Source organism: Hippopotamus amphibius, chromosome 1 (genome assembly GCF_030028045.1).
Source record: "Hippopotamus amphibius kiboko isolate mHipAmp2 chromosome 1, mHipAmp2.hap2, whole genome shotgun sequence".
Classification (NCBI taxonomy): Eukaryota; Metazoa; Chordata; class Mammalia; order Artiodactyla; family Hippopotamidae; genus Hippopotamus; species Hippopotamus amphibius.
The window spans coordinates 14,952,069-15,065,499 of record NC_080186.1 but is presented as its reverse complement, the minus strand read 5'-3'; the positions used below and the strand labels follow the sequence as shown (position 1 = coordinate 15,065,499).

At 48.9% G+C, this 113,431-nt stretch overlaps 1 protein-coding gene across 4 annotated transcripts; it reads left to right on the top strand.

The window, feature by feature from the left end:
• The first annotated feature begins 9,468 nt into the window (after positions 1-9,468).
• Positions 9,469-111,700, top strand: TMCO4 (transmembrane and coiled-coil domains 4). 4 transcript variants are annotated; one of them, XM_057698165.1, is made up of 15 exons: positions 9,469-9,524; positions 20,135-20,294; positions 25,192-25,369; positions 31,830-32,004; positions 32,723-32,750; positions 51,928-52,060; positions 59,749-59,846; positions 60,084-60,227; positions 61,058-61,177; positions 65,220-65,384; positions 66,250-66,386; positions 67,693-67,777; positions 96,098-96,215; positions 103,286-103,403; positions 110,552-111,700. In XM_057698165.1, exons 3-15 carry the CDS (start codon positions 25,200-25,202, stop codon positions 110,957-110,959), a joined length of 1,899 nt encoding a protein of 632 aa, XP_057554148.1. In that variant the 5' UTR covers positions 9,469-9,524; positions 20,135-20,294; positions 25,192-25,199; the 3' UTR covers positions 110,960-111,700. The 4 variants fall into 4 exon arrangements, 3 of the variants coding, with proteins under 3 accessions (XP_057554148.1, XP_057554159.1, XP_057554153.1); XM_057698170.1 differs by lacking the exon at positions 9,469-9,524 and adding an exon at positions 10,385-10,518; XR_009047911.1 differs by lacking the exons at positions 103,286-103,403; positions 110,552-111,700 and adding an exon at positions 77,075-77,208 and having other exon boundaries at positions 96,098-96,127.
• Positions 111,701-113,431: the final 1,731 nt, after the last annotated feature.

The following is a 113,431-nucleotide window of genomic DNA, read 5'->3' as shown; positions in this document are numbered from 1 at the left end:
TTAATATCCTTTATTTATTTATTTATTTATTTATTTATTTATTTATTTATTTTGGGCTGTGTTTTGTCATCGTTGCTGCTGCACGCGGGCTTTCTCTAGTTCCAGCGTGTGGGGGCTACTCTTCACTGAAGTGTGCAGCCTTCTCATTGCAATGGCTTCTCTTGTTGTGGAGCACGGGCTCCAGGCACTCAAGCTTCAGTAGTTGCAGCATGCAGGCTCAGTAGTTGCAGCACTCGGACCCTAGAGCATGCAGGCTTCAGTAGCTGTGGCTTGCAGGCTCCAGAGCTCAGGCTTACTAGCTGTGGTGAAATGGGCTTAGCTGCTCCGTGGCATGTGGGTTCTTCCCGGACCAGGGATTGAATCTGTGTCCACTGCATTGGCAGGTGGATTCTTAACCACTGAGCCCCCAGGGAAGTCCAATATCCCTCCTTTAAAATAGCTAGCTACCCAGAGGATTCCAGTACCTCCTCATCCCTTCCTCTAAGACCCGGTGCTCCATGAGGCCTACAACCTCTGTTGAATATTAAATGGAAGAGTGCCCCAGGGCAGGACATGGCATGTGTGAACACCTAGGGAGGACATGAGGATGGGGGTTTGGGTGGCCAGGGCAAGCCTCCAGAAGGGTGTGGGAACTGGCTGGGTCTTGAAGGAAAGGTTTGATTTGAATAGACAGAAAGAATGGTGTGAATGAGGGCATTGCAGGCATAGTGTGAGAGAAGCATGGAGGTTGGAAAAGGCAGAGCGTATTCAGGGGCAGAGAGTGGGCCTGTCTAGGTCAGGAATTTATCAGGTACAGGGAAGAAGGCTGAGCCTGGTGGCAGAGGGTCTTGTATACCAGGCTGTGGGGTCTACTACTGCACGTGAAAGGGTTGGCATGGAAATGCTCAGAGCTACCTAGCGGCCCTGAAACTGAAATAGCAACAGCAGACTCTTGTTGGCAGCCCATGAGGGGGAAGCCTGTGACTGTGTGTGTGAAAGATGTGTCTGCTGGAGGTGAGCATGCTAAGGAGTGGGGGTACAGTGGGGACAGTGTCAAGAATTCTGGGGTTTGTTCTGCTGCCGACCCCAAATACACTTCTTTGGGACTTGGTCTTCAACAGCATCCCTCTCTGTAGGAGGGGATTCAAGACAGTTTCAACTGGTGTTAACAGAGATATTCATTCATTCACTTACTCATTCATTCAAAAAATATGTATTGAACTGCTACTATATACTAAGCATTAGGTTAGGTCCTAGGGAGATCAGTGTCAGTAAGACATAAGACCCCTGGCCCCACTGAGCTTACACTGGGGCACTGAGGGCTGCTGCCTACTCAATAGCCATTCCATCTTCTCCTTCAGAGAGACCTGATTTTGTCTGTGCAGCAATATGCCCCATCAATACTGGCAAGAGCAGTCTCTACTCTGAGCCCCATCCTTTAGAGGGCCCCCCTCTGTCCTCCTCCATCCTGATGGAGAGAGGAGCCTACAAGGCCAAGAGGATGTGCCCACCTAAGCCCACACTCTGGGTACCTTGTTCCCCAATATTCCCTGTCCAAACGGCCCCAAGCCCACTTCCAGCCTGCAGGAGTGAGCCTCTCCCCTCACCCATTCTCTTAAGGATGCAGCCACTACACACATTCCTAGGTTTGAGGAGTGGCCAAGGGGCAGCTGCTTGCAGGAGAGGTAGACAGCTTGGATGCGTGGGCTAGAGTGTCCCACACCTGTGTAGGAGACCTCACGTGGTATGGGATGGAACTGGGGCTGGGAAGAGAAGGAAGATGGGCAGTGAGCCAGGAGCCACATCCTGGTGTGGAAATTCATGTTGCTGAAGGATTCTAAATTCACACCTGATCTTCCATGTGGTTTGAAGGAGTGTCTGTCTGGTTGGAAGGTTAGGACATGTCTTATTTATCATTTTGTGTTCTTGCCCTGAGCTCTGTAAATGTTAGGACTGGCCTGTTCCTGGCTGTGGGGACCTGGACCAGTCTCCTTTGCCAGATTCCTTGCTTTCCTGGGTCCCTTCCAGCCAGGGGTGATCATGTAATCCAGACACGTGATCCCAGCAAAGTAGCTTTTGGGAAATCGTTTCCACTTTGACCATGGGAGAGAAACTCATGAGGAAATGTTTATGAGGAGAGTTCCCTTTTTCTCTTTTCTGCTTTTGAACACAACTGCTTAAGGATGCTCACCACTGAAGGAGCCATCTTTGGGCCACAGGATGACACAGTGAAGGGCAACAGCCAACATGCTGAGGTTGATGAAAGATGGAAAGAGCTTAGGCTTTTGAGCTTTGGGGCCAACTCTGAAACCATCTACCTCTGGATTCTGTGTTCCACAAATCATCAGTGTCATTATGATTTTGGCCACACGTTGGGCAGTGTCTGATACAGCAGTGGCCAGTCATCTTAATGGTAGCATGCATTCTAATGACTAGTGAGAGAAACCAGTCTGGTTGGAAGATCGAGGAGTATTTTCCCATGGGTGAAGTCAACCCACAGGAAACTGAAAATTTTTTGCTACACCGGCATGCCACTTTTACTATTATTGTTTTAAAAAATAATCCCATTTTGCTTAATGTTTTAAAATGAACTATATCACTATTATAAATAAAAAGCCAAGGTCATTTGCTATTGTAGAAACTAATAAAAAGATTTTTAAAATGAAATCAATACTGAAAACAAAAAATAAAAAACAGTAAGTGCATTGTGGTATCCCAGATTGGATTCTAGGACTGTAAAAAGACATCAGGAGAAAAACCAATGAATAAAGTCCATACTTCAGTTAACAGTAATGTACCAAGGGACTTCCCTGGTGGCGCAGTGGTTAAGAATCCGCCTGCCAATGCAGGGGACATGGGTTCAATCCCTGGTCCGTGAAGATCCCACATGTTTTGGAGCAACTAAGCCTGTGTGCCACAACTACTGAACCCACATGCCACTACTACTGAAGCCCGTGTGCCCTAGAGCCTGTGCTCCACAACAAGAGAAGCCACCACAATGAGAAGCCCATGCACCACAGCAAAGAGTAGCCCCTGCTCGCCGCAACTAGAGAAAGATTGCGTGCAGCAATTAAGACCCAATGCAGCCAATAAGTAAATTGATTAACTTAATTTTTTAAAAAAAGAAGAAAAAAATGAGTTGCTTAAAAATGATAATAATAATGTACCAATATTGTTACCAAGTCCAAGTTGGTACTGCTCACCGCACAGCAGGCCAATAAATCTAGAGACAAGTTGTTGGGGCAAGAAATAGTGACTTTATTCAGAAAGCCTGCAGACTGAGAAGATGGCAGACTAGTGTCCCAAAGAACCATCTTACCCGAGTTAGAATTCAGGCTTCTTTTATACTAAGAGGGGAGGGGGTGTGTCTGGTTGTTGCAAACTTCTTGGTGTCAGAATCCTTTATTCTTGCAGCTGTTCAGGTAGGATAGATCACCATGTTGCTGTAAACACCCAACAAGGCAAATGTTATTCTCTGTTCTGCAACTTTTTATCTCTATATGAATGGAAAAGTATCATAGCTTTAAAGGTCAGAGCCTGAGAATGGGCTATCCTGTGTATTTTAGGCTATAGGCAACATTCTTAACTTGTAGCAAAAGCAACAGAATCCAAAGGTTAAAGTAAAAGAAACAGATCCAATACAGTCACATTTATTCTTCCCTATTACAACATTGGTTTCTCCATCTTGAAAAACGTACAATGGTTATGTAAGATGTTAACATTAGGGAAACAAGGTGAAGGATTATATGATTGCTAGGTAAGAATTCTGTACTGTCTTCAGAAATCTTCTGTCAATCTAAAAGTCTTCCAAAATAAAAAGGCTATTTAATATATAAATAAATAACAGGATGTTTAAATCCTAACACAATATTTTGGATAGCCAAAAGCTCTGAGCTGAGGCCTGTTCTCCCTTCGTTAAAAAGCAAGATTAGCAAATGTTATAGAAGTACAGTGGCATATTATTCAGCCTTAAAAAAGAAGGAAATTGCCTCACTTGCAACAACGTGGGTGAACCTGGAGGACATTGTGCTCAGTGAAATAAGCCAGACACAGAAAGACAAATACTGTATGATCTCACTTAGGTATGTAATCTAAAACAGTCAAACTCATAGAAGCAGGGAGTAGACTAGTAGTTGCCAGGGGTTAGGGGGATGGGGAGGGGAGATATGAGGACATGTTGGTCAAAGGGTACAAAGTCCCTTTGCAAGATGAATGACTATGAGTTCTGGAGATCTCATATACAGCATGGTGACCATAGGTAACAATATTGTTTTGTATATTTGAAATTTGCTGAGAGGATAGATCTTAAAGCAAATCTTCTATACACACACACACACACACACACACACACACACACACACACAAATGGTAACGATGTAGACATGATGGGTTAAGTTATTTAGCTCAACTAGGGTGATCTTTCACAAGGTATACATATATTATCAAAAATTCAAATTGTATACCTTAAATATACCTTAAATATATATAATTTTATATGTCAAAGATATCTCAATAAAGTTGTTTTTTAAAAAAGAAATATATATACTTTTTGTGTGCTTGTGAATTTGTAAGTCACAAAGAAAAAATGGTTTAAATATGAGTTTAATTAATGGCCTTGATTATTAGTTTATCAGAAACAAATAAAAATTGTACTGTAACCAAAAAAAAAAAAAAAAGATTCAATAGCATCAAACTGTGTTCTCAATAGAATAAGGATTAAAGAGAGTAACTTTCTCATGCTTGATTCAAGGTGATTTAATGCAAGTTCATGCAGCAGCTGAGGATACCTTGTGTACCACCAGTGTTATGGTTCTCATGCACTAGAAAATATCAGATCAGGGGCAAGTCCAAAGCATTCTTAGATGAGAAGCAGGTAGGGGTCATCACTCAAACCTCTGTGTAAGAGATAAGGCAGAAGACGACAAAATTATTACCTAACACACAAGAACAAAGGGGGAAAATATTAACCCAAGTGTCTTTGACCCAAAATGGCTGCCACTTAGATTGGCCAGTTCTAGCTGACGGTCCCATTAACAGAAAGATGCGTAGTTCTTTGGTCAAAGACGCCTTAGAAACACAAACAAAAGATTGCTCAGTAAGGTAACAACATCCATGGTAACCAGAAACCATCCACAACAGCCTCCACCCGGACCTTTCTCTGCAGGTGTGTCCAGTCCTTCCCCATGGTAGCCCTGTTTATATCTGAGTGTCATTAGGAAGCGAAGTGACCATAAACGATTTTCTGTGTCATTCAGTCTCAAGTTCAGCACAACTGCCTCATAAAGATATTCTACGGGAAAGGATGTGGGGTTGCTTTCAGTGACGTCACCCCCAGAATTCAGTACCACTCAACAAACACTCTTGCCAGGGCAGCCCCCACCCACATCCTGGAAGGATAGACATCAATGGAACATAGCAAAGGAGCCTCCTTCAGCTGGGGAGCCAGCATCCAAAACTCATCTAAATATCTTTGAATCTGTACTGATGTTTGAGCCTATGGGATGGCAGGACAGCAAGATCAACCAGATCTGGGGTCAAATCCTGGCTCGGCCATCTGGTAGTTCAGTGATCCTGCCCAAATTATTTAATCCCCCTGAGCTTCAACTCCTTCCTCTGTGAAGTGGGGCTAATAATAGCACAAACCGCATAGGATTAAAAGGACTTCTCTGTTGGCGCAGTGGTTAAAAATCCACCTGCCAATGCAGGGGACACAGGTTCGAGCCCTGGTCCGGGAACATCCTACGTGCCGAGGAGCAACTAAGCCTGTGAGCCACAACTAGTGAGCCCATGTGCTGCAACTACTGAAGCCCAAGCGCCTAGAGCCTGTGCTCTGCAGCAAGAGAAGCCACTGCAATGAGAAGCCCACGCACCTCAATGAAGAGTAGCCCCTGCTTGCCGCAACTAGAGAAAAGCCAGTGTGCAGCAATGAAGACCAAACACAGCCAATGAACAAACAAATTTATTTATTAAAAAAGATATAAAGTATGTATGGGACTTGAAGAACCAGCCACAAGGATAATGGTCCCTGAACAATATTCATGGTTATTTCTATAATTTCTGAGAGAATCAAATCCAATCAATTGGTTGTTCCAAACCCGACTGATGACCAGAATCACCAGGGGAACTTGTTAAAAATATAAATTCCTAGGCTTCCACACCCCTGAGAAATTCTAAATTGGGTTGGTCCAGGGCAGGACCCAGGAACCTGTGCCTTCATGATATACTTTTATTGTGCCTCGCCCACAGTAGTCACTCAACAAAAACAGGCCCCTTTCCTGGCCTGGACCACTGCAACAGTTTCCTAACCGGTCACCCGTGACCACTCTTATCCATCTGTCCACCACCAGGAGTCAATGGGATCCTTTGAAAAGGTGAAATCATGTCACATCACTTCTCCAAACCCTCTACAACTCTCCATTTTATACAGAATAAAATCCATAAAGAAGGCCCTACATCCGTGGCTCCTGGGCACACATTAGAAATACCTGATGTGAACAATAACTGGGCCTGGTCCGACCCCAGACCCACAGAATCAGAATCTCTAGGGGTGGGGCCCAGTAGGGCTGCCAGATAAAATAGAGGACACCCAGTTACACTGAAATTTCAGATACCCAATGAATAACTTTTTAGGGTAGTATGTCCTGGGAAATATTGGGACACACTTGTATTTTAAAAGTATTTATTTCTTGTGTATCTGAAATTCCAATGTCACTGGGTATCCTGTATTTTCATTTGCTAAACCTGGCAACCCTAGGCCCAAGTATTGACCTTTTTACAAAGCTCGCAGGGTTGTGGCCCTCGCTGCCTCTCTAAGTTCATCTACTCCTCTCCTCCAGCTCCCTCCACGCCAGCCTTTTCCTTCCAGGTGTCAACCACCTTCCTCCTCTCCACAGCTTTGCAGTTGCTGGCTGCCAGTGAGACAGGCTGCAACCTGGGGCCTGGCACCCTTTGCTGTAAGGCTTGCACCTGGACAAAAGTCTCCTCAAGCAACAAAATACAAAGAAACTATAAGGGACTAAAAACAACTGCGTGCATGTGCAGTTGGGGACATGTTATGGACAGTAAGAGACAAAAAGACCAAAAACCCCAACTGCCACTTCTGACAAGCTGGGAGCAAAAGCAGGGTACTACCTGTGCCCCCTGCACACAACACCACCAAAGGGGTGGGCAAGCCACCTAAGCCACCCCTTTGGCCTGGCCCCCGGACTCGCCCCTATCCTCACCCCATATGAGGAACCAGCTCGCCCGCCTCAGGGAGCGAGCAAAGGAACTTGTTGCTTGTTCTGGCTCCTCGCCTCCCCCCTCCCCTTTGCAGCAGGGCCCCCAATAAAGCCTTGCTTGAATTTCTTGTGTGGCCTCTTATCAATTTCTACTGACTAAGGAGGCTGAGAAGCCTGGTCGGTAACACCTGGAATGCTCTGTCTGTACCAGTTACCAGCAAGCCTCCCTGATCACTGCACCCTCTTCCCAGGTTCCCCTCACTTTGCTTTACTTTGTCTTTATAACACTTACACTACCTGGTGGATTATCTATCTGTTTGGTTATTGTCCACCTCCCCTCCCCCACAAACTAGATTGTAAGCTCTGTGACTTTACAGGAAACACTTTAGTTCTTTCCTTGCTGTATCTGCAATGCCTAGAATTTCACCAGCTACTCAGTAAATTCTGGTTGAATTAGGCAATAAAAAGGCTTTTCCTTCCAGCACAACCCCCTAAACATTCCTCCGGGAGGAGCTGATAGAAGACATCTTAGTAGAAGTATCTTTTACCGAGAATGAGAATAGCTAATTTTCACTGAGCATGTCCTGTGTGCCAGACACCATACAAAGCACTTTACCTGCACATCCTCATTTCATCCTCATGACAACCCTTGAAGGTTGTGGGGACCAAAATTATCCTCATTTTACAGAGGAGGAAAGTAAATTCTTCAATGTCCAACACCAAACCTCAAAGATCTCAAAGGCATACACCAGAGAAGTAATATAGTTTTTCCTCTCCTTCCAGATTAGGTCCTGTGTGCTGTTCAGTGGAGGGTGTGGGAGGGTTGGGTGGGGGACTGCTGTGAGGCATGGGTATGGGGCGGGGCTGTAACTGATCCAATGTCTAGAGTCAAGAGTGTTTAACACAGGGTCTCTCTCGAACTAGAGATGGGGCATGGCTGTTGTGCAGAGCGGTGCCTGGTCCCACAAAGCCAATCTGGGTAGAAGGGGCCACCAGACACTGAGCAAAGGAGGGATGGCTGCAGGTTTTCTGTCGGTGTCCACTTCCATGTGGTTATTAATACTGCAACTGACAAGGCCCATGTGCTCAGATATACCCCCTATACCCCTGAAGGGTGCCCATTGTTAACCCATTTGACCCTCACAATGGCCTTGTAGGTAGGTAGAGCTGCTGTTCTCAGTCCTGAGTGGCCAGTGGGGAGATGAGGAGATGGAGGCCTAGAGCATTCCACAAGAAACATGAGTCACAGGCTCTGCATTGGAAGCTGGTCTCTGACCCTGACCAGTGCCTTTTCACAGTACTGGGCTGTCTTCACCTGGAGAAACAGCAACAACCTTGTGGCCACAATGATTTACACTCCAGCTCTGGCACTCATCGTTAGTTCTGTGGCTTCTGCACAGCCTTGATCTGAGCCTCAGTTTCCTCTCCTGTGATGAGATTCACAGAATTGCTAGAGGAATAAGGTCCATTCATGCATTCATTATATGAGTCTGAACCAAGGGCCAGGCACAGTCCCTGGGGCTGGGCAGACAGCACAGGACTCCCCAGGCTTTAAATTCTATGGGGATGGCAGGCAATAAACTTCAAACAAGAAGATAAACCAATTTCACAGAGCGAGAAGTACTAGGATTGACACAGAACAGGACTGGAGGCCTGGAGTGCCACTTAGAACAGTACCTGACACATAGTAGGTGCTCTGGAAGTATTTGCTCTATGACTGGCCGTGCTGGGTGGTCAGGGAAGACTCGCAGATGCCACCCTGAGTGGACATCGGAGTGGAAAGCCGGGGTCACAGCGCCCGGGGCGGGAACCTCCAATGCAAAGGCCCTGAGACGGGACCAAACTCGGCCTTGAAGAAACTGAAAGAAAACTCAGGGAGAGCACGGAGATCTCAGCACTCAGTAAACTTCAAAGTGCTGTACTCACATGCGGGAAGGCTGTTTCCGTGGCTGGCTCTTTGATGTCACATAACTTACTTCTGACAATTTCCACCCGGGTCTCCGTTCGGCTCTCCACTCGGGGACCGAGCCCCTGGAGAGGCCCGGCGGCTTCCCCGAGGGCGAACAGACCCACAAACCGAGTTTGGCGCCGGGCTGGCCCGTCACTTCCTGAGGCCTGTGGCGGGGGGGCCAGCGGCTTGGGACACGCATCTCGGAGCCCGGAGCCCGGAAGGACCCGGCGAGCACCGGGCAGGCTGCGCGGAGCCAGAACCGGCCGGGACCTCGTGGGGCGCGGGGGGAGGGGCGGGGCGGGGCGCGGTGGGATTGGAGGGGCGGGGCCGGGCAGCCGGGCCGCCTTCGCCGTCGCCTTCGCCGCCACCTGCAGGTAAGGGGCCCGCTCCCCGCCGCCGCCGCGCCAGCTCCGCGCGGGGAGCCCCCGCCCCGCCTGGCGCGACCCGCGGGCCCTCCGCCCCCCACCCCGGCCTCGGCGCCAAGCACGCGGCCGCCCCGCGCAGAGCGCCCCGGAGTCAAGGCCGCCGGGTGCTTGGTTGCTTGTTTTCCTTCCGAGCCGGAAGTGAGCTTAGGGACCACACGCCCGGGCAGCAGATGGGGAAACTGAGGCCGGGGGCAGCACTCAGGCGTCCCCTGCCTCCCTTGATAAAGGAGGACGCTGGTCCAGGCCAGGGAAGGAAAGGGACCTGTCCAAGGTCACCCGGGGTCACTGGGCTTCCCCTTGGCTCATGCGGCCCCTCTAGCGCCCCTCAGCCCCCTCTCCTTTACCCCCTACAGCCTTCTGAGTTCACAGAAGGCACTTAAACTGAGAATTCCCGGGGGGTGGGGGTGTTGGGAACAACCTCTGGAGAAAAGCACAGGCCCCAGTGTCACAGGGGGCCCAGGTGGCCTCGTCCTGACCCCTGTGGTTAGAGGAGGAAGAATTACTGCTACCGACTTTGGAGTGGATTTTACACCTGGCTGAACTGAGGCTCAGAGAGAGGAGGGAATTTCCCCATTGCCACACAGCTGGGAAGGAGATCAGGATAAGAACGTGGGTTCCGCGACTCCAGAGCCTGACCCAGTGCCTGGCACAGAGCAGGCCTGCAGTGTCCCCTCTCTGCCCTGCTCAGGGTGGCACAGGGAGTCAGGACCACAGCTGGGCTAGACTCGGGACCTTGATGTAGACACTACTGCCTAACATGGAGTAGGAGTCAACAGTTAGTTCTCTTTTCACTAACTCTGTGTTCATTTCAGGGCAGGAACATGAAGCCCTTTAAGCTTTCAGGGCATCCAGCAAATATTTATTGAACACCTACTGTGTGCCAGTGTGTGCACTATTTAGGTACTGAGGATACAGCAGTCAACAAGACCAACTGCTGCCCTGGGTGGGTACGTTGCCGGAGAGGTACATTCCAGAGAGTGGAATAAAACACCGCCCTTCACCCTGAGGGGGAGAGGGGAAGGGCTGGGAGGAGAGGAGGGGCTAATGGAATCTTCTCTACTGTGAAGTCTGAGAAGAGGGCGGAATGAGATTAAACCTCACAGCCTCAAGCCCTCTGAGCCTCCAGCCCCCCTGGGCCTTGTTTGAGATGTTCCGTGAGCCTGAGTTTCCCCCTCCACTCCCCCAGAGGGCCTAGGTGGGTAGAGAGTGGGCCAAAGGAAGCCCTAAACTGACCCCAGAGCCTGGAAACCTAGCTGTGTGATCTTGGGTATGTCATTCTACCTCTCTGGGCTTGTTTTCTTATCATACACTGGGGGTTGTAACACTTCATAGCATTGATGATGCTAAGCTAGAATGCTTCGGAAATGGTAAAGCAGGGTCCAGGGTGTGGCCCGTATCAGAGGCCTTGCCAAATCAGGCATAAGCAAGAGTGTGGTATTTATTTAGAGCATGTTTATTTAGAGATGCTAGTGACCCTGTTGATAACCTGTGAGTGCTCTCAGTAAAGAAACAAGAGGCAGAGGGAGGGTTGGCTGAGTTCAAGGCGAGGAGCCTGAGGCTCCCTGCTCAGCTGTCCCGGGAAATGGAATGCTTATGTCATGGTCAGCATTTCAGCTTTTAGAACCCTTGTCATCGCATGTACTGCATCAGACAGATGTGGCTCAGGTCCTAACTTTGCAGTTTCCTCAGTCACCTTGGACAAGCTACGAGATCTGTCTATGCCTCCGTTTCCTCATCTGTAAAATAGCTGTCCCCAGGGTTGTCATGGGGATGAAAGAGGCCAGAACCACAGAGGGCCCTGGGCAGAGCTGCCACTCTGGGAGCCTTTTCACTTTTTAAGCCCAAGGCCCAGGAGTGGTTGGATGGGCACCGTTGATTGCATAGCTTGCCATAGCTTAGCACGTACCAGCATGAGCACTGTTTAGACATTGGAGGTACAGTGGTCAACAAGACAAGTGTTGGCCTGGTTGGGGTGGTGGGGAGGTACATGAAGGTCAGAGCCTGGAGAATTTCTCATGGGCCTAAAACCATCTCTCCCTGCAGTGGTACCACCAGGCTACAAGTGGCTGGATCAACCTCCTGGGCCCACACATGTGGGACCTGAAAAATGTCATTAGGTGGTTTATCACCACTCTCTCCATTATGACCTAAAGGTTTTGTAAACATTGCCATATGTTTTAAACTGGGGCTACAGATGAAATGGGGGCTTTGCTGCCATGTGTTACAGCGGGCAGAAGGGAACTGGGGAGGGGATCCAATCCACTTGCCACTCAGCCACCCTCCCCCTGACAGCCAGACCCATCTGATTGTACCACCATCTGCTCAAAACCCTTCTGTGGCTTCCCACTTTCTTAGCGTAAAGAACAAAACCCTTAATACAACCCATAAGGCCCTACAGTCTGGGCCCCACCTACACCTAGCCTCCTTCTCCAGCTGCACCTCAAACCACTTTATCAGTAGCCCTCTGTGTTCAGGCCTGCAGCTCCCTCCCTCCTCAGGGCCTTTGCACATGCTCTTCTAGACCACTCCTCCCCTCTCATCTGCCTTTTCCCAGGTTAACATCTCCTTATCCATCAGATCTGAGCCCAACCTAGACTTGCATTCCAAGTTCCCTAGGCCACAAGACATCCCCAGGTATGTGGGAGGTTTAGCTCAAGGTGGAATTACACACTAAGATATTGTTGGGATTAATTTCTGCCTATACCCTGTCATAGCCCCCCACCCCCACCCCCACCCCTGCCAACTGCAACCCTCATGACTTCCGGGACTGGTCTGAATTTGCTCAGAGGTGCTCAGTAATGAAATCTACCTTTAGGAGTAGCTCTTTAGCAAATATGGGGACCTTACTTTATATAAAACTGTATTGTCCTTCATCAGAAAAAAATAATGCTGAAGTCATTTCTTAGTTGTGGGGGTAGGTGTTCATTCATTCTTTCACCTGTTCTGCCAGGCACTGTTCTAGGAGCCATCAGGGAATGTGACACAAAAGCCACTGCCCTCAAGGAGCTTTTTCTGGTGGGGGAGACAGACCACAAACAAATAAACCTGTAATCCATTGTCAGGTGGTGGCAAATTCGATAAAGGAAACTCACACAGGGTCTGGTGGGAGCAGGCAGTGGTGGCACCTGCTGTCTTAGACCTGGATGAATAAGGAGGGAACTCTGCTGGGGAAGTGGGGAAGCACTGATGTCCTGAGCCCCATCCACTCTCACCCTGACCCTCCTAGTCGGGGATACAGGCACGTAGGCAACCAGCCGTTATACCTGAGAGGAGGGAAGGCAGCCCAGAGAAAGCCTGGGGGGCTTCAGAGGTAGCAGGCTCGACAAGTCCAGGAAGCCTCATGGCAGCCCCTGAGACCCTTTGCTAAAGTAGAACTTGGGTTTGAAGTCACACACACCTTGGGGGGGGGGGGAGGGGCGGTATGTCCTGGTCATGCCATTTGCCAGCTTGTGTGGCCCTCATCTCTGTGAACCTCAGTTTTCTCATCTGTAAGATGGGGACAGTGTTAGTCTCTTCTTCGTGAGGTTGTGAGGCTGAAGCAGGATCAGGAGAGTAAGCCCTGAAGTCGTCACTGATTTTATTTTTAAACTGTGCTTTTGAAGAAGGGCATCATTTGGACATGAGGACCCACATAGAGAAAAAAACAGCATGAACTGAGGCCTGGGGTGGGAAACCCAGCGTGGGCTGGAAGCAGCGGATGGTTCAGTGTGGGGGAAGGCTGGCTGGAAGAAGGAATGTGGAGGAAGATAAAGTTGAGAGAGGTTAGGCAGATCCCAGTGGTGCTTGGGGCTGGCTGAAAAAAGCAGGGTGGTTACTGAAGCGAACTTGTGTCCGCTCACCCGAGCGTGCATTAAGACGAATCTACTGACACCAGGTTGTGGTGGAGGAAAGTGTGGCATTTATTTTAAGGTGCCAGACCAGGAGTCCAGGGCAGCCAATGCTGGAAAAAACCCAAACTCCCTGATGGGTTTCAGGGAAGCCTTTTTTTTTTTTTTGAACATATAGTTGATTTACAAGGTTGTTCATTTCTAGTGTACAGCAAAGTGATTCAGTTATACATACATATACAATATTCTTTTTCATATCCTTTTCCATATTCTTTTCCATTATGGTTTATTTACAGGATATTGAATATAGTTCCCTGTGCTATATAGTTGGACCTTGTTATTTATCTAATTTATATATAGTAGTGTGTATCTGCTAATCCCCTACTTCCTTTCCCCTTTGGTAACCATAAGTTTGTTTTCTATGTCGATGAGTCTGTTTCTGTTTTGTAAATAAGTTCATTTTGTGTCATATTTTAGATTCCACATATAAGTGATATCATATGGTATTTGTCTTTCTCTGTCTGACTTACTTCACTTAATATGATAATCTCTGGGTCCATCCATGTTGCTGCAAATGGCATTATTTCATTCCTTCTTATGGCTAAGTAGTATCCCATTGTGTATAGGTACCACGTTTTCTTTATCCATTCATCTGTCGATGGACATTTAGGCTGCTTCCATGTCTTGGCTATTGTAAATAATGCTGCTGTGAACATTGGGATGGATAATTTTTAAATTACAGGTTTTCTTCGTATATATTCCCATGATTGAGATTGCTGGATCATGTGGCAACTCTATTTTTAGTTTTTTAAGGAACCTCCGTACTGTTTTCCATAGGGGCTGCACTAACTTACAAGGAAGCATTTTTAAAGGCCAGGGGAGTCGCAGGGTGTGTGATCCATTCGTGCACAATTCTGTGGCTGATGGTGAGTTAACAGGGCGGTGTCACATCATCAATCCTTAGGCTCCCATGGTCTGGGGGCTACATGTTCATGGTCATCAAGTAGTTAAGTTCTTCCGTTTGGTTGGGGTTTTAGCATCTGTAAAATAACTCAGGAAATGTGCATCAGATACTGTTATCTAGGTACTTCAGGGAGGAACTAATGATTCTGTGACTGCCATATGGCTGATATACTGTTTAAATTGTTACCAGTCCTCCTGACTGCTACTGTTGTCACTACACAATCCTTTCAATCATTAATTCTTGAGCTAGGCTTTTGTGACTCAGGGGAGGCCTGGGAGACTACAGTTTTTCCACAGACAAGAGACAGATAGAGAACATGGGAGAAGGCATCTGTCTCAGGAAGGCCTTATGGGGTCCTGCTTGATGTGTTAGCCTGTGGACTGATGGAACTAGTGAGATTCTAACTCGGTGGCCTCAAATTGTGTTTGAAATCTTTTGGGCCACTTCAGTGTGTAAACTAGACCAAAGAGGAACAGTGTAGCATCACAGTTAAGATGGCTGCCTTTTGGCTAAGACCCGGGTGCAAATTTAAATCCCACATCACTTATCCAGTGACCTTGACATTCATTTCTCAGGGCCTCTTTCTCCATCTGTAAAATGGAGATAATAGCACCTACCTTGTAGGATTATTGGGAGGAAATGAGATGATGCATGGAAAGGGGTGGCATTTGTTAACATTTACCAAGTATTAACTAACAGTAGCTAACATTTACCAAGTATTCACTGGTACGATTTTTTTTATTAAAAATTTTTTAATTGTGATAAAGTATTTATAACATAAAATTTGCCATCTTAACCATTTTGAAGTGTACAGTCCAGTAGTGTTAGGTGTAATCGCATTACTTTGCAGTCAATCTCCAGACCACTTCAACTTGCAAATCTGAAACTCTGTACCCACTGAACAACTCCCCATTCCCCTCCCCCAGCCCCTGGCAACACCCACTTTACTTTCTATCCCCGTGATGTTGGTTACTCTAGGTACTTCACGTAAGTGGAGTCATACAGTATTTGTCTTTCTGTGACTGGTTGATTTCACTTTGCTTAATGTCATCAAGGTTCATTCATGTTGCAATGTGTTAGAATTTCCTTTTTTAAGGCTGGATAATATTCCATTGTATACTGTACGTCTTGTTTATCCTTTTGTCAATGGACGGACACTCGGGTTGCCTCCACCTTCTAGCTATCGTGAATAATACTGCAGTGAACATGGGTGTACAAATATCTTTTTGAGACCCTGCTTTCAGTTCTTTGGGGTATGTAGCCAGAAGTGGCATTGTTGGATCATCTACTGTTAAAATTTGGAGGTGGGGCATGGGTGGCTCCCCACGGTGTCTCCGTCAGCATAAGAGAGGTCCCTGGGGACCTGTGGAGCAGTTTGAAAACCAGTGGGTGAAATGAACCATTAGAGACTTTGCCATTTCTCCCCCTTCCTTCCCAGGCAGATTTGCCTCTTGAATTATTTTTTAATTATCCCTAGTGGAAAGCACCACTCATTCAGCAAATGTTTGTAAGTGCTTACTATGCTTCTGTGTGGGCAGAGGGAGGGAGATAGTAAGCAATAAACATAACCAAGGAGAGGGTATAGTATGTCAGACAGTGATGCGTGCTCTGGACCAAGCAGGGGAGCCAGTTAGAAAGGATTGGGATGAGAGGCTGGGGGCAGCATGGCTTCCCTGAGCTGTGAGATTTGAACAAAGACCAGAAGGAGATAAGGGAGGTGGCCATGCCGTTATCTGTGGGAAGAGCATTTCTGGCGGAGGGAACAGCCAAGGCAAAGGCTTTGAGGTGGGAGCGTGCCTGGTGGGGTCCAGGAGCAGCAAGGAGGATGGTGTGTCTGGAGCAGAGCGAGTTGGAGGGGCGGGGAGGAGGAGGACCGGTTGTGTACAGCCCTGGTGCTTCGTACGGACGCTGACTGTGTGAGAAAGGAGTCGCTGAAGATTTGGAGCAGGGACGAAACGTGATCTGACTCTAGTTTGAGGTGGAAGTTTGTGGATGCAGTGAGGTGGATAGCTAGGGGTGAGCCCAGAAAGAAGTGGGCGACTGGTGAGGAGGGTCCTGCTGGAAAAATGGTGGCAGCTTGTATTAGGATGGGAGTCAGGGAGGAAGGGCACAATGATAAATGTGGAGAAAACATCCTACAGCCTGGGTAGGCACCCCAATAGCACACCGCCACCACGCCCACCCTGCCCCACCACCACGCCCACCCTGCCCCACCACCACGCCCACCCTGCCCCACCAGCTCGCCCTTCCTCCGGGCTGCCGAAGTGAGGCTGGCTGGGAGCTTGCCCTCCTTGCCAACATCCCTTTTTTTCTTCTGGTCTGTAGTGGGATTGTCCAGAACCCTGGGTTCTTTTATGTTGCTACTGTTGCCATGGAGACCTCCTGAGATGCTGCAGTTACCACCGACCTCCAGTCTAACTTCCAGATAGAGGCAGAGGATGAATGGGTTTGTCTCCTAAAATGCTGAGAGTGGAGAGTAAATTGGGCCTGCCTAGAATCCTCGCTTCTAGGACCATGTCAAGATTGTCTTTGTCTGTGTGTGTGTGTGTGTGTGTCTGTGTTTTAACTTTGGACAATTTTCAGAGTTTCTGCCTTAAGAACAGTGCTGTAGCTCTATTTGTGATAAGGGATTTCTTCAGCCAGATGCTTTTCCTTCTCCTTGGCTCCAGAATAATTAGTCCTCAGCCTTCCTCTGACACTGTAGCTATCTCTCTAGTATTTTTTTCACTGTATTGCAGACTCATTAAAAAATTCATCTGTGGCCAGTTAACTCAGAAAAAGAGGAAGAGAGAGAGAAAAAGAACATCACACCCACCCCGCTCCAGGTTCCCCTCCCCTCACCAACACACACACACACACACACACACACACACATGCGTGTACTCACACACACATCAAATTTCACCTTGGCCTTTACTGACTGCGCCAATTTTTTTTTTTTTTAAGCCACAGCTGGCTTGCGTGTAAGAAAAAACAAAGGAAGTTCATTCTTGCATGTGATCTTGCAGTTCACGGAGCTTTAAGGATGATTTAAAGGATTTTCAAGGGTGATGTTGACCACATTTGAGTTTCTTCTCAGTGCTGACTTTAGAATTTTTGTTGCTCCGAGGAGAACTCCCACTGTGTTGTTTGTGGCGTCCGTCAACAAATGTGGGTCGAGCACCTCCTGTGAGTGCCTGCAGGACCTGGGACAGATGTTTGGGAATGACCATCTACCCCCAGTGCTGACGAAAATAACCCAGCCTGTGTTTTCTTTGGTGACAGATGATGTGACTAGCAAAACAGTAATCCTGATTGTGGTGCGTCAAAATGAGGTCCCCCTCCAGACTAACCGCATCCATCCCACATCTGGGCCTCGCAGCCAGAGGTCCTCACCATGCACATGTTGTTTCGCTGAGAGTTGGGACTCTCCTGGGTCAGGTGTGGACCTTTCTGAGAGCTCCTTGGTGTCTTCACAGCACCTGGGCAGGGACAGGACCCCCAGAAGACCCCAGGGAGTTGGGACTTACTCCATCCATCAGTGATGTCCTGAGCTCAGGGTGCTGCTGGACCGGCCCTGTGCACATTAGGTGGCCCCAGGTACAGAGACACGGCTAGCCTTGACCAGCGGGGTCTTTTTCTCACCACAGGAGCCCAGCTGTCTCTCTCGGAATCAGTCCAGCTTCCCTGACGTATTTGAGAATCTCAGTTCAACGTCAGGCTAGATCCTGATCCCTAATCAGACCACAGGGTGGAGGCCCCTGAGGACCAGCACACACAGTTCAGGGGGCACCCTCGCCCCACCACAGCTACCACCACACTCCCTCAGCTGGAAGGGTTTGGGGCCCCTCCCATCCGGCTGGACAGTTCCCAGAATTGGAACCCTGGGCTCCTCCGTCCCACCATCACGGATGGCTGAGAATTGCCCTTGTCCATCTTGTTGATTCCAAGACCTCTTGGTCAAAGGGAGGGGACTTAACTGTGACCTCAGCCCCACTGGCTTGGCTGGGCCATGTGGGGCCAGGCTTTCTGAGACTAAGCACTCTCCTCCTAGGCATTAAGAACAGAACTTTTTAATTAAAAAAAAATTTATTATAAAAGCTCTAATAAGCTCATGACAGAAGATGTTAAAAATTCAGAAAAATAGAAAGAATAAAAACTGATTCCTTCTAGGCCCATGGCCCCACCACCAAGAGACAAGGATCATTAATGTGTTGATGTATTGCCTTGTGATCTTTTTGCTCTGTGAAGCCTTTTTTAAGACCGAATCGTATTGTATGTCCAGTGGTGTGCTGTTAACCACCTCCCTGCGAAACAGAATCCCTTCATTTGTAGCGCTTGCCAGTTTCTTTGGTGGAAATACTCCCTCTGTGGCCCATTTCAGGCTCCCAGCATCACTGAACACAGAGCTGGGAAGAGATGCCAGTATGAGTCGACCTCAGCACACCATGTTATATTGATAATTTAAAATTGTATTTATTTTTTCTGATCGTATAATCAATACATGGTCATTATTGAAAATTCATAAAACTTAAACACGTAAAGAAAAAATTAAAATCATCCAGGGACTTCCCTGGTGGTCCAGTGGTAAAGATTCTACCTTCCAATGTAGGGAACGCGGGTTCAATCCTGGTCTGGGAACTGTGATCCCACATGCTGCTGGCAGCTAAGCCTGTGTGCCACAACTGTTGAGCTCGCACACCTCAACTCGAGAACTTGCGTGCCACAGCGAAAGATCCTGCTTGCTGCAACCAAGACCCGACACAGCCAAAATAAATAATTAATTTTTTTAAAAAAAGAATCCTGTATCTTAAAAAAAAAAATCATCCAGAATCTAACAACTACCCCCACCCCCGGCTTAAAGAAAGTCACGTCACCATCCTAACGTAAGTCCAACAGTCCCCTCTGTACAGATAGAGACATAAAATAATTGTCTTCAGAGTTGAAAAGCAATACATATCTATGACAGAATATTGGAGAAATCCAGAAAAGTCTCTGGTATCTCACCTTTCAGAGATCACTGTAGAGGCTATTCTTCTAGACACTTTCCTTCTCTATCTTTTTAACATGGTTGGACTCATGGCTTGAACCTCCTGGTTTGTAGGCGTGGTACATTCTTGTGCCTCGTAAGAAGGTAACATCCAAGGGAAGGGTATTATCACTGCTAATTGATTAAAAACCCTACAGAAGCTTGAAGAAGCAGAAAATATTCTAGTTCCTTGAACATGGAAAACGGCCCCTTAGAATGAAGCTCAGATTATTTGAAGTTTGGGGGTCTCTGAGCATCTTTTTGGTTCTTCAAAAGCATCTTCTGTCTTCTCCCGCTGGGCTCTGGGACATCCCTGGGTAATTCCAGACACCAGACCCTTGTCCCATCTCCCTTCCTCATCTGATGCTCGATGGGAGGGTAAGAATAGGAGTGCCTTTCGGGAGAGAGTAACCAGGAAAATCTAGCTCTTGCTTAAGCCTGAAAACTAGTTTATTCATTTGTTCATGTCACAGGCAATTTCTGAGCACTCACCCCGTGGCAGGTAAGAGGTTGGGTACCAGAACTCTGATAGGAAGGAGATCCGGTGCCTACCCTCTACTGCCACGCTAACCAAAGAGCTGGTGCAGCACTCATGGCTCAGGGTACGAAGATTTAGAACCGACAATCCGTGCAAAGTGCCAGCGCTGTTCCCAGTGAATAGTAGCCACATGCAAACCTGCGGGGGCAAAGGCCCAGAAGAGTGGTAGTCGGGGCAGGACTCCCCTGAGCCACGGGCTAAACCAACCCTTCTTTCCCACAGGCCTCCTGCAGATCCCACACCCTATGGACCACGGGCTGGTTTCTCTGGTTTGCTCCTCCAGGGCAATTTGCATATTTCTCCGAAGGACCTTCAAGAAGCTGGACAGCCTGTTTTCAGACTTAGAGAGAGGGGAAGCCCATGGTTGTTTCTTGAAACCCACGTAAGTATTATGTAAGGTTTCTTTCTCTTCAGAACCCTCCTCGTTATGTAAAATGATCTTAATGTAAATGTTGTCAGTTATGTACTGTCTGTCTCCCCGACTAGAATGTATCTCCATGGTGGAAGGTGGTTGTCTGTCTGTCTTAGTCACCACTGTGTCCCCAGCATGTAAGACACCACCTGGTACTTATCTATTGTACACATCTGGTACGTGTTTATTAAATTAACTAACAGGTTGATTTGGAGTGGAGGTGAATATTTATTCTGAATTTACTTAGAACCTAAGGTTTTCAGATTCTCCAGCAACATCCCACTGCTTTTTCCTTTTCAACTTTTTCTTTTTAAACAATTATAGATTCACAGGCAGTTGCAGAAATAGTACTGAGAGGTCCCGTGTACCCTCACTCAGCTCCCCGCGTGGCATTGCCTTCGCAGTCAAGTTGGACTCCTTAGCTGGGAGGACTTGGTCCTGCAGGGTGTAGCCCCCGGCCCCTTCCCCTCCAACCTCATTTCTTCCCTCCCAGCCTCCACACCCACCTATTGTCCAAGCCCTGGCTACACTGAGCATCCTTGTGATTCTTCAAAAGCATCCTCTCTCTTCTCCCTCTGGGACTTGACACATGCTGTCCCCTCTGCTGAGAACATTCTCTTCCCACTGACCCCACCCGTGTCTGATGTCACCTTCCCTGGGAAGCCAATTCTGGGTTCCCCTCTTTGTATCCCTCTGTGTTTCCTCCATCACAGCATTTCCCCCACTGGTTTGTCATCATCTGTCCACTTGTCTAGCTCTACCTCTGTCCTGTTTCTTCTATTGGAAAACCCTCTCCCATTCATCTGCAGGGCTGTCCCCCTTACTTCCTGCTGGAATGGCACCTATCATCTGATACTGTCGTCACCCCCCCACCCCCCATCCTGATCACTGCTTACCCCCTTCACCAAATTGTTCTTCCCCGATGATCACTGCCCAACTGAAAGTTTACTTATTTACTTACTTATTTAGTGGTCTTTTAAGGGCATGGACCCTACATCCCATCCCCTGAGTACGAATCTCGGTCCCAGCACTTAATAGCTACATGATCGTGGGCAAGTTACTTAAATTATTATGATCATGATGTATGGGGGTATTATTGTCTGTCTCCCACCAGAACATAAGCCCCTTGAGAGCAGGGAATTTGTCAGTTTTGTCCCCTGATCTGCCCCAAGGCCCAGAACAGGGCATCACACGTCATAAACCCCTCTTCATTCATCCAGCAAGTACTTATTGAATGCCTGCAGTACTCCAGGGTCTGCTCAGAAAGCTAGGGGTACAGCGGTGAAAAAACAACCAGGGACCTGCCTCGAGACGCTTACATTCTACTTGTTTACACAGGTAAACAAGTAATTTTAAAATATTTAAGGCAGGAGTAACTATTATAGAAATAGAACAGGGTGCTGGGGTAGAGAGGCAGAGTAGCTTGGCCTGGGAAGTCAGGGAAGGCCTCTCAGAGGAGGTGACATTCAGGCTATGGCCAGAATGACGTGAAAGTCAAATGTGAAGTGTCCCGGGCCAGGGGAACGCAGGCGTAAAGGCCCACAGGGAGGACCAGCTCTTGTATTTGCGGAGCAGAAAGACAGCCAGCGTGGCTATAGTGTAGTGAACAGGGCAGGCGTGGGGGGCATGAGCTGGAGTTTAGAGGTGGGCATGGGCCAGATCAGGACTCTGTAGACTATCATGAAAGGATTGGTATTCATCCTGGGGCAAAGGGAGGACTTCAGGGAGCTTTAAGCAGGCGAGTGACATGCTTGGTATATATGACAACAAGGCCACAGGAGCTACTGTGTAGAGAATGAATTATAGGGCATCAAGAGTGTATTTTGTTGAATGAATGAATGAATGAATGAATGAATGAATGAATTTGGCCTGAGCTGAGTCCTTCGTGCACTCAGCACATCCCCCTCTCCCCTGTGGTTAGAGGCAGGCCAGCTCATGCTTCTCTGATTAGAAGGCTGTTTCTCTTGAGCTGAGAACTAACATGCAGCTCCCCAGACACCAGCCCAGTAAAATACCATCTTGGCCTCTTCTGGGTAATAGGGGCAATTACCCCAGCTGTTAAATGGCACGTGAAGCTGATTAAAGGTAGTGGAGATTGCTAAGCCTGCTGACATCAAGGGCCGGGCACTGCCCCCGGTGATGTCCTTAGTCCGTGGCTTACTGCTGTCCCCTTTGTCCACCCCCGTGGTCTGCGCTGATTACCTGAGCCAGAAAAATCTGCTACAAACAGATCTCAAACTTGGGTTCCCGGAGCAACCACTGGAGGCCAGTCTTGCTGAGTGACGTTGGGCAAGGTCTTAACCTCTCTGAGCCTCAGTTTCTCCATCTGAAACAAGGGGAGGAGAATCCCTGTGCTGGTGTAGTGGAGAGAACATGGGGTTTGGAACCAAAGTCCAGTCTGGGGAAATCGCTTGGCCTCTCTGAAGCTTATAGTTAAAGGAAAGAATCATAACGCCTCATGTCCTACTTAACCTTACATGACAGTTGTAAGAATTAAGTGGATTTAAAGGACTTGTAAGCTGTTACATGCTGTCCAACAGATGTCAGTTTGTGGCTTTTAACTGCCTTAGAGTTATTTTGAAAAATTGATGCAATATTAGTTGTGGGCAAACTTTTACATAATCCCTCCATAGAGGTAATATTTTGAGAACAAAAGACTTCATTGCTCAGCTGGACGAGAATGAATTTTTGGGCCAGAGTCAGTGTGGAGTGTGGGTATTAGACTAGAACTTTCTTGGCGATAAGATGAGTGTTTGAAACAGAGATGGTGGCCAAAAGCTCTGGCTTTGATCTCTGGTCTGTCATTTACTGGTATGTGACGTGGGCCCAGTTACTTCTCCTCTGAGCCTGTCCTTCCCCCTCACCCCCCCAGTTTGCAAACTAGATGCTATGGTATCGATAGTACCAGGTTGGCTGGTACTGTGCATATTAAAACTGTAGCCCCAGGGCCTGGCAACCAGCAACGGCTCAATAATGTTGCCTCTTGCTGTTATTTATACACCTTTGCCATGTGCCAGGCACTGTGCTGAGCATTTCATTTATTTGTTTGTTGATTATTTTATGTGTTTATTTCTTTAACAAACATTTGTATACTACGAGCCTTGTGCCGGGCTCTGTTCTCAGTGCTTTGTGAATACTAACCTGCGTGGCCATGTCATTGATTGGTTACACAGATCTCCCAGACCCACGCTGTTATAGTCCATTTGTAGGTAAAAGAACCTCAGTGCAGAGAGGTTGAGTTGCCTGACGTCCCCCATCCTCCATGAGATGGAGACGCTTGGATTCACACCCTGTCTGTCTGGTCCTAAGCCTGCATTCTCATCCACAGTGCCCTGTGGTCACAACTGGTACCCTTCCTGGTACCTGCTCTCAGGGCCCTTGGATGCCTGGCTTGACTTGGTTTGTCCCTTCCCCAATCGTCCCCACCCATCCCTTCCCTTCTTCCCCTTCTGCCCCTGGGAAAGAGAGAATAAAGGGAAGGGAGGGACAGAGAGAAGGGAAGGAGACCTTTCTCCCTCCCTTCCTTCCTCTCACTGAAGTATAACATACATAGAGCACACAAATCTTAAGTGTATAGCTCAATGAATTTTTAAAATATTTATGCCCATGTAATCACCGCATGGGTCAAGATATAGCACATTTCCATCACCCAGAAGGCTTGCTGTACCCGCTCTGAGCCAATATTTCCTCCCCACGGGCAAATTCTTTTCTGACTCTTCTCTCTATAGATTGGTTTGACCTATTCTTCAAGGTCATATAAATGTAATCCTACAATATATACTCTCTGGTGAATGACTGTCTACTTACCATTGAGACTCACTCATGTTGTATGGTGAGCCACACTTCATTCCTTTTCATTGCTGTGTAATATTCCATGGTATGAATATGCATAGGTTGTCCGTTCTGCTGTGGGTGAATATGTGGGTTGTTTCCATTGGGACTATTATGAATGAAGCTGCTGTGAACACTCACGTACATGTCTTTTGGTGGACAGAGACCCTCATTTCTCAGGCGTGGAGTTGCTGGGGTGTAGGGAAGACACATGTTTAACTTCAGTGGAAACAATTTTCCACACAGTTTGTACCAATTTACACTCCCACCAGTGTATGAAAGTTCTACTTGCTCCTTATTCTCTTACTATTGTAGGTCTTTTTAGTTTTAACCATTCTGATAGGCGAATGGTAGTGTCTCATTGGGGTGTTAATTTCCATGGCCCTGATGACTAGTTTACACTGCCACCAGCGGCGCATGGAAGTTCTATCTGTCCCTTACCTTCACCAACACTGGGTATTGTCAGTCTTTTAATTTAGCCATTCTGATGGGTGAATAGCTGTGTCTCATTGGGTTTTTTTTTTTTTTTTTTTTTTTTTTATTTATTTATTTGGCACACGGGCTTAGTTGCTCCATGGCATGTGGGATCTTCCTGGAGCTGGGATTGAACCCATGACCTCTGCATTGGCAGGCGGATTCTTAACCACTGCGCCACCTAGGAAGCCCTCATTGGGGTTTTAATTTCTGTTTCTCTGATGACCAATGATGTTGAACACCTCTGCATGTGCTTATTGGCCATAGGATATCTTTTGTGAAGTACCTATTCAGATCTTTTGCCCATCTTAAATTTGTCGTTTCTTGTTCTTTGTGACTCTTAAGAGTTGTTTTTATACTATGGATACAACTCCTTTGTGATATACACATTGAAAATATGTCCTCCTGCCCAGGTCTCTTAAAGATGATGAACGGAAGTTTTTAATTTGAATGAGATCTAGTTTATCCATCTTTTCTTTTATGATTGGTCATTTTTGCGTCCCGTTTAAGGAAGCTTTGCCTACCTGCTGAGAGCATTTTTCACTGGGATTTTTCCCTGCAGGGCTGAAAATGGCTACAAGGGACAGGTCGGGCCGGAGGCTGCCCCCAGCGGCCGAGCCAGGTGTGGAGAGGGAACCACATCTGCCCACGGGCCGGGAGCTGACCGAGGCCAACCGCTTCGCCTATGCCGCCCTCTGTGGCATCTCCCTGTCCCAGCTCTTTCCAGAACCTGAGCAAAGGTGAGTGCTTTTATCTCCCAGAGGGACGGTCATGCTTCTTCAGGGGGATGACTTTTGGCAGCCAAGCAGCCTGCCAGATGTTACCTGACACTACAAAGAGGAGAAAGCCATTGTCCTTGCCTTCAGAGAGCTCACAACATGGTAGGGGGATAGGACATCCCACATTCAGTACCCACTCATTTGTACCTTCATGAAGCATTTAAGGAGCACCTACTGTTTCACCAGGCACCATCTGAAGTACATGGAAAGCGGACAAGAGTAAGATGAACAAGGCTGACTCTATCCTTGCCCTCAAGTCAGACACACCCTAATAGGGGGATAAGATGTCTGTGTATTCAGTGAGCACCTACTATGTGCTGAGTGTAGTGCAAGGCCCTGTGGAGAAAACAAAGAAAAGCAAAGCCTGGCTTCTGCCCTCCTGGTGCTCAGGGGGGCGGGCATCACCCAAATGACTGATTTTAACAGTGGACAAATGGGCTACGTGCCACAATGGGTGTCAGGTTCAATGAGACTCAGTATTTGGAGTCGGAATAGTAGAGTGGCTAAGAGCTTGGGCTTGGCCTTCAAGGCCTTCAAGGATTTTGTGGGGACAGAGTTTGGAGACCAGAGGAGGGAGTTGTTTGAAGAAACCAGGACAGTGATGCAGAGATGAAGGGACACAGGGAAGGCAGGCTTTTCTCAGGGAGAATGCAGTTGACTTGGGGACAGTTCAGGTGCTGTGGATGGGGCAGAGGGAGGAGCTAACTTTGGCCCCAAAGGTCCAGATGGGGAGGGGGGCCTAGGAGGACAGAGCTATTGTTACTGAGATGGGGAGCGATGGGTGGGGGGGCAGGAAATCGCAAGAAGTTTTTGCATCTGCAGTGTTTTCAAGAACCGCCCCCCCAACCCCAGCCATGGTCCCGATGAGTCCCCTGTACCTTGGGTCTTAGCTGGGTTTTTGTTTATTTTATTTGGTTTTTATCTTTGTCGCTCTCACTGGACTGCACACTTGAGCGTATTCATCTCCTTGGGGGTCACCTGCAGGAAGCCTTCCCAGACCCTCCTCACCCTCCAAGACAGGATGCTTCTCCACCTGTCTGTCACCACAGCCACCATGCTGCACTGTAACTCTTCCCATACCTGCCATGCCCTCCTGCCCCTGGAGGACAGGAGCTGCCTTGTTCATCTCTGAGTCCCCAGTGCCTTGCACACAGCTTGGTGTAGCAGAGACACTCGGTAAAGGTTTGTGAAAAGAAGGGATGGATAAATACTGACTTTATTAGCACAGGAGACATTCCATGGGATTTGGACTTGGATCTGGGTTCAAATCATACCCCTGCCACTTTGCAGTTACATGTGGCCTTAGGCAGGTTATTTAACTTCCCTAAGCATCAGTGTCTTCATCTGTAGAATGGGCCTAATAACCACCCTACAGGGTGATTACAAGAATCAAATGAGATAATGTAAATAAAGCACATAGCAGAGTGTTTGGCCCACACTAGGTTCTCAATAAATGGTGGTGCTTGCTAAGTCTGTGACTCTATTTGTTCAGTTTCCTCATCTGTAAAATGGATACAATCCTGGAACTTACCCTTGTTAGTCAGGGCACTTTGGGCTGCAAGTAACAGGACACTGTACTAAAAGAGATTTAACTAATAAGAGATTTGTTTTTCTCACTTAACAAGAAGTCAAAAGGAAGAGAGTTCCAGGGTTGATACAGTGCCTCAAAAAGCCTTTGGATTGGCTTCTCTTCAGTTCTCTTGGCCTCCCCATCCTGATCACAAAATGGCTGCTACAGCGCCATACATCACACTGTCACAGATAAAGTCCCACGGCAAGAAAGAGGAGGACGGGGATTCTCTTTAAGTCTCTTGTCAGGGAGGAACTCTTTCCTGGGATACCCTGAGAAGGCTTCCTCTTTTGTATCATTGGCTAGGTCTAGCCAAATGCCCTCACCTCACCTGCAAGGGAGGCAGGGAAAAAATAAAGGCACTTGACATTCTCTATCTCCATCATGGGAAGTGGCTTCTACTGGCCAGGAAGAAGGGGAATCATTGCTGCTGAGAAACGGCCATCCATCAGAGAGGGTGGTCCTGAGGAAGGAGTGTGTTGATGGCCCCTGCTGAGTCTGTCAAACAAACATTGGATGTTCTCATTGTTAATAATGAAACCACATTCTCTATCTAGTTGTTAGAATATATCTTGTTGGATATTCCGTTCCTAAGCAAGCCAGGGTCCCATCTCCTGCAAGGGTCCAACTCTCTCCCTGCTCTGGCCCATACCTATGCCATACGTGGGAAGCTCTGTCTTTCCAGAAGCTTCCCTGATCTGATAAATCCCTAGCTGATAAGCCAGTAGATAGGCGGGAGGAAGAGCTTTGTGTACTTTGTTCACATAAACAAATATTTATGAACCTAAACTGTGCCAGGGTTTTTCTGGGCACCACCTGGGAGGGCACATGGAGAAGTTATTGTTCTGTGTCCCTCCAAAATCCAAGTATGGTCCTAAGCACATGTGGCTGTGGCTGAGCCAAAAGCATCTGCCTTGGGGGCATTTCCTTCTTGAAAGTTACAATGCAGTATGCCACCTCTTTCCACGTGGTTAAGCTCAGTCTTCTTCAGGCCCCAAACACATTTTAAAACCAACCTCAATCTGGGTTGTAAGTCCCAGATACGCTAATTATTTTAGTAATCTTTAGAAAACACTCTGTGTTGGTTTATGTCCACGTGGGGCATAAAAGCAAGCCTTTAAAATATTTCTTTTCCATGCTGTAAAAGTCACAGATGCTGTTCCTTACAATGAACTCTGTTTATTAAACATGGAGATATTAATGGTGTAGAGCAGGGATCCGTGAACTTTGTCTGTGAAGGTTTAGATATTTTAGGCTTGCAAACCCTGTGGTCTCTGTTGCAGTCACCCAGCTTTGCTGTTGCATGTAGGCTAAAAGCAGCTGGGAGACAGCATGTAAAGGAATGGGCATGCTGTGTTCCAGTAAAACTTAATTTCAAAAAAGAAAAAGAGTGACTTCCCTGGTGACGCAGTGGTTAAGAATCTGCCTGCCAATGCAGGTTCGGTCCCTGGTCCAGGAAGATACCACATGCCGAGGAGCAATTTAAGCCTGTGCGCCACAACTACTGAGCCCATGCACCGCAACTACTGAAGCCTGTACTCCTAGAGCCCGTGCAAGAGAAGGCACTGCAATGAGAAGCCCACGCACCGCAACAAAGAGTAGCCCCTGCCTGAAAGCCCGTGTGCAGCAATGAAGACCCAAAGCAGCCTAAATAAATAAATACATAAAAGGCTGCAGCCCCTGGCTTAGTTTACCAGCCCCTGGCTTAGTTTACCAGCCCCTGGTGAATAGGAGGAGCGTCGGACTAGGAGTCAGGAACCTGGATTCCAGATGAGGCTTTGCCCTGTCCCAGCCGGGAGACCCTTGATATGGTATTTGATCTCCACAGCCCAAGGGCTCTGTCTCCAGGCATGGCAAGGATGAGGACAGATACTGATGCACCCGCTTAGCCGGTGCTGCCGAGGAAAGTGATCACTGGAGAGGGGCGACCTCTGCAGTCGTTAAGCATGGTGTCTGCAGTCAGAGAAAACCCTGGACCCTGGAGCTGTCACGTAACCTCTCTGGGGAATTCCCTGGCAGTCCAGTGGTTAGGACCCCGCAATTTCACTGCTGAGGGCGCGGGTTCAATCTTTGGTCTGGGAGCTAAGATCCCACAAGCCGGGTGGTGCAGCCAATTAAAGAAAACAACAAACAAACAAACATCTCTCTGGTTCTGGGTGTCTTTATCTCTAGAATGGGGGTAAAAATAGTCCCTCCCTCCCTCATGTGGCTATAATGAGAAGTAAGTGAGTCCGCGTGTATGACGCGCTAAGCACAGGGGCTGGCCGATAGGTGCTCTGTGATCACCGTTTATTGTCATTATTGCTGTTGATTTTTATGTATTTCAACTACATCCCCCGTCACATTAGAGGCGTTTACCAAGGCCCTGCCATTCTACAATGCTGTTTCTTATTTATAGATTGCTCTACTGGTGCTTTACATACATATTTATTCATTCATTTGTTCATTTAAAGAAACACCTGTATAGGGCTTTATATGTGCCAGGTTTTGTTCTAAGCACATGACAAATGTTAACGTAGCGTTCAACACCCCTATAAGATAGGTTTCAGCGTTATTGCCACGGTTTTACAGATAAAGAGACCGAGGCACAGAGAGTAACCTGTCCGAGATTACACAGCTAGTGGCAGAGCTGGGATCTGAACCAGAGTTCATACTCTCTTACGCCTCCACTCTTGTTATGAGATACTTCTCTACATCCAGAACGTTCTTCATGGACACAGGGCCAGCGTATGCTGCTGCCCTTGGCCCTGAGCCCTTTCTCCATATACATTTACCCTAAATTAATGCCCAATTCACTTAGTCATCCCTGCCCCCCATACACACCCACACGTCATCCCAGGGTAATCCCAGTAATTGCAGCAGGGTAAACTATAATAATTGTAACAGCAGTAGCTACCATTTATTGAGGGTTATCATGTGCCAGGAGCTATTATCATGTCATTTAATCTTTCCAGCCGATCTATGAGACAGGCCATATTATCATCCTCATTTTACAACAGAGGGGAATGAAGCTGAGAGAGGAGAGGCAGGGCAGGACGCCAGTCGCCTCGAGAGCCAGTACTCCCCCAAGGGGTCAGACTTCAGAGCCCGACTCAACCGTCTTCTCCACTGCCTCCCTTGATCACCTTGTAAATGAAATCATGCTGTTAACTGCATTAGTTGAGTATCTACCGCATGCCTAGCCCTGCTCGGGGCGCTTTATGTGTATCATCTCATTTAATCCTCCATTTTATGAAGCCGGTCTCTTAGACCCATTTGCAGATAAGGAAACTGAGGCACAGAGAGGTCAAGTTACTTTCCCTGCCTCGCTCAGATGTCCTTCGGGAGCAAAGGACTTTCCTGGGACTTCGCTGGCGGTCCAGTAGTTAAGATGCTGCACTTCCACTGCACGGGGCATGGGTTCGATCCCTGGTCAGAGAGCTAAGATCTCACATGCCCATGTAGCGAGGCGGGAAAAAAAAAAAGGAGTGAAGGACTTTCCCCCAGCCACTGAGAGGGCTGCCAGCTCGGGGCCTGGGCCTGCCTCTGCTGACAAGAGCCACCCTGCCCAAGGTTCTGCCCCCTTCCTGGGCAGCCTTTGTCCGATGACTGTCTGAAGTAGGGGTATAAAGGCCCAGCCCTCTTGCCTCACTGGGGGCAGCTGTCACGTGTCACCCCATCTTCAGATCCCCCCGCAGTGTCGGCTGAGGTTTCTGTTGAGACTGGGTCTCAGCTCGACGGCTCCCCTGCCCCATCCTGCATCCTCCTTGCCTGTTCACAGGCGGTGACCCCAAAGGAGTCCACGATAATCATTTCAGAGCTGCTTCCTGGGGACCTGGACCAAAACAGTGGTGGGGCCAGGATTTGAACCTGAGTCCTGCCCCACTCCAGTCAGGAGCCCAGCCTGCAGAGATCTCTCCACCTGGGCTTTGGCAGCAGCAGCTCTAAGGAATGGGTTTGGGTGGGCTGCCTGGGATCCATGGGGACCCGAGCTGGGTGGTGCGAGCGGGGAGCCTCCTGAGGTCACCCCCACCACCAGGAAACTGCTTGTTTCTGGGAAGCCTTTTCTCTGCACTGGCCTCAGTACCTCTGATCTGATTCCCCTGCTCCGCATCCCAGTTCTGGCTTTGAATCGAAGCCTGATGTGGACTCTGCTGGGGTCCTCAAGATGCCATGTGCTTCCTGCAGCTCCTGGGGTCCCTTCTCCCCTGGAGCACCCCATCCATCCCCCACCCAGGGACTCTCCTAGGGCTCAACTCGAATGACTGCTATGGACAGAGACCCCACATTGGCGGTGGGCACGACAGGAGGACAGACTTCCTCTGCACTCTGTCCACTTCTACAGCAGCCAGTGTGTTTCCAGAAAGCATGTCTGTGGCCATTTCCAACAGCAGCCAGTCTCCATCTGTAGGAACCTTTTCTGATCATGGCCCCTCACCTCACAGGAGGATTTGGGGCTCCATCTCTGGACTCTCTGGACTCATCGGGGCTTAATGCCTGCCTCTGTCCTAGCGTATCCCACAGCACTGGATCGGTTAGTTCCGTCCAAGTCTCCACCGCGCCGTGAAGTTCTCATCCAAAGCCCATCTGACTCATTTTTTATTCCTTGATCCCCAGGGCCGGCCGGGCTCAGGGCACATGGTCAGTAGCTGCTCATGGCCCTCATTCCTGTGGTTTATCAGCCTCTGTGGTCAAAGTTTCGGTGGAGGAAGTAGCTCAGATCCACACACCTGATATCAGGTTTTGGCTCTCTCCATATTACGTGGGCCACAGTTACCGTGGTGTTTTGTAAGTGCCGGCTCTTCACATCCCTGCACACACCTCATCTCATGAGATGCACAGGCCAGGATCTCAGCCGTGTCTGTCTTTCAGATCCTTCTGCACGGACTTTGTGGCCAGCCTGGTGAAGTGGCTGGACTTGCCCGAAGCCGTCTTGCCAACCATGACTGCTTTCGCCAGCGGCCTGGGAGGCGAAGGAGCAGACATGTTTGCTCCGATTTTATTGAAGGACCCCATCTTGAAGGACGACCCGCTGGTGATCACTCAGGTACACCCGTCTCCCAGGTGGCGGCTGCCCGGGAAAGTAGAACAAAGAATTTCCTCTCACAGTCAGCCTGAATAGTGCTTCTAGTAGAGTAGGAGGAGTTGAAAGATTAAATATTGCATCATAATATCATATGATGATGATAGCTAACGTTGAATCATCTTTATTGAAAATTTACTATTGATTTATTCCTTAAACAGTGCTTATTGTATGCTAGTACCTTTACTAACATGAACTCACTGAATTCTTAAAGCCATTTTAGTAGGTAGATAGGATGATCATCCTCATTTTATAGATGAGACGATTGAGGCACAGAGAGGTTAAGTAACTTGTTCAAGCTCACACAGCTGATTTGAACCTTGGCAGTCTGACTCCAGAGCCCGTGCTCCTGACTGTGCTGCCTCCTTTTGGAAGCAGCAGCATGGCCATGTGCCTTTGGGCACATCACTCACCTGCTCTGTGTGCATTTGAAGCAGGCAGAAGCTTGACACAGGCTAAGAGATTTAAAGCAGCCCTTCCCCTCCTGCATCTGACTCCCTGAAATTCTTACACGTTCATTTAGTTCGGTGCTTGCTGGTCTGTCTGGCTCTCCGCTCGAATGTGGGGCAGAGGTATTTTGTCTGCCTTATTTTCCCACTTTGTAAGAGTCAATGAATATTTGTCAAATGAGCAGACTGGTTACATATCAACCTATTGCTAATTCCTGTTACTTTTCCCTTAGGACCTTCTGAGCTTCTCACTCAAGGATGGTGAGTTGATTTTCTAAGTTCTGTAAATAGTGGGCACATATCTGCACCTCAGCCACTGAAGCCAGTAGTAGGTGTAGCCCCTGCAGCCCCATCCCCTGTGGCCTTTTTGGTTCCAGAAAGGAAAGGGAACCCAGTAAAGCTGGGGAGCTGGGGAATTCTCCATTCATGCCAAATGCCAGGTGGTGCTTTACTGATTCCTCACAATGCCCTGTGGTCCCACCTTCTGAGTAGCTCTGCTGTCTGGCTCCTACCCTCTGAGGCCTATTCTGCTGGCCAGCAGGGAGAAGGAACACAGAATTGAAAATGAAATCCCAACAACCTCCACATCATGTAATAAGGGAAGTTTCACTGACTCCCCATCGGAACCCTGGCTTGTGGGGGCTTAGAGGGGTAGGAAGAAGAGGAAGAACAGAATTTCAAGAGCAGGAACAGCGTGTGTGAGAGCGTTGGCAGGAAAGAGCTCTCAGAGGAAGGTCATGGGAGCCGGAGCCTAGCAGGCTGTCCACGTTCACAAGATCCCAGGCCGTCCCCATGGAGTTTATAGTCTGAGAAGCGCAGCTTTAAGGCTCAACCCCAACGTATATTTTTGGCCCTCCTGTAGCCACACAAAATGTTTTACCTCCATATCTCAGAGCTGAATGGGAACCCCAGGGTGGTCTGGCCCAGCCCCTGCTTTCAGGCGGGCATGGCCTCAAGTAATACTTCTGCTTAGCTGATGAGGTCATGTGGCTGAGTTGTGGTCTGAGGATGTGGTGGAGTTGGTCTGAGAACCCCCAGCTATATCACTTTTTTTTTTCCCAAACAGACGTAAGGGAAGAATAACAATATCCGATCGTCCTGGACGCTCTGGGAGTGAGGGGTGGGTTTGCACGGAGGTCTGAGGCTCAGGTGGCTGGAGAGCAGGGCAGCCCCTCCGCACACACATGCACACGTGATAATCATGGCAGCAAAGCGCCAGGTCGTGAGTGCTCGCTGTCAGCCCAGTGCTGCCAGAGGCCATGCAGCCCCCTGAGGGATGCTGGAGGCTGTCGTGCCTGTTGTGCAGGTCAAGGTCATCTTGGATGAGACTCTCATATTTCCAGGTGGAGAAGTTGAGGCCCAGAGAGGGGAAGGGGCTTTCCCAGAAGCACACAGTGGCAGAGGCGGCCTGGTGGTCAGATCCAAGTCCTCGGCCCCCCGGGCCAGTGCTCTGCCCCACGGCCTTGTCACTGGGGAGAAGAAGCTGCCCTAGAGCTCCTGCGTCTGCCTGACTCTCTCTCTTCCCTCACCCAGCGAGCCACGTTCACCCTAGCCCGCTTCCTACCCCCGCCTGCCAATCACAAGCCCTCTTGAGCTCCCATGAGCACCCAGGACACCTTAACACTCCCCTTTGCTGTGGGTTACCTCGGTCTGGCTCTCACAAAATAATTGGAGTGAGTTTGAAACGGCCTGTCTAATGTCATCCCCTGGTACTTCATGCCCTCCTAGGGGCATTCTTGTAGGCAGCCAGCATTGCCTTTTTTTTTTTTTTTTTTTTTGGTTGCACTGGGTCTTAGTTGTGGCACCTGGGATCTTTGTCGTGGCGTGCAGGATCTTTTAGTTGTGCCATGTGGGATCTTTTAGTTGCAGCATGCAGGATCTTCAGCTGCCACTTGCAGGCTCTTAGTTGCAGCGTACAGGATCTAGTTCCCTGACCAGGGATCAAAGCAGTGCCCCCTGCTTTGGGAGTGCAGAGTTTTAACCACTGGACCACCAGGGAGGTCCCTAGCATTGCCTTTTAAATTTCTCTTGAGGATAATCACCACTTATTGAGCACCTGTTAATTCTGGTTACTGTACCCCACCCTTGTCACATGTTGTTTCACGTCATCCTCATAGCCATCCATTCATGGAGACACTCCCGCTTTACACATGAGCAAACTTGAGGCTCAGAGAGGTAGAGTAACTGGCCTAAGCTGGTAAGTGGCAGAGCTGGACGTTCTAAAACAAGTGCTATTAATGAAAACTTTAGCAGATTTTACCCACGAGGGTTAGGGAATGTAGAGGCATCCCCAAGGGAGTATAACAATGCTTTGTATCTAAAGAATACCAGTGTCTGACACCATCTGAGGGGTGCCTTTGGTTTATCTCAAAGCCCCACCAGATGCTGGCATCTACAAACAGGAACAGCTACAGTGACACACTGGGACTCCAGTGGGAGCAGGTGCTAGGGCTCAAAAGTTGCCCAGAGATCAGAGGTAGGTGACCTCTCAAATCATCTAGACCAGCAGTCCCCAACCTTTTTGGCACCAGGGACCGGTTTTGTGGAATACAATTTTTCCACCGACTGGGACAGAGGGGGCACCCCTGATCTAGACAACCCTCTCATCAGTCACAGGCAGGCCTCGGAGATATTGTGGAATCAGGTCCAGACCACTGTAATAAAGCAAGTCACATGACTACTTTTGGTTTCTCAGTGCATATAAAAGTTATATTTACACTATACTGTAGTCTGTTAAGTGTACAATAACGCTGTGTCTAAAAAAACAATGGCCATACCTTAATTTTAAAAGGCTGTTGGAGGCACATTAAAAAGATCATACACCATGATCAAGTGGGGTTTATCCCAGGAATGCAAACATTCTTCAATACACGCAAATCAATCAATGTGATACACCATATAAACAAATTGAAGGATAAAAAGCATATGATCATCTCAATAGATGCAGAAAAAGCTTTTGACAAAATTCAACACCTATTTATGATAAAAACTCTCCAGAAAGTGGGCATAGAAGGAAATTACCTCAACATAATAAAAGCCATATATGACAAACTAACAGCCAACATCATTCTCAGTGGTGAAAAACTGAAAGCATTCCCTCTATGAACAGGAATAGACAAGGGTCCACTCTCAGCATCATTATTCAACATAGTTTTGGAAGTTTTCACCACAGCAATCAAAGAAGAAAAAGAAATAAAAGAACCCAAATTGGAAAAGAAGAAGTAAAATTGTCACTCTTTGCAGATGACATGATGTTATACATAGAAAATCCTAAAGATGCTACCAGAAAACTACTAGAGCTAATCAGTGAATTTAGTAAAGTAGCAGGATACAAAGTTAATGCACAGAAATCTCTTGTATTCCTATACGCTAACAATAAAAAATCAGAAAGAAAAATTAAGGAAACACTCCCATTTACCATTGCAAGAAAAAGAATAAAATACCTAGGAATAAACCTACCTAAGGGCACAGTGGTGAAGAATCCACCTGCCATTGCAGGGAACATGGGTTCCATCCCTGGGCCAGAAAGATCCCACATGCCGCAGAGCAGCTAAGACTGTGTGCCACAACTACTGAGCCTGCACTCTAGAACCTGTGAGCCACAACTGTTGAGCCCTCATGCCATAACTACTGAAGCCTGTATGCCTAGAGAACGTGCTCCACAACAAGAGAAGCTGCTGCACTGAGAAGCCCATGCAATGCAACATAGAGTAGCCCCCACTCTCTGCAGCTAGAGAAAGTCTGCCCAGCACAATGAAGACCCAACACAGCCAATAAATAAGTAAATAAGTAAATTAATTAATTAATTAATTTTTTAAAAACCCACCTAAGGAAACAAAAGACCTGTATGCAGAATACTATAAGACACTGGTGAGAGAAATCAAAGAGATAAAACAGATGGAGGGACATACCATGTTCTTGGATTGGAAGAATCAACATTGTGAAAATGACTATACTACCCAAAGCAATCTACAGATTCAGCGCAATCCCTATCAAATTACCAACGGCATTTTTCACAGAACTAGAACAAGAAACCTTACGATTTGTATGGAAATGCAAAAGGCCCCGAATAGTCAAAGCAATCTTAGGAAGGAAAAACAGAGCTGAAGGAATCAGGCTCCCTGACTTCAGACTATACTACAAGGCTACAGTGATCAAGACAGTATGGTACTGGCACAAAAACAGAAATATAGATCAATGGAACAGGATAGAGACCCCAGAGATAAACCCACACACATATGGTCACCTTATCTTTGACAAAAGAGTCAAGAATATACAATGGAGAAAGGACAGCCTCTTTAGTGAGTGGTGCTGGGAAAATCGGACAGCTACATGTAGAAGAATGAAATTAGAACACTTCCTAACACCATACACAAAAATAAACTCAAAATGGATTAAAGATCTAAATGTAAGGCCAGACACTATAAAACTCCTAGAGGAAAACATAGGCAGAACACTCTAGGACATACATCAAAGCAAGATCCTTTTGGACCCACCTCCTAGAATAATGGAAATAAAATCAAGAATAAACAAATGGGACCTAATGAAACTTAAAAGCTTTCGCACAGTGAAAGAAACCATAAACAAGACAAGAAAACAACCCTCAGAATGGGAAAAAATAGTTGCCTATGAAACAACGGACAAAGGATTAATCTCCAAAATATACAAGCAGCTCATACAGCTCAATATCAAAAAAAAACCAACAATCCAATCCAAAAATGGGTGGAAGACCTAAATAGACATTTCTCCAAAGAAGACATACAGAAGACTAACAAACACATGAAAAGATGCTCAATGTCACTAATCAGGGACTTCCCTGGTGGTGCACTGCTTAAGAATCTGCCTGCCGATGCAGGAGACACAGGTTCAAGCCCTGGTCTCGGAAGATGCCACATGCCGCAGAGCAACTAAGCCCGTGCACCACAACTACTGAGCCTGCACTCTAGAGCCTGTGAGCCACAACTACTGATCCCACATGCCACAACTACTGAAGCCCATGTGCCTAGAGCCTGTGCTCCACAACAGGAGAAGCCACTGCACTAAGAAGCCCACCCACTGCAACAAAGAGTAGCTGCCTCTCTCCTCAACTAGAGAAAGCCCGCGTGCAGCAAAGAACACCCAACACAGCCAATAAATAAATAAATAAATTTACAAAACAAATATCACTAATCATTACAGAAATGCAAATCAAAGCCAATGAGGTATCACCTCACACTGGTCAGAATGGCCATCGTCAAAATATCTAGAAACAATAAATGTTGGAGAGGGTGTGGAGAAAAGGGAACCCTCCTGCACCATTGGTGGGAATGTAAATTGGTACAGCCACTGTGAAAAACAGTGTGGAGGTTCCTTAAAAAACTAAAACTAGAACTACCATATAACCCAGCAATCCCACTCCTGGGCATATACCCAGAGAAAACCATAATTCAAAAAGATAACATGTACCACAATGTTCATTGCAGCACTATTTACAATAGCCAGGACATAGAAGCAACCTAAATGCCCATCAAAAGGTGAATGGATGAAGAAGATGTGGCACATATATACAATGGAATATTACTCAGCCATAAAAAGGAATGAAATGGAGCTATTTATAGTGAGGTGGCTAGACCTAGAGTCTGTCATACAGAGTGAAGTAAGCCAGAAAGAGAAAAACAAATACTGTATGCTAACGCATATATATGGAATCTTGAAAAATGGTACTGATGAACCCAGTGACAAGGCAAGAATAAGGATGCAGATGTAGAGAACGGACTTGAGGAAGGTGGGTGGGGGGAGGGGAAGCTGGGACGAAGTGAGAGAGTAGCACTGACATATATACACTACCAAATGTAAAATAGATAGCTAGTGGGAAGCTGCTGCACAGCACAGGGAGATCAACTTGATGCTTGGTGATAACCTAGAGGGGTGAGATAGGGAGGGTGGGAGGGAGGCTCAAGAGGGAGGGGATATGGGGATATATGTATAAATACAGCTGATTCACTTTGTTGTACAGTAGAAACTAGTAGATGAGGCCCAGAGCGAGAGTGGCTACAGTTGTCATGTCCAACTCTATCCTTGTTTTTTGTTTTTTGTTTTGTTTTTTTTCTTTTTTAAGCTCTTTATTGGAATATAATTGCTCTACCCTCTTGTACCAGCTTTTGAGGTACACCAAAGTGCATCAGCTGTATTTATACATATATCTCCATATCCCCTCCCTCCCACGTCTCCCTCTCACCCTTCCTGTCCTGGCACTCTAAGGCATCACCCATCATCGAGTTGATCTCCCTTTGTTATACAGCAACTTCCCACTAGCTATCTATTTTACACTTGGTAGTGTATCTATGTCTATGCTACTCTCTCACTTCGTCCCAGCTTCCCCTTTGCCCCCCCCATCCCCCACCCCACAACCCTGTGTCCTCCAGTCCATTCTCTGCATCTGCTTCCTTATTCTTGCCCTGTCACTGGGTTCATCAGTACCGTTTTTGTTTTTTTTTGTTTTTTTTTTTTAGATTCCGTATATGTGAGTTAGCATACAGTATTTGTTTTTCTCTTTCTGGCTTACCTTACTCTGTATGACAGACTCTAGGTCTATCCGCCTCATTACATATAGCTCCATTTCATAACTTTTTATGGCTGAGTAATATTCCATTGTATATATGTGCCACATCTTTGTCCATTCATCTGTTGATGGGCATTCAGGTTGCTTCCATGTCCTAGCTATTGTAAATAGTGCTGAAATGAACATTATGGTACATGTTTCTTCTTGAATTATGGTTTTCTCTGGGTATATGCCCAGGAGTGGGATTACTGGGTCATATGGTAGTTCCATTTTTAGTTTTTTAAGGAACCTCCAAACTGTTTTCCATCGTGACTGTACCAGCTTACATTCCCACCAACAGTGCAGGAGGGTTCCCTTTTCTCCACACCTTCTCCAACATTTATTGTTTCTAGATGTTTTGGTGATGGCCATTCTGACTGGTCATTGTGGCTTTGACTTGCATTTCTCTAATGATTAGTGATGTTGAGCATCTTTTCATGTGTTTGTTAGCCTTCTGTATGTCTTCTTTGGAGAAATGTCTATTTAGGTCTTCCACCCATTTTTGGATTGGGTTATTTGCTTTTTTGGTACTAAGCTGCCTGAGCTACTTATATATTTTGGAGATTAATCCTTTGTTGCTTCATTGGCAAGTATTTTCTCCCATTCTGAGGATTGTCTTCTTGTCTTGTTTATGGTTTCTTTCACTGTGCGAAAGCTTTTAAGTTTCATTAGATCCCATTTGTTTACTCTTGATTTTATTTCCATTATTCTAGGAGGTGGGTCCAAAAGGATCTTGCTTTGATGTATGTCCTAGAGTGTTCTGCCTATGTTTTCCTCTAGGAGTTTTATAGTGTCTGGCCTTACATTTAGATCTTTAATCCATTTTGAGTTTATTTTTGTGTATGGTGTTAGGAAGTGTTCTAATTTCATTCTTCTACATGTAGCTGTCCAATTTTCCCAGCACCACTCACTGAAGAGGCTGTCCTTTCTCCATTGTATATTCTTGACTCTTTTGTCAAAGATAAGGTGACCATATGTGTGTGGGTTTATCTCTGGGGTCTCTATCCTTTTCCATTGATCTTCCTTTCTATTTTTGTGCCAGTACCATACTGTCTTGATCACTGTGGCCTTGTAGTATAGTTTGAAGTCAGGAAACCTAATTCCACCAACCCCGTCTTTCCATCTCAAGATTGCTTTGACTATTCAGGGCCTTTTGCATTTCCATACAAATCGTAAGGTTTCTTGTTCTAGTTCTGTGAAAATGCCATTGGTAATTTGATAGGGATTGTGTTGAATTTGTAAATTGTTTTGGGTAGTATAGTCATTTTCACAATGTTGATTCTTCCAATCCAAGAACATGGTATGTCTCTCCATCTGTTTGTATCTCTTTGATCTCTTTCATCAGTGTCTTATAGTTTTCTGCATACAGGTCTTTTGTCTCCTTAGGCAGGTTTATTCCTAGGTATTTTATTATTTTTGTTGCAGTGGTAAATGGGAGAGTTTCCTTAATTTCTCTTTCTGCTCTTTCATTATTAGTGTATAGGAATGCAAGAGATTTCTGCGCATTAATTTTGTATCCTGCTACTTTACTAAATTCATCGATTAGTGCTAGCAGTTTTCTGGTAGAATCCTTAGGGTTTTCCATGTATAATATCATGTCATCTGCAAAGAGTGACAGTATTACTTCTTTTCCAATTTGGATTCCTTTTATTTCATTCTCTTCTCTGATTGCTGTGGCTAAAACTTCCCAAACTATGTTGAATAATGATGCTGAGAGTGGACCCTTGTCTTGTTCCTGTTCTTAGAGGGAATTCTTTCAGTTTTTCACCATTTAGAACGATGTTGGCTTTTGGTTTGTCATATATGGATTTTATTATGTTGAGGTAATTTCCTTCTATGCCCATTTTCTGGAGAACTTTTATCATAAATGGTTGTTGAATTTTGTCAAAAGCTTTTTCTGCATCTATTTAGATGATCATATGGTTTTTATCCTTCAATTTGTTAATATGATGTATCACATTGATTGATTTGCATATATTGAAGAATCCTTGCATTCCAGGGATAAACCCCACTTGATCATGGTATGTGATCTTTTTAATGTGCTGTTGGATTGTGTTAGCTAGTATTTTGTTGAGGATTTTTGCATCTATATTCATCAGTGATATTGGCCTGTAATTTTCTTTTTTTGTGACGTCTTTGCCTGGTTTTGGTATCAGGTGATGGTGGCCTCGTAGAATGAGTTTGGGAGCGTTCCTCCTTCTGCTATATTTTGGAAGAGTTTGAGAAGGATAGGTGTTAGCTCTTCTCTAAATGTTTGATAGAATTTGCCTGTGAAGCCATCTGGCCCTGGGCTTTTGTCTGTTGGGAGATTTTGAATCACAGTCTCAATTTCCGTACTTGTGATTGGTCTGTTCATATTTTCTGTTTCTTCCTGGTTCAGTCTTAGAAGATTGTACTTTTCTAAGAATTTATCCATTTCTTCCAGGTTATCCAATTTATTGGCATAGAGTTGCTTGTAGTAGTCTCTCATGATCTTTTGTATTTCTGTGGTGTCAGTTGTTACTTCTCCTTTTTCATTTCTAATTCTGTTGATTTGCATCTTCTCCCTTTTTTCCTGATGAGTCTGGCTAATGGTTTATCAATTTTGTTTACCTTCTCAAAGAACCAGCTTTCAGTTTCATTGATCTTTGCTCTTGTTTCCTTCATTTCTTTTTCATTTATTTCTGCTCTGATCTTTATGATTTCTTTCCTTCTGCTCACTTTGGGGTTTTTTTGTTCTTCTTTCTCTGATTGTTTTAGGTGTAAGGTTAGGTTGTTTATTCGATATTTTTCTTGTTTCTTGAGGTAGGACTGTATTGCTATAAACTTTCCTCTTAGAACTGCTTTTGCTGTGTCCCCTAGGTTTTGGGTTGTTGCGTTTTCATTGTCATTTGTTTCTAGATACTTCTTGATTTCCTCTTTGATTTCTTTAGTGATTTCTTGGTTGTTTAATAGCATATTGTTCAGCCTCCATGTGGTTGTATTTTTTACAGTTTTTTTCTAGGTAATTGATATCTAGTCTCATGGTGTTGTGGTCAGAGAAGATGCTTGATGTAATTTCAGTTTTCTTGAATTTACCAAGGCTTGATTTGTGACCCAAGATGTGATCTATCCTGGAGACTGTTCCGTGTGCACTGGAGAAGAAAGTGTATTCTGTAGGTTTTGGATGGAATGTCCTATAGATATCAGTTACGTCGAGATGGTCTAATGTGTCATTTAAAGCTTGTGTGTCCTTATTTATTTTCTGTTTGGATGATCTGTCCATTGATGTAAGGGGGGTGTTAAAGTCTCCTACTATTATTGTGTTACTGTCAATCTCTCCTTTTATGGCTGTTAGCATTTGCCTTATGTATTGAGGTGCTGCCATGTTGGGTGCACAGATATTTACAATTGTTATATGTTCTTCTTGGATTGATCCCTTGATCACTATGTAGTGTCCTTCCTTGTCTCTTGTAATAGTCTTTACTTTAATGTCTAATTTGTCTGAGTATTGCTACTCCAGCTTCCTTTTGACTTGCATTTGCATGGAATATCTTTTTCCATCCCTTTACTTTCAGTCTATATGTGTCCCTTGGTCTGAAGTGGGTTTCTTGTAGGCAGCATATAGAAGGGTCTTGTTTTTGTATCCATTCAGCCAGTCTGTGTCTTTTGGTTGGAGCATTTAATCCATTTACATTTAAGGTGATTATTGACATGTGTGTTCCTATTACCATGTTCTTAATTGTTTTGGGTTTGTTTTTGCAGGTCTTTTCCTTCTCTTATGTTTCCTACTTAGAAAAGTTCCTTAAGCAATTGTTGTAAGGCTGGTTTGGTGGTGCTGAATTCTCTTAACTTTTATTTGTCTGTAAAGCTTTTGATTTCTCCATTGAATCTGAATGAAATTCTTGCTGGGTAGAGTATTCTTGGCTGTAGGATTTTCTCTTTCAGGACTTTCAGTGTATCCTGCCACTCCCTTCTGGCCTGCAGAGTTTCTGCAGAAAGAGCAGCTGTTATCCTTATGGGTTTTCCCTTACATGTTATTTGTTGCTTTTCTCTTGCTGCTTTTAATACTTTTTCTTTGTGTTTAATTTTCATTAGTTTGATTAATATGTGCCTCGGTGTATTTCTCCTTGGGTTTATTCTGTATGGAACTATCTGCGCTTCCTGGACTTGATTAATTATTTCCTTTCCCATGTTGGGGAAGCTTTCCACTATAACCTCTTCAAATATTTTCTCAGACCCTTTCTTTTTTTCTTCTTCTTCTGGGATACCTATGATTCAAATGTTGGTGTGCTTAATGCTGTCACCAAGGTCTCTGAGACTGTCTTCCATTCTTTTTATTCATTTTTCTCTTCCCTGCTCTGTGGCAGTTGTTTCCCCCATTCTATCTTCCAACTCACTTATTCGTTCTTCTGCCTCAGTTATTCTACTATTTATATCATCTAGAGTATTTTTAATCTCAGTTATTTTGTTGTCCATTACTGTTTATTTGCTCTTTAGTTCTTCTGAGTCCTTATTAACTGTTTCTTGTATTTTCTCTATTTTGTTGTCGAGATTTTGGATCGTCTTTACTATCATTACTCTGAATTCTTTTTCAGGCATTTTTCCTATTTCCTCTTCATTTATTTGGTCTTGTGGGTTTTTTCCCTGCTCCTTTGCCTGCATGGTGTTTCTTTGTTTTCTCATTTTGTCTAATTTATAGGATTTTCTGTCTCCTTTCCCTCTGCTGCCTAGTAGTAACTCCTCTTGTTTCTGCCCTCTGCCCCTTGTGGTGGGGTTTGTCCAGTGTCTTGAGTAGGCTTCCTGGTGTGGGGGTCTGGTGTCTGCTTTCCGGTGTGTGGCTCTGTGTCTTTTCTCTCTGATGAGCAGGGCCGCGTCAGGTGGTGTGTTTTAGGGTATCTGTGAGGTTAATATGGCTTTAGGTAGCCTGTGTGCTGATGGGTGGGTCTGTGTTCCTGTCTTGTTTGTAGTTTGGTGTGAGGTGTCCAGCACTGGCAGTTGCAGACAGTCAGACGAAGCCGGGTCTTAGACTGTGATACAAGGCTCTGTGAGGGTTCTCTGCAGTTAATCTTCCCTGTGTGTGAGGACTCCCTAGTAGTCTAGCATCCTGGATTCAGTGCTCCCTCCCCAGAGCCTTCTACTTGACTTCTGACGGAGTAGTCCAGACTTCAGAGGTTGCTTGTCTCAGTTATGTCGGGATCTTTGCAGTCCTTTCTGGTGTCTGAGGTCGTCTGCTGGTGTTCAGCTGGTTCTCTGTGGGCATTATTGCATCTTTTGATGTATTCCTGATGCATCTGTGGAGAGGGATGCATTCCACACCCTTCTACTTTGCTGCCATCTTTCTTCTCTTCTGAGGCCAGGAAGGAATCTGCTCCAGGCCTCTCTCCTCAGCGGGTAGATGGCTGTCCTCTGTTCACTGTGTCCAACTCTATGCTTGTAAATGAAGCACCAGGGACCAAGAACTGGGAGCATTTGAGGATCTGCCTGCCTGGTGTTAAAATTCAAGCTCTGCCTTGGCAAGTTGCTGAATGTCTCTGTGCCTCGGTTTTCTCAGGTGTCAGATGGGAACAACAGTACTCTTTACCTTATAGGGTAGTGGTGAGGATTAAACATGGAATAACCCAGGTAAAGTGCTCAGAACAGAGTTGGCACGCAGGAAGCAGGCCATGAGTGCCGCTGGGGCATGACGGTGGTGGTTAAATGGGAAAGCCCTGGGAACCAGGAAACCTGGACTCTCATTCTGTCTCTGAGACTCTCATTGTGCGACCTTGATCAAGTCACTTAACTTCTCTGAACTTCAATTTCAAATACAAATGAGAGGCAAGAGCCAGATGCTACTTCAAAGCAAAACAAAACTGTCTTTGGTCCTAAGAACACAGTCAAGGATCTTGTAAGGAGAATGTCAGTGTCATAGTTGAGCCAGTTGTTCAAGGCCTTTCCCATAAGCACCATGAGGGTAGGCCCCTTGTACGGCTTGTTCACCATCATATCCCAGTGTCTACAACACTGACACGTAGTGAGCATTTAGTATTTGTTGGGTGGATAGACGGATGGATGGATGGATGGATGGATGAAGGGATGGAGGGAGGGATGGATAGATGGATAGAAGGATGGATGGATAGAAGGAAGGATGGATGGCATTTCCTTAGAGCACAAGCTTAGAATATTAGCAAGGTCGTTTGCCTGAACTTGAGGGTTTAAACCATCTTTTCTACAGAAACTGATGGGGTAGGACACACAGCACAGAAGAAGGCTCTCTTCTTTGCTACTGCATTTCTCTCTCAGTGTGAGACAGGGTGATTAGTCATAGAATCAGCCCAAGAAATCAACACAAAAAGCTGCATGTCTCAGAACTTCCTGGAAGGTTGACCTTTACTGACAACATTGGGATCTTAGTCACAAAACGATGCCATCTTGGCAGCTGGGTGGAATTTTTTGTGCGTGCTAATCATTTTCTTCTCCTCATCCAGTAACAACCCACGAAGCTTCTTGCCCACACAACTGGAAAAATAAGCCTTTTGTATGTTAAAGGTTAAACCGAATCTGAGCTAACTCTAAACTGGGTTTCACAGCCGTAGCACTATTGACATTTGGGACTGGATAATTCTTTGTTGTGGGACCACCCTGTGCCTTGTAGGAGATTTAGCCACTTCCCTGGCCCCTACTCACTAGAGGCCAGTAGCACTTCCTGAGTTGTGACAACCGGATACATCTCCATACTTTGCCACATGTCCTTGGGGCTCAAAAACATCCCTGACTGAGAACCATTGACCCAGGATCCACATCTGGCCATCTCAGGTGGGGCTGGTTTGTTTGTAGTTGGTAATCTTTATAAGTTACCTAGTTGCTCTCCTAGGTCCTGTACACAGATGGTGAATTATTGCATCGTACATAATCTTCAGATCAACTGCTAGAGTAGATACTGTTATCCCCACTGATTGGAAATTAAGCTCAGGAGGTTAAGTAACATGAGGTGACATTTCAAAGTAAGTTGCAAATTCCATTTAAAGCAGTGAGTATCATGGTGAACTGTGCAGCGAGGCTTCAGCTGAATCATGGTTCTTGCCCTGTGAACTCTGAATCCAAAGATAGCATTGACTCCAGGCCGTGGAACCCAACAAGGTGCAGCCGCCTGAGACATAACAACATTCACCGCAAACTTGACTCTACTTTCTGACCTGGTCTTTATTCCTGAATTGCAAACCCTACCTCCCCGATGAATCAGGAAGGTTTGAGAGGTCCGTCTTTAGTCATGGTGGAATGCGAACATTGTCACCAGGTGGCTAGGTTCTCCGTCAGGATCCTCAAGATGCGTAAAGCTTTTGTTGTCACTATTGAAACTGGCCAGTTCATCCATTCGGCAGAGAAGAACTGAGCCTCCACTGTGTGTACCAGGCCCTCTGCCAGGTGCTGGGAGGAATTCTAACCACAGCCAATAGCTCATTGAGTGCGTGCTGTGTGCAGGCCCTGAGACACGTGCTTATAATTTGTTTAAACCCTTCAACAACCCTGGGAGGTAGATGCTACTCCTGTCCCCCATTTCACAGAAGAGGCAGCTGTGGCCCAGAAAGTGAGCTCACCTGCCCGAGGTCACACCGCTGAAGAGTGAGGGGGCAGGGTTCGAACCCAAGGAGTGTGGTTCCAGAGTCTACTCCTAACTGCGCTCTGCTTCCTACGTGGAGATAAAATGATAAAATCCTCCTTCTTACGGATGACTTTCAGGGGGTTTGATGAAGCCAAAACGAAGAGCGGGCGCCCTGTGTGGCAGGGGCTGGCTGGAGGAGGGGCTCCCACGACGACTGGCCTGGAAGTAAGCTTGTTGCCACCTGAATGCCGTTAATTATCCCCCACCAAAATAAGCTGTGAAGAGAAAAGGCAGGAGTCATACCCGAAACCATCTGAGTTCAAGTCCTGCCCTGAGATGGGGTGCATCTTAGAAGTCCCATCTCTCCAGCCACACTCTGCCCTGCCCCCCACCCCCACCCCCCCAAGTGAAGACCCTGGCCAGACTTGTAAGTCAACTCAGTGCCCAGCAGGGGGCCGGAGGGCCTGGGACTGGAGTGAGGTGTGGTTTTCTTTATATGAAAAAAAAGAAACTCACTGAGGGTGAAATTCGGTATAAACATTCTAAATGTTACATAAAATATATAGTTAGAAAAGTTGGGGGCTTCCCTGGTGGCACAGTGGTTAAGAATCCACCTGCCAATGCAGGGGACATGGGTTCGAGCCCTGGCCTGGGAAGATCCCACAGGCCTCGGAGCAGCTAAGCCCATGTGCCGCAACTACTGAAGCCCACGCTCCTAGAGCCCATGCTCCACAACAAGAGAAGCCACTGCAATAAGAAGTCGAAGCACTGCAACGAAGAGTAGCCCCCGTTCTCTGCAACTACAGAAAGCCTGCGCACAGCAACAAAGAGCCAACGCAGCCAATAATTAATTAATTAATTAATTAATTTTTTAAAAAAGAAAAGTTGGGGGAATTCCCTGGTTTTTCCGTGGTTAGGACTGGGCGCTTTCTTTGCCAGGGCCCAGGTTCAACCCCTGGTGGAGGAACTAAGATTCCACAAGCCATGCAGCGGGGCTAAAAAAAACCCCAAAAAACAAAAAAATGTTCCACTGAGGGATGGCAGTACAGTAGGCTGGGTAAGCAGTTGAATGAACATAGCCTGAGAGTGTCCTCGGATCCCAGGGAGAGGCGAGACGAAGGGTCCCCATGCTGACACAGTAGCCGCCGCTCACAGCCTCACCCCAGCAGCTCTGGCCTCTTAGCATCTAAGGATTGAGGAACTTTGACAGTTTACCATAGAAAGAGTACTATGAGCCACCCTTTCTTGATCACTTACTGCATCCCAGGTACAGGCCAGGCTCATCACAGGCATCTTCTCACTGCAGCTCAACAAAAGCCAGATTAAAAGAGTATTCTTGCCCCCATTGTACAGATGAGAAAATTGAAGTTCAGAGAAGTCAAGAAACTTGCCTAAAGCTATTCAGCTAGTAGGTAGTCAGATGAAAACTCAAACCCCAGTCTGTGTGGCAACAAAGGCTGAAGTTTCTGCCTCTGAATTCCTTTCCTTTGGTCTGGAGGGCAGCCCGCAAAGGGAAGGGACTGGCTGTGATCTCTTCCCAAAGGCCTGGGATTCTGCTGCTCTCCGAGAAGAGGCAAGGTCAACCCCAGGCTGGCCATTCCTGCTCCCAAACTCAGAGCCATACTGAGAACAGAGGCTGGTTCAGTGCCTGGGAGTGGAGGTTGTACTACCCCCTGAGGAGGTGCATTTGGAAATGTAGGGCAGGTGGGGGTTGTTATCACAGTGCCTGGGGTGCACCTGGCATTTAGTGCCAAGCTCCAGGGATGCTGTTCATCCTTTAATGCACAGCACAGTGTTGGACGGTGAAGTGCAAAGTGCAGCAGCTTTCCTGTTGAGATGCTGGTGAGAGAAGGAGCCCAGAAGTGTGGGTTCTGCCCCTGGGTCTGTCCAAACACACTGGCTGACTTTGGACATGTCCCTTGCTCTTCCTAGGCCAGAAGGACCAGTTGGGCTCCAAGGGTGGAGTCTGGGTGGGTGCTGGGGCTGCCCACCTGTTGGAGGCTGGTGTATTCCTGCCCTGCTGGGGGCAGAGCCAAGATCCCTGAGTTTGCACCCCAGCGCCAAGATTTTCCGAAGAACAGGCTACCAGGTGGTGGATCACCTGTATGTGCACCCATGACCTAGGGCTATGACTGGGATTGTGGGTGTACCCCACATACCCCATGCACCCAGAAGGTAGGATTCACCACTGACCACGTGGGATTGACCTGCAATCCCAAAACTCACTCAAGTAGATTTGCCTTTTTTTTTTTTTTTTGGCCGCTTGTGGAATTTTAGTTCCCCAAGCAAGGGTTGAACCCAAGCTCTCCGCAGAGAGAGCCTGGAGTCCTGACCACTGGACCACTAGGGAATTCCCTTGAGTAGATTTGCCTTTTAAAAGGCAGCCACAGTGAAATGAACAGAAACTTTGGCATCCCAGATTTTAATCCAAATTCCACCACTCTCTCAGCTGTGATTTAGAACAGCAGTCCATGGGACTTCCCAGGTGGCGCCGTGGTTAAGAATCTACTTCCCAATGCAGGGGACACAGTTTCGATCCCTGGGCCAGTGAGATCCCACATGCCATGGAGCAGCTAAGTCCGTGTGCCACAACCACTGAACCTGTGCTCTAGAGCCTCGAGCCACAACTACTAAGCCCATGTGCCACAACTACGGAAGCCCACACACCTAGAGCCTGTGCTCTGTGACAAGAGAAGCCACCGTAATGAGAACCCTGCACACCACCATGAAGAGTAGCCCTGGCTCACCACAACTAGAGAAAGCCCACGTGCAGCAACGAAGACTGAATGCAGCCAAAAAAAAAATAAAACAAGAACAGCGGTTCCCAGCCTTTTTGGCACCAGGGACCAGTTTCCTGGAAGAGAGTTTTTCCATGGACCCGGGCGGAGAGGGGAGAGGGCGGGGGATGGTTCAGGTGGTAATGTGAGCAGTGGGGTGCCGCAGATGATGCTTCACTCACAAGCCTGCTGCTCACCTCCTGCTGTGCAGCCCGGTTCCTAACAGCTGTGGGCCAGAACCAGTCTGCAGCTTGGGGATTGAGGACCCCTGATTGAGAAAGTTTCTTAGCCTCTCTTAGCACCCGTTCTTCCCTCTTGCGCAAAATGAGGCATCATAACACCAGCTTCCCAGGACCATGGGGAAGATGAGCAATCACGAATGCAAGCTTCTTGAGTGGTGCCCAGCATTTGTTAGGAGCACAGTGGATGCTGGTTCCCTTCCCTGCAGAGGCTGCAAGATTAGGAGTCATTTTGATCATGCCACTTCCCCCAGGCATGAGTGCACCCAGACCTTCTCGGATCAGGAGCTTGCTAGTTAGAACAAGTGCAAAGGCCCTGGGACAGGAATGAGCTTGGCTTCTTGGTGGGACAAATTACTGGTGGATGAAACAGGGAAGCAGTAGAAGGTGAGCTGAGAGAGAGTGGCAGGAGGGGACCAGATAATGTACAGTCTTGCAGACCATGGGAAGAAGTATGGATTTTATTCTAAGTGTGTTGGGGAGTTTTAAGTTGGGGAAGAGAACTCCAATCAGATTTATGACTTCATCCTTCAAGCTGCTGCGTGGCAAATAGAGTGTGGGGGCAAGAGTAGTGAAAGATGAGAAACCAGGGAGATGGCTGGTTCTTAAAAAGTGATAGCAGTCACGGTGACCGTGGCAGCAGAGATGGGGAGCTGAGGTCAGACTCAGGATACATTTTGGAGGTGCAGCTGTCAACATTAGCCAGTATATTGGATGTCAGTGGAGGGGCAACAAGAAAAATCAAAAGCGATGCCCAGGCTTTTGGCCTGAGCCCCAAGTTGGGCTTTTTATTGAGACATGATGGATTGGCCCTTGAGGAGTGAGTTGGCTACCTGGCAGGTTGTCCTGGGTAGCCCAGGACTCCTGCCCCATCTCCACCACTCACCACCTGCCTTACATAGAACTGTACCTTCAAGTCCAGCAGCCTGGCTGTCAAGGTCCTTGAAATGACCCTTACACGAGGCTGACGTTCCCGAGTCCCATGCCTGAGGGACTTTGGAACCTTGGAAGTTAAACCTTGGAAGGTTTTAATCACCTGTGCATCTGGCAGTCTGTATTCCAGAAACTGAATCACGGCAGCCTTGACCAATGGAGTATGAATTAGTAGCTGGTTATAATTGCCACCAATTAATCACCATGGCCAAGTCTTGTGAACTTCCACAGGTCGATTATGACCTGTGTGCAGTAGTCTGTGATCCTCGGAGGGAGGGAGCAGGGAGCTCCTTTATTCGTGGAAATTTAGCTGATCAGTAACGCCAAGGCACAGCCTGTGGGTGTCTGTTTCCTGACACGTAGACAGCTTCTTATCCGGGGAGGCAGCCAAGGGCAGCTGGGCAGGTTCCGCCAGAACACAGCTCGCCCTGGGGACCCTGGTTCAGGAAAGGCTCTGGTTTATTTTGCAGAAGCTGAGGTCGTCGTAGCTACGACGACCTTAGTATAAAATTACTGTGCAGCATTGCAGACACCCAGCAGAGGCCAGTTCTGCCACGTTCATTAAAGGCCTGTCGTGGACCCAGAGTCCTCTCCGTGAAGCTCTGTGAGATGACTTACAATTTCCACTTCCACCTGAGCGAGGATGAGCTTTGCCCAAGGTTAGACACACAAATAGAATCCGTACCCAGGCCTGTCAGGTCATTAATTGAACACATTCTTTGTGCCAGGAGCTCTCCTAAGGACTGACGATAGAACAGTGCAGAGTCTATACTTACAGAGTTTATACTTTGGGGGCAGAGACAAACAAAAGTAAATGGATACGATGTCCGAGCAGGGCGAGCTCTGTGCCGGACAAAATACGGGACAGAGGGGTAGCGTAAGGGGCGCAGGGGGATCAGGAAGGCCTCTCTGGGCAGGAGGCGTTTGAGCAGAGACCTGAATGAGGAAGAGGGGGAGCCTCACGAGAAAGGCTGTGGAATGAGCCTTCCCGGTGGTAGAAACAGCAAGTGCGAAGGCTCCGTGGCAGGAATGGTCTAGAAGGTGAGGTTGCAGAGTTGGCCAGGGGCCTTGTAGGTCATGGTAGAGTTGGATTTGGTTCTAGTCATGATATCACCTCCTTAACAGCTTTGGGGTGTGAAAAATTGATCTTTGCTAATTTGGCAAAAATGCCACCTTGCTTCTGATTCGGATGTGTAAGAGTTGCACACCGCTCCTCCCAGGAAGCTGTGCTCTTGTTCAGCCAACTGGTTCTCAGGGGGCTGTGCATGTAGGACGTGTCTGGGGTTTGGGTTTCATCTGTTGCACTGCTGTTCACATCTCTGTGCTTAGAAGCAGAACTGATTCCCTGCTCTTTCTCTCTTTCGAGGGCGCTATGATGCTCGGGCCCGAGTCCTCGTTTGTCACATGACCTCCCTCCTCCGAGTGCCCTTGGAGGAGCTGGATCTCCTGGAAGAGACGTTCCTCGAGAGCCTGAAGGAAACCAAAGAGGAGGAATCTGAGTAAGGGAGCCCTGTGACCCCGGCCCCGCCTGCCAGGAATCGAGGACCTCCACTTTTCAGATAACAGAGTCCTGTCTCTCCCCTCCTCCCATTAAGAGATGATGCACTGAGGGACATCCCTGGTGGTCCAGTGAGTAAGACTGCGAGCTCCCAGCACAGGGGTGCCTGGGTTCGATCCCTGGTCAGGGAACTAGATCCCACATGCCTGCCTCAACTAAGGAGCCCATGTACCGCAACTAAGCAGCAGGCCACTGCAACTAAGATCCAGCACAACCAAATAAATGAATTAATTTAAAAAAAGAAATTTAAAAAAAATAAAAGAGATGGTGCACTGGGGTGGAAAGACACTGGACAAAGAGTCCCAGTGCAGCCCTGACTCGCTGTGTGGCGTTAGCAAGTTGCTTCCCCTCTCTGGGCCTCCATCCTCATTTGCAGGCCGGAAGAGGGATTGAATGGATGATTGCTAAGGGCCGTGAGTTTGTGACTTGAACATGCTGTGGGCCCAACACCCCACTCCACCTCGGCTCTTGCGACACCACGTCCGGGGGCCAGAGTGGCCTGGGTTCAAATCCCACCTCTGACACCTATTTGCTTTTTGACCTTGGGCAGGTGGCCCCCTTTTCTCTAATCCATAATATCCTTGTCTGTAAAATAGGAATAAGAATAGCATCCTCTTGGGTCATTGTGGAAAACAAATGCAATCATGTTATCAAGTGCTCGGCCCAGGGCTGACACAGAGCAAGGGCTTGGTACATATGAGGCTTTCCCTTCCCCCACACGCCCCCGTACCTGTCAGCTGTCGCAGGGCTTTGCTATCTGTGTATGGTCAGGTGTGCATCAACGGAAATTTTCCTGGTAACTTGGACAGAGCTCAGCTCTTTGCAGGACGCCTTACACAGGATCTAATCCCAGGCAATAAATCAATCCCAGTCACAGCCTAATTGTGGGCTCCTTGCACCAGGCACATCTCCCAGCCTTGGGTGTTGTTCGACCATGGAGGCTTCCTTTGAACAGCCAGGCTGTGCCAGTCCAGCCCAGCTGGGAACTTAGCTTTGAAGCCAAGTTCAGAACTGGAGCCGCCCTCCCACCAGGGTTTGTTAGGGCAAAGGGAGGGGGTGGTTTCCTTGAGAAAGGAGGAAACTTGGTCTGTTGAAATAACCTGCAAATAGACTTGTTTTCACTCCCAGAGCTGTGTCAATAGAGAAACACCTGGATCCAGGCCAGTTACCATAATCACAAGGGCCGCCCAGAACCTTTGGCTATGTTGGACATTTGTAGCATTTCAAGTATGCCTTGAAATGAGGGAAATCTATTGTCATTTGTTTGGAAATCTATTGTCAGAAAGAAACATATTACCCAGAGGGTCTGTTCTGACAATACCAGTAATGCCAGATCAGGCAATATGTAAGACAGAGCCCAGCTCTGCCACTTACCAGCCGTATGATCCTGACCAAAGTATTTAACTTCTCTGGGCCTCAGTTTCCTCACCTGCAAATGGGGGTAATAATAGCACCCTCGTCATAGGGTTCTTGTGGGGCTCAAATGAGTTTCTACACATAAAGTGCTTCAAGCAGGCTTTGCACAGAGTTACTAGTTGAGAAATATCAACATCTGCTATAGTACTAGTATCATTGCTGTTATTGCTGTGTGTGGGCCATTTCCTCAGAAAAATACTTTAGAGGTGTCATTTTTTAACTTAATTTTAGGAACTTTGGCGACCTCTCAGGTTCTTCCTGTGGTCTCTGGAAGGGTCTGAGATGCAGGGAAGCATAGGGACTGGTCAGCTGAGGGACCTGGTTCTCTGTTTGATTCTGCTGCTAAGTCTCTGTGTGGCCCTGGGCACGTTGCTTTCCCTCTCTGGGCACCAGCACCAGTTTTTTTCCACCTGTACAAGTAGAGGATCGAGTTGTATGTAGGTTTCTTTTAACTGTAAGGTTTTGTGTTTCTGCAAGGTGAGCTTCTAACTCAGCATCCCAAGGTGCTCCTTTGCAGCTGAGGTTCAGGGTGTGCTGCACCGCCTTTCTGTTCTTGGGTCTCCATCTGAGCCCTGAGGCCATCCAGGCTTCCCCTGCTTGTTTGGTGACTTCTCTGTGCCTCAGTTTCTTCATCTCTAGCACAGGGATAGTGGTAGCATCTCCATCATAGGGCTGTCAAGAGGGTTAGTAATTAATACACATCAAGAGCTTGGACCAGCGCCTGGCACATAGTAAGCGTTAGCGAATGCCGTGCTGGGGGTTGATGTGCATCCCGTCATAATAACATGGTCAACATCTAACCTGTATTGAGTGTTCTCTAGATGCAGGTACAGGATACCATTCACTACATGCTCATCACAATCCCCTGAGGCTTTTGCAGAGGAAGAAACAGAACGTCGGAAGGTGACATGACTCACCCAGGGTCACCCAGGTGGTCAGGGGCACCATCTGATTCAAATTCCTTATCCAGTCTGAACGTCACTTACTGCATCACTCAAGACATGGTCAAGGATCCTGGGTTTCCTCCTTAATTCTGAAAAAGGCAGTAAAGATAATTCTTTTATGGGGCTTTCTGAGCTTTTACGAGGAATGTGTCTCTAGACTCCCCAGAGATAAGCGCTCCCTCTCTATTGACTGGAGAAGGTGACTTTAAAAAAAGAAAAAGGTGATAGTGAGGACAGGAAGGGTAAGGAACACCGTCTCGTGGGAGATAAGGTGGCAGTGAGGGAAATTTCTTCGTGGAACCATGAGCTGGGCAGTGTGGGTGTCTTTGCTCTTTATAAGCTATCTGTGACTTCAGCCTGGGATTTGGCCCAAATCTGCGTTTTGGCTTCAGCCTGTGTCTTTGGGGGGCTGACAAGGAATGCTGCCGGCTCAAGGTCCCCTCTGGCATCCCGGGTCATGCGTGTGGCCAGTGGCTATATGAAGGCATAGATTGCCATGGTGCCTAGCCAGCAGGCAGAGGCAGTAATAGGAACAGGGCTTCACTGGCTTTAGTGTTGTGCTTTGAATTCTCACTTCCCAATATAGGAAGCATTGTAGATGTAACTCAGAGCCAGCATCTCCTCTTGTGTTTTATTTTTTAAAAAATTTATTTACTTATTTATTTGTTTATTGGCTGCATTGGGTCTTTGTTGCTGCACGGGCTTTCTCTAGTTGCGGTGAGCGGGGGTTACAGTTCATTGTGATGCGCAGGCTTATTGCAATAGCTTCTCTTGTTGCAGAGCGTGGGCTCTAGGCGCGCGGGCTTAAGTAGTTGTGGCATATGGGCTCGGTAGTTGTGGCTTGTGGGCTCTAGAACTCAGGCTCAGTAGTTGTGGCACACAGACTTAGTTGCTCCGCAGCATGTGGGATCTTCCTGGACCAGGGCTTGAACCCATGTCCCCTGCATTGGCAGGCGGATTCCTAACCACTGTACCGCCAGGGAAGTCCCTGCTTTATTTTTATTTATTTATTTATTTATTTATTGGTTGCACTGGGTTTTAGTTGCCACAGATGGGCTCCTTAGTTGCAGCTCACTGGCTCCTTAGTTGTGGCAGGTGGGCTTCCTAGTTGCAGCTCCAGGGCTCCTTAATTGCAGCAGACAGGCTCCTCAGTTGTGGCATGCGAACTCAATTGCAGCACACATGTGGAATCTAGTTCCCTGACCAGGGATTGAACCCGGGCCACCTGCGTTGGGAGCGTGGAGTCTTATCCACTGCGCCACCAGGGAAGTCCCTCCTCTTGTACTTTAGATGTTGAAATTCAATCAGACAATTGAAGTTTTGCAGGAGTGAAATGCTGTGATAATTAATGATTAATGGGAAAGCTATTCATTTTATGTACACAACAGTTATTAAGATTGTTCAAGTGCTTAAGAAAATCGATTGGCAATTCAGGCGTACATTAAGAGAGGGTGCCTTAGCTAAATAACTTTAGGGAAAATATGATATTCTTTTTGATTCAGCAAGTGTTTATAAAAATTTCAATAATAATACAAAGCAGAATACTGGAGATTAGAGTATATCATCCATCCAGTCTTTATAAAATTGATCTGATATACTAGCATTCATACATTTAAATTTAAATAAAACAACTTCAAGAACTATATTTACTCTTTAGTTATTTTAGCCCCTTTAGGCTATGAGTTTCCCCTTGCATAAACTCAGCTAAAAGTGATGACTGTCTAGTACCCCAGATGTGCAGGTGTCACTGTTGGAACAATCTAGAAGCAGACGGTGCTAAGAAATGTCAAGGGCACCCACTCAAGAATTTGACGATGTTAATAATAATAAATCTATAGTAATCATGAAAATGTTATACCGTCCTAGATTTGTTCTACTATCTCAGAAATTTCATTCTTGATGGTGATTGGCCTACACTTTGCCTAAATATTTTATTTAGCCAAAATGTATGTGCCCTCTGGTTTTCATAGAAATGGACAGTGAGGGGAGACTAGATCACTGCAGCGGTAGTCACATCCAATTCTTGTTGGAATGGGAGGTTCTTTTCAAGAAATGTCTTCTGAGCCCCATCCAGGTGCCATCCCAGGGCCAGCTGCTGAGGGTGGAGCTCAGGAAAGGCTTGATCTGTGTCCTGAGGGTTTAGCCCTATGATTCTCAAACTTCAGATAATTAGACAGCTTGTTAGAGGTAGGTTTCCTCACCCAGGAAGCAGTGCTTTTAACAGCTAACCCCTGGGGATTCTGATGCAGTTGATCCAAAGCCCACCCTTTGAAAATCAATGGTCTAGAATTATAGGCTAATACGGTACAGAGGGTTAGGGAGGCCTGGAGTCAGAGCAGGTAGGCAGCCTTAAGGCTCAGGCAGGCTTCCTGGAGGAGGTGACTCTGGAACGATGAGTAATGTTTAACCAGACAAAGGAAGGTGAGAAGGTCCTGGGCAGCCAAGGGCCAGCAGGAGCACAGGACTGAGGCATAAGCAGTGTGCCTGCAGGCAGTTCATTGTTTCTGGAGAGTAAAGTGTAAGTTAGGAATTGAACGATGAGGCTGTGAAGAAGGCAGGGGCCAGGTCACGGGGGTCTTGAGTGTCCTGCTGGAGAGGTGACACTATCCTCAAGGCAGAAGGAGGATCAGGAGGGAAGGAGAGGAGGGGGCAGACAGTCACTGTTACATTTCCTGCTTGACATTGGTCACATGGCGGTGCTGTCATCATCCTCCCCTTTCCAGTCCCTAAGTGAGAAGATTGAGGCTCAGAAAAATCAGGTGAGCCAGCAAGATCATGGCAGAGCTGGACTCAAACACCCCAATTTCCAGACTCTTTCCCAGGCAGTGTTTGTTGAATGAGATGCTGCTGGTTCACAGAGCCAGCAGCTCGTGGCCCGTGTGTGTTCCTCGTATAAGCCCTCAGCAGCTGGAATTTTTCTGAGGCCTTGAACTCTGCCAAAAGCAACTAATTTCCAGCCTTCCTGTTTGCCCCCAGTGGTGCAAGCAATTAAGGGCCAAAGTATATCTCCAGCCCATGTTGAGGAGGAAATTATGATAACATGGAAGGAATCGTTCTAGCGATAAACATACTGAGCGATTACAGTATACCAGTCACCGTATGTGGACTGTCTCATTTAGCCCTCCCAATACCCCTGGGGATTCAGGGCTCTTATTATTCCCACTTCATGGATGAGGAAACTCGGACAGGACAATTAATTTGTACATAATCCCAAGGTTAGTAAGTGGCTCTGTCTAGCACGATAGGCTAGGTTTTGCTGCAGGAACAAATGACCTCTGCGTCTCAATGGCTTATAGTAACAAAGGTGCGTTTCTTGCAGGTTGGCTGTGGCTTTAGTCCACACTGTCTTGGTTCTGGGTCCCAGGTTGACAGAGTGACCTCTCTCAGGAGTGTTGCTCGTCTCAGGGCAGAGCAAAAGGAGACTTATCAGGCCCCTGCACTGACTCGTAAAGATTTTGATGTAAGTGATGTATATCCCTTCCACCTACTGACTAAAGCCGGTCATGGGGCCGCTCAGCTCCACAGGGAGGAAATGTATCCTTTTCCTGTAGGGAGGACCAGTGCAGGAGAGATAACTGAACATCTGGAGAATGAGGGAGGATTCAAGCCTAGTTTACCGCCTTTGAAACCTGACACCTGAACCCATGCCCTTCATCACCATCCTGCCTTCCCCTTTGCATGTGGTTCAGCTTCTTCCCACAAGTCTGTGTGGATTTCAGTCATGAAAAACCAGCACCTGTGATCCTGGAGGATTGGTTTCCACTCAGCAGTGAAGCAACCGAGAAGTGCTATGCTGTACCCCCAGGAGGTGCTTAGGGGAAAGTTGGTTGAGGTGAGCGGGCAGACAACCAAAAAGCACAGCAGCTCTCCAAATGCCCATCTCAAATCCAACATCTTTTCACTGACCGGAAGACTAACTGTTTCTTGCTATCACGTATGGTTCCGAAGACAAGAGATGGGAAGGAAACAGTTCTGGTTGAGTACTGCGTTGTTCTGCTTGCTGACACACAAAAGCACCAGCCCGCTGTCCGCTCCCATAAAAGTTTGTGGATCGAAGGGATGAATGGAAGCTTTATAAACCAGCAGCCTTATGAGGGAGATGTTCTTAGCCCCATTTTTACCAAAGGGGGAACTGAGTTTCAGGGAGATGGAGTTTCATGGTAACAGCCGCGGTTTCGGTCCCCACTTGCAGGGCCTACCGTCAAGCACAGAGCTTAATAGACGTTCTCTTCGCTGACCCCCACGGCCACGCAGGAGGCGGGTGCTCTTATCCCGGACCTCGTCTGTGATATGCAGAATAAAACTGCTTCCAGGATAAGATAAACCATTCGAAGTGCAAAGCACAGTGGCAGGCATGTTGGAAGTCCTTCATAAATATTAACCCTGCTTTTATTATCACTGTCATCTGCCGTCACTCTACACATTGAGTTGTTGTCCAAACTCCAAGTTCAGTTCAGAGTTCGCACTGGTGGTGACTGCACTGCCCCACCTTTGTCTCCCGTCCTGCTCCTTATTGCCTCAAAACAGCGAGGGCTGAATGTCGGACAGGAAAGTTGGGCTTGGTGGCACTCCCAGGCCACCCTCGGGATTCACCTGACCCCAGTTTACTCTAAATGCTTCTTCCCTTTTGCTACATTTTGTCTCTTTCAAACTTCAAGTCTGAACGATTCTAACTATTGCCCCAAGGCCAAGGTCTCCAGTACAGACATGTCTCTAACCCATGTTTGAAAAGGTAATTCTGCGTATATTTAGAGTGTACAATTTGGTATCTCTAAATATATGCAGTTTATTGTCTGTTAACTGTATCTCAATAAAAGTTCTTAAAAAAAAAAAAGAAAGAAAGAAAAGAAAATTCTGAAGGAAACTGGTGTCCAGATATCCCAGAGAGAGGTGGGCTCTGATGGCAGAGTGGGGGGAGAGGAAGGAAGGAGTAAGGTGACAGAGCCTGGGACTGTATCTGGTACTCATTCTGGGTCCATGTGTGTAAAGATATTCTTGTGCTTCTTTTGCCATTATTATTATTTTTTTGTCTTTTCGTTGTTCAAACTGCAACCATGTTAGGATGGATCCGTTGGGTAAGTAGCACATCCCGTGTACTGGGATTCCCCAGCTGGGTTTTAGAATGTTTTCAGCTTTTTAAAACCTTGGTACCTTGCTCTGCATGACAGAGCACCCAGCACTGATCCCAGTTTGGAGGGTTGGTGAGGTGGGGAGGTGTCAAGGGATCCCAGACACAGCCAGCCCTAGAGAGCGACCTCTTCTCCCCCAGAACGGCCGAGGCATCCCGGAAGAAGAGAGAAAACAGGAGGAAATGGAAGCGCTATCTCCTGATAGGCCTGGCGACTGTGGGAGGCGGGACAGTGATCGGTAAGATGAGATGGTAGCATGTGGCCAGGGCAATGCAGCGTGAGGGGTGACGCCAGGCTGGGAGCGAGAGTGGGGAGCGTAGGGGGATCAGCAGGGCGGGGGCCCCTCCCCCACCCCCCCGCATGCACACGGTAGGTGTGTTCCCTAGTGGTGTCCGTGGGCAGCTGGTGGAGGAAGACCCCCGCAGGCCGCGTCCTCACTCCCACCTCTGCCCACCGTGGGCTGCTTTCCTTGCAGGCGTGACTGGGGGTCTGGCTGCTCCTCTGGTTGCCGCCGGGGCCGCCACGATCATTGGCAGCGCCGGGGCGGCGGCCCTGGGCTCAGTGGCTGGCATAGCCGTCATGACCTCGCTGTTCGGTGCGGCTGGAGCCGGCCTGACAGGTAAGGTTCCAGAGGAGTGGTGGCTGGGAGGGGCGTGCAGCCCGGGTGGCCCAGCTCCTTAAGGGACAAACCCAGATTCCCGCCAGCGAGGGCTTCCCGGGAGACGGAGGAGGAGGAGGACGCGGCTTTTCTCACGCCATCTCCCAGCACCGCCGGAACTTACAGCAGGTTCCCAGAGACCTGGGTGGGAGGCTTGGCATGGGTCAGGGGGAGGGCTGAGTTTGAGAAACTGCACCTTTTGTAGACTTTTTAGGAAAGGTCTAGACCTGCTTGTCACCATCCAGGAAGTTTCCAGGCAGGTCGCCTCAGAGACACTTGAGCTTCCTCATGTAAGAGAACACACGGCTACTCCTCATCTACCAGCCTCACCTGGGGGAGTGTTTCCAAATCAAATGTGTCGTAGCCCCCAATCACACACAGGGTTTCCTGCTCCATTCCCCAGGTGGCACATTGCTTCCCACATGGACCATCATGGTCAGTTCAAACCACTTTTACTGAGAGGGGTATGTTACACTCCTGAAGTCCGCGGGCAGGAAGAAGATGTAGTACCCACTGAATCAGGACAGAGTGGCGATATGGGCTTGGGCTCCGAGTTTCAACCCCAGCTCTGCCACTCGGGCTCGTCAGCCTTTGGAAGCCTCTTACTCTCATCTGCAATCAGGGACGATAATGGCACTGACCTTAATGAGTTCAAAAACGAGACATTTGCCGCGGGACGGGGCACGTGGTTGGCACTCACTGTGAGTGTGTGAGTGCACAGAGCCGCTCCCACTAACATTCCCCAGGGTCCCCAGTCACCCCCGTTCTCATTTTTGTATCTGGGTCTTTAGGGTACAAGATGAAGAAGCGTGTCGGGGCCATTGAAGAGTTCACATTTCTGCCTCTGACAGAAGGCAGGCAGCTGCACATCACCGTCGCCATCACGGGGTGGCTGGCATCCGGCAAATACCGTGAGGACTGGGGCAGAAAAGGATGTGGAGGGGGGTGGGTGTTGGCTGAGCTGGGTCTGTTGCTGTGGGCCAGACCCTGGCCTAGGCTCTTGCCTGTGTATGTCTTTAGGGGGTGGGTAGTGGGGACCCATTTTTCAGAGGAGGAAACTGAGGCTCAGAGGTGAGATGACTTCATCCCACATCGGTTTTCCCATCCATCCATCCATCAGCTGTCCATCCATCCATCCATCTTCCCATTCATCCACCATCCATTCATCCATCCATCCATCCACCCACCCATCCACCCCTCAATCCATCCCTTCAGCAGTGTTTATAGAGCACTGTGCACACCATGTGCCAGACACTGAGCCAGGCCCTAGGCTTTCAGTGGTGAGCAGCAGTTATGGCCTCTGCTCCCATGGAACATACGGTCCAAGGCAGAAGACAGATGACTGAGCAAGCTTTTTGGATGGCACAGTGGGGGAAGCACAGGGTGTTTCTGGGGAGTGAGGGAAAAGTTACTGGAGGAAGAGACATTTACGCAAGGGCTAGCTGGAAATTAGCCAGATAAAGAAGGAGAAAGCAGTGAGTACCAAGCAAAAGGGCAGCATGTAGAAAGGCCGGGTGATGCAAAAGAAGCACAGGATGGCTGGAGCAAGGAGCTAGAAGGCAGGAGTGTGGGCGGGGCCAGATCACACAGGAGCACATGCTCTCTGGCAAGGAGTCTGAATTTATCCTCAAAGCAAGTGGAAGATAGCAGAGGACTTTCAACACGTAAGTAAGAAATCAGAACGTCTTGGCTGTGTGACCTCAGGCAATGTACTTCACCTCTCTGTGCCTTGGTTGCTTCATGCGTAAAATAGAACAAATTATCCTTGCCTTTCCAGGTACCCCAAAGATTAAATTAAACAAGGTAACGTGTGGAAGGCGCCTGATTTTTAGTGACATTCCACAAACGTTAGTTCCCTTTGCTGCTCTAATTTGAATGAATGTGTTTTGGGGGGGATTCTGACCAGGGTGGCACGGAGGAAGAAGGCCATGGTCCACTTACTGCTGACTCACTTTTGCAAGTGCCCAGTGTGAGGCTCAGCAAACAGGTCATCAATCAGAGAGAGAGCAGGGTGGGCCAAGGAGCCTGGAGCATCCTGACCAGATACACGCACTCAGAGCCTCCTGGGTTCCCAAGTGGCTGGGACCCAAGGGCGGAAGCCACAGCTCTTCTAAACAGCGCAGAAGGAAGCAGGTGAGAAAACGCCCAGGCTCTGTTCAGAGGCGTTACTGGGCGCCGGAATCTTATTGCTGTGTGCCTGCCAGGGCCCGTCCCCACACAGCGTGTCTCTAACGCTGACTGAGCACCTAGCACCCTGAGTCAGGCATTTCAGCCACGCACCAGGAGCTTGATCCTCACAGCCACCCTCTGAGGTGGGGGCTGTTCCTATCCTGATCTGGACAAAGAGGAAACCTAAAGGGATCACGTGGCAGACAAGTGGCATGTGCAGGATTCGAACCCAGGTCTCCTGACCCACAGTTCACAGGTTTCTCTTCATTTGTTTCACGCTACCATCCACTGCTACAGAAAGGCCGAGACAGGAAGGAAGAAGCAACAGTCTAAGTGAAGGAATTTGCAGTTCTGACCAGTATGGAGTGCAAATCCCTCATGGTTGTTTTAACCCCCCTTGCTGGGTGGGCCCCAGGTCAAAGTCAAGTTCATTCGGAGGGGAGGAAATTGTCATCAGTGTTCTCCTCCAGCAGCCTAGTGCCATGTGCTCCCCAGGCAGAGGGGGTGGTTACAAGAAATGTAACCGAGTTAGATGAAGTTCAGGAGGGAAATGAGTCACCTCGTCCTGCCTCCTTGATGGCCAGGAAAGAAGTCTTGTGTCATCATAGGCTTGCTTCTGCGTGTAATGGGAATAAATGGGCTCTCTTGGGTCTGCCCCTTTATTAAACAAGGTTGTGTGTAATCATGATAATCGCTTTGTAGCTCACCACTAAGCCAGGCATTCTGCATGCATTGGCTCACTTCGTCCCTCACTTCCAGGTGGGCACCATGATCACCCCCATTTTACAGATGAAGAAACTGAGGCTGATAAGGGCTGCCCGGGGTCGCCTCGCTAGTCAGGGACTGGGGCACGGCTCACCCACCTTCTGTCTGGCTCCATAGTCCATGTTCTTGGCCACAAGGTGATAGAATGCAGTACAGCGCTTTACAGTTTACATAATGCTTTTCGTGCAGCCTCTCACGTGATCCCCATGACACCTGTGAGTCAGATGCCATCATTCCATTCTAACAGGTGTAGAAACGGAGGCTCAGGAGGGCAGCTTGCCTTGCTGTGAGTCTTGCAACCAGGAAGCTGCCGAGCTGGGTCCAGAGCCTAGGCCAGCGTCACATCCCGTCCCCCACTCCCCTAGTCCCACAGTCTGTGCCCGCCATCCTCTCTCTGGCCTGGCTGTCTCCTCCTCCACAACTAGAGGCTGCTATAGAGCTGTGACAGGGTCCCTGCAGAGTGGGGAGCAGCCCCTTGGTGGTCTGTGTGTCAGCAGAGCACCCTCAGGTTGGGACGAGGCCTTTGGGTCGGGCAGGTCGAGGCGTTGGGCTGAGCCAGAACCAGAAGGCTCTGGGAAGCTGGCTGCACTCATCCTGTTTTCATGAGGCTTTGGGAATCGAGCACTTGGCAGACAGACTGCAGGACAGACGTGCACTAAACAGATGACGCAAAAGTAAATGGATAATTGCAGACTGTGATGAGAACTCAGGGCGAAAAAGTTCAAGGTGCGTTAGATCATCAGAGGGGCCAGGGAGCTTCCCCGGGGATCAAGCAAATGAGCTAGAAGCTCAGAGACAAGTAAGGGTGGGAGGTAACTCGGGCCACGGGCAGAAATGCACAGAGCCCCTCAGGGCTCCCACGGCCCGGGAACAAGTGAATACGTGACGTTTGCATGGCCCTCTCCCTCCCCGGACTGAGAGCTCTTTGTCTGGGTGGCTCGGTCTCCTCAGCTGTAAAATGGGCTAATTGTGGGGCCCCATTTCAGAGGCTATAGAGAGGATTAAATCAGAGAGTCCATGGGAAAGCGCTCAGCACAGAGCTGCCCAGCACTTAGTACCTGCTCACTAAACGTTTCCTATGACGATTGGTGTCTGTATCCTCAGGGTCAAGCTCCAGGCCTGGCATAGTCTAGGTACCCAGTTAGCATTTGCGGTGTGAATGGATGAATGAATGAATGAATGAATGAACAAACAAACAAAATCAAAAGTATGTGTTTCCGGAGGGTAACGCGATGGTCAATGAGGCTGTGAAGGAGGCAGGGGCCAGGTCACGGGGGGCCTGAATGTCCTGCTGGAGAGGTGACAGTATCCTCAAGGCAGAGCGAGGACCAGGAGAGAGGGAGAAAGAGGGGCAGGTAGTCACTGTTATATTTTCCTGCTTGACATTGGTCACATGGGGGTGCTGTCATCATCTTCGCATTTCCAGTCTCTAAGTGAGAAAATTGAGGCTCAGAAAAACCGGGTGAGCCAGCAAGATCATGGCAGAGCTGGGCTCAAGCACCTCTGCCCCAGATTTGCAGACTCTTTCCCAGGCAGTGTCTGCTGAATGAGATGCTGCTGGTTCCCAGAGCCAGCCGCTCGTGGCCCCCGTGTGTTCCTCTCGTGTGCCTTCAGCATCCTGGATGCCAGAATTACTGCAGAGTGAGAGAAAACAACACTTTACATACATAGTAGTTGGAATACTTAATTCTTACAACTATTCTATGAAAGGAGATAAATATTGGTCTCCCTACTTAACAGCTAAGCAAAGTGAGGCTCAGTGTGGTATAGTGACCCAGTTCACCCAGCTGCTAGTGAATGCAGGAGCTGGGTCTCAAACCCCAGCCTGCCGACTTGCAGGGTAGCCCTGTGCGCCATCTGGGGGCACATCTGCTATCAGCTGGAGCTCACTGGCAGGGGGTGGGCCTCTTGTCTCCCCGCAAGGGTAAGTGGGCTCCTGTTGCTACCTGTCTGGGAAAAGGGTAGCAGGGCTTCCATATCACAGACAGGAGAGACCCCACCTACCTGTGCTCTCCCCAGGCACCTTCAGCGCCCCATGGGCTGCCCTGGCGCGCAGCCGTGAGCAGTACTGCCTGGCGTGGGAGGCCAAGTACCTGATGGAGCTCGGCAACGCCCTGGAGACCATCCTCAGCGGTCTTGCCAACATGGTGGCCCAGGAGGCCCTGAAGTACACAGTGTTGTCTGGTAAGCCTCCCCTCTCCCCCACCAGCAGCATCTCCACCACTCCCAGCCCACACTGGTTGCATACCTTTGCATGCCTAAGGCCCCCACTGAGCTAGGAACTATGCTGGTCCCTAGGGTCCTGTCTGTGAAAAGGTTATGGTCTTCATGGGGGGAGACAGATAAACAACCAATCACATTATCACATAGTGTATCAGTTAGCAATTGCTGTGTAACAAGCCACCCCATAACCTAGAGACTTAAAATAACAACTGTTTATCATAGTAGCTCAGGAGTGTTGAGGCTTCATTTGGCTGATCTTTGCTGAGCCTACTCTTGCATCTGTGGGTCAGCTGACTGTCTACTGATCTAGGCTGGCCTTGCCTGAGGCAACCAGGCCACTCGGCTCTGCTCCATTTGTCTCTCCTCCCCATCCTGGGGTGGCAGGCTAGCCCAAACCCATGGTAGAAGTGCACTAGAGGCACAAGTCCGTCTCAAGCCTCGCATCCAGTAAAATCTCATTGGCCAAAGCAAGTCACATGACTGAGCCTAGGGTGGATGGGCAGGGCAGGCACAGGGGTCACTGCAGAGTTATGAGGCAAAGTGGGAGGATGCAGGGTGGAGTGACAAATTGGGGCCGCCTCTGGAATCTCACACATGGCAGATGCTTGAGCATAAGAGATCTCGTCCGTGTATCAGAAATGCAAGAGCTTCAGTTTTCTTCTGTACTATTTAGCAGTTTGACAAAACTTGGAAAACTTACAGATTCCAAGATAGAGACTGCATATGTTCACTCAGGCATCCATTAGCCAGCCAATCACTTCCCTAGAAGGACCCCCCACCTGCCCCCACCTCCACCACCTTCATTCCCAATATCCCTTCTCCCCAGGCATCGTGGCTGCCCTGACCTGGCCAGCCTCACTCCTCAGTGTTGCCAACGTCATCGACAACCCCTGGGGTGTGTGTCTCCATCGATCAGCAGAAGTTGGCAAGCACCTGGCCCACATCCTGCTCTCCCGGCAGCAGGTACCTGGGAATAGCCAGGGTGGTGGTGGGAAGAAGGAGGGGGGAGGGGAGGACAAGGAAACAGGGAAACAAGGAGCTGACTTGTGCATAGATGTCATACCTAAGACAAGCCCACCTGGGGGTAGCCTCGTGGCTTTGGGGGAGTGGGTGGTGGTCTTCACGGCTTCTCCAGTTCAAGTCACAGCAGCGTCCTGGGGTGGACCAGTAAGAATTATAGACTGTGCAGCTCTAGGAAGTTGTCAGGTGCGGACTGAATAACAGAGGCCTCTGCGGTTGTGGACAAGGCCAGCTGTTCCTTCGTAGAGGTATAGAGCTACCCTCTGAGCAGATCTCCAGTGGTCCAAATACCACGTGAAACGGTTAGGGCTCCATCCACATTCCAGACAGTCAGAGGTAGGAAGGTGGACGTGAGGGGCCTTTCACATCGCTTGGCCAGGACTCAGCCCTGCAGCCGTCCCTGGCTACAGGGCAGTTGGGGAAACTTAATTTTTGCCTGAGTAGCTGTGGGCCCAGAAAAACTCAGGAGTTCTATTACCAAGGACAAAAGGAGGATGAGGGTAGGGTGCTGACTGGTAGCCTTTGCCACAGAGTTCCTGCAGAATTGGAATACTGTAAAGCAGGGTCTTCTGTGGCAGTAAATGGAGGTGGGGTGGGGGGGAAAGTGGATGCACATATTGGCATAAACACAAGGGAAAGGAATAGAGTACTGAGACCACCTGGACCTTTGCAACTCATCTGTTCCTGCCCGCTCCTTCCACGTAGAACTTGTACCCAAATATCTCTCATGACTAAGCTGCCCTTCCTATGCGTTCTTTAGTCAGAAAATTCCTCTTTATATCTAATTTACTACTTCCTCTTATAGTTTAAGGCCAATATTTCATGCCCCCCCTTCCTATCTAAGAACAGAACAGTTGCCCCCATGTCACTCTGGCTTTTTCCTCATCTCCCCTGGGGGTACCTCCTGCCTCCTCTCCCAGCTCCAGAAGGGCCCCGCTTTACTGCAGCCATTTGCCACAAGGAGATGCAGAAGGAGGGGCGGCCTCTGGGTAATGGTTTGAGATGAAAGGGAATTAACCCAGCCAGACGCTGCCTGTCGAGGACAAAAAGATGCCCTCCTGCCTGAATAAGGGCCCTGACTCCCCTGATGGAGACATCAGAGCCCCGGGAGCGGGAACAGCGCAAGTGTGATTCATTCAGCGCGAGGCAGGCGCTGAGAAGGCTGCAAGGGCCACCACCGTAGGGGCTGATGTTTTCGTAGAACTGACTGTGCACCACACCCCCAACACCTGTGTCCTTTCTCCCCCAGGGCCGGCGGCCTGTCACCTTGATTGGCTTCAGCCTGGGAGCCAGAGTCATCTACTTTTGTCTGCAAGAGATGGCTCAGGAGAAAGGTAAGGCTGCCTCGTTGTCACGGGTGAGAACCCTTCCCGCATCCATCCCCCCAGGCCAGAGGTTCTGCACTAGAGGTCGTAAGTCTTGTGACTGTGTTCCCAGATCTTTTTTAAAAGTTTACAGTAGTTTGAAAAAGAAACAATGGTTATTTGGAAAATTGTTTATTTCTTCCATATGTAAATTAGAGTGGATGTGAGGTAGTCCTATAGAAATGGCCTTTGCGTTCTTGAGTGGGAGGGAAGAGGGTGAGAGGAGTCTGAAATCGGGGTGTTGGGAGGGCCAGGTTCCCCCTAAAGACTCTAGGGGAGAGCCCTGCCTCTTCCAGCTTCTGGTGGTGGCCCGCGTGGCAGGCGGTCCTCCGCTTGCAGATGCGACATCCCAGCCAGGCCTCGTCTTCACATCGCCTTCTCCTTTATGTCTTCTCTTCTCGTCTAAGGACAGGGTCAGTGGCTTTAGGGCCCGCTCAAATCTAGGATGGCCTCCTCTCAGGATCCCTCCCTAATTACATTCGTGTAACTTAATTACATCTGCGAAGACACCTTTTCCAAGTAAGGTCTCACTCACAGGTTCTGAATGGACACATCTTTGGTGGGGGTGGGGCGCCACCATTCAACCCGTTACAGACACCTTTGGGAGTGTGTCGTGCCGTCCAAACACATAGTTTCAGTGTTGATGGAGCGGAAGGCTTGAGGGCCCCTGCCCTGGGGCTCGGGTGGTTGAGGCCTCTAGGACTGAATGCCCGTTTGAGACATCTGTCAGCAGGGGCTGCCCGTAGGAGGAGGTCAGGGGGGTGGGGTGCAGAGCTTGGGGCGCTCTCAGTGGTCCACTGTTCGTGGGAGCCGGGCCAGCCTCTCTCCTGGTGTAGCACAGTAGCGGCAGCAGAGAGGATTCCTTCTCCGGATGCGGGGAGTAGCAGAGAACTTCCGGCGGTCTTTAATCTCACACACATTCTGTTTGTCAAAGCAAGTGACGACCAAGCCCTAGGTCAGCAGGGTGGGGCAGTGAGTTCTGTCCGCAGCAGAGGGGGTGAGGAGCAAATATTTGCCAAACGGTGATCCAGACTCTGACTTGGGGCCCGGCGGGGTGGGGGGGGGTAGTGAGGAGGGAATAAAGGAGGGCGAGGGCTTTGCAGGCAGCTGAGACCTGGGTCTGAGTCCCGCCTCTGCTCGGCTGGGGAGCCTGGATTGGGTAAGGACGCAGCCTCCCTGGACGTCCATCTCTCCATTTGCAAAAGCAGGTTCGTGTCACCTCTGGGCAGTAGCAAAGACCAGAGAGTGGAGGTCAGGCTGCCAGCCCAGTGCTGGGTCTTGGTCAGCACACCCTCTAGCAGCCTTTAGGCTGAGGTATCTCTGCCGGTGTGGTGGGTGGCTGCACGCACCCCCTGCTCTCTAAAGCTGCTCCCCCCAGGGAGGCCCCTGGAAAGCTGTCATCCTCTGTGCTGTCATCATTTTGCTCCTTTCCTGGCCATCCTTGCCCCAACCCATGCAGCAGACCATCCGCCGGGCTCCCCATTACCTGGATGTCTTATTAATAGGACCGATTCTCAATTCAGAGGAGAAAGGCATGTCTTTGGCTCCAGTTAGCATAAATTACAGGTTAACTTTAGATCGTTCATACAAGCCAAGTCTTCAGTTCCCCTGCTGAACGTATTGAATTAATTAACATTGATCACTTGGCCAAGGCCATCAGGATTGAGGTCGCCCGTCAGCTGCCTCCGGAATGTGAGGCTAGAAACGGATGTTCCTGCCCCTCAGCCTTTGTGGGGCGGGGATTCCCAAAGCAGCTTCCTTCCCGCCTCTTTCCTGGTCACTGCTCCCTCCCCTGGATCGTGGTGGCCCACCATTGAGAACTGGGGCATTGGTATCAGGCAGACCTGGATCTTGGTCCCAGTTTCGTCAGTGACGGCTGTGGGACCTTGGGCAAGTCACTTAACCTCTCTGAGCCTCAGCCTCCTCATCTGAAAGTGGGGCTTAGTACACTTACCTCGAAGGCTCCTCGAGAGATTAAAATGAGACGATGAATGTGAAAGTCCCTACAGCAATTTGGGTTCGCTCAGTAAACATTTCTTCTTCTAAACTCTAACCTGAGGACCTGCTATATACGGGGAACTATGCTGAGTGTCATGTGGATAGAGGCGGTTGTCATTTTGTGTATACTTTCTAGCACACATATTAGACCGTGAACTCCAGCTGGGCAAGATCTGCCTGTGCCCCACTGCCTGCCTGGCACCTGGCACATTCTGAGATCTCAGGAAGGTGGATGGACTTGACCTCGGGTGAGGGAATCAAGGTCGGGCTGACATGCTCAAGAGCCCGGTACAGACTCCCCATTCACCAGGCCACGCACTGAGCAGGATCCCAGTCTCCCTGCAACCCCTGGGGGGGCAGTTATTCTCCCTGCGTCAGGGATGAGAAAACTGAATGAGGCTGCGAGAAGAGCCAGAGCTGGAGTTTGACCCCAGGGCATCTGGCTCCAGGGCCCTCGCTCCTAACCACTATACTGTACTTTGCAGAGGATGCAGACCTTGAACCAAATTGGGGGTCCTCTAGAGGACCTAGAGGGAAGAGCATGCCAGAGGGTCAGGCCAGCGGGGCAGAGGAAGGGTTCTCGGGGTTCTGGATACATTGAGTCCAGTGTTTCTGCAGCCTGTGAAAGGGGGCCAAGGTGGAATGTGGGACACGATTAGGACAGGAGCCTGGCACAGGTCTCAAATGCCAGGTTAAGGTGTTGGAACCGACTGGTTAGATGCTTGGCCTCTAAATTGTGGGCTGAATGAACAGCTGAGCAGGTCCTGCGGAGGGAGGGGCTGGGGGGTGGTCCATGCTGGGCAGCCTGTGGTTCACCCACGTGTGCACATTCACACACACACACACACACACACACACACACACGGCAGCACCTCAGCCAACCCCAAGGGCCTCTGCCACCCCCCTTGTTCTCTAGATCAAGTGCAGATTTCAGAAGAAGATCCGTACGAGAAACGGATGGGAAGCTTCCCAAATAACAAGAATTTGGTAGGAATCGGAATAGAAGCTCAGTGGCCAAAAGTTCAGCTGGTTTTCTCCCCATCCGGTCACCTTCCAAAGGAGGAACTCATGGCCAGAAGACTCTGAACACGAGTTCAGAGAGGACAGGGGAACCTTGTAGTGGGTGTGGGATTCAAACCAGATGCCCTGACTCGAGAGCCCACATGTTTGCAGCACCTGAGCTGGGATCTTCTTGGTGGGGAAGAGCTGTGTGGCCCTGTCACCAGAGGCCTGCGTCTGTGCCGCCATTCCAGCTGTGTCTGCCCCTCTCTGTTGATGGCTGGGGACTGGGTGGTAAGTGGTAAAGCCTTGGAGGGCAGAGGCTCGCCCGACAGCTGGAAAGAGGACATGAGGAAAGATGGGGGAAAGAGAACACAGGAAGATGAGGGCCAACTAAGGGGCAGACCCCGGCTCCGAGTGTTCTTGACCAAGGTCAAGGCAAAGGGTTACTGGGGTCCTCTCTCACCTCCCTTCCAGACATGGGTGGGACGGGGATGTTATTAAGTAGGAACACTTTCAGGCTGATCAAGAATACTCTCTGAACTCCAGGTAACTCGTGTCAAACACAGTGAATAATAATAGTATTGCCATCAAGGTTGTAAGAATTAAATGCAATAGTGTATATAAATGCTGGCATATAAGAGCCTGGTAATTCTTATTGAGCATTTATATTTTGCTAAGATCTGTCTTAAGCTTTATGAAAGGGAACTGGCTTGGAATTCCCTGGCAGTCCAGTGGTTAGGACTCCATGCTTTCGCTGCCGAGTACCCGGGTTTGATCCCTAGTTGGGAACTAAGATCCTACAAGTTGCACGCAGCCCGGCCAAAAAAAGGGGGGGACGGGGAGGGTGGCACATAGGATTAGAGCAGCACACACACATAGGTGACCTTGACCCTGGACATAGTTGAGGGAAAATCAGCCTCCCACCACAGTGAGGGCCCACAATTTCTGTTCCTACACCTGCCTTACTCCCTCTCCCTTGACAACCCCCTCCCATGTCCTGGCCTTGTGTTACTAATGGGACACCTTCAGGTCTCCAGCTGGCTGTGGTCATGAATGAATTATTCACCCTTTGCCCAGAGTTACTGTTTCACATCTAATTCATTCCAGCTTGGCTGTCTGGTTTCAGGCGGCCCTGCTTGTTTAACACCTAATTAATCTGCACGCTAAGGAGACCCTCTCCTAATTGCAGGAAAGCTGTCATCCAAGTTAGGGGAATGTAAAAGAGGAATTACTCTAATGCGGTTCAATTCACTAATTGTTTTCTGGATTCCCTTGAGACCAAGTAATGAAGTGTAACAATAAATTCTAGAGTCACCCAGAGCACAGAATCCTTCAGCAAGCCTCCCTCCACCTCCTGCCCCCTGCTAGCTGCAGCCCATACTTTTTCCCCCTCCTCCAAGAAAAGCTGTCTGTAGCATTAACCGTCTCACAGCTTCATTTCCTTTTGGGGCGTTGTTTCAAACAGCAGGGGGTTACTGCTTAGAGACTATGCAACCATTTACAAGGTGTCCCTCACTCAGGCCTGCCCCTCCCTCAAGTTCAGTGTGGGCAGCTTCCTTACAAATAGGTATATAAACTACAAGCCCCTTGAGGGCAAGACTGTGTCTGACCAACCTCTGTGCCTCCTGTCCCTGAGATAAAGGCAACAGAGAGTGCTCTATAAGTGAATTGTCTAAGGTTATAAACATCCACATTGTATCAGTCAGGATAGGCAAGGTTATGCTGCCGTAACAAACATCCCCCAAATCTTTGCGGTGTAATACAGCAAAGGTTCATTTCTCACTCATGTCACCTGTCCACTGTGGGTGGGCAGGGGGCTCTGATCTTTGTAGTCACTCAGAGATCCAGGCCATGGAGACTCCCTCAGTAGGAGACAGAGATTGTGGTGAGTTACACACTGGCTCTTAAAAGGCTTTCACCCAGAAGTTACACATCACTTTCACTCATGTTTCATTGGCCAGAGCAAGGCACATGGACATTTCTAACATCCAGGAAAGGCCAGTGAATGTATTCCCACCATGTACTCCAGCCAGAAGACCTTACTTGGATCCTGGCCTCTGTAATTAATTCTCAGTTGAAGCCTCAGTTTCTTTATCTACAAGATAGGGACTTTCCTCTCTTCCCCTATCTTGCCTCACAGCTTGCCGGATAGAAGTACACCTTGATGGAAAGCCAAAGTGGGGCAAGCCCTGAGGATGCTTGAATGAGAGCCCCAGCGACTGATGGTACCCAGGAGCCCAGGAGCTCGGCCAAGGGGTGTGCACACAGACAGAAGCAGGAATGATCCCCAGCATGGTACCCACCAGAGGACCAGAGCTGAGGCCAGTACAGGGCTGGGTCCAGTCTGGTAGGGAGCAGGCTCCAGGCAGACAAAGCTCTGAGCTGTGTTGATAGTGATTGGTTCCAGACTGTGCCAAGGCCCAGAGAATCAGGGGAGATGACCTGGTGAAAATGCCTTGAAAACGTAAGGATGCCCACAAATGACTGCCATGGCAATAGTCGTGGCAATGGCTGCCACTTATGAAGGCCCAGCTCTCTGCCTGGTTCTTCCTCATGGATTTAGGTACACTCCTGTTAACCCTCACAACAACCGCAGAAGACAAGTAATCCTGCCCCCGTTTTTCAGATGAGAACAGGGAGCTTTAGAGAAAGGTGGAGTAGCTTGCCCTAAAACCAAGATTTTTGATACCTTTCTCTGACTCTGTAGCTCCTATTTCTATTGTTATTTTGAGCCCTTTCTGGCTGGATGTTTTCACTCAAAGCAGTATCTCAGATCAGACTTTCCCAGCAGAGAACTAGTCAAAATCAAATTCACTCCATTAACTCATATTCATGAAGCACCTACTGTGTGTCCAGCAACATGCTGGGCTTTGGGGAGATGACAGCAAACTAGCCAGTACAGCCCCTGTCCTCATGGAGCTGACAGTCCAGTCTGTTAAATAATCCTCCCTGAGACATGAGTTGGGGTCTTGCAGAATGGCTGTGGGGATCGGCAGTGATGAATGCCAATCATCTGAAAAGCACTTGGCACATAGTAGGTGCTCAGCAAAGGGAGCTCTTACTTTTCTCCCGTACCAAGTTCTAGGGCAGCCGACTGGTTGGGGCTGACATCCTTAATGTGAGCATCCTGCCCTTAGGTGGAGACATCTGTCTCCACCACTTAAACTCTGTAAGTACTTGGCTTAGAAATAGGAGTCACATAGAAGGAGTCACGAGAAGCCAGTCCCCCCACCCCAGGACGCAGTCAGATGCTCGGCAAGTTTCCAGGCCTGCTCTGCTCCTCCCACAGTCCAGGCAGGTGGTTTGGGTTTGCAGGGGCACCTCGGGGGCTGGATCTTGTTCTACCCGCGTGTGTGTGCATGTGTGCGTGTGTGCGTGCATCATCCCAGAGATCAGCCAGGCATCTGCCAAGCTTTCTCCACCAGTTAATCGGATTCTCAAAGCAGTCTTGCCACATATTCAGATGTGCCCAGGCTGGGTGGGAAGGACTGACCCCCAGTGGGAATCCCTTGCCTTCTGGATGAGTATTTGAATGCTTTGTGTGGCTAAGCAATCTTCTACATGCAGAAATAGACCTAGATTCAACTGGGATTTACTGAAACGCCTACTACCTGCTTCCGTGACTGATCCTGTCCCATCATCATCCTCTCAACGGCTAACAATTGTTGGGCACTTACTACATACCAGGCACAGCTAAACACTTCACATGCCTTATTTCACTTAATCCTCCCAATAATCCTATGAGGTTTTAATTATCCCCATTTTACAGATGAGGAAACTGAGGCTTACGGAGGGGAAGTAATTAGCCCATGGTTACGGGACTAGTAATGATGAAGCTGGAACTTGGATCCACAGTGGCTGGGCCATGCTCTTTTTCATGACACGTTCTCTAACTTTTACAGCAACCCAAGGTCAGGGTAATTGTCTCCATTTTACAGCTCAGCTCAGTGTGAAGCAAAGCAGTGTGGGTCCATTAGGATTTCTTGGTTGCAAGTCCTGAGACTTCCATCAACTGTCCTTCCTCAGCCACACCCAGAGCTCCTCTCTGCCCAAGAAGGAAAACGGGAGGTTCAGGATGACTCCTGTCTGCTTAGGTCCAGGCATCCCGTGCCTTTACCCCTGTTCTCACTGTCCACAGTACTCTCCCCTCCCCCCGACCCCAGGCATGGAGCCAGTTCAGCCAAATCCTTCAAGATGTGGCTCGCACGTTCCCTTCTCCATACTCCATGTGGAAGGAACACTCAGATTTGGGAGCATTTAGGAAAGAAAAGTAGTTTCTTGCAAAAATATGTAAACTATTGATAGTTAGACTTCGGAAGGTCTGGCTTGCCGAATTACACACACACACACACACACACACACACCAGGGTCTCACACACACACCAGGTTCTTAAAGGGAAATATACACACCCACGATCACCAGCGTTACCGAGTTTTCATCAGTTTCTTCTTGATGGAAAACTGGCCATTTCCTCCAGAGGTTATCCTTTCTCATGAAGCCACGGGGACGCAGCATCTTCAGACATCAGCGTTCCAAACACTGGGGACAGGATTCTCATTAGGGTGTCAGCAGCTTATGGGAAATACTTCATCTTGGGAACTTGCACGAGACAAGATACCCCTGTTATCCTTGCTTTATCTCAGAGGGTCAGGTGTAGGTTGCATTTTTGTTTTGGTGTCGGTCCCCACATGTGGGATGTCTGTGCTCTGATGGTGACGGTTTTATTAACTCTGATCCTTGCAACATCCTTATGGGGCAGGCATTTGAGTCACCACGTTTTATAGAGCTGCAGACAAGGACACTGAGACGCAGAGAGTTAGAAGGGATTTGCCCAAAGTCAGACCTGGGAGGTAGCAGGGCTGGGTGGTGGCAGAGCTGGGATTCGCACCCAGCACCTGGCCCCTAAGTCTGAGTCACTCTACTTTGTCGAGCCACCTCCCTGCGCCCTCCCTCCCCCATACTCAGCTGTCTGTCTCAGCACCGCTCACTCACGGCTGTGAGTCAGGCACTGTCTGTTGTGCTCACCTCTGTATCACCAACTCCGGGCCCAGGACCTTGGCACGTACGAGGTACCCGGTACATGTCTGTAGTCGATTCATGAATGAGGGATGTGAACCCCATGAAGCTTGCTGTGAGTACTGCCTGCAGAGAATGATGCTGAGGCTTTTGGGTGGTGAAAGGTTTGAGCTGCCTCAGCACAGTGGACCCCACCAACCCCGAGACCCCAGCCGGCTGGTCGGCCCATCGCCCAAGCCTCCTAGTGACCCAGGGCCACTCCACTCCCCAACTTCCCGGCAGGCGTGATCAGCCAGCACGTGCACTGCCCGTGCAGGGATGCTGCTCACTCAAAACCAAGACAAAACCTGCACCTGCCAAACACTGATGGCTTTGAGCAGGAAGTGAACGTAGCCAGAGTTCCCAGAGACAAACAATCCACTTCCAACAATGGTCCATCTGCTGGCCGACAGGATGAATTTGCTTTGGGGGTGACTGGTCCTCTGACCAAGGGTATTTCTGGCCCCAGCAGGTGGGAGGGTGGGGGGCCAGTCCCTGATGCCAAGAAGTGCCACCATCCAAGTACTCACTGAGAGACTCTGAGCTCCAGATCAGCAGATTGTTCATTTTTCTATGTTATTTACTTTCAAAGTTTTCGAAAATTGAATAGTTGGAAAGAGAGCTCAATTCAGACTGACTTATAGTAACTGAGCCAGGAAATGGCCCCATGAACCGAGAAATCAGTTCTGCTTCAACAGTTTAGGCATTGATTCTCCTCTTCATCCCCAAAAGATGTGAAGGGAATTAATGAGTGTTATCACCTATCGTCTCTGGCCGGTGGCCCTGTCCATGCAGTTGGTGAGGCATCACGAGATAAGCCAGCTCGCCTGTCCGTGTTTTCACTCAGCTAATAAAAGCCTGCAGAGTCTGCCTTGCTCTGGGCACCAGAGCCCATTCATTGCGTCAGTCCTCGCTCCCCCGTCCCTCCTCCAGCTGTAAGCCAGCTCCATTCTATTACTTCTCCTTGTGTCTTCAAGATGCAAGGGACCGTGACCTGAGTTCAAATTCAGCCCCTGCTAGTTACTGTCTAGGTGCCCTTAGGCAAGTCACTCCACCTCTGAGCTTCAGGCTGATGCGTAAAATGGGACACTGAAGCTTGCTCTTGGGAATCTTGGGCTTGCTCTGGACTTAACAACTACTGTTTATTGAACATACTGTGTACCAGGCACTCTGCTAAGTGCTTTGCATATTTTCTCTCCTTTAACAAACAGACAACCCGAAGATGTAGGTATGGATATTTCTTTTGCCAATGAAGAGGTTGAGGGCAGGGACTGCGTCCATTTCCTTCTCCCCGGTGTCACCAGCACCTGGCATGGGACGTGGCACAGAGAAGAGGTACAATAAGGTACATATGGAGGGCCCGGAACCCATCTTTAGCCAGTCTGACAGCATAGCTGGTCTTTCAGTGTGTTAGATGTGACCACACAGTGCTTGGTGTGTGGCCAACCCTCAGTAAATTAGAGTTCCTTTCTCCCTCTCTCCGTGGGTTTATCCAGATGGATTTTCCAGGTCTGTGGCTCTCACTGCCTCAGAGCTTGCTAAAAGACAGTAACATCTTCAGTCTGGAAACTCCCAGAAAAGAATGGAGCAAAACATGGGATTCATTTGCTTTTTTTTTTTTTTTTTTTTTGGCCACACTGTACAGCTTGCAGGATCTTAGCTCCCTGACCAAGAATCAAACCCAGGCCCCCAGCAGTGAGATCACTGAGTCCTAACCACTGAGCCACAAGGGAACTCCCTTATTTGCTGCTTTAATCTAAACTAATGGGTCTTTCCAACAGGCCTGCAGCTGCAGACTATGCCAACACCCTTTGAAAAGTATTTGCGTTCTCTTGGCAACGCAGACACCCTTGACCTTAGCAGTCACACCTGCTGAAATGCATTTGCTCGCACATGGAACGTGGGTCGTCTCAGCTGCGTGAAGGCAGGAATTCGGGAGCTTGCTCTGGCCTCACTCAGGGGCCCGGCCTCGCTGCCTCACCGTAAACCCTCAGGGCTCAGCCCCGGTGACCCACGTCACCCTCCTCCCGCAGGCTGGCTGTCGATCCCCGTGCCTACTAGATAAATCCACTCAGCTTCCAGGGGCCCCAGGTTTGAGCTGAAAGAGCCTCCAGAAATGGCTTTGCTCAACACCTTCATCCTACAGGCAAGGAGAAAGAGACCGGCAGAGCACGTGGTCTGAAGGCAGTGATAACTGGTGTTCGTGTTGGGAATTTGATGTTGTTGTGATTGGAAGAACCGAGAAAGGCCCATGTCCTAGCCCTGGAAATGACTCCCTTCTCTCCATAGTACTCCCGAGAGAGGAGCACAAAGACTGTAGTTAAATGTGGCCGGGGTACCTACCCCTGACCGTCACCTCAGTGGGCACCAGAAACCCCCAAGGAAGAGCTTGGCTGAAGCTGTGCTGAGCCACACCACAGGCTTAGCCTCCCAAAAGCTCCACCTCTGATCTGGGGACCTACCTTGTCCTGGCCGGTGGCATGGAGGAAGGGAATCAAAGGAGAGAGGGAGACAAAGAGGGCGCCATCCCCACCGTACGGGATGGAGATGGGGCCACCGAGAGAAAATGTGGTGCTGGTCCTGCCTCGAGGGACTCGGCTTAGGGAAGGAGCAGAGCTGCAGTCTGACTTCCCGATGTACAGCCACCTGCCCACAAGTACATCAATCAGCGTCCTTACCCTTGGCCAGTCAGACGAGCACCCCCTCTTCCCTTGGGGGTGGTAGTGGGAGGCCTGGGAAGAAGGTGGGCAGAGATGTGCTGGTATAAAAGGAGAGGCTGTGAATTCCACTGCTTCTGCAGCTGAGTCCAGACAGAACCCAGGTCCCTCACTCCAAGGCCAGAGCCTGTGCCCTCCGTCTGGCTACCTCAGGACCATCAGCATCCCCTGGACTGTTGTATAAAGCTCCCTAGGGGTTCATTATGCCAGGACCAGTCTCCCCAGTCTGCCTTTCCTACCACCTGTCTCACCATCTGTAGACAAGCTTCCTACTCCTGATGCAAATGTATGTGGGGCGTGAGGAATGGGTTAACTCCTCATTAGGAAAGTCATAGAAGAGTCTGCTAATAATTACCCCAAAGGCCACAGTTCTCCACACCACAGGGTTAAGGTCATGGGCTCAGGTTCAGAAAGCCCTGGATTCAAATCCTGGCCCCACCATTTATGAGCTCTGTGATGTTGTGCAAATTGTATGTTTTTCAAGCCTTCCTCGTAGGAAAATAGATCTGATGACACCCACCCATCGAGATACTGTAAGGATAGACAAAACAGCACGTGGAAGGCCCCTAACACAGGGCCTGGCTCACAGTAAATGCTTGGTCATTGGCTAAGATCGTTGCACCACAGTGGTTTTGCAGTCTTACAAACATTAGAACATTGTAAAGGGCACTTAGCACTCAGTGTAATCACAGCTTGATAACCCAGAGGCACTTCAAGAACATCCCCTTGGGGTCAGTCAGTACCATGGGCCTCAGTTCATCCTTTTATCCCATGCACATCAGCAATTATGGGCTCCTAGACTCAGGGTTCCAACGGACATTTGGAATCATCTGATTCAGACCCCTACACATACAGGATCCCCTTGACATCATCCATCAGAGGTCTCTACTAGCATCTGCTTACTTGCTTCCAGTAACAGCAAGCTTACTGCTCTGCCCAGGGTGGTTAGGAACTTAGGAACAGATCGATTTAACCTGTGAGTCAGTGGTTTGTGGGCTGCGCGATACCAGGCCCTGGTCAGAGAGTCTGTTAAGGCTGCTCGTGTTCAGCTGTTTCCAGGGAGGCCACTGGCACTGCAGCAGAGCCCGAAAGGGCTTCAATGCCTGTGTGGCCAGCACGTCCTCAGATCTGCTGTAGGCTTTTCAGAAACACGATTTTATCCATTTTGGACCCAGAGCTGATCAGAGTCCCATTAAGCAAATTCACAAGAGACTGTTGAGAACTGAGTGCTGATTGATTTCAGCCCACGAATAATTGTCACTTTGAAGCAGATGGAGCAGATGTCCGTGCTCACTGTCCAAGCTCCTGGGGAAACTGATTATCTGCCAAAGCTTCTCTCCGCAGGAAGAGGGAAGGAATTCTTCTTTTCCTGGCCATGGTGAGCCCTGAGGACCATCCCATTCTCGTGGACAGATCCCCCCTCCAGTGACCATTCTCGGTTGCCTCCCCTCCTGGGCCTCCCCCTCGCTGAGAATTTTGCATAAACAGGTCCCTTGCACAAGTCCCGGTTGATAGTAACTGAAGATCCAGACCCTTTGCAGTGACGAAGCACCCTCTGGGGCTTTGAGGATTCCAGCAGGGGAAGAAAGCACCCCAAGTCTCCTTAATTTACATATTAATGAGCCATCTAAGTTCACAGCATTCTGTAATGGAAACTGTTGGGGTTTTTTTTCCTTGTATCTAAGATGTCTGTGACCGTCAAGCCTGCTTAGCCAATATCACCAGAACGGTTGTCTTTTAGAAGATTGCCAGGCCTGTTTTGCAGAACAGAAGATTAGAACATTCCTGCCTGTGGATGGTGTGTTCCCCACATTGTGTGTTTTAATGACAGGGTCTGAGTTTGGAGGCCCCCATCCCTGCCACCCCAGCACAGATGTCCCCATATGAACTCTGACCTTTCAGGTCTCTAGTAAGTTCTTTATTCTTTGTGTCTTCCATCTTTGCTTCACTCATTTACTCAGACATCCATTTATTTATTTATGCAAAGCCCATCTCCTGGATTTGCAGGACTTCTCAGGAACTATGGATAAATATAAAACATCAGGACCAAAAAGAATACAGACGTGAACAGGAGGCATGAGCCAGTTGGGAAACCCAAATGCAGCAGGGTGGACCCTGCAGCCAGGCCTGGACCTGAATCCCAGCTCTGCCACTTACTAGCTGAGCACATGTACCTAGTCCCTGTGCCTCAGTCTCCTCACCTGTGAAATGGGTCTAGTGATGCCTTCTTCGGAGCTTGATTGAAAAGATTAAGTGGGATAATTTACCTAAAGCAAAATGGCTGGCAAGTAGTAGGCATTCAGTAACCACTATCTTTGTCACTGTTACTGTCATTTATTACGTATTCTTTTGTTATTACCCAGTTGCTATAGCTGAGCTGTGACTTTAGCTACTCGCTTCCTAGCAATCAAAGCAAAAGCAGAAAGCATTGACTGCCTGTTTCTCACTTCCATGAGGGGACGTGGAGATGCCAGCTCCAAGGGTAACAAGACCGTCCACTTCAACCTGACTCACTCTGTCTAAGGGTTGCACCCTCTTCTTTTAGGAGCTAAGTGCCCCGGTTCCGGCTTAATTAGCCATCAGAGCCTCAAACAGCTCTGTCTTTGGCTCGCCAGAAAGGTCACAAACCAGGAACCATGAGGACGACGTCGTGGCTGGGAATGACCTTTCCAAGGTGCTGCCTAATTGTCAGGAGGGTGGTAGCGGGGTATCTGCAGAAACTCAGAAGGGAGATAATGATTTCGTCAGCTTTGAGCACCTGGGTACTTGGAAGAATGTTAATTAGGCGACAAGTCCCAAGTTGGATTCTCATTTGGGTAATTTCACATTTTGTAATTTAGTATTTGCTGAAGACTGAGGCTTCAGGGGACTGTGTTGAACCTGGCTCACAGCTTAGAGAACACAGGAGGTCATGGTTTTTATTCCTCCAGCTGCATTTCTCTGCAGAAGGCTGATGGAGAACAGCTGCTCATCTCCAAAATAAGAAGCCATTGTTCCAAGATAGGGAGGTGAGGGAAAGGGGCTGATGTTTATTGAGCACCTAGTGTGTGTTGGGTAAAAACAGAATCCATCTCAGTCTTCTTCCCAGTCACCTTGGGAGGTGTGGGCATTATCACACCTGGGTGCAGGTGTTACATTTTCCATTTTTACGGATGGGGAACCAGGTGCCCAGGGAGGTTATGTGACTTGTCCAGCCACTAATGAGCAAATCTGGGATTCTAACCCAGGTGCCTCTGACTCTAAACCACTTCCTGTTGACCCTTCTCTTTATGCTGCCTCTTATAAGCTTGCTGCCCTCAAATTGCCTATGATCTAGGTAAGAGAATGGATACCAGCCTTAAAACAGGTAGATAACAGTACCACAGGCTTCATTACAAGGGCCTAGATATTGAGCAGTTCAGAGGAGGGAGACTTTTCCTTCCAGGTGGCAGGGAAGGCTTCAGGGAGGAGGTGGCAGGCCTTGAGGAAGAGGCTGTGAGGGAGACAGGAGGCCTTAGAGCCGGGGACAGGCAACGGCAAAGATCCAGAGAGAGGAAGTGAACCGTCTGGGGAGGACAGGTGACCTGAGCCAAGCTTCCTGCTGGGAAGTTGGGAGAAGTAAGGTGGGAGAGATGGGCAGGGTCCAGAAATCTCGGGCTTGACCTGTCCAGCGGATGCAGGCTCTGACTTGAGTCTTTCGTATCAGCGCATTCTCTTGATATATTTATCCATCAATCAGCAGACATCTTCTGAGGACCTGTCAAGTGCCTGGACCTTTGCAGGGCACAGAGGGAACAGAGATCAACCAGACCCCCTCCCCATCTGCTGAGAGCTCGGGTGGGAAGGGACTCTCTCCTGAGCACGCTCCCCACCCCGTCCCCAGCCACCCTGCCTGCGGCTGCGCAAAGCCGCCCATCTCTTGGTCCAGGGGACCTCTCTTCTCTCTCATTCTGCTTCACGAGGCCAGGATCTCCAGCTCCCAGTTTGGCCCAGCCCTGGATACCCATAAGAGGGCTTGTTGAACTGCACTGAACGAAGCCAGTTGACTGAGTGCCCTTCCTGCCAGGTCCTTCCCATGAAGTGTCTCTTTGATGGTCATAACCAATCTGGGTAGTCCTAAGCTGGCCTGACTCCCACAGCAGGGCTCTGTCCACTGCCCCACGGGGACCCTGGACCTGTCCCTTTAATTGTACAGCTGGGTGTCTACCCAGCTTGTCCATACTGCACAGCTAGTAAAAGGCATGGTCAGGTCTGGAATCTTCTTCTCAGGGCTCCTTTCAGGGAACCGGGGGAGCGGCGGGCACTCTGGGGTATGGTCAGCCTACCCCTTGGCAGGTGGCCTTCCAGGAAGGTCCTGGAGGAGTGCCAGGCCCGGGAGACACCTGAAACATTTGTGGTTGCCACAGCACCACCTTGTGGTGACTCTCAGGGCATGCACGTCACAAGCCCAGCACGGAGTGGGTTTCCAGCAGAGCTGGCTGAGGAGGGTCTACTGGCGTGCTTCCATTGAGGGCTTATGCAGAACTGAGCAGCTGCTCCTGCTTTCTGAGAAATTTCCATATCACTCAGCTACATCATCCTTGTGTGCATTTATTGGACATCAAAGATACAAAGAGGGGGAGGAACTAATATTTACTGAGTACTTGCTGTGCAGGTGTTTCCAGACATCATCCCATGGAGCCCTCCCAACAGCCCTGCAAGTTAGCAATTCTTGGGCCGGTTTCCAGATGAAGAAACAGAGAGCTGTGGTTGGCCAGGCAGTGCAGGGCCCACCGGACCCCTGCTCACACGTTATCAGAGTAGAAAGTCTGCCCGCCTAAGCATGACGGGACTTTTCTGGCAGTAACTGCCCACAGTGTGCTGTTATTTCAGTGAATCTTTTTTCTCCCCAGAAGGAAATGATCTGAAAAAGAATTTCATATAAGAAAAAAAGGAAAGAAAAATCAGATCCCATTAGTGATGTCACGTTTTTTTAAATGATCAAAACTATACAAGATCAGGGTCCTGTGGCCCTTTTTTTTTTCCAAGATGGAAGGGACAACTTCCCTGGTGGCACAGTAGTTAAGAATCCACCTGCCAATGCAGGGGACATGGGTTCAAGCTCTGGTCCGGGAAGATCCCACATGCCACAGAGCAACTAAGCCCATGCGCCACAACTACTGAGCCTGCACTCTAGAGCCCATGAGCCACAACTACTGAGCCCATGTGCTGCAACTACTGAAGCCCGAGAGCCAGAGCCTATGCTCTACAACAAGAGAAGCCACTGCAGTGAGAAACCCGTGCACCACAACGAGGAATAGCACCTCTTGCCACAACTAGAGAAAGCCTGTGCACAGGAATGAAGAACCAACACAACCAAAATAATAGATGAAAGAAAGAAAGGAAGAAAGAAAGAAAGAATCCGACTGCCAATGCAGGAGACGTGGGTTTGATCCCTGGTCCAGAAAGATCCCACATGCCATGGAGCAACTAAACCCACATGTCACAACTACTGAAGCCTAAGCGCCTAGAGCCCGTGCTCCTGCAACGAGAAGCCACCACAATGAGAAGCCCACATGCTGCAACGAAGCCCACTCGCCACAACTAGAGAAAGCCCACATGCAGCAACAAAGACCCAACACAGTCAAAAAAAAAATTTTTTAAAAAAAGATGGAAGGGAACCCAGATGCGGTTGTTTTTGAGAATTCCCCACAGCACCCCAGAGGTCACTGGGGGGGCCCTGGCATGTGGCAGACCCATGTGGAGAAAGTCATTGGCAGAGAAGACGAAGGGCAATGACCAGGTTCATGATGTGTCTCCAGTTCCCCACCTGGGACCTGGACTCAGGATAAGGTGCCCCATGGACACGCACTCACGCTCACGGGGACATTCAAAGACTCAGGCTGTTGCCAGACCTGGGCCGCTTTGCGATCTGGGGTTTCACGGTTTGGCAGGGCTGTTCATGCAAGGAGATGGTGGAGTTTGTCCTAAAGACATTACTACCAGCAGCTTTATCAGTGATCTCTGCCCTGACTGTTCCTTACCAGCAATCACTGTGCCATCTGTTTCAGAAGCGGAATAAAGAGTCATAAAGCTTGGGAGGGGGTAAGAAGAAGCAACCTTGGGGAGTCTTAGTTTGTACCTGGATCCAGTCACATTAAGTAAATTACCCAGTTGAAACATGACCACCTTTTAAAATAGCTGCTGTTAGAAAGCGAACCTGACATCGTAGTGCAGAGAACATCAAAAGTTCGGTGGACTCAGACGTGCTAAACCAAAGCCAATGCTGTGGACACCAGGTGTTTTTGCTTTTGTTTTTTGGCTGTGTTGGGTCTGCGTTGCTCCACTCAGGCTTTCTCTAGTTGTGGCCAGCGGATGCTACTCTTCATTGTGGTGTGCAGGCTTCTCATTGCAGTGGCTTCTTTTGTTGCAGAGCACAGGCTTTAGGTGCGCCGGCTTCAGTAGTTGCAGCATGCAGGCTCAGTAGTTGTGGCGCACAGGCTTAGTTGCTCCGTGGCATGTGGGATCTTCCTGGACCAGGGATTGAACCCGTGTACCCTGCACTGGCAGACAGGTTCTTAACCACTGCACCACCAGGGAAGTCCCTGGACGCCAGGTTATAACCACTAGCAGAATGATAGTAACCACTGTGGATTCACAGTCGGGTTCCCAACCACAGACATTATCACACAGGTTCACAATTTGTGTTGTTTCTATTTAGCATGGGTGTTCCAATTTAATATTTTTATATCAACTCATAATCTTTACCTAAATACATTTTATAAGGAACCATGACCTCAACTGGAAACTGAGTATTGTTATACATGAAAAGAATCATTGAAAAATTAAACATTAAAAATAAAACAATGCTATGAAGGTCTAGCATGATATTGTTACCTGCCAAAGGCTCTGAGCCTGAGACCTCTCCTTTTTCTTTTAAAGGGGTTGATTAACAGGCAATGGAGAAATATTGGAGCTATGTTAGCAGTTTCTGGAGTGACAGTAGTGTGAACTAATTAGCCTGAAAATTCTCTCACTACAAATACTCCAGAAATGCTAGATAAACTATAGCAAATATCTCTAAATGCTTAGCTGAGCTCCCAAAAATGTAAAGGAACTCACCAGAGGTGAGGAACAAGGAGGGAGCAGAAAACCAGAATAATTAGCATGTTGCCCTGACTGGAGGGAGAAATATGTCTCCTTGGGGAATTCAGAGACACAGGGCCCTGCCTCATTTGGGTTTAGGGTTCGCATTTACACTACCTGCATGATCCAAGGGTTCCCCTAGTCAAAAAATTGACACCAGACTACTCTGGGGAAAAATAGGTCCTCAATGCAGACTATACAGATGCCCATATAAGAGCAGCTTTAAAGATGAGCTCCTATTTCAGACTTATAAAACACACAGGGGGATAAAAAAAACACCACGTGGGAAAGGTGGGAAAGTCACAAACAAACAAACATCAGGCTAGACCCTCAGTCTAATAGAACACTGAAGGAGTGCTCCCCTCAAAAAATAAGTACATTTACAATTATTAAAGATATAAATTAAAACATTGGAAAATAAGTGGAAAGAGGAAGACATTGAAAGAAAAGGATAGGGAGATTTTTAAATAAATGGAATTTTAAGAAATGAAAATACAGCCATTGAAATTAAAACCTTGGTATAGGGCTTCCCTGGTGGCTCCGTGATTAAGAATCCACCTTCCAGAGCAGGGGACACGGTTTCGAGCCCTGGTCCAGGAAGATCCCACATGCTGCAGAGCAACTAAGCCCGTGCACCACAATTACTGCACCTCTGCTCTAGAGCCTGTGAGTCACAACTGCTGAGCCCACACACTGCAACTACTGAAGCCCGAGTGCCTAGAGCCCATGCTCTGCAACAAGAGAAGCCACCTCAATAAGAAACCTGCACACCACAATGAAGAGTAGCCCCCCCATCTGCAACAACAGAAAGCCCGTGCGCAGCAACGAAGACCCAACACAGCCAATAAATAAAAATAAATAAGTAAAAATAAAATAAATCTTAAAAAAAAAACCACCTTGGTAGATGAATTAAACAACAGATTAGACAAACCTAAAGAGAGAAATAATGAATTGGAAGGTTGATTTGAAGAAATTACAATGCATCCTAGAGAGATAAAGAGATGGAAAATAGGAAAGAGAAGTTAATGTTCAACATTTGCCTAATATCAACTCCAAAAAGAAGAGAATAGGAGAGAGATACAGTTTATTGCCTGAGAATTTTCCAGACTTGATTCATGAGGTTCAAGGAACATGAGTCTTGAGAAGGATAAATATTTTACACCTACACACATCATAGTGAAATTGCAGAACTCCAAAGATAAAAAGAAATTACTTAAATGATTACTTTAAAATGATTTTGTAAACAATTACTTACAAAGAAGACTCAACTAGACTGATGAGATGTCTCAAAACAATAGAAGCCAGAAAAGAAAGCAAAAGAACTGTCGATCTAAAATTCTATATCCAGCTAAATTATCATTCAAGATGGAAGCCAAAGGATATTTTCAAAGACTGAGCAAATTTACCTCTAACAGACCATTGCTGCAATAACTACTCAAGGGTCTACTTCAAAAACACAGTGATGATTACTGTGATCATACAAAGAGAACATCTAGCACTGTTCCTGGAATCCAGGACCATGCTGGTAAACACTAGCTGCCTTTTTCATAATTGAATAAAAGCCTCCAGACCCTGCTCTACAGCTGTGACCTCTGGCCCTCTGGATCTGGTGTTTGTGCTTGATTTTGAATGTGATCAAGATCAGCACTTGAACATCCTACCTTGATCTTACCTAAAGGATTCTGCCTTGGCCTACTCATCTGGTTCTCTAGGTAGGTCCTGCCTTTGCTCATGGTCCCAAAACCACATCCCTGAAAACAGCCACTTGCCAACATCCTGGCTGGACCACCCCAGCACCCTGGCATCATTCCCACCCAGTGTTCTTCCCACTCCTTCTCCTTCTCACTAGGTGAGAATTCAAAGAGACATTCATCTAATACTGGTATCATCAGGGATTTTTAATCCCTTGCTTATTGCACGTGAGCTATCAGTACTTTGCAATACTTCAGATATATTGTGTATATCTGTGGTAGACTGATTGCAAAAAATGGCCCTACTTCTCCACCCCTCCCTGTATCCATATCCTTTTCAATATGACCCTGAAGCTCTTCCCATCAAGAAGTGGAATCAGTTTCTTCACCCCTTGAATCTAGGCTGGCCTTGTAACTTGCATTCACTAAAAAAAGAGCTAGAGAAAATGACATCATGTCAGTTTCAACCCTAGGCCTCAGAAGGCCTTGCACATAGATTCCACCCTCTTAGAACCTTGCCATTGTCTTAAGAACAAGTCAAGGCTAGCCTACTGGAGGATGGAAGACTGCATGGCACAAAGCCAAGTTATCTTAGCCAGCCCCCAGCCTACCTACCAGCTGGTCATAGACACATGAGTGAGCCCAGTGCGATCAGGCATGCCTGGATAATCTCAACAGAACTGCCTAGGTAGGATCATGAGAAATCACAAATGGTTACTTTGAGCCACTGAGTTTGGGGATGATTTGTTACACAGCAATAGCTAGCTGATAGAACTTATATGACATTTTACTTATGTGTATGCATATATATGATGAAACTGCTTGTTTTATACTGGCTCACAGCTTGCAGCTTAGCAGCAGCTGTATTTCCAAGTTATGTGGTCTTACTCAGTTTGACCTTTCTGATAGGGAATTGAGTTCGCGTGTTAGGGTGTGGGCTAATTACCATAACTCTCCATCCAAAACTAGAAATTGTGTCATGTTTCATGCAGACCCATTTTTCTTTTTCTTTGCATTATCTTTTCACCCCCTTGGTTTGGCAGGTGTTCCCGAGGTTACCAAAGCAAAAGGTCACGTGCCTTTGGCATGGTGCCCACATCAGGATATTAATCGTCTCGTGAAGCCTAGACTGCCTAGTGAGTCTCTTGAATCAACCGCATTGGAACTGTTCATCTTGGCAGGTTGTGTTCTTCTGTTTTTAATATACAATTTTAGAAGATGTCACAGTTGTCAAAGACCTATGTTTTGATTCAAGATTATATTTCATCGCAAAGGGAAACGTGGGACAGGAGAGTAGGAGAGAAAATGTAGGAATAACTGAATTCCACTCTGCCACTTACTGTGTGACCTTGGGCAAATTACTTAGTGTCTCTGAGGCAAGCTTTTTGCATCATAAAATGGGAGTAGCCCTGCTTAACTCCTAGGATCGTTATGAGAAGTAGATGAAATGATATATGTATAAAGCACTTAGCCTATCCCAAGGTAGGCTGTGATGGTGATGCTTATATGATGGTGATGGTGATGCAGATGAAGATAAAAGAATGAAGGAGATTAAGAAATAGAGTACCAGAACTTTGTTTGAAAACAAAACAAAACTTTGCAACAAGATCTCTCTCTCCAATTTCATTCCCAGCCCCTAAGAAGTTAGACCAACATTACTGCCCAAGATGTTAGAAGGACAAAACCAAGGCAGAAGAGTTTGTCACTAAGCTCAGGTAAACATCCTGACCCTTAAATTCCTAAACTCCCACTTAGCTGAAAACTATTTCTGGGCTGTCACTAGATACCAGCTGAAATGCAGAACAGACTGTCATTCAGTCAACTGGCTCTTTCATCTCCATGATAGCAGACATCACATTTGATGTGATTTCTTTCCCTTCCATGAAATTGCATCTACCAGTTGCTTAGTCCTCAGGCAGACCAGCTTTAGCCCACCACCCCCCGCCCTGCCCCGGGGAGGGAGGTGAAGAACAAAGAGAGGTCAGGCATGCAGATTAATTTTTAGGGTCCTGGGATGCTAGTAAGAGCCTTATCCCTTTGCCAAATGAAAGAGATGGAAATCAAAAGGGAGAGATGAAGGCTCACTCCTTCCATAAAGAATTCATCCCAAATCCTTATAATATATCCAAACGAGCTCCCTTAAATGATTCTTTCCAGTGTGTCTCATTCCACCAAGAGGTTTGGGGTGGGGGACAGAGTTTCCCTTCATCTCCCTTTCCGCCCAGCTCCTGGTCTGCCTCCCTCTCCCTTTGGCCACACCTGCCTGTTTATCATGGGTGCATATGTGTATCTTTGGAATGGATTTCATTTGTGTTAGATGCAGTTCATGTCATTTTCTTCAAGGTCTGTTTTCTGCACTCACAGTCAGGAGATAATTTCCTCCTTCCTTGTCCACCTTATCACAACTGCACACACGACCCCCTGCCAGGAGGGAGAAAATCCTTCTCTTTTGCTTCTCAAACTTATGTCTTTGCAGCCTGGGAGAATCTCATTATTGACAATGATAGGGAGTGTGTGATGTTGCCTTTCCAGCTGTTTGATGAGATTTCTGTGTAACTCCTAGAGGAGGGTGTTTGGAAAGACTTGGAAAGCACTGCCTGGGCCTGCCTCACTTTCAGAAAGCCCACTGTATGGAAAGGACAGAATGGCAGAGGGGAAGCTGGGACTGGTGGTTCCCAGTGACAAAGGGTCCCCCCTCATTGTACAAAAGGATTCTCTGTGGGACACTTTGAAAGAGCTGGCCCTACTTGGTACATTTTTAAGAATGTTCAGTTTGACAAAAATTCAACTTATATACGATTTTCAAGACCAGGGCTCTAGTGTAAAGGGACACTCGCTGTTGTGAAGAACTGCCCATTCTCAGCTCTTGAGTTTTCTTTTGAAAAGCTAAGACAGTCTCCAGACTACCAGGAGTGCCAGGTGGTAAAAGTGTCATATCAGAAATCTGGCCGTGAACTGCTGAAGGTATGATAAGAGCAGTTGACAAGATAAAAACTGATTTATCAAAATTCTGAGTGATAAAAGCAAGTGAGGATGGTTGCACAACAGTGTGACTATACTTAACGCTACTGAACTGTACACTTAAAAATGGTTAAGATGGAAGATCTTATGTTACGTGTATTTGACCACATTTTTTTTTTAATTTTGGGAATTCCTTGGCAGTCCAGTGGTTAGGACTCCAAGCTTTCATTGCTAAGTGTGCAGATTCAGTCCCTGGTCAGGGAACTAAGATCCCACAAGCCATGTGGCATGCCCGCCCCCCCAAAAAACATTTAAAGTAAGTAAGGAAGTGTTTAACCATCATTTACAGCTCTCCAGCTGCTTCTCTCCAGAGGCTCTGCTCTGAAGGGGACCAGTGCTACTGTCCACTGCTACCAGATGCCTGGCATCACCACTTCCCACCACTAACTCTTGAAATAGTGCCTGCAGTTAGCGGCTGGCTAGAAATGGGCATGGTGACTATAATGGCTGAGTCATCTCCAAAGACAATGCCTCCTGCCCACCGTTTCTACCTAGCCACCAAATTGATCGTCTGCATAGGAATAACAGCAGACACCACTGACCAAGACGTGTGCCAGACACTGCCCTGGACATATAACCTCACTCCAGCCCTGGGAAATCAGTGTTAGTATATTATCCACATTCTACAGTTGAGGAAGCTGAGGCTCCAAGTTATTAAATAACTGACTTCACACAGTGGCAAAACCAGGATTTGAACACAGATTTCTCATGTGCCAAAGGTCAAGCCACTTCCCCTGGACTGGTGATCCCCAACATTTTGTGCAGCTGGGCCCTTTTTTTTTTTTTTTTTAATATTTATTTATTTATTTAGGCTACACTGGGTGTTCATTGCAGCATGCAGGGTCTTTGTTATGGCATGTGGGATCTTTAGTTGCAGCATGTGGACTCTCAGTTGCAGCATGTATGTGGGATCTAGTTCCCCGACCAGGGATCAAACCCAGGCCCACTGCACTGGGAGCTCGGCGTCTTACCCACTGGACCATCAGGGAAGTCCCAGCTGGGCCCTTTCTAAGGACAAACACTTCACAGCCCTGCGTATGGCAGTCATCACCCTTTCAGCATCTCCTGGTGGAGAAAGTATGAAATGACCAAAAGCTACCTGAATCCAGGAATTCTGTGAGTTGCAACAGCATCTGATACAGTCTTAGAATCATGACACTTGCTGTGTGAGACAGGAGGCATTTAATTGGCCGACAGCGGTTTGCACTTGTGCAGTTTCGTAGGCCCTTGAAGTCGCTCTGGATTTTTGCCCTGAGAGATGGGGCACCCTGAGCTGCACCACGAATCATCTGAAGGGTCTGAGCCTTACCATGTAGGCTAAGCCCCAGGGATTCTGTTAATACAGCTGATGTCAGGTGCTTCTTGGGAGGGTCACCATGAGCCTCTGGGTCACATTGTCAGAAGCCGGGGGAGGAGACTGAGGCAGAGTCAGCTTTGGGAGGAGCGGTCATTATTCTTGCGCATTGCAGACTGCAGTCAGTCACAGTAGCATGCGTTCCCCTGGACCAGAGCACTAGAAACCAGCAATTGAAGAGCTAAGAGCAGTGGTTAAATACGCTTCCATATACTTGCAGCAAAGTCAGCACTCTTCATCTGCTTTTATCCTTGACTAGAGCCTCTCGGATGAAGTTGTACCAGGAGGAAAATTAAAAAAAAAAAAAATTTATGCATATATTCTCAACCTGAAGGGTTTGTACTGCTGAGTCCCATGGCCTGCTCTCATTCATCCCACAGATACTTACTGAGCACAGCCTCTGTGCTGGGCACTGTTCTAGGCACTGGGGATTCCCTGGGGAAGTCAAAAAAGAACAATCTCAGCCCTGGGGGAGCTCACGTGTAGCAGGAGACAGATTATAAGAGAGATTGTAAAAGTAAAATAGGTAGCAAGTCAGATAGTCTCAAGCACTATGGAGAAAAATAAATCAGAGAAGGGAGCTAGGCACCTAGGGGTGAGAGGTTGCATCTTCTCCTTTCGGAGGGTGACAGTTAAGCAAAGAGGTGAAGGAGGCGGGGAGGCTTGTGGATGTCGGAGGGAAGCGCATCAGGAGGAGAGATCAGCAAGGGAAAGGCCTGGCATGTTCTGGAACAGCAAGGCCAGTGTGGCTGGAGCAGAGTGAGCCAGGGGAAAGCATGGAGAAGATCACGGAGGGCTTCAAGGGCTGTTGAAATGACTTTGACTCTGACTCCAGGAGAGATGGGTCCCACGTGGGTGGGTTTTGAGCACAGGAGTGAAATTATCGGACTTTCCTGCAGTGTAATTTACATATTACACAATCCCCCCATTTTAAGCGTACAATTCAGTGATTTTTAGCAAATGTACAGAGTTGTGCAAACCCTCACCAGGACCCAGTTGTAGAACATTTCCATCACCCCCAAAAGGTACCTCATGCCTATAACTTGAATTTTAAAGGGATCACTTTGGCTCCTATGTTAAGAATAAAAAAAAGAGATAGAAGCAAAGACGGTTTGGAAAAGTAATGTTTCTCATAGCACATGTGAGTGACAAAGAGGACTGAAAGTGGAGGGGTAAAGACAGGACTAATAAAGCTTTCCTTTTTAATTGCTGGAAGGGTGGAACCCCCTTAATGCCAAAGTCATAAAGGATGAAATGCCTCCAGCTTCAACAGTAAAAGTATTATATTAATAACATACACAGGACTGTTTAAAACATGAGCAATCCAAGCCCAAAAGCTGAACCTGAACTTGAGTTCTGAACTCGAAGGTGCCTGATGCACCTTGGATCCCCGACTGTTTATAAAGCTATGAAACTATATCCTAACACCTTAAAAATTCACAAGAAGAAAAGTTGATGGTAGCCGTAGGGATAAATCCCTACATGTTTCTACAAACACTCATGGTCCCTGTAGGAAAAAGGCAGGGAGGTCATCTTAGGTTCGTTACTATTAAAATGTTAAATGCCAGTTTCTTGTGTTGGTTCTGGAAAGTGGGGGTGTTCTGTGCTGAATTCATGTCGTGATGTGATGGATCGTCTGTGCCTATGAAAGGGGCCTGCTTGACACTAAAAGTGGTACCTGAATGAGGATTTTCTGTATTTTACCTGGAAGGCTGAAATCTTCTGGTATTATAACGTTTTGGACCAAACAGTGAACTTTGACATTTTTTTCCAGTGTCTACTTAAGCGGCCAGTTTTCCTAACTCAGGTCTCCCCTCCTGGATCATCTCATTCCGAGAACAGTATAGGATTCTCCCTATCCTGTTTAAAATGATTCTCACCGACTTTCTTTAGCTAACACCTGTGCATTACCGAGAGCCTGCCTCGTGGCTTCTCTCTAGGTTTGCACCCTCCCAGAGGGCAAATCATCTTTTAAAACATAAAAAGTACACATCTGAGTGGGGCAACAGTCTGAGGATGAAGGGGAAGAGGTCTAGTAAGGCAGTTTCCAGCTGGGCTTCAGAGATGGGTAAATGTGTTTCCAGCTCACCGCCCACCCTGACTTGATTTGACTGTGCTCTGGACTGCTTTATGAGGTTCAGCTACTAGTCTCAGTTCAGCAGAAGGCAGCTACCTTTGTTTGCTTTTCATAACACCTGTGGGATGGATGGGTAGTCACAGGATCCTGACAGTTGCTCCGGGCAACCTGATAGGGAATGCTGCAATTCCACTTCTGGCCACAAGGGGTCCCAGCCCTCCAGGCATCAGCACCCAGGACTGCAAAGCTGTCCCTGCTCCTCAGATGGAGAGATTCTGGGGGGCAGGGCAGGTGCCCTGAGTGGCCGATGTCCAGAGACAGCTGCTAAGGTCACTCGTTGGCCCTGGACCAACAACCGTTTGGCACCATGTGAGCAGTGATAACCCACCTGTGATCTCTGTGCTTTGAGTTGTTGCTGCAAACAGCAGAGAGAATGGCCCCAGGACCCGACAGCTCCCTGTGCAAGGTTCCGTGCCCAGCTGTATTCTCACTACCTATGTGACCTTGGGCATGCCCCATCCCCTCTGAGACTACGTGTTTCCTCATCTGCCAAGAGAAGGGGTCAGAATAAAATCTACAGCCTTGCCAGTAACGTAAGCACCTGAAATAGTCCTTACATCGAAGAGTATCTGAGTCATCCTTGCAATTCAACACAAACTACCAGCTTCCTGAAGTTTTACATCCTGCCAGATATCCTCTCCCTGGAAGCAAAGAAGTGAAATCAGAATTCTGTGCCACGGAATTTTATAACATCAGAGCCAGAGGGACACAGGGATTCTTAAACTCCTGTTAGCTTGGAACCCTTTACTCAGACAAACTCTGACACAACAGTGCAAACGGAACACAGTCAGACACGCTCAGGTTAGAAAGTGGAGCCCAGAGAGAGGAAGCCACCTGTCCTGTGTCCCTCAGCAAGAGAGTGGCAGGGCTGGGTCAGCTGTCCCTCCAGGCACCACTCCCCAGGAATGACACAGAGCGTGCGTCTCCCCAAATGCAGGGGAACTCAGGACTGTAAGAAAGAGCTATGTGCGGGGAGGTGGGGCCTCGGGGTGGGGAGAGGCACGCTAACTTCCACTGTGCATTCACTGCGCTGGATTTTTTCCCCACCGTGACTTCATCCCCACGAAGACCCACAAGGCAGTACCACAGTCACCTGTAGGTTCAGAAGTTAAGTGACCTGGCCCAGAAGTCGCTGGGCTGGGATCTGAATCCAGGGCTTTACAACTTCAAAGTGCGTATCCTGGCTGTCCCGGAGGATGGCAGTGTATTTACTTATTCAGTCACGTCTTTACTGAGCCCCAAGTATAGACCAGGCGACGTCCTATACAGCTGTGACCACGGCAGCTGGAGCCCCATCCTCCCTGAACCCAGATATTAGAGGAGGAGACAGATGTAAACAAGTGAAATGTGATAAGAAGAAAATACAGCCAGGTCAGGGGGTGGAGAATGATGGGGGGTGTGGGATGCACGTGCACGTCCACGGGTCTAGAGCTGTGCTTCTCAAAGTGCGGTCTGCACGCTGTTGGTTTCCTGTCTGCAGCAAGAAAAAAGAGGTGCTGCTTCTCTGTTTCTGCACTTGCAAGACAGTCCATGAGCTGCGTTCAGAGGAGCCCTGGCCTAAAATACTCTGAACCGTGCTAGGTCAATGCAGCTGATGCATGTACTCTGTCTCCTGGGACCCTTTCGCCCCCCTCTCCCCTCCACTCCCACCTTCCCACCAGGCTGTACAGACCCCTGAGAACCTGTTGCAGAGGAAAGCTGTGGTGTCTCCTGCCTGGCACGTGCAGTGAGCCAGGGGCCATCAGTCCCTTCTAAAGGGAGAAATCCCCATCCGATTCCATGGCCAGTTGTGAGCTTCATGGATGGTGGAAATAGACCTGGGTCCCAACTTGGACCGTGTCACTTACTGGCCATGTGATCTTGAAAATGTCTTTGGTTTTCCTTAACTCTAAAATAGGGGTGATGATGCTTTGCAGGAATAGATCAGGCACCGGAGGGCTCGACCCAGGGCCCGGAACTCAGTAAACAGAAGCCACAGTACTGTGTGTATGTGCATGTGTGTTTGCATATTTGTGTGTATGAATGTGTGTACACGAATGTGTTTGTGTGTGTGCCTGAGTGTATGTGTATGTATGTGCACGAACGTGTGTGTGCACGAGTGTGTGTGCACGTGTACCTGACATCCGTCTCCTCCACCGCCATTGGAGTGTCCCTTGCAGGACTTGCTGTGGCCAGGAGCACTGACAGTCTTTTCCGGGGTCTCTCTCCAGATTGCCAAGGGATCATTGAGGACGTCGTCCTGCTGGGTGCACCCGTGGAAGGAGACGCCAAGCACTGGGAGCCTTTCCAGAAGGTGGTGTCTGGCAGGATCATCAATGGCTACTGCAGGTCAGTCCAAACCTCATGCCCGTGGGGAGGTGACAACGCTTCCTGAGCACCTAGTGTGCCCAGGCCCTGTGCCCGGACACAGAAGTTTGAGGCCAGGCCCTTGTCCTGTAGGACCCCAGGGACCAGTAGGACACCGGCCCTGCTAGGAGCAAGGCCTGGGCAGCATCCACTTCCATAGGATGATGGACAACAGGGACAGATCCTGAGAAACATTTCCCTGCGTCGGGCCTGAGACCAGTTTACAGGATGACACGAGAGGCCAGGCTGGTCACCATGATCTGGGGAAGAGGGACGTGGGTGAGAGGGATGAGACTGAAAAGCAAAGCTTGGGCCCCAATGGGAGGTCTTTGAATGCCAACCGCGGAGCTCACGTGTGCGCTATCTGGCAGCGCAGGAAGGGAGTGGGGAGTGTCCAGGCCGAGCTTTCGGACCGGTGTCTCGGGGTGGGGCTGACAGCCACGGAGGAGCCAGCACCCACACCATGCGACAGACCCTCTGCAAGAGGTGGGGGCTGCGAAGGCTGATGGCTGTGAGGCTGGAAAGGAGACATCCCTGGGCTTGGGTTTGACAAGGACCTGAGGGGTTTCAGCCAAAGCCGTGCCCTAGACTCTGGGGAAGAAGAGAGGATGAAGGTCACCGCTGAGACCTCAGGAGATTGGCCTGAGAAGATGCCCGGGCCCTTCAGCCTCCAAATGAGGCCAAGGAGGGAAGTGACAGTGTAAACCCAAGCGCAGGGATTTGGAATCACACAGACTTGGGTCTTTTTTTTTTCTTTTAGCTTTATGACAACAAGTCTTTTTATTCAGTCAGACCTGGGTCTTAATGTTGGCCTCAGTTTCTCCATCAGTGAAGGGGGGGTAATGGTAGTGACTCCCCCTAGGGTGGCAACGCTCTGCCAGCAGTTGACAGAGCTGCCTGTGGTAGGCGCCTGCTGCATGAGTGACAGGTCATGTTACTGTTTATCGTCAGTATCTCCATCAGTCGGGATTCAACCCCTGTCACTGAGTGCCAACCTCATGCCAGGCACGTGCCGGGGCGACAGCAGGAATAAGCCCCCACCCAGCCCTGTGGAGCCTCACGTCCAGCAGCGCGAATAGGCGGGAAACGGGCAGCTCCAGGCAGGCATACGGAAGCTTGTCTGCGACACCAGAATCCAGAAGCTCTGAAACCAAAGGCTTTCCCCCAGGTGTGGTGCACACTCCTTTAGCGACAGGAGGTGAGACTTGCTGGGGAAGCGGCTGACTCACTGGCCTGTAAACGTGAAGATTCCAGCAGGGCAGCTGGAGATGCAGCCCAGGAACTGAGAGAGATGAGAGCTGGAGCGAGGGCTGGTGGGGTGTCAGCTTCAGCTGAAGCCAGAAGGACAGCTGAGATCATTTGAAAGTCAAAGCCTAGGGAAAGAGAAAAGTGCTGGGTTCCTGATTCTAAGGCATGTATGTTGGGGTGGGAGGAGGAAGAGGCTCCAACCTGAGGTTAAGGGCAACTCAGAATCATCCAACATACGTGCCCGAGACCTCCTGCTGGGTATGGGAATACAAAGATGGACAAGACAAGAGGAGTTCGTGTCTAGTAGAAAAGACACCTATGGAAACAGATAATTAATAAAAAAAATAAAATAAAATGCAATAATGCAGTGATGGGGAGGTGGATATTAGACTCTTACCACCTGCCAGATCCTGTCTTTGTTGTCATTTTCTATGTCAGTCCTGCCCCAAACCTTAAGGTGTTTGTATTATTAATCCCATTTTACAAGTGAGGAAACTGAGGCCCAGAGAAGTTAAGTCGCAGTGTCAGTTAACTTTAATTTTGATCTAAGCCCAACCATTCCAAGTAGAACCTGCAACTGAATAAAACAGATTTGGAAAGTCTTCATCATTTTGATAATTTAGCCCATGTCAAGTTCAGCGTTAAAGATAAAGATGGTCTTTAGCCATGGATTGAGGGCATTAACCAGGACCCAGGAGTTCAGCCAGTTAGACTGGCTTTATCATTCCTATTCTAAGCTGAGTTCTTAGCATCAGGATGTGGTAGAAAGAAAAAGGAAACAAAGGCAAAGAACCATAATATATAAAGAGCTCATGCAAATCAATAAGAAAAAAATCTAAGAATAAGATGGTCAGGGACTTACCTGGTGGTCCAGTGGTTGAGACCACGCTCCCAAATGTAGGGCATGGGTTCGATCCCTGGTTGGGGAACTAAGATCCCATATGCTACATGGGGCAGCCTAAAAATAAATAAATAAATAAATAAATAAATAAATAAATAAATAAATAAATAAAATGGCCAAAGGATATCTGCACATAAACATGGAATAAAAAAAGATACCCAACCTCATTAGTAATGAAATAAGTCCAAACTAAAATCAGTAAAATACTATTTATCATCCATCAGATTATCAAACATCTGAAATATGAATAACATTCAGTGTTGGTGAAGATATGGAGAAATGGGCACTGTCACACAGCATTGGTGGCAGTTAAATTTAGTGAATCCTTTTTGGAGGATAATTGGCCATATCTATCCAAATTGTGAATGTGCCAGTCTGCCGATCTCACAGATTCTGACATCTGTGATCCTTCTCTGCTAGATACTTACATGCACAGAGATGGATACACAAAGGGGATCCTTGCAGCTTCATTTATAATTAAAAATTGAGAACAACCTAAATGACCACAAACAGGGGAAGAGTTAAGGGGGAGAAAAACAAGTACAACAATACGTACTGTGGTCCCATTTACGAAGGAAGACATTTCTGTGTGCATATATGTATCTGTATGTCTGGAAATGGACAGGGAGGTCCAGAGAGGGACCATGAGAGACTAATAACAGTGGCCACCCCTAAGGAGTGGACAGGGATTGGAAGTAGGGCTTAAAATAGACTCTTTTTAATTGATATGTAGTTGATTTACAATATTGTGTTAGTTTCAGGTATACAGCAAAGTGATTCAGTTATATATGTTTGTTTATTATTTATTTGTTTAGTTATTTATAAAAGAGACTTTAATTTTTTAAGTAAGGACAGTTTAAAAAACAAGAAAAGAAAAAGAGTGGACACAACATTTATGTCAGACCGTCCTCGGTTAAAATCTTGGCTCCACCATTTACCTCTCGGGTGGCTTTGGACAAACAAATCTGAAGCTCAGTATTCCTACCTGTAAAATGGGAAGAACAGTCCCTGCTGCACACGGATTCTGGGAAGACGAAATGAGATTACGTAAGATGAGGGCTGGCACTTCGTAGGTGCCCAGTAAGTGATAGCGGTTAGAATTATTATTACTGGGCATATTCACAGCACACGATTTTTTTTTTTTTGGTTTCATAAACAGCAAAGGGAAAGAATTAAAATTGCATGTGTGCAATATAAAAACAGCAAAATCTTATTAAACCCATCTGTTCTGTTGAGAACCTGAGGCTAACAAGCTTGGTTTTCCATTATTTTGTGAGATCCTAAGCCATCTCTTCGGAGAGAGAAAGGAGGAGGGGGAGGAGGGGGGAGGAGGGGGAAGGAGAGGAGAGAGAAGGAGCGTACAGACCAAAACAATAACTGTATTTCTTGATTAAATTAAGCGCCAACCAGGAATTCATATTCTTGGCCCCCAAAGGCATTTATGTTGCCGTGAACCTACTTAAAGACGGGGAGTGGAGTGAAGGGGTGGGAGGAGCTTCAGGCCAACACTACCAAACTGTATACGTTTTTAAATTTATAATGGACATTAATAAAGCTCTTTGCAAGTTTGTTCACTTGCTTGGGCTTTCACAAACTCCCTGGAAGCCAACCGGGGTGAGTAGTGCTGCCCTGAGGAAACTGAAGCTCAGAGAGGGTCAAGTGCCTCGCCAAGGTCACACAGCAGAGCCAGGATGTGAACTCAGGTGAGACTGTCTCCCTGATAGCTGGGATATCTGTGATGAGAGAGTTTCGTTCTGAGCCCCCGGGGGACTCGCTGCTCCAGTACCATGTAGGGAAGGGATGATGGTGGAAGGAGTGGGGAGGACCCCTGCCCACAAGTGGCTCCAGGCCTGTGAGGAGCCACGGCACACCCTTCAACAGGCCACACGGTGTGACTCAGGGTTCAGCTGTGTGATTCGTGCAACAGCCTGGCCTGGAGGGCTTGCTGGGCACTGCACCCCTGCCAATCCCCTGAGAAGGTTCCTGATTCTGCTCAGGATACAGGATACAGGACTAAGGCACAGTCCTGCCCTCAACGAGCTCTCTGCCCAGAAAAGGAACAGACCCAGGAATGGACACATGGATGACATGTAACAAATGTCACAGAAGGAGCATACACCAGGCCCAGGAGGGACAAAGGATTATTAACATCAGCTGAGGAGGCTCAGGGCCGCCACCCACCCACCCCCACCCCCGCCCCGGAGAGGCGATGTGCAAGCTGAATTTTGAAAGAATGGATAGCAGCCCATCAGAGCCTGGAAGAGTAGGCGGGCAGGAGAGAGGCCACAGCGCCCACGAAGGCCCAGAGCAGGAGATATCATTGCATCCAGTGCTTCCTGAGCACTCACATGTGTGAGCAGTGGGTACACGGTGTGCCATCTCCGTGCACACTCATGCCCACCCTGGGAGGTACGTGACAGCGAGGAGACTGAGGCTCAGAGGGGTCAAGCAACTTGCCCAAGGTCACACAGCTGGTAACTAACCTGGCAGGACTGGCTCAGTGTGATCCCGAGCGTGGGCCCGTGGCCCACCCCAGGCAAGAGAGGCAGATGCCGGGTACAGAGGGTCTGAAATGCCAGCGAAGGTCCTGTGGTTTGCTTAGCACAGTTTAGAGGATGTGAAACTTTCTAACACATGTTCCTGTCCTGCCCCTACATGTGTATGAATAAGTGCAGTTAACATTGTAAGTAGAGAGACTTCCCTGGTGGTGCAGTGGTTAAGAATCCACCTGCCAATGCAGGGGACACGGTTCGATCCCTGGGCCAGGAAGATCCCACATACTGTGGAGCAACTAAGCCGGTGCACCACAGCTACTGAGCCTGCACTCTAGAGCCTGCGAGCCACAACTGTTGAGCCCATGTGCCACAACTACTGAAGCCTGTGCACCTATAGCCCGTGCTCCTCAACAAGAGAAGCCACCACAAGAAGCCCACATATCACAATGAAGAGTAGCCCCCACTCTCAGCAACTAGTGAAAGCCTGCACGCAGCAACGAAGACCCAACACAGCCAATGAATAAATAAATTTATTTTTTTAAAAAAGCATTGTAAGTTGAGCATTGTCATAATTAAGACAGATCATTGGGCAGCAACAATGCAGACTCTGCATATAGGGGCCTCCCTCACACCCCATATTTGATGCACGTAAGTCTCGTGATTAGTTAATAAAAACAACTTGAGTCAGTCTCCCTTCTCCCCTTAGCCATCATTCTGAGGGACAGTGTTTCTTGGGCCTTCCATATTAAGATAACCATTGGGGCATGCAAGCGTTGCTCTTTGGATGGAGTTAGGGAATTTTCTAGAAGAGAAAGCCTGTGGGCAGTGGGGAGTGAAGGTCGGCTTCCGAGAGGAGAGGGCCATAGTCAGATGGGAGTTGAAGGAAGACCACAGTGGCTCAAGGGAGGTGAGGCCCAGAGCAGGAGGAGGCTATTATTTGTCCGTGGGGGGCTGGGCGGGGGGTTGCCTGACCTCAAGGCTGGAGCGGAAGGGATGGGTACTGGGGGAGTGGGGGGTGGGGAGGGTCATACAAATCTGCAGGATGCCGTGATAAGTTGGTCCTGGAGGGGAGGGGGGCCTAGGCCACGGCTCTGCTGGCTTCTGCTCGAGAGGCCTGGCGGATGATTCAGAGAAGGCTGACGAGCTCAGGGTGGGACACAGCAGGAGGGTCTGTTGAGGGCCCCTCCACGCTGGACCCCAGTCCTTCTAGAGGCTTCCAGGGTGGTAACTGCACAGGTGCCCATGTGGTCAGGACCTCAGAGGGTGAGAACTACCAGGGAACCTGGAGACCCCACTACACCCTGGATCCCAGGCAGCTCTGGGGCCTCGCCGGTGGTCACGTGGAGGGCCACGCAGGCAGGGCAGAGACTCCTGACTCTCAGCCCATCCTCCCACGCAGTGGAGAGGGAGGTCCTTTCTTTCAAATAAGTGCACAAAGATGATGGACTCAAGTGGCCCTGCAAACCGGAATCGGACTCGGTCTAAACAAAAGACGACCCGCTCTGCTAAGGGGAGTCTCAGTCTTGGAGGCAGAGGGGGAACAGAAGCGCCCACGTGCACGGACGTGCTGAGGGAGGGGCCCAGCTTCACCCCGGACAGCGTGCAGGGGTTCGAGGGGAAAGGCTGTCCCGTGGACCCTGCAGACCGTGCCTTCTGTGGACAGTGCTCAGTGTACCTGAAGAATCAGGCCACAGAGGGTCCGGGGTTATCTTCTCTCCGGCGTGTGGGGGGTACGTCTGGCTCAGGGGCAGGATGCAGGGCGTGGGGCGCGCAGCACCCATGAGCGTGGAGGTGGGCTCCAGGGCTGTGACCTGCCGGGGGGAGGGGGTGGCCACCCCGCACCGCCTAGGTGGCGAGAGGTGGGGAGAGCTGCAGGCTGGGCCAGTCCTGTCTCAGAAGGCACAGCTGGTCCCTCCAGCTGAAAGACAGATGGGGGACCCCAGACCCAGAGTTCCAGCCTGCAGAGCCTGGTGGCCCCAGCTTCCTGTGATCCTCTCCCCCAGGCAGACGCCCTGCTGCCTTTCTTTTGCCTCCCAGGGAGCCCTGGACCCCACACCCCCTACCCTGGGAACTGGAAACCCTCCCCAGCTGAGAGCAGCTCACCCAGCCGTGTGCTGACTCATCCAGTTTCCTCCTTCATTCACTCAACAGATAACTGTCTGTTGCTCACCAGCACTGTCCTCTGCTCTGGGAACCCACCAGGGAACAAAGCAGCCTCCCTGGAGCTGCCGTGCCCCCAGGCAGCGCTCCGAAAATGCCAGTGGCTGCAGCTCCCGCCATCATACGCGGGTGCGGTGGGGCCTTGGTTTCCTGCAGAAGCTCCCACCCCAGCAGGCCGCCCCGGAGCCAGGCGGGGCCCTCCTGAGGCTGACGTCCACCCCTTCCCACTCCTCCCTCTCTGCCCACAGAGGGGACTGGCTGCTGAGCTTCGTGTACCGCACGTCCTCCGTGAAGCTCCGAGTGGCCGGCCTGCAGCCCGTGCTGCTGCAGGACAGGAGGGTGGAGAACGTGGACCTCTCCTCCGTGGTGAGTATCACCTGTCCCTCCAGCCTAGCGACCCAGGCCCCAGGGACACTGGCCCTGGCCCAGTCCACCCCAGAGGAGGGAGATGGTGAGAATTCACTTGGGAAGAGGTAACTCCTGTTCACAGGCACCATTCTGTGGCAGGGCGTTGTCCCCAGGCCCTTTGCACACATCATCTCTAACCCTCACATGGCCCCTGGGGCAGGCGCTATTATCCCCATTTCACAGATTAGGAAACTGAGGCTTAGAAAAGCTCCCATCACACGACTAACAACTGATAGCCTGGATTTGAACCTCCAGAGCCCACGCTCTTGCCCCTATGTTACTGCCCTCCCTCCACTCCTCCCCCTCCTTCCTCCACTGCCCCCACTCACTCCCCCAGACCAGATTACTAATCAGGACAGTCTGTTTCTCCTGGAAGTAACCAGAACAACCAGAGGATGCAGGTGGAGGCGTTCAGGCTGGACCAGAGCAGAAGCACCTGATTGCCAGGCTGTGAAACCATGGAATGAGGGAAAGTATGTTCCAAGGTCCCCCACCTTGGAATCATCTGGAGAGTTTATTTAAAATGCAGATGCCAGAGCCGCACTGCCCAGAGCTCCTAAATCAGTCTCTAGGAGCGGAGCCTGCAGGTCTGCATATTAAATACTCCCCAAGGATTCTTACACATCTCAGACTAGGCAGGGCAGACAATGAAAAGAATTCTTGCTGGGAACGGGGGCCACCTGGCAGCCACACGAACCTAATTTGAGATTCTAGATCCGTCTCTCAGGCTTGAAAGAACCTTGTCCACCCGCCACGTGTCTGTCATGGAGAGTTAATAACAGCCTCGTGTATGGACACTCACTTGATGCCCAGCTCTACGCTAAGCCTTTGGCAGCATCCGTACCCCCACTGTGCGGATGAGGACACCGAGGCTTTGAGAGGCTCAGGGACTTGCCCAGGGTCACACAGCAGAAACCTGGCTGAGCAGGACTCAAGCCCAGCAGGACTGAAGCCAGTGGGCATCGCCCCTGGTTGGGTAGATGTGAGAACCAGCGGGAGAGGTGCCAGCTGCCAGGAGGGTGAGGAGAGGGTGCTGCAGTCACGTCCCCAAGCAGACTCAGCCGATGCACATCCTTGTGATGCAGGGCTCGCGAGAGCAGGAACTTCAGTTTCCAATGATTACATTGCTGGCTGCCATTTATCGAGTGCTAAGCCCTTACAGGGGGTAACCCAGTTTCCCCAGGAACCACATAAGAGTAGTTTAAGCCGGCCACACCATCCTGCCTGAAAGCAGATAGACCAGGCCCCTCCCTGGGCATCTGAAAACTCCCCTGGGGAGGGGCACCCTGGAGGACCCTGGCTTCTCGCTTCAGCTTCAACAGCAGCCTGGCCCAACGACCACACACACACACACACACACACACAAACTGTACCTCGTGGTGGGGGGAAAGCCAGGCAACCTGACCCGCTCCTCCCAGCACAGCTAATGTCTGGTTGCATGTTTATTGAAACTTGACTGAAGGTTGAAGACAGCACAAGGGGATTCTAGCACAAAAACTTAAAACCAGAATGTTGTCAGGCACTGCTGCCACTGAAGCTCGTGGGCCATGACCTTGTCCCAAGGTCCCCTGGGCCTCCCACCCAGCCTGCCACCATGTCACTGGGATCAACTTGTCCTGGCCTATAACTTCACTCCCCCAGACTCCCAGGGCCCTAGCTCACAAGTCCTGACCCACCGGACAACACGAGTGAAGCAGCCCCGCGCCTTCCTGACTGGCAGCTTTGGGGGCTGGGGTTGGTCCAAGAATAAGAAGAGTTTCTAGACTCACCCACCCATGAAACTGATCACTGCTAGTTCAAGAGGCAGTCTTCCCAGGACAGACATGAGCTTTAACCCCTAGAGCCATCTCTTTAGATCATTTTTATCCCTGACAGACTTGCTTCATGTGATGTCAGCCACAGCAGTCTTGTGTCATAGGTATTGGGCATCCCCAAGTCACAGACTGGAAAACTGAGGCTTGAGAGAATAGACTCAGTGTAGCCAGAGAGTCATAGATCAGGTCTCTGAAGCCAGGTCCAGAGCCTGTGTTGTACACCTCCCTATGGGAGCGAGGGAAGCTGGGTAACAAGACCACGAAACCGCAGGACTCAGGGATGCCTCTTGTCCCGTGTCCAGGGGTCTCTGTCCTGTTTGAGGGTCCCTGTACCCTGATGGGGTGAAGGGGACAAGTGATTTGATGCCTCACCGCTCCACGGGTCTCCCTCTGCCACAAGAATCAAATGTGAAAAGGAACGGCTGAAAGTTCCTTTTAAATGAAAAATGTCCTTTAAAGGCTACAAAGCCCATGAAGGATAGTTTCTGCCCTGGGAAGCCCCTGTATGGATACAGTGGTAAGAGCACAGCCTTTGGTGCCAGAGAGCCTTAGAATCGGGGCTCTGCTGCTGGTATACTGGCTGTGTGACCTTAGGCCAGTGACTTAACCTCTCTGTGCCTCAGTTTCCTCATCCTAGAAACAAAGGATATCACCTACCTTCCAGGGCGCATGCAAGATGCTGAGTGCACAGTAGACCCTCACCTAATGCTAGTTCCCGCGTCCCCTGTCCCTGCCTCCACCTTCAGTTCTGCCTCCGGGACCGGCAGCTTCAGAGACTCCTCTCCCCTCCTCAGACTGCCTTCATGGCAGCTTCCCAGCACCTGCCTAATAATAGCTCTTTATCACATTAGGAGCACATCACATAAAGCAGTGCTTTCCTCTTCTGGGTAATTAGAGGTAATTAGCATTGCCTTTGTGCTGCCCTCCTCTTTTCCTTGAAAATCTGGCTGGAGGAGAGGTTGCTGGCAAAAGAGTCCTCATTACTGCTGTTGGGGAAGCGCTGGCTGCCCCGCGCTCGGAGCAGAGACCTACAGGACCTGCCTTCTCCCTGCCGGGCTCTCTGTGAATCATCCCAGCGGCTGCCACCCGGCACAGACGCGGTCTGCGGTGGCTCCTGACCTCGGGAGGAGGTTAAGCAGGAGTGAGCCAGGGTCAGCCCTGTCGCAGGCAGAGGGCATCTCCGGTGGATGAAGCAGACGAAGGCCAGGCTGCCCGCCTGCCTTTCAGGCTCTCCTGTGTGGGGACTGGGTTGCAGGAGGTGGGGGTTTCTGCCACCCCAGGGGCTATCTCATGAGGCTTCTTGGGGGCAGAGACCCACCCCGGGGTCTCTGGGGTCTTGATGTCCCAAAAGAAATGCCAGCTGGCTTCTAGAACTTAGCACAGAGCTTGGCACAAAATAGGCACTCAATAATAATGACAATAATGACAATAGCCAGCATGCCAGACACTGCTCTGCATGGTTTACAGATCTTGTGTCACTTGATCCCCGTAGCTGTCCTGTGAAGTAGGGAAAATAACCCCATTGTACAGGTTTAGAAACTGAGGCTGCAGGAGGGGACACTGCATGTGAGTGGCAGAGCCAGATGAACGCAGGAACCTACCTCAGGACCTGGGCTCTTAACCAGTGCGTTCACACTGCCTGCGTGCACGCATCTCTGTGGCTTCTTGTCAGTGACCTCCAACTCTAGGCCAATAAGCCTATTATCCCATTGGGTCCTCACAACCAGCCCACGTGATGTACGTATCTTTATTAGCCCCATTTTACAGAGGAGGAAACTGAGGCCTAAAAGGTAAAGGAACCCCAGGGGGCCTGATAGGCTTGGAAATTGTTGGGCAGGCAGAGGTGGGTGGCAGCAGCCTTGGTTTGGGTAAGTCAAGATGTCTTGCAAGGCAAGAAACAGGAAGCGCTGAGGCCCGTTTATCCCATGTGAATCTGGTAACCCTGAGCACCCACAATGTCCGGGGCTGGATGTGGGGGATAGGGGTGAGTTAAAAGTGGTCCCTGGGCTCCCTCAGCTCCCACAGTCTATCGGAACACAAACAGATGTGAGAGATGAAGACAATGGCCTGTAGTGAGTGCTGTCGCAGGCGAGCCCCAGGGAGGGTCCCTAACCAGTGTGGGAAGGTCAGGGAGGCTTCTCAGCACCAGGGGCACTGAGTGTGTGTCTGGGCTGGGGGCAGATTTCAATAGAGATGGCCAGGGCGATGGTCTTGGGCTGAAATCTTTATCCAACATCAGCCACACCAGAATGTTCCACTACTAAGAAGAGATTCTTTTCCATCCACCTCACTGCTGCTCTCCCATCCCTCTGGCTACCTGTAAAATTGGCACTCTGGACTTCCTAGGTGGCGCAGCGGTTAAGAATCCGCCTGCCAATGCAGGGGACATGGGTTTGAGCCCTGCTCTGGGAAGATTCCACATGCCATGGAGCAACTAAGCCCGTGCGCCACAACTATTGAGCCTGTGCTCTAGAGCCCGTGAGCCACAACTGTTGAGCCCATGAGCCACAACTACTGAAGCCCACATGTCCAGAGCCTGTGCTCCACAACAAGAGAAGCCACTACAATGAGGAGCCTGCGCACCACAATGAAGAGTAGCCCCCGCTCGCAGCAACTACAGAAAGCCTGTGTGCAGCAACAAAGACCCAACACAGCCAATAAGTAAATAAAATAAATTAATTTTTAAAAAAAATTGGCACTCTGCCAGCCAGTTCTCCCTCTGGGTCTTTGCAGAATGACAGCTCAGGGACTAGGGTTGGCTGAGACCTGGACCAACTTGTAGCCAAGAAGGACCAGAGCTGTGCGTTCTAGGGCAGCTGCACAGTGAAATTTCCATCTGGAATCAGCAGTAGCCAGTGGCCACAAACACCTCCCTTCCTTCCTGTCCTGTCTGCCTCCACCCAGTCCTAGTAGTAGCCCTTCACCAATATTAAAAAGGTATAGGGAGGCTGCCCTTGTTTATCCCTGTGGGTCTAGGTTTTTGCTGGCTGGAATTCAGATGTGATAGCTAGAGCTTTGGCAGCCATTTTGGGTTCCCAAATGGATCAGCCTAGCTAACTCCCTGCCTTCTACCCCTCTTTCCAAGAAAACTAAAGGAACTCATGTTTATGGAGCATCTACTGTGTGCCAAGTGCTGTGCCTTATAGTTTGTATTATTTCTTCCCACTAACCCTGTGAGATGGGTATCACTAACTCTAATTAGGTGATGTCCCTATAAATGTGTTTTGGGTCATACATGGAACAGAACAGTTCCCACAAAGTCCCAGGCCCTTGGAACTCTCATAGCAGGTATTCAAGGTATGAAGTGTTATGATCCTCATTTTACAGATGGGGAAGCTTGGGTCCAGGGCATTGTACAGACTTACCCAGTTACTCATAAGAGACAGAGCCAAGTCTGGAACCCCCATTTCTCTCATTCCAAAGTTAGGTTCTTTCTGGCACCATGCAACCACTAATGTCCACCCTCTAAGGAAAGATGCTGCCCTACCTTACCTCCACCCTGAACCCAGGGCTCTGAAAAGCCTGTTATATGTGTATGCATGTGTGTGTTTTCACTGAACACTCTTTAAAAGCAGTTGTAAAGAAAAGAACAAGAAGTAGGCAGGTTATGAGAAAATAACAAAACTGTACAGGGAATTGTCTTTTGTGTTCTTGAAAAGTCGTTGGAATAACCCGGTGTGATTTGTGATTCAAATGGAAATGCAGATGTTACCAGCTGAGCCTTTGTGTTGTTTCTAAGATCCCCAGCACAAGCCTCCCCAGTGTTTTCCTGTCTTCTTTTTAAACAAAAACCTTCCTCTTCAGCCTTGAGGGATTGTTCTGTCTTGTGCTGGCCTTTGGCACTAAAGCAGGCCCCCCAGGCTGGCTGGGGAGAGCGCTGAGGCTCCATTCCAGGGAGGAGATTTGAATGAAGAAGCCTTCTCGCTCAGCACACAGCTGTACTCTTCACGTGCTGTGTGTCATTAAGCAAACCACCACCCCTCTCTGGGCTTCTGTTTCCTCATCTGTAAAATGAGAATGATTTTTAAAGTCTTCCCCACCACACACCTGATTTTCTATGAAGAGAACAGGCCTGTATTCAGACCCCAGCTCTCACACCTGTGTGACCTTGAGCAGGTCACTTTACCTCTCTGCCTCAATTGCTTCATCTCCAGTTAGCAGCCAGTACATGTCAAAGGAGTATATCCAATAAACTCATTTCGTACTTGTATTAAGGACCTACTGTGTGTCGAGCATTGTCCATTATCACAGTTAAGCATTGGGCGCTCCAGTCACACCCCTGTTTTTCAGTCACTGACATATCCCCTCACAAAAATAGGGGAATCTCTGTCCTCTCAGGAAAAGGGTGGGCACTTCTGAGTTCTTGACCCATGTCTTAGTGAAGATCCCGTCTGTAACAGAGGCCCAGATGAAGTGGCTTAAACACGCAAGAGGTGATGCTATCCCACACAAGAGGTGAAACACAGAAGAGGCAGTTCAGGGCTGGTGTGGTGGCTCCACAGCCTTCAGGAGCCAAAATTCTCTGTCTTGCTACTCTGCCATCCTTAGTGAGCCAACTCATGGCACATGATGGCTGCCAAAGCTCTGGCCATCCTGTCTGAATTCTAGCTAGCAGGAATGAGGAAACAGGGAGAAAAGAGAAGCAGCCCCCTTTTAAAGAGACTTCTAAGGAGCATCTCATAACACTGCTGCTTCATCTCATTGGCCAGAACGCATCACCACAGTACACTTAGTGGCGAGGGAGGCTGGAGAATGTACCCAGCTATAAATTGGAGCTCTTATGACTAAGGGAAAGGGGGAGAGTGAATTGTAGAAAGTACCTGGCAGTCTTTTTAGCTGTAGCTGTATTTTCGATTTGGGAGCATTTCCCGGGGAACCCTCACAGCAACCCTCTGATGTAACTACTCTTACTGTCCCCATTTTACAGCTGAGGCAAGTGGAGGTCAGAGGGAGACAGGGGCTTCCCCAAGGTCCCACAGCTGGGGCCAGTGTAACCTAAAGCTGCAGGCAGAAGATGAGGACTTCCACTCCAACTTTCTATCAGGAGGATCTTTCCTGCCCCCAGAGGACCAAGATTCTGTAGAGAAGCTTCCTTCATCTTTATTTAATAAATTCTAGAGCTACCTTGAACCCAGAAGCTTCCCACTCACTCTGGACTTGAGAATCATTGAGGGTTGGAGTCATGGCATTGGTGACTGGTTGGCTGAAGATGCTGAGGGAAAGGCCCAGGGGCCCTGGGGAGGACTGGGCTCTGCCCACCCCGCATGGTCCTCACTCACTGTCCTCCTGTAGGTCAGCGGTCACTTGGATTATGCCAAGAAGATGGACGTCATCCTGAAGGCCGTGGGCATCCGCACCAAGCCAAACTGGGACGAGAAGGGGCTCTTGCTGGCCCCAGGCAGCCCATCCCAAGAGGAGCCTCGCCAGACAGCAGCCCCTTCCTCATCAGAGAAGACCACCAACCAGGATGGGCAAACCCAGGGTCCCACATCCGGAGACACACCCAAAGCAGCCACATCCCCTGACCCCAGCCAAGCCCAAGTGCCAATGGGACTGGACCAGTCTGAAGGGACCTCCCTTCCTGCTGCCGCCAGCCCTCCTGAGAGTCCCCCTGTCTGCAGCCATGGCCTGGGCACCAACCCACTGGGCTGCCCCGACTGTGCCAGCGAGACCCAGGGGCCCTGCCCAGGGCTAGACTGACCCCAAAAGAGTCATCTTGCCAGATTTCTATGTGCAGTGCTCTCTTACCCCATTCCACCAGGTCCCTCACATGAGCTCTGGAGATGCAGAATTTCTACCAGTGCCTTTCCAAAATTGAAGACATTGGTATTGGAAGGAGGAGGGATTGTAAGGAGACACCATCCCCTCCCCGAGAAAGCAAGGCCAGAGCTCTGCAGAGTCAACCAAGCACAGTATAGAGCCCTGGGACTAAAGCAGCTGCGGGCCTCCTGTGCTTCGGGTCAGAGCTGTGGCGTCTGGTTGCCCATCAGGAGGCCCAGGAGCTCTGTGGCGCCTGAGGCTCCTACCCTGCCAGGCTCCCCAGCCTCAAAAGCCTGGTGTCTGCCCACTCCTCCAACCATTCTCCAGGGCTGCCGGCCGGCCCACAGGCACCACTGCCATGCCTACAGAGCAGGTACAGGGGACAGCGGGCAGCTTATTCTCTCTGCTCCTGGGAGATCTGATGAGATCTGCCCTGTGCAGCCATACAGGCTGTGCACTGCACAACTACAGGGGCATCATCAGGAAGACGTGATGTGAAGGGTGCCCCCCCCAAGTTATGCCACGTGGTGGCCCTGGATATAATTGAGTGTGGTGAGAAAATGCTGGATCAGCAGGCAGTGTGGACAGGGACTGGGCCTGTGACGAGAATGAATGCTATGGGGAAAGGACTTCCTATGGCAGGAACAGAGGCGTGATGATTATAATAATAAATCATAGTAACAGCTACCATTTATTATTTACTGTGTACAGAGTGCTTACGTGGATTGTCTCAGTTGACCCTCACAACAACCCTATGAGGTAGGTACTATTATTATCTTCATTTTCACTTGCAGGCCCAGAGAGGTTAGGTAACCTGCCCAAGATCACACAGAGGGTCAGTCTCAAACTCCAGTCAGTCAGCCTCTTGAGCCCAAGCTCTTCGCCACTGTATCTGCATCCCTGGAACCTTCCCCTTTGTTCCTCCCACTGTCCCTGAATAACCAGGCCAGAGATAATCCCCCACCACCACCATCATACAGATGGGGAAACCAAGGCCCAGGCAGAGAAAATATTGACAAGCTCAGGGGAGGCTGCAAAGAGTGGGGAAAAGCAGGGAAATTAGAATTTTGGAGCCGAATTGGTCCTCAGGGGTATGTGTATTTGTTCTTTCAACAAAGATTTACAGAACTTCTGCTGCTGTTAGTCTAAACAGCTCGTGTCACCCATGGAAAACTGAGGCCCGGAGAGAGGAAATGGTGCTGTTGAGGTCCCAAAGCAAATTCAGGGCCGAGTCTGGACCAGAGTCCAGAACACCTGCACCAGAGTCTCTTCCCACTTCACCAGCTGCTTCTCCAGCCCGAGTAGCCCCTCAGGTGAATGCAGTTCACACCATGGTCACTGCCTCAGCTAGTATTTCCTGAGAGTCCACTGGGGCAGGCCTGGGGGTAGAGGGGGAGCCCCCACCAGCACCATGGCCCCTCTACAGCCAGCGGCATGGCCGGAAATGAGTCTAATCAGCACCAAGGAGAGCTCCAGGCGGCCAGTGGCGGCCCCTGGGAGTGTGGGTTGATGGAACTTGGAGGTGGGAAGCAAGATAAGAAAAACCTCAGACTGAAAAGCAACCTAAAGCAGGCAAATTTTGGGAACCAAGAGCTCCCCCCTCAGAAAAAATAGGCCCCTGTGCCAGGGTCCACATGCTTGCCCGAGGGCACCAGCCTGCACCAGGGACAACTCCTCTACAACTCTGCTGACCCAATGGCCACCACTCCCACTTCCCTCACGGACCCTGGGGAAGGCCAGAAAGAGGTGGGCAAGGGGCTGGTTCTTTCCCATCAACTGGCTCCCTTCTAGGCCCGAGGAAGCCCAGGGCAGAGGAACACCCATTCCCGGTGTTGAGCAGGAACCCACCAGCTATCCCTTTGCTTCCAGAAGAGGCAGCGCAGCAGCCTGGGAGCTGGGATGGGGGCCCCACCCCGCATCTAGAGCAAGGAGTTGGGGAACCAGAGTCAGGCTGTGCGATCTGGGCCGGGGCTGAAGAGGAAGAAGGTGGAATAAGAACAGTAGGAAAAGACCGCCCTTCCTGGCCCTCAGCCAGAGGCCAGGGGGCTGCATGGCCAGGAGCTATAACAACAGCAGGGACCACCGACTGACCACCTGCTGAGTGCTGGGCATTCTGTGCCCATTATCCTAATTTCCATGACACCCTATGAGGCAGGCATCATTACTCCCATTTTGCATGTGGAATAACAGGCTCAGAGAGGTTAAGTAACTTGTATAAGGGCAGCTAACTAGTGAAGCAGAGGTTCAAATTCATGCCTGCCTGACTCCCAAGCTCGGACATTTTCTGTGCAGCCAGATATATCCTGAGAGTCTGGCTGGTCCGAAAACTGTCTAGCAAACCATCCTCAAGGTCAAAGGTCACCTGAGCCAGCACATCTCAAACCATAATGTATGCATGATTCACCTAGCAAT

What these genes read in the sequence shown, in the direction of transcription:
- TMCO4 (XM_057698165.1), top strand. Translation starts at nt 25,200, where the DNA reads ATGGCTACAAGGGACAGGTCGGGCCGGAGGCTGCCCCCAGCGGCCGAG. An exon ending in GGCTGGAGCCGGCCTGACAG is followed by an intron (nt 60,228 to 61,057) that starts GTAAGGTTCCAG and finishes CTGGGTCTTTAG; the next exon opens with GGTACAAGATGAAGAAGCGT. An exon ending in GCTGGCATCCGGCAAATACC is followed by an intron (nt 61,178 to 65,219) that starts GTGAGGACTGGG and finishes TGCTCTCCCCAG; the next exon opens with GCACCTTCAGCGCCCCATGG.